The 126,729-nt window shown below is 41.8% G+C and overlaps 3 protein-coding genes, 1 non-coding gene and 1 pseudogene across 5 annotated transcripts; 1 reads left to right on the forward strand and 4 right to left on the reverse strand.

The window, feature by feature from the left end:
* Window positions 1–230: 230 nt before the first annotated feature.
* Window positions 231–17,335, reverse strand: LOC134206437 (mucin-5AC-like). Its single transcript, XM_062682154.1, has 6 exons — window positions 17,205–17,335; window positions 10,102–10,358; window positions 2,087–3,080; window positions 1,658–1,894; window positions 472–1,468; window positions 231–413 (listed from the first exon to the last, which is right to left on the reverse strand). Exons 1-6 carry the CDS (start codon window positions 17,333–17,335, stop codon window positions 231–233), a joined length of 2,799 nt encoding a protein of 932 aa, XP_062538138.1.
* A 4,266-nt stretch (window positions 17,336–21,601) lies between these two features.
* LOC134204970 (trypsin-1-like) lies at window positions 21,602–47,815 on the reverse strand. Of its 2 annotated transcripts, none has more exons than XM_062679802.1 (4): window positions 47,134–47,780; window positions 22,620–22,791; window positions 22,167–22,561; window positions 21,602–22,105 (listed from the first exon to the last, which is right to left on the reverse strand). In XM_062679802.1, the coding sequence occupies exons 1-4, from the start codon at window positions 47,203–47,205 to the stop codon at window positions 21,734–21,736; spliced, it is 1,011 nt and encodes a 336-aa protein (XP_062535786.1). In that variant the 5' UTR covers window positions 47,206–47,780; the 3' UTR covers window positions 21,602–21,733. The 2 variants fall into 2 exon arrangements, with proteins under 2 accessions (XP_062535786.1, XP_062535787.1); XM_062679803.1 differs by lacking the exons at window positions 21,602–22,105; window positions 22,167–22,561; window positions 22,620–22,791 and adding exons at window positions 22,798–23,341; window positions 23,405–23,799; window positions 23,878–24,025 and having other exon boundaries at window positions 47,134–47,815.
* On the reverse strand, window positions 30,632–30,738 carry LOC134208444 (U6 spliceosomal RNA). Its single transcript, XR_009978673.1, has one exon. It is a non-coding gene; the product is annotated as a U6 spliceosomal RNA (small nuclear RNA).
* Window positions 47,816–83,652: 35,837 nt separating the features above from the next.
* On the forward strand, window positions 83,653–106,760 carry LOC134205497 (trypsin-1-like). Its single transcript, XM_062680782.1, has 3 exons — window positions 83,653–84,378; window positions 95,113–95,669; window positions 106,478–106,760. Exons 1-3 carry the CDS (start codon window positions 84,036–84,038, stop codon window positions 106,661–106,663), a joined length of 1,086 nt encoding a protein of 361 aa, XP_062536766.1. The 5' UTR covers window positions 83,653–84,035; the 3' UTR covers window positions 106,664–106,760.
* Window positions 106,761–118,096: 11,336 nt separating this feature from the next.
* On the reverse strand, window positions 118,097–125,629 carry LOC134206438 (chromatin-remodeling complex ATPase chain Iswi-like; annotated as a pseudogene).
* Between the last annotated feature and the right edge of the window lie 1,100 nt (window positions 125,630–126,729).

The raw sequence follows: 126,729 nt of genomic DNA on the forward strand, positions 1-126,729 counted from the left end.
AGGAATCGCAGTTTTAATTTTTTAAAGACGTCAGGAACGGAAAGGTTAAGAAGTGTTGCCTTCCCGCTTTCGTGAGCTTCATTGTGAAACAACAGTTTTGAACTTTCGAACAAGTAAAATCATCCTCAAAATGACTTTCATACATTGTATTGGACACTCAATATAGAGAATAGACCATTTCAAAAACTCCACTTTATTATCAGAGAACAGTAATGCATTCAAACCGTATTTTAACAACCACAACCAGCACCGTACAGGACAATGAAATCGAGATTGTTGTACACCTTGCTGAAAACCGATAACTGATTTGTTTCTCCACAGCCTTGACCTGGGACATCAATGGCCACACCCAGCAGTGTGAGAACTGTGGCGTCGGTTCGCGATGGGTACATCAGAGCAGCTCCGTCGTCGCCCTAGACAAAAACATCATTGTGTAACCATTTCTGATCCAGAATAGATAGAAATACATACCTTGCAGGTGGCCTTAATTGCCGCAGTTGGTGCCGGTTTGACCACCCCGCCGCAAAGATTGTTAGTGGTCAGGTTCGAATTCGACAGCTGGCACTCTCGATCGGTGTAAAGTGGGATGGACACTTCTCGAGGGGTATCCGACGTTTGGCCCGTGAGGGTTTGAGCTCCCCATCCTATGAGACTTCCACTGGTCCCTCCGATTGAGTCGTAATACTTTGGCAGACAGATAGGCATAAATGTGCTGGTCAAGGTTACGGGAGTGGCCAGACGAATAATGCCTATGTTGAAGTCGTAAATATTGGCAGGATTGTATAGTTTAGGAGTGAATACATTAATCGCATTCCTCTCAAGCCGTTGCTCGGTGGTGGAACTTTTGTCGAAAACGTTGAACAGGACAGTCACAGCTGAGTAGATGGGAATGGTTCTGATGATGGTGGCAGTGGTGATTACAGCCCGATCATTGATCAGAGTTCCTTGGCCAATATCGGTACCGAAGTATAGAATGCGGGCAGTCCAGGGGTACGTATTGGTTGGGCTTAGTAGCGTTCCTCCAGCGACGCGAGCTTCTGGGTTAGTTTTTCCGCAGCTAGGAGTACAATCTGGGCACATCAATGGAAGTGGCGCTGGGTTCACATTGTTATTGGTTGAAGAAAGCAAATTCGAAGGCAACAAAAGATTATTGACGTTGTTCCAGTTCAGAATATTTTGGGAAATTGTGCTGAGGATGCCTTCATCATTGGAAATTATGGGAATGTTAGCTTCAAGTTGTGAACCGATTCCTTGCAGTTGACCTTGGATTGCGCTTGGTTTCAGTGCGTCCACGATTTGGTTGAAAGTCTCGGACGATATATTCGGAATCAAACCTGAGGTCGCGTTTGAGAGACTTGTAGAGATTGTTTGGAATGGTGCCAAAAAGATCGGGTCGTTCGAAGCACCTGTTGTTGTTGTAGAAGTTGAACTGCTTGTGTCAGTAGAAGATTCAGTTGTTGTGGTTGTGGTTTCGTTGATTATTGATGCGTTCAGTAAAGTCTCTAGTTGGTTTTGAAGTGCCGTAAGGATAGTTGAATTATCCAACGATAAGTTGATTGCGGACGTGTTACTTATTGATGCATTCAGTAAAGTCTGTAGTTGGTTTTGAAGTGCTGTTAGGATCGTAGAATTGTCCACCGATAAGTTGATTGTGGATGTGTTACTTATTGATGAGTTTAGTAAAGTTTCTAGTTGGTTTTGAAGCGCTGTAAGGATCGTAGAATTATTCACCGATAAATTGGATTCCGCGATAGCATTGGTTACATTTGAAATACCGCCAGTGATTTGCGCTCCAACACTTCCAATTTGCGATGTTATTACACTTAGTGGGTCCGACCCTGATGAGCTGGCACTGTTGATGGAATCCGTTATGGAATTAGAGACATTTGTAAGTGCCGTTAGGATCGTAGAATTATCCACCGAAAGGTTGGACCCTGCGATAGCATTGGTTACATTTGTGATGCCGCTAGTGACCTGCGTTCCAACACTTCCAATTTGCGATGCTATGACACTTAGTGGGTCCGTAGACCCTGAAGAGCTGGCACTGTTAATAGATTCCGTTATGGAACTGGAAGCATTTGCAAAACCGGCAGCTGCCTGTGCACTTGCATTTTGAAATTGGGTTGCCAAACTACCCAAAGCAGAAGATGCAGAATTGACGATCTGCGAAAATATAGAGTCCTGTGAAACACCTGATGGTTTGCTATCTGATTGTTGATTGATGGCATTGGTTGTATTAATCCCTAAACTATTGATCAATTGTAGCAGCTGATTTTGTATTTCAGATCCTGTAGTTATTGTACTGATGTTCGCTGCGTTCGGGATAGCTCCTGTTAACTGATTTGTTACGTTTTGAACTTGTGAGCCAATGGGCTGTAGCAAATTGATTCCCGAACTCGTTGCATTGGTGGCTGCGTTGCTGAGCTGAGATCCAATTTGTTGAAATATGCTATCTTGGGATACAACTTTTGTAGGTGAATCCGACTGACTGGTACTGGAGTTAATCGCTGTTCCCAATGAGTTAATCAGTTGTAATAACTGGCTTTGAAGACTTGCATTAATGTCACTATTACTTGTTATAGAATTGGTTGCATTCGAGAATCCTTCTGCAACTTGGTTCGTCACATTAGAAAATCCAGTAGCTATCTGGGAGGTTATATTCTGTATTTGCTGTCCACTGTTGCTTTCTAGTGCGTTTGCGATCTGAGTCCCCAATAACTGAAGTAAACTGTCTTGCGACACTTCGGGAGGCAATTGACGCACAAATCGTTCGGCTGGAATTACATTTAAGGAACTATCATTGATCTCGTATTCAACAGCATCTGAAGAACTTTGTAGTGTCTGCATTGATTTCAACATTCCGAGTAGGGGCGAGTTAGCAGAGATGTTGGCTTCAGTATCTGGAGTTCCCTTTAACGATCGTATTTTTGATTTTTCCTCGTACTTTATAGCTTCATCACCATTAATTTCAGTTTTATGATTCACATTTATCACATTTTTATCCATCCGAAACATTTTTTTCAACATGGATCCATCGTTTTCCAAATTCAACTGAATATCACTAACGTGGCATTTGACATCTATGAACAGTCCATTTAAAATTACTAAAGTTATAATAAATTCTCTTCTACTAGATCCCATATTTTAAGGGGAAAGAACCACCAAACTTTGTTAGCACTTCCGCACAGCGACACGGCCTCTTTTAAATTGCAATGAATCCGAATTTGGCAATTGCATTGCCTTTTTATGTGCTTTCATCGTTCAACCTGGAAGCCCAGGATGATGCTGCGAGAAAGTGTCCAAAAGATGGAAACGAAATGCGTAACGAAGAAGCACTACACGAAATATAGAACGCAACCGAAAAACTAAACCTGTTTGAAGGGACCAGTTCCTGATAAAATAAATGCAAATGCATTGACTCGGCAGACATGGCAGACATTGATTGAAAGCGGAACGCGACCAAAAGATATTTGAAACTCATCTTGCAGAATGTTGACATGTCCTTTCGGTGCGAATTTTTAAATGTTGCTTAATAAACGTTTAATAAAAGTTTAACCGCAATTTATTCATTTCTGATTCTAAATAAGCATCAAATTCTTTCTGAAAATATGTTTCTCTATCCCACTGCGACATTGCGGCTTCGTGTTCATTATGATCTTCTATAGTTATTGCCTGTGAAGTTTCTAAGCCAAATTGCCATTTTTGAGGCTAACACGAAAGTACTCTATGCCCAGGAAAGTCTAGAAAATTTCGAACTTGAAAATTTCCTAGGTCGAACCGGGAATTGAACTCAGCCCTCTTTGCAGCTGCGTATTTTACCGCTAGGCTAAGGAGAGCCACATATTATAAACATCATAATATAAACAAGAGAAAAAATTATTCAACTGTTTAGGTTCAGAGCATCGGTAAAACAGACTTTATTTTTAGAGGTGAGCCAGCCTCGGACTAAAAATGTTTTTGATAAAATACAAAAAACTTTTCAATTTTAATTCTAATTCACATATGCTTTTTCATATTTTAACCAGATCCATTTTTCTTGGACTTAGGCATTTCTTCCAACGAACATTTCATTCATGAGGTCAGAATGGTGAATTTTCTGATTGTTACCGTATGATCATTTTAGGTCATGGTTGTCAGAAACCGTTACATCCTCAATGGAGCTCGTAATGCAAGCGTCGATTTTGGTGCAAACTGTGCCGCATTGTGTTACGGCTTTCATGAACAAGCTCACGGTGTCTTCGGTCAAAAAACCTTATTTCGAAAAGATAAGTAAGTATCTCTAAAACTCCCACTACATGAAGGTAATGCGGATAAAAATGTACCATTGGTTCGATAGTATAAAATTAATTCACCATATGATGAACAGTATACAATGGAATATATTGCTGTTTGATGGTTGCTTATATTGTATTCATACTTTGGATACAATATGGCAACATATTTAGCTAATATGACAATATTTACAATACAACATTTAAAAAAAATCTTAAAGTTGCATTTTAGCAATACAGTCAATGTTCGCTAATTGGGTTTTCTTTAGTTGAAGCACAATTTAGTTGGGGGTTTGTTATTTAGGGCGAAACCCAATTAAAAACTCATAGCCCAATCGGGTTGTACGCAAACGTGACGTAGGACTACGTAGCTATACGAAATGGATGGTATTTGTAATCATAGTTTGTGTCTCTTTCTCTTTCGAAGAGCAAAACTTAATCGTTTGGCGACGACAGAAAGTTGCCCTTTAGTAGTAGAATAATAGGCGCGCGTTGAAAGGAGATGATGCAATAAGTTTGTTCGAATGACTGTCATCAGTTGTAATAAGAAAAATAATCTATAAATTTGTTTAAATGAATAACTGACTGCATTTAAACGCTTGTCGGCACTTTGCGCTGAAAATTTCAGACCGCCACTCGATGATTTTTCGCTAAGCCTCCACCATCTTCTTCTTCTTCTTCTATCTTCTTCTTCTATATACATAAAAATGAATTTCTGTCTGTCTGACCCTTATAGACTCTGAAACGACTGAACCGATCGGCGTGAAAATTTGTATGGAGGGGTTTTTGGGGCCGGGGAAGGTTCTTAAGATGATTCGAAGCCCCTCCCCTCTTTGGAAAGGGGGGCTCCCATACAAATGAACCAGCAATTTCTGCATAACTCGAGAACTTATCAGACAAAAAATCAATTTTAGGCGAAACAAAGTTCGTCGGGTCTGCTAGTTTGGAATAAATTTTCAGCATTGCCACTGCTACCCACGCCTTCGTGCTGCTGTGTCCGTTCCGCTCAAATTTTGTCAAACCGCTCTTTACGGAAGCCCGATCAAAATGGCTCGCGCACGCCGGAAAGCAGCTTTTTTGACTAACTAACTAACTAACTTAAACTAAGCACGTTAGCCCCGTCCCTTTGTGATCTGATATGGGTGTAAATATAATGTGCATTCATAACGTTTAATAAAGGGGGGAGGGGGCTAATGGAACTACTTCATTAGATATAAGAAAGTCGCTTTCCGGCGCGCGCGAGCTATTTTGATCGCGATTCTGCAGACAACGGGCCCGTTCGGAGAATGTAATTTGCCACTGCCTTGCAAGCAGGAGAAAAGGCAACAACAAAAATAAACAAAAGATTTAAAAAAAATGGTTTTACGTTATACAAATTAAAACAGGGCACGTTAAATTTTTTTAACGAAGAGTCCTAGTTGGAAAACGCATTCAAAGTGATTTTTTTTGTTTTGCACTTCTTTTCCCAAGCAATGTCGTCAAAAATATAAAAACCAAATATACAAGAAAGGAAAAGCATTCTTAACGCTAATCACGCCATAATCTAACACATGAGATTCAAAATAATTATTACCAATGGGAAAAAGTATATCTTTATCGTATTTTTTCAACGAATTATAACTGAAAATCCTTCTTCCACTCGAAACTTACGATCTGTTCGTAAAAAAAACGTTCTCAAATTGACATTTCAATTTATTATGGCTCAAATTCATCTGGGGGGTTACTTACTTGATACTTGATGGGCAACAGCTCTTTGATGAACCTACGCCGAATGGAGTATTCTTCTCCACTGGACTCGATCCTGGGTCAATCGCTTCCAGTCTCCCTGAACATTGAGCGCCCTCAGGTCCTCTTCAACTGCAAAAAGCCATTGTGTACGCGGCCTTCCACGAAGCCTGCGGCATCTTCCGGGTTATCTACTTAATATTATCTTCGCTTGACGTTCTTCCGGCATACGAACAACGTGACCAGCCCACCGTAGTCTGCCGTGTTGTATAAGCTTAATAATATCCAGCCCTTTATACACCTGGTACAATTCGTGGTTCATGCGACGCCGCCAGATACCGTTCTCCTGTTTACCGCCGAGTATTGTCCGCAGCACCTTACGCTCAAACACTCCGAAAGCTCTCCGATCAGCCTCCTTTAAGGTCACTCCTGACGGAATCCAAGTTTCAAAGTGCTCGCGTTTTCGGGGGCACACCACTCGATACGGAAGCAACGCACAACTGCCATTTTTATTTTTTCACGCATGCTGCGACGCAGCAAAACTAAATCAAGAAAAATGACAGTTGTGCGTTGCTTCCGTATCGAGTGGAGTGCCCCCGAAAATGCGAGCACTTTGAAACTTGGATTCCGTCAGGAGTGACCTTAACGTCCATGATTTATGGCCGTATAATGCCACCGGAAGAATCAGAGTAGTATACAGCGCAAGTATTGTTTTCGTTTGCAGACTACGGGACTTAAGCTGGTTACCAAGTCCATAATAAGCCCTATTTGCAGCTGCAATACGCCCTTTCACCTCGCGGGTAACATCATTATCGCACGTCACTAATGTTCCAAGATACACAAATTCTTCTACCACTTTTTCACCATCCAGCACCATTTCGCTACCACCACCACTAATGAACCCACGTTGATTGTCAGCGACCATGTACTTCGTTTTGCTGGTATTGATTGTGAGTCCAATCCTCGCTGTCTCCCTCTTAAAAGGCACAAAAGCCTCTTCCACGGCACGGCGATCAATCTCGATAATATCGTCCGCAAATCCCAGGAGCATATGCGATCTTGTGATAATGGTACCGCATCTTTGCACACCAGTTTTCCTAATCGCTCCCTCGAGCGCTATATTGAACAGTAGATTCGCGAGTGCATCACCCTGCTTTAATCCATCCAAGGTAACAAATGACGTCGATATTTCATCCGCAACCCTTACACTTGATTTCTATCCATCCAACGTTATACGAATCAGCCGTATCAGTTTCGCCGGAAAACCATTTTCCGCCTTGAAATCAATAAACAGATGATTTTGTACGCCGAATTAAGGAGGGTTATTCCTCGGTAATTGGCGCACTCCAGTCTGTGCCCTTTCTTAAAGAGAGGGCAAATGAGGCCGTCCAACCAGCTAGCAGAAATTTCCTCGTCTTCCCATATTTTCGACATAATATGGTGCAGACCTACATTAAGCTGCTCACTGCCATGTTTGAGAAGTTCAGCCGGGAGCTGGTCCTTCCCCGCAGCCTTATTGTTTTTCAGCTCTTTAATAGCTTTTTTAACCTCATCTAGTGTTGGTGACTCCACAGCTTGTCTATCGTCGCTAATATTTATTCTGTTCACCGATGCACCGTCACTTCCACTATTCAACAAAGTTTCGAAGTGTTGCTTCCACCTGGCAGCCACTTCGGTTTTATCTGTCAGCAAATTCCCTTGTTGGTCGTTGCACATGACGGGAGATGGCGCTGTCTTTCTCTGCACGCCATTGACAGACTCATAAAACCTCCGCATATCGTTTTGCTCCATTTTTTCCTGCGCAATACTAATAACTTGTTCTTCGTACTCTTTTTTCTTCCTGCGTTGGGTTCGTTTTTCGGCTGCTCTTGCTTCCTTGTAACGATCTCTATTCGATCGGGTACCCGACACCAACATTCGGCTTCTGGCAATGTACTTCTCGTCTGTCACTCTCTGACACTCCACATCGCACCAACCCGTCCTGGGTCGCCTCTGTGCAGTGCCTACCACTTCTCGTGCTTTGGGGCTTACCGCTCCATGGATCAATTTCCATAGATCGTTGATGTTATCGCTAACGTTGATTGCACTTATCCATTCGTCGAGCTTCTGGCAGTACTCAGCCGATACTCCTTCCGTCGACAATTGCTGGATATTGTAACGCACCGTTCGCTGTGATCTTTCGTTCGATACAGTTGACAACCGTTATCGAATTTTACTTACAACGAGGTAGTGATCAGAGTCAATGTTTGGACCTCTGAATGTCCGCACATCGATAACATCCGAGAAATGGTGCCCATTCACCAGAACATGGTCTATCTGGTTGCAAGTTTCACCATTTGGGTGTCTCCAGGTGTGCTTTCGGATGTTCTTTCGTGCAGAGTAGGTGCTACTGAGGGCCCTCCTTAGCCGTGCGGTAAGACGCGCGGCTACAAAGCAAGACCATGCTGAGGGTGGCTGGGTTCGATTCCCGGTGCCGGTCTAGACAATTTTCGGTTTGGAAATTGTCTCGACTTCCCTGGGCATAAAAGTATCATCGTGTTAGCCTCATGATATACGAATGCAAAAATGGTAACCTGGCTTAGAAACCTCGCGGTTAATAACTGTGGAAGTGCTTAATGAACACTAAGCTGCGAGGCGGCTCTGTCCCAGTGTGGGGATGTCATGCCAATAAGAAGAAGAAGAAGAAGAAGAAGGTGCTACTGATGGCTATCCCTCTGGCAGCAGCAAAATTTACTAGCCGTAGGCCGTTGTCATTGGTAGCGGAGTGAAGGCTCTCCCTACCAATTATGGGACAGAAAAAAGTCCTCTCTACCGACCTGAGCGTTAGCGTCTCCGATAACAATTTTCACGTCATGCCACTACATGGGAAATAATAAGTAGAGATCTTGTTAATAAACAGAAAAACATATGATTCCTTGGTGGCAATATAGTTGCCATTGCCTTATAAATGGTTCAACCACGCTTTGCGGAATCCCGATCAAAATGGCCCGCGCGCCGGGAGGTAGCTTTCTTGTATTCAAACACCGATGCCACCGAAACAATCCATTTTCGCAATTCAAACGTTACTTTTCAAAAAAATGCTGGTCCTGAGAAGAATAAATTTCCTTTCCCTAATGCGCCTTTCCAAAAACTAACTGACACCACAATTTGTTATAAATTTTCAGCATCGCCACTGGGGTCGCGGGATCGCAACAGTGCTATTTTTGTAGCCCTTTCTTCTTATAATATGCTGGCTGTTGAGGTTTATTTGAATTCCCGTTGAAAATCCGTGATACTGTTCCCACTCCGCTGCGATCACTTTGATGCGTCCGCTCTGCAAGAAATCTTGTTTAAACTGAGGATTAGATCTAAACTCGTAAGTTGCTTGATTTTGATGTCTGTGCTAGTGATGCATGTACGTGATTGGTTGGTTTACCTGTTTCTAACCTTTTTATAAATTATCGATAATAAATAGTTAAAAATCAGTAATTTCATATAAACACAAATAAGCGTTGACTCATCCTTGATCGAAAGGTCCGAAAAAAAAATTGAAAATCCATCGAGAAACGGCTGAGATATTAAATTTTAAAGTTTATCATATTTTCGTGACGGTCCCTGATTTTCGCAATCGTAAAGTGTACCCCAATATAGAAAAGACAGGCCTAGTCGTCAAAAGTTTCACATCCGCATCAAATTTATCATGAGGACCATAAGACCGGTGGTCATTTAAGACTTGTACCTTGCTCAAGGAGGACTTGCACACTAGCAGTGTGTGGCGAGCTTGAGCTTGACCAATTCTTCAACCAATCCGGATCTACAAAGTGGTTAAGGCTGGAAGGAAACGATGAGCAGGACTAGAATGCCGGACAGCAACGCTTCAATGATGGTATTTGCTTCTGATCCGGTTTATACAAGAGGGCGCGGAGTACAGTCGAGATTGCGGGGATGTCTATCAAAGCCCAGCTCTATGAAAAAAAAATTGTTGTTTATAGTATGAAAATGAAAAATAATTCAGACGAAGAAGACAGAAACAAGCCATTTATTGATGTACTTCAATACTTTAGTGTCTATCCAAAATAGCCTTCTCCAAATATTTTCATCGTGAAATAAAAACTTATTCCGTGACCTGCATCATTGTTAAAGTTAACGTACAGCTTCCACAATCCAGCTGGCATATATGGCGGAAACATCTTCGCATCCAATATATGCTTGTTCACCCTTGTCTGTCTTGGTTCAATGGGACATTCCCCAACTGCAATGATATTATCCACGTAGCTTTTGTAGTACTCGATGTAGTCCGGCCAGAAAACTCTGGTGAAGGTGCAGATGTCAATGGCTGGTATCTTCATCGGGTAGTAATTGAATTGCTGATTCCCTTTGGCACTATGAAACACGGATACGTGAAACTTAAGAAAGAGATGTTCATCAAATATGATCGATTCGTTCATGAATTAGTACGTGGATGTTTTAATAACCTTGTAATCATCGTCGATTCGTTGTTTTAGAGTGATTGTACCAACCAGAGCAGCTGTGGTACGATTTATTTTGGTGACCCGCACTTGACAATCCATCAAATCCGTACCATTTAGCTGCTCGAAGCCTTCGTACATGACTTCGAATGCCAAAATACTTGTGGTAGTATATAAAACGACTGACAACAACAGAAAGCTCGACTTCATTTTAAGCTGGGAAACTGACAATGTCAAGATTACTGACAGTGCGAAAAGTAATATATTGTTAGGTAGCACATTGCGTGATAGTTTCTCGTTGGATCTGTTGCTACCGATAACAATTAAACCTCTAACTTGTGATTTCCTGTAACTAGGGTTAAGGTAGGATTTTTCATCTGCGTTTAAATCCCGGTCCTGGCCCAGGAAATCTAAAAAAGATGTTTCACCTTAGAAGATTTAAATCAACAATATTTGAATCATTAGAATGCATTCGGATTATGCAGGTTTTATCAATATTAGCCATATTTTAAATAAGGATCATGCTTTGTTACATCCAGTAGCTGTTCCCCAGGTCCGGACAGTGGGATTTTTCATGTGACCAAATAACCATTGTTTACATCTGTTTTGTTCAAATTTACTTGAATTCAATAGTTTTTTCTTGGTATAGTGTCCGGTACTAGAGGACACTTTTGAGAACTGTGAAAATTTTCACCAAAATTCATCATCAAAACAGAGGTGTGACAAAAAGGTTCAGATAGGCAAAATTTTGTCGAAATTCAAATCAGCATAACTTTGCGTAGAATCATTCGATTTTAATAAAACTGGGACATTCACAAGTGAACACTCTTCCTGTCGTCAGAGAAATAAGGGTGCAATAGAGGTTACCGTGCTGTGCTTCAACTGTGATTAATTAATTCTGGTAAGTACAATATAATACAATCAAGTTCTTCAAGCTTTCAATAAGGGGCCCTCCTAAGCCGTGCGGTTGGACGCGCGGCTACAAAGCAAGACCATGCTGAGGGTGGCTGGGTTTGATTCCCGGTGCCGGGAATCGTCCTTTTTTAGGTCCTCTGAATGGTATTTTTATAGTAGTTTTATAAAAACACAGTCAGCGTTGTGACGCATTCACTTCCACAATGCAACGTTTGCGTTGTGCGTTTATTTAACAACAATAATGGACTTAAAAATTCATGTTTATTGTCTGATGATGATTTAGAAAGAATTTAAAATCAGCTATAACAATTATTATAAAAATGCTGCATGCTTCCATAAGTTTTAGAACACTAGAATCATACATCTAAATTTCTAAACAAATCCCCTCTGAAATAATAATAATAAAATAATTTTTATCAAATGGGCAGAACAAACAATATGCAAGCTTCGTCCAGGAATTCCTTCGATAATTGCTCCAGTCATTTTATCCGGAATTCTATCAGGGATTCTTCAGGAATGCCTCCAGCAACTTCTTCTGTAATGTCTTTAGGAATTCCACCATAAATTTCGCTGGGAATCCAGCCGAAAATTCCACTATTATTTACTCCGAGAAATTCTCCACGAACTCCTTTATAAGTTCTGCAGGGAATTCTTCAGATAATTCTTTCATGGTGTTTTTCATAAAAATTTCTGAAAAATTGCAACGTGGAATTCCTAAGAATATTCAGCACAATTGCCAGTAAACATTTCTGAAAATTTCGCGAAAAATCTTCGAATTTCTTGTGTGAATTCCTGAAAATTTTCCCTGAAAGTTCTTGTGAAAATTTCAAAGATTTTCTCCAGGTATTCCACCGAAAATTATACAGAAATCATACCGAAAATGAAATCAACAATGGAATTTTTGGAGGAATTCCTAGATTATTTCCCAAAGAAATCCTGAAAGAATTCCGGTGGAAACTTCAAGATTTCCACTGGGAGATCCTCCGGGAGTTCCTCCGGGAATTCTTCCAGGAGTTTCCCTGGCAGTTCCTCCAAGAATTCCTCCAGGATTTCCTCCGAGAATTATTCCGGTAGTTCCTCTGAAAATTCTTCCGAGAAATTCTCCAGAATTTCCTCCGGGAATTCATTTAGGCTTACTTTCTGGAATTCATTTAGGCTTCTTCAGGAATTTATAAAGAAATTCCTCAAGAATCTTCTTCGAGAATATCTCTGGAAGCTCCTCAGGGAATTCTCCGGGAGGTCCTCTGATGATGACGATAATGGTCCAGCTACATATTCCTACAAAGGTTTCAGCTAGACGAGATTTGTCTATAAGATGAATTCTCAAAAAAAAATTCCGAGAATTCTTCTGATAGTTTCACTGGCATTTCCTACGAGGGTTCCTTTGAAAATTCTTCCGGAAGTTTATTCCGAAATTCCTCCGGAAGTTCCTTCGAGAATTCCTTCGAGAGCTCCTCCGGGAATACCACCGGCAATTTATCCGGGAGTTTTTCCAGGAATCCATCAGGAAGTTCCACCAGTAGCTCTTTTTCAGGAAATCATTTAGGCTTTCTACAGAAATTTAGCTGGAAATTCCTCCCGAAGTTCTTCCGATAGTTTCTCTGGGAATTCCTCCGGGAGGTCCTTTAGGAAATCTTTTAGGAGTTCCTCCTGAAATTCCTCCGGCAGTTCCTTCGAGAATTCCTCCGGGAGATCCACTAGTTTCACCGGCAGTTCCTCCGGGTGTTCCTCTGAGAAGGAACTCCCACAGTAATTTCCGGAGGAATTTCTGGAGGAATTTCTTGGAGAACTACAGGAAGAATTTCCCGGAAATATCCGGGATTGAATTTCTAGAGAAACTTCCGAAATCCCGTTTCCCGTGAAATTCCTGCCAAATATCCTCCGGGTAGAGTCCTATAAGAAGAGTAACGTCATGTGCCACGTTTGACAGGTGTCCTGCTCGTTTGGAACGCGCATTTGTATGGAACTGACAGACGATTCTGTTCCAATTCTGACACTTGACGACACTGTTATTATAGTCACTGTACCTCCGGGGATGTGAAGTTCCTGGAGGGATTCCCGGAGGAACCCTTGGTAAAACTCGTTCCCACAAGGAAGTCCTGAAATAAACCGGATGAATTTGCAGGTTTTGTTCTGAAGAAATTCCTGGAAGAATTCTTGGGAGATATCCTGGAGGAACTCTCAAATTAGATTGAATGAAATTCTGGATGAAATTCCGAGTGTAGTTCGGAAAGAATTCTAGAAAGAAGTGGAGTCAAGTATGAGACACTGAAGACGACCTTACTGTTGAGGTCGAAATACGTATTGACAGAGGTACAATTAAGTTGTGGAGTTTAATGGGATAGTACAAACTCGTCTTATGACAAGTGATGACATTCCACTAAAAAGCTAGAAATAATTTACTTAAAAAGAAATCTAGGACAATTCCACGGAAAAATTCCCGGAGAAATTCCTGAAGGAATTTCTGAAGAAGTACCTGAAGGAATTCCCGGAAAAATACCTGGAAGAATTTCTAGTGAAATACTTGAACAAATACCTAGAGAAATTCCTAAAGAAATTTCTAGAGGAATTCTTGAAGGATATTCTGAAGTAATTGCGAAAAGAGTTCCAGAATGAAATCCTAGAGGATTTCACTATTGAATTTATGGAGGTATTCCTGGAAGTTATCCCGGAGGTAATAAATGAAGAGTTCCTAGAGTAATCGAACCGATCATCCAAGAAAACGTGCTGGTCAAAATTTGACGACCATCTAAGAAGTACAATGGTGGACGCCACAGCTCCGGAATCTTCGCAATCGTCTGCGGAAATGCAGGAAGAAGTTCGTCCGAAACAGGATTGAAGCGAACGCGGCTAATCTGCGGTTAGCTGAAGAAGAATATACTCGTATGCAGCATTGTCGGTTCCGTGAGTACATGGAAAGCCTTCAAGCAAACTTGAAAAATGATCCTTCATCGTTCTGGGCCTACATTAAAAAAAGGAAGGGGTCGAACAATATACTTGTTGACGTCACTTATCGTACGCTTTCCTCCCGATCACCTGACGCAACAGCAAATTTGTTTGCCAGCTTCTTCCGCTCAGTACATGACGACAATCCTCCTCCACTAGATCAAAGCTACATCGAAAGTCTTCCGTCGTACTCCGTCCGGCTTCCTCAAGTCACTTTTAGCAATGCGGATATTTTTGAAACTCTCAGCTCGCTTGACACATCAAAAGGACCGGGACCCGATCACTTACCGCCCACCTTCATCAAACAATGTGCTTCATCGCTGGCAATGCCCATTGCTTCAATTTTCAATCGATCTATAAGCGATAGTGTTTTCCCGGAAGCTTGGAAGCTTGCTTCGATCGTTCCCGTGTACAAATCCGGTAACATACATAGTGTAGAGAACTACCGTCCGATATCAATCTTGAACTGTTTCGCCAAAGTTTTTGAGAGTCTTTTGCACGAAGTATTATACCCAGCAGTACAGTCTATCATCTCCGAGTATCAACATGGGTTAATGAAAAAGCGCTTGACGACATCCAACCTAATGGCATTCACTCATACAGTGCTAGACGAATTGGAGAACCGTAGCCAGGTCGACGCTATTTATTTTGACTTTTCAAAGGCGTTTGACAAGGCGTGGCACATGCACTAGCGATAGAAAAACTTGACCGACTTGGCTTACCTACTTGGATCATTCGGTGGTTAAAATCGTACTTATCCTCTCGCAAGGCTTTCGTTAAAGTACATGGCGGCAAGTCTGATGCCTATGACATTCCCTCCCTATGATTCGAAAATATACCGTGTCATAAAATCGCTCGTAGACTGTTGTGCTTTACATACTGATATTATGAATGTTGCAAACTGGTGCAAGATCAATGGTATGCAGATGAACCCGACTAAATGCAAAGCTTAACATTCACTCGTTGCCGATCTTCTGTAACCTATGACTATTGTCTGAATCACACAGCGCTTCAGAGGGTTACATCAATCAAAGACCTTGGAATCGTTCTCGACAGTAAGCTTCGTTTTACTGAACATTTATCAGTTACCATTGCTAAGGCCAATGCCATGCTTGGATTTTCACGGCGGAATACAGCACAGTTCGATGATGTCCATGCTCTCAAATCATTATATTGTGCATTAATTCGGAGCATACTAGAGTATGGAGTGCAAATCTGGGCTCCGTATCATTCCGTTCACATTGAACACATCGAGAGAATACAAAAACGCTTCATCAACTACGCCTTGCGCCGCTTACCATGGAACGATCCATCAAACCTGCCTCCATACCGAAATCGTTGTGCTTTGATTGACTTACAACCAATGGCAGACCGTCGAGTGATGCTTCAGAGGATGTTTATTTTCGACGTCATAACGTGCAACATCGACTGCCGTTACATCCTGGAGAATGTTCGATTTCATGCACCGTCTCGTCAACTCAGGAATCGTCAACTGTTATGGATCCGTGGCCACCGCACACACTACGGTCAAAATAATCCATTGGACTTATGCTGCAGACTATTCAACGAAGTGTGTTGTTTTTTCGACTTTAATGTTATCAAATTGGTTTTTAAAAATAGGATTAAGTCAAACAATCAGTCTGTGCAATTTACAAGTTAAAGACCATGTACAATAAATAAATAGTAATGCCCGGGTCAGGCAAATGCAGCAACTTGATTGCGACTAAATCTGGTCACATATGAGTTGCAGTAACCTATATAGAATATGTGTGCTGCTAGGAGAGAAGTTCCTAGAAGAAATTCTGAAAGAATTTCTCATAGATTTACAAGTGAAATATGGAGCAAAATCGGAGGATTTCCGTAATAAATTTCTGAAGAAACTTCTGGTGGAATTTTGGGAGGAAATTCCGTATGTATTCTTGAAGAAACTCTCGAATGCATTCCTAAAGGAAATGCCGGAGATTTTTCTAGAAGAATAGCCGAAGTTGATGTGATATTGTTTTTATTTATACTTATACTGAAATGTTAATTAGGTTTAGCGTTCATTTAGATGTCCCTGGCTAAGTTGTTGGTAATCGTGATATGATGTTTTGATGTAAAAAAAGATGGTGTATTCAATTAGTTAGGAATCTTTAGAATATTAAGTTATTCAATAAGACTATTGTTGGCCAGTTTCTATTAATTCAAATAAATAAATAAATAAATAAATCAATCAATAAATAAATAAATAAATTAGAAGAAGTAAAACTTGAAGAGAAGAAAAGAAATCTTCAAGGAATTTCCTCATTCCATTTCCGTTGTTTCACAGTTTCAAATAAACTTAACTAGAACAAATTTCACTGCTTCAATTTACACTAGTTTCAATTATTGGAATTTATAGAAATTTTAAAATAGGTATAACTTTACACGTGCGGCCTGTTAAGAGGTTGACACCAAAAAGAATGTCGCTATGCCGGTTGATCGGAGGTTGTTCTGCTGTCACTCCTTTCATCGTGACGCTTTAGTCGATTGACGTGTAATGCGGTGACAACTTGACGCCTCGTCGTACTTTTCACCGAGACTCCAGAGTCTCACATCTCTCTATCAGGTTAAGAAGCGCCAGCCTTGCTACCGGTCTCACCAGAGCCTTCCTTCCAATCTTCACCACCGCTTGTCGATGTCGACCATCAGGGTTTTGTATATTGCGAATGATCCGTCCTCTCCCATCCGTTGCGTTTAGCTGGCTCTGCAACCATTACCAGATCCCCGGCTTTGAGCGGCCGTGTTTCGTCAAACCACTTCGATTGCCATGCTCTATCCGGCAAGTATTTCGTCAACCATCACTAGTTCGCTGTTCTGCGCACTGACTGTAGATATATCTTCGAATGATCGCAGCTAGTGTATGCGGGATGACGCATACAGTATGCAAACTTTCTTCACAGCGCCAATGCGATCGCGTTCGCGGAGCAGACCGTTGTCGTCCAACATTGGCATTAGTTGATAGATGGCACTAGATTTCCCGATACTCTCTTGTTCGATAACGTCTGGCATCTCATCCGGCTAAGCGTCGTGTTGCGCCAACTTCAAGATGGCTGTCTCTGCTATTCGTAGCTCGGTTTGCTGAAACGCTCCATAGTATTTCAGCGCCTTTTTGGCCGAGTTGCGTAAGAAGCGTAATACGTATGCGACGACTCGTTGTAATCGATTCCAGGAAGAAAACCTGTCGAAGTCGGCTGTAGGTTCCCGAGAACAGTGTACAAAACTGACACGACGCACGCATCTCTTCAGCAGTAACACTAATTGGTTGTTTAGACTTAGGCCAACCGCTTTCTGGCAGGCGCAAGAATTCAGGCCCCTGAAACCACTTACTATTCTGGTCAAAGTATGGGACACTACCCCATTTAGTTGCTTCGTCTGTTGGGTTTGAGAGACACGTACTTCCAAATGTGGCTCTGGCTTGGAAGTCCCAAATTACCAACGGTACGTGCATTCAGCAGCCTATGCCGCTTGCGTTGTCCAATGCCAGAAATATCAAACGTAATCTGTTGCGAGTCCTTTTCGATACTGGATACATTTCCGGTCCATCGGAGACACAACGGTAGCGGTGTTCCTTCCACTCGCCAGGTCGCTTTTCACCAGTGTCAGGTCAGAACCTTCATCGAGGAATGCGAACGTGTCAATTCGAAATAACGCCGAAGAAGAAGAATGACGATGAGTGTCATGTTCTCCTATTCTGCTGGGATTCAGCGACCAAATCCGTTGCTGAAGATTGTCCACATGCACTTGTTTGAATGCAGCACAATACCTTGATCGGTGTCCACTCTTGTTGCAGAGGGCGCAATAAAACTGTTTAGACGAGTCCTGCGATTCACGAGTTGACTCTCCAGACCTTCCTGGTGTTTCGACTGCATGGGAGTTAACAAATCCTTTGCCTTTATGGCGATCGCGTGGGTTCGATCGCTTCACCTCCGGTTCCAAGGTAACCACGCTGGTCGTTTCACGTACAACGTGCTGAAACCTTCGAGCGTATCCTGCCAACATCATATGTTAGTCTGCTGTGAGTTCCGTGACGAATTCCTGCAATAGTGCAGGGTTCGATAGGTGAGCGCGTTCATTCGCAGCTTCAATATGATCGTTTAACGCTTGTACTGCCATTCCGAAGTCAATAAGTTGATCTAGTCCAGCGGTTCTCAACCTGGGGTACATGTACCCCTAGGGGTACCTTCGCTGGCCCTAGGAGGTACCTCGGACAAAAATGCGTAATGGCGGACGTATTACAATTCCAATCAAAACTTATTGATAAAGTTTTGACGATTGCGTATTTTTAATTTCAAAAAATTATATTTTATGGGGAACTGTTCCATTTTCCATCTCACTGAACATATATTCGTCTCCCCGCAAAGCAGAGATATACAGCACCAATCTTGTCGCTTATTTTTGCTAACATGCGTGCTCACTGCTGAAAAAAATCACAAAAATAAAAAACAAATCAAATTCATTTTTATGGCTTTGTTTTTGATGGGATGGAAATGGGAGCTATGAGATGAAGAGCCGAACCGTTCCCCTACATAATATGCAATGCGTTCAATAAATCCCAATTGAATCTACCTTCCACAATCAGCACAATGTCAAATCAATCAGCACGGAACAAAAGATCAAACGAACAAAACGTCGAATGAACAAAATGATTTTTTTTTCACTAAAGCTCTTTTGCTTCGTTGCTCAGTAGCCTCCTTTCAGAGGCATAGAAGGCTCCTTTCAAGAGGCTCGGAAGGCTCTTTTCAAAAGGCTCAAAATTCCCTTGAAGATGCTTTTAAGATGCTAAAAAGTCTCCTTCTCTAGAGGCTCAAAAGCCTTCTTTCAAGAGGCTGGCAAGAGGCTCGGAAACCTCCTTTCAAGATCCTTTCAAGAGGCTCAGAAACCTCCGTTCAAGAGGCTCAAAAACATCCTTTCAGGAAGCTCAGAAGCCTCCTTTCAAGAGGCTTGGAAGCCTTCTTTCAAGAGGCTCGGAAGTCTTCTTTCAAGAGGCTCGGAAGCCTCCTTTCAAGCAGCTCAAAGCCTTCTTTTCTAGAGGCTCAAAAGCCTCCTTTTCTAGGCCTCCTTTTATGAGGCTCGGAAGCCTCCTTTCAAGAGGCTCAGAAACCTCATTTCAAGAGGCTCAGAAGCCTCCTTTCAAGAGGCTCAAAATCATCCTTTCAAGAGGCTCAAAAGCCTCCTTCAAGAGTCTCGGAAGCCTTCTTTCAGGAAGCTCAAAAACCTTCTTTTCTAGAGGCTCAAAAGCCTCCTTCTCTAGAGGCTCAAAAGCCTTCTTTCAAGAGGCTGGCAAGAGGCTCGGAAACCTAGTTTCAAGATCCTTTCAAGAGGTTCGGAAACCTCTTTTCAAGAGGCTCAGAAACCTCCTTTCAAGAGGCTTAGAAGTCTTCTTTCAAGAGGCTCAGAAGTCTCCTTTCATGAGGCTCGGAAGCCTCCTTTCAAGATCGATTCAAGTGGCTCGGAAGCCTTCTTTCAAGAGGCTTGTAAGCTGCCTTTCAAGAGACTCAGATGCCTCCTTCTTTCAAGAGGCTCAAAAGAAGCTCTGAAGCCTTTTTGTAAGAGGCTCGGAAGGCTCCTTTCGTGAGGCTCGCAAGCCTCCTTTCAAGAAGCTCGTAAGCCTCCTTTTAAGAGGCTCGGGAGCCTCCTTTCAAGAAGCTCGGAATTCTTTTTTTTTTCAAGAGGCTCAGAAGCCTCCTTTCAAGATGCAAAGGAAGCCTCCTTTTATATGGCTCGAAAATCGTCTTCAAGAGGCTCGTCTACAAGAGGCTCAGAATCCTTTAATTAAGGCGCGGAAACCTACTTTAAAGGGATTCAAAAGCTAAAAGGAGCTTCCCTTCAAAGGACTTGGAATTATTTTTTCAAAAGGATTGGAAGCCTACTTTTGAGAGGGGGTACCTAAATTAATGCAAAAGTTCGAAGGGGTACCTCTCAAGAAAAAGGTTGAGAACCGCTGATCTAGTCGATCCGATTTTGCAGAATATTGCGCATTTTTTGAAACAGCGCCTCAGCAGTTTGGGGCGTCCAAATCACATCCGAAAGGTTTCCATTACCTGTGGTACTGCCAACCCCGACCTGTTAGGCATCTTTGAAGACGAAGCATGTTTTATCTTTCCGAAAAGCCGCAGTCTTCTGTATTGTAGCGGTAGTTCGAGGTAAAGATCGTCCATTCTGCGGGGTCGCCGAAAAATCGAGGAAGTTCTTTACCCAGGGTCTGCCTTGCGCTGCTAGTTGTGATCGCTGCATCGGATCGTCATAGGGAGCATGGGAAGAAATCACTTGGTATGGCTGCACACTATCTGATTGACGAGGGGACTGCGACAATTCAACCGTACGCGAGAGAAGATTACGCGTTTAACCACCACAAAAAGTGCGACGAAGGGGGGAGGGAAGTTGGAAATCACCAATTTTTTCTTTACGTACTTTATGGATCTTTCCTAATTTGGTTAGTTCTTCTGACTTTAGGTTGGCACGTTTATCGCACTGCTCAAATAAGGTTCTTAGTTCCTGCACGGCAGCATGAGGGTCCTTCATTCATCGTATGTACTGGTTTGATCTACGCAAGGGGGATATAAATCACTATTGGTGCAGCTGCAGTGGCAGTGCTGAATTGTGTCTTCGATCGACGATTGCCCACCGTTAAGGGAGCGCCGGGAGGGACCGGTGTTATGGGTCACTTGTTTGATGTAGGAGGAGTCGCTTCGTTGATCGATCCATCAGCTGAACCACTGCCGCAAAGGTTCTTTACTTCTCCGCCTAGAGTCTTATCGATGAACTTATGCTGCTCGTCCAAATGACGACGTTGCAGCTCCAGTTCCACACGAGCACACTCAAGTTGCTGTCGTTCAACCAACTGACTTAGGCCCACTGAAAATACTGTGTAGGCCTAATTTTGAAGATTGTCGTCGGAGATTTTTCCCTTTCGACTTTTTTTCTTTTCGACCTTTTGTCCGTTCGACCTTTTGTCCTTCAAACCTTTTGTCTTTTAGACCTTTTGTCCTTTAGACCTTTCGTCCTTTCAACCTTCTGTCTTTTTGACCCTTTGTTTTTTCGACTTTTTGTCCGTTCGACCTTTTGTCCTCTAGGCCTTTTGTGCTTTTGACCTTTGTCCTACGACATTTGTTTTATGGACATTTTGATCTTCGGCCTTTTGACATTCGACCTTTTGATCTTCGATATTTTGACACAGATTGTGATTGATTAAAAATAGGATTTGTTTAGTTCCGGGGCCGCAGAAAACCACAGCTGGTCATGAAGGAAAGGAATCAAAATAATAAGAGATGTCTTGTTATAAATATTGTGTGTCTCACACTTTATTGAGTATACATTCAAAATGATATTGAATATCGTATTGCACGTTTCATCGTTACAGTATTGCACGGTTTTATTTATTATAATAAATATCCAGAATAGACTTAATCACTGTGTACAGTAGCATCCGTCGATGGTATTATTACGAATCCAATTCTCATAGCGATTCACTCGAGTGTACACTCCCGGGTAGTCTGGTTTAGCGCACCCTTGGCCCCAGGACACCACTCCGGCTATCTGATGAATGTTGTCCGACTCCATTTCTTTGCTTATCACATGCAGTGGGCCTCCACTGTCTCCCTGGCAGGCGTCCTTCATGCCCTCGGGAAACCCAGCGCAGAGCATGTTGTCGGTAATTTGATCTGCACTGTAACTTGTATTTTTGCAATCTTCGTTAGATAGGATTGGTACGATGACTTCCTGAAGCGTTGACGAAACACTACCTCCTGATGATGTCGTTCCCCATCCAGTCACTATGCCCTGAAAGTAATAATTATTTTTTAGAAGTTTTTACATGTGAATTGAATTTCTTTCAGAATACATCATAATCCGTATATAATTCCCCGGATGTAGGTTGACAAACAGGCCTCAACTTTTCATTCATCGGCAAAACGGTGTCCAACCGTAGCACCGCAATGTCGTTGTCGTAGTTCAGCGGACTGTATTTGGGGTGCTTGTACACATGCTCAACTTTTGCCGAGATGGTCTCCGTCTCATTCATTACACTTTGATCGTGATCCAACAACGTGACACTCATACGGGTTCTACTGAAACCGTGGACGCAATGGGCAGCTGTCATAACATGGCGATCCGTAATAAGCGTACCACCGCAGTAGAACCGATTGTTGTACTTGAGAATTGTCATCCACGGATATTGATTTACGCGAGTTTCCACACCACCGACAATGCGCTTCACCGTATTGGTGCGACCACACTCTGAAAAGATAAAAGGTGACGCAATATTGCAACTAAATATAGAAGTACAAATACTCACGGCACATCGTGCAGTTCTCCGCGGGTTTCAGTGGCGGTCCTGGTCGTTGAATACCTGTCAATATCTCCAGCCACTCCAAAAAGGCATTATCTTGGCGACCTGGAGTGTCCTCTGCTGAAACAACAACACTATCTTCGTCGTTTGACAGATCCTCGGCTGAACTTTGCATTATCTGAAACCGGGATGAAAAAGCAAAATGGCGAATGCGAAGCGATGAGTCAATGGTGCCTAATGATAGCTACTTGGAAGCAACATGAAGGATGAATTGTAAAGCTTAACACTATTTCGGATATTGCAGTAACGTCAACGAAAAAAAAGTTCATTCGGTCTGTTTATTTTCGCCATTCCAATTATTCCGAGCAGTAGCACGCATCAGCAGTGTTGGTCATGAGCCAGGTCCGAAACCGATTCACCCTGGTATAGACTCCGGGATAATTTGGCTTGGCGCATCCCTCTCCCCATGATACAATCCCTGCGAGCTGATGTATGTTTTCCGTTTTCATGTCCGCATCAATAATGTGTAGTGGTCCTCCACTATCACCTTGGCAAGAATCTTTCATTCCCTCTGGATATCCAGCACACAGCATATTATCGGTTATTCGACTCTGTCCATAGCCTGTTTTTTTGCAGTCCGTGTTGGACATAATTGGTACGGTAACTTCTTGGAGATTTACTGAGATTTGTCCATTCTCCTTGGTGGCTCCCCATCCAGTCACGATTCCCTAAAACAAAAGTTAATACACAGTTTTAATGCATCCATCTCTTCTTCTATAAAGCGCCCGTACTTCATATCCCGTGAATGATTTCTTCGCTGATGGAAGGCAAACAGGCCGAATCTTATCGGTAAATTTGATCCGCTGGTCTAGTTTCAGTATTGCAATATCACTGTTGTAGTTGTTGGAGTTGTACCCATTGTGTTTGATCACTCGTTCGACCTTGCAGGTGATGGTTTCCGCTTCGGTCGTGCTCGAACGATCGTGGTCCAACAGCACTACCGATATTTTGCTGGGATTGAACCCATGAACACAGTGAGCCGCCGTCACGACATGGTGATCGGTGATTAGCGACCCGCCGCAGTAGAAGGTTCCTCCATACTGAAGCATCGCCATCCATGGGTACTGGTTGACGCGGGTCTCCGTGCCGCCCACTATTCGGGTCGCCTGATTGGTACGACCACATTCTACAGAAAGAAAAACGAATCTACGAGTTAGTACGCCAAGTTCGCCCGGTTGGAGTGGCATCCCTGGAAGATACTTACTGCAATCGGTACAATCGGAAGGTGGAGTTAGTGACGGGGCTTGGGTAGTCGTAGTGGCGCCAATCCAGCTGACAAGCCACTCGATAAAGGGATTACGGTTATTAGAGTCCTGCCGCGGTGCGGGACGGAGTTGGGTTTCGATAGTGATCTGGAAGAGGTAGCATAGAAAGACCAATAGGAGAGGGGGTTAAAATGTAGAAAAAGGAGAAAGCGCAGAAAGTGAGGGTGATTAGACATGGGTTGACTGCATAGGATAAAAATTTGAATAGAATATTTATTGCTTCTTAATTATTAGTGATTAGTGTCACTTATTAGTATAACTAATTTACTACATTCTTCACGAAGATGCACTAAAATCCAACTAGAAGGATTGTGTTTCCATATAATATCATGTTTCAAACTTAGGCTGTAATATCCACTTGACCATACCATATTCATGAAAAATTGAAAATCAATGTTTCAACTATATATACTGTATATACTATATATACCTATCTGTATACATATATCGAATATATCTGCGATTTTTACCTGTTTTATTATGTTTTTGCGCATTGAGCAGATAGTTCGCGAGGTCCGATTTTGTTTTGTTTGTGCGGTCTAAGTGAAAATTAATCAGTGCTGAAAGGATCGAAGTAAGCTATGCGTTAAATAGCACGTTTTTTTCTCGCTCTTCAAATTTTTGAACCATTTATTATACAGTTGCCTCTCCACATCTTGATTTTCAAGGGACCATCGATAGGGAAAGATCAAGGAATGGAAAATTGAAAAGGGTACTAGATCTAAAAAAAAGCTCGTTGCTATGAAAAAGATAAATAACGAAGCCAATGTCATTTCTTGTTGTTGATATGCTTATTATTGTCCAAAGATGGTTTAGTAGCCAAAAAGTATGAACATATCGATATAAGGAGAATGAATCATGAACAGAATATGATCAGAACACATCGAGATAGAGAGATGTCGACATAGGGAGGTCATCGAAATGTAGAAAGCCCAAAAGTATGTAGTTTGAAGTGACATAAGGAGAGATATCCAAATATAGAAAACCGAGATGTAGAGAGTCGACTATAGTAAGAAGTTGTTCGATCCTACATTTTTGTACCCACGAATTAGGTTAAGAAGAATATATTGTGTAAATATTAAATCCATTGTGGTTGGCTTAATGCAAAATGAGAAGAATGAGTTTATGTGAAGCTACATGAAACATTGAAGTCTGCTGTCTTGTGCGGGGAAGGGTCGTTTAGCCGAAACCCATCTGGCGAAAGGGTCATTTGGTCGAAAGGGTCATCAGGCCGAAAGGATCATTTGGCCGAAAGGGTCATTAGGCCGAAAGGGTAATTTGGCCAAAAGGGTCGTTTAGCTGAAAGGGTCATTTAGCCGAAAGGGTCATTTGGCCCAACAGGTTATATGGCCTAATAGGCCCTCCGGGGCCATCCTTAGCCATGCGGTAAGACGCGCGGCTACAAAGCAAGACCATGCTGAGGGTGGCTGGGTTCGATTCCCGGTGTCGGTCTAGGCAATTTTCGGATTGGAAATTGTCTCGACTTCCCTGGGCATAAAGTCGTGCTAGCCTCATGATATACGAATGCAAAAATGGTAACCTGGCTTAGAAACCTTGCAGTTAATAACTGTGGAAGTGCTTTATGAACACTAAGCTGCGAAGCGGCTCTGTCCCAGTGTGGGGATGTAATGCCAATAAGAAGAAGAAGAAGAAGAAGAAGAAGAAGAAGAAGAAGAAGAAGAAGAAGGATAACCTCCGAATAGGTCACCTTGGCCGAATAGGTTATTTGGACGAAAAGGTCATTTAAAAAGTGAGAAATTAGGCCAAATGTCCTATTAGACCAAATGGCCCTTTCGGCCAAAAGACCTTTCGGCCAAATGAGTCTTTCGGCTAAATGAGCCTTTCGACTAAATGACCCTTTCGGTCTTATGACCCTTTCGCCCAAATGATCATTTCGTCCAAACGACCCTGTCGGCCAAACGACCCTGTCGGCCAAACGACCCTGTTGGCCAAACGACCCTTTCGGCCAAATGACCCTTTTCGGCTAAATGATTTATTCGGCCAAATGGACCCGTAATGCTGGGTAGACACCTTTACGTGGTGTGTTACGGGGTAAGATCTACCACGGTTACATTGCCGGCTACAGGAAAATCCTGACCCAACGAATACCTTCCTCATTGTCCAACTCCGTGGTACTTATGAGGGTGTCGCTAAGTCGGTGGCCTCTCGTTAAGTAAGTACTACATCAACATTTCCTTCCTCTCCCTAGTTACGGTGAAGATGGGCGTGGCCAGGAGTAGTAATCCTCATGCTTTTGTTATTTTTGTTTAAGACTGGAATCAAGGACTACTCCCCTTCTTGATTTCTGATAGCATTCTAGATAAAGATCTCAAAAGTAAAACATGAGTATCACTAGTGTCCAATCTACGAATTACACCGTAACAATGCTAATGCTAATGCTAAAATGACTTATTCGGCCAAATGACTTTCGTCCTAATAGTCTGTTCGACCAAATGGTATATTCGGCCAAACAACTTTCGGCCTAGTGGCATTCGCCCAAATGGTTTTCGGCCGAATGGGTTTCTGCACTGCACGGAAAAATCTCTTTCTCTTTTATTCTGCATGAATTTTGACATTTACTGGCCTTGTTGTTTTCAAATTTCTTTGCAACGAGAAAGAGACAAAGCAGCCCGTGCAGTGCCCTATATTATTAATAAATGAAGAGACGATGAAGAGCCAACGATGAATTGTTTAATTGTTGAAGGACCGGTGCTTTCGAAGATGCAAATATTTATGACATGGTGGTTTAGTGCAGTTCGTTGAGTTTCTTTTTCTTTAAATTTAATTATTTTGATGCACTGCCTTCCCCTGTGGTGGTCCCATGCCCTGAGAGTTTTTTGTCTGTTCCACTGTAATGTCGTTCATTTAATACACCCAGATTTATTATCTATAATATATTGCTTGAAGGGCATAAAAGTATCATCGTGTTAGCCTCATGATATACGAATGTTTGTTTATTATTGTCCAGTACTGTACGATATAAATATTTTTAAAATTACTACCTCCGATTTTGAAAAGATACAAAAGCTATCTAAAATTATTGTCATTAACTAGTCTACTACTTAATTAATAAATTTAATTAGGATGGTGGTGGAAATTGTTTCTGGTTTCTGTTTCAATGAGGCCAGAAACAATTTCCAACAAATCCATGGCAAACACCCGTTTGAATATAACGATAACTAACAAATTGATTGCCATCGAGCCCTGAAGAAGATCCCATCCCTGGATCGAAACGTTGGCGATGAAATAAAATTGTCAACGCTATTGTTCATTACTGATAGCTAATCCGAAAATCGAACTACAAAATTCACAGTCGTAATCCAACCACATTCCTACTTTTCCTTCCGTGAATGTAAGGACCTGGCCAGGTATAGAACCGCTACTGCATAATTATACAGTAGATCGCACAACTGAGCACCCGAGTAGCAGACAGACCAGATTTGTTCAACTTGTGCTGCTTAGACATTGTATAGCCACCCACGATTTGCACAATCACCTATGCTAAATATCGAATATACCTGCGATTCAGTCTGTTCAACATGCATTCTAAGTTATAAGAAAAGATAACAAAAGGCAACAAAACTTAATTACCGTCGTCGGGGGTGACAAATGGGTCAAATGGGGGTGAGAATGGGTCACTGCTTTGACTACTTAGAATGGTTGTAAAAAAGATTGAATGTGTCTAATGCTAAATATAAGAGACCTTTTTAACCGATTTTGCTATCCGACCTCCAGACCGTCGGTGAGAGCGATGACCCATTCTCACCCCCAGACCCATTGTCACCCCCGATGGCGGTATGGGAGATTTAACGATTTTGTTATCCGACCTCCAGAAGAGGGAGCAAAACGATGTCCCATTGTAACCACTGATGAGGCAACTCAGTTGTCCAAAATGTTGGTTTTGATAAAAAAAAAAAGGCGTGGTAATATTTGCACTTGATAGGTGCACTCTAGATGATTCCCACATGAACCTCAAGCAGACCATATACGAACAAGATTCGACTAATTTGAGATGTTGGGGTGCGTGATGAAGTTAAGGGAACGGTTCGGTACTTCATCTCATAGCTCAAAAACAAAGCAATGAAAAGGAATTTGATTTTTTTTTATTTTTGTGATTTTTTTCAGCAGTGAGCACGCATGCATGTTAGCATAAGAAGCGACAAAATTGGTGCTGTATTTCTCTGTTTTGCGATGCGATGAATATATCATCAGTGAGATGGAAAATGAAACAGTTCTCCTATATAATCTGTGTATTTTTCAGTGATAAAATGGTTTAAGATCCGAATTGAAGCTATGCGTCGTCTACCGTTTTTTAGCACCCCATTTGTTTTGGATTTTTGGTACGTCAATGAAACTGTTCACCCATCGCCATCAGATAGTGAGATACGGTGATCAGTGTTGGCAATTCTTCCTAATAGTTGCAAAGTTCTACCTTCGATATTTAAGAATTAGGGTAAATCACTACTTGAACCTATGGACCCGATTCCCAGCTCACTGCACAGAAAACTAAGGATTTATACTTTTTGGAAGCCGTAGGTTTTTGATTGATAATTTTAAAAAAGTCTCCCATTTATTTCGGACAATACTCAATATTAGCATAGCATAGAATAGCATAGTTACGGTGTACTTCGTAGATTGGACACTAGTGATACTCATGTTTTTCTTTTGAATTCCTTATCCAGATTGCTATCAGAAATCAAGGTGGGTGTGGTCCTTGATTTCAATCTAGGATAAAAATCACAAAAGCATGAGGATTACTACTCCTGGCCACGCCCATCTTCTATTTCGAACAATACTCAATATTTCCCAATTATTGATTTCACTCCTAATTGGTCCAATTATAGTAAATAAAAATGTAGATTTCGTACATTCGTTCTCCGTTGCTACACCACTGAGCCGGAGTGAATCTTTCCACTTTTACAAACGGTATTTTCATATAAACACCTACCTGAAAATCGTCACAGTTCTCGATACAATCATTGTATGAAGCTGTTAATAACCACACAATAATTCTAAACTCACGCACTTTAATCTTTTCTATTTGTTTGTTTGACTAGAACTAATATGAACATATTAGAATACATTTAAAAATGTATCCTCAAACCGAACAAAAATTCACCTCGGCCTAAGAACTTGTAGGTACGGCTACCAAAAGGCTGTAGGTGCTGCCAAAAGGCCAGGAGTATTTTTAAGCATGAAAAAAATCCTTCATCGTTTATAGGAAAACTATCTAATTCGTTGACGCTATCATGTTATTTATAATTCTCTCGATTTCAAAAAGTGAAAAAAATATAGTTTTGTAATTAAGTAATTTGGTAATTAAGTTTTGTAATTAAGTAATTTCATCTTTTTTTTTAATATATCTTTTCAACCAAATAAAAATTATTATAAATAATACCATCTGGCATCATGTCGGCGTTGAACGTGCATATGTTTGTTTACGTCGCATTTTCTACCGTCCCGAGAGAGAATGAGAGTAAGATGTTGAGAGATTGAGCGAAATTTTGCTTAGGCTGGGAACTGGTTTGGAAATGGGCCGGATATGCAATCGCTATGACTGAAATGAGTGCTGCAAATCGTTAATTTAAATCAAATGAAAGCTGTTGCAAACGATGTTTACCAAGAAAAGCCCTTTTTTAAGCAGAAGTAAATTGCTTTGCAGTATTGCACGGCCCACGAAATTCAGGCTTCCTGTCATAAATATCAATTGAATAACGCAATCGTATGCATGTTAGGCCGAGAATGGGATAAGAAACCCTATTACTATCGTTATATAATTTTTATTTTTTATTTTCATTAAGAATTTTGAAAGAAACTAGCTTCAGTTCTTCACTGGTCGTCAAGTCAAAACTATAAGTACTTGGCTTGGGAAGAGAGCAGAGAAGCCAACCTCAGGTACAACCCAGGAACCTTTTGTAGGCGAGGGTTCTTTATAAACTATTTTGAAAATAAGCTAACATGAATAACAAAACAGAACAACAAAAGAAAATCAAAATTTGATGATTTTAAAAATTGGACGAAAACAGGAACGATTGCGGGGTATTTAGGGGATTGCGAAATGGGATCCGTCCTTCAGGAAAATGGTAGTCCCCGAGGGTATCCCGAGTCCTGGTTGTATACCAACTGGATACCAAAAATCTGCAAGCAGACACCTGAGGAGGTTAACTCAGGTAGTGTGGGGATGGGTATGTAATGTAACTCTTACTCGACCCACTAAAACCAAAACCCTTTCGCCAGTCCGTACCCCCGCAATTAAGCATTACACCAGGGGGGGGGGGGGCTATTGAGAACGCTCACGCCTATGCTAACGCATTTGACGTTAATACACACAACTAAGGGAATAAAGTATCGACAATTTGTGAACCGAATGAAAGATACATGGAAACCACCCGTTCAAAATGATAATTAATGTGCTTTCAATTCTCTATCAATTGTTGCTGTTTTGAGTCTTTTTTGCTTTTTTGTTGCTTGTTTGTGTATTTACTTTGCCGAAAATGTTGTTAGTCATGTTTTCCTTTGATTTTGTCGTTGAACAATTGTAGCATGTTTCTGGTAATCTTGATGTTTATTGTTACTATAATTTTAAGAGGTTCAATAAGACCAGCTTAGGTCAGTTGGATATAAAATAAAATAAATATGTAAATAAATAAATAAACATCGATTTCAGGGAGGTAAACTCACCACCCGAAATTAAAAAATGTTGAACGCTTCACGATTTTGCGTAACATCCTTGCGCAGGGGCCATGCTAATCTTCTCTGTATCGTTCCAATTTTAGTATGTGTCCAGCCGAAGCTAGGACTGGATACCAACATGCAACATATGAAGTGTTCAATGGTGTTGTGGACTCCACAGACGTCACATGGGCTGCAAAATGGGCTGTGGGAGACCCGTGTATGGTCTTTTCGGAGCTGGTATAAGATCTATTGCTCTCAGGTTCATTAGTTCCCTTTAATTTTGCGTAGGTAGGAGGTTGCGGATGCCCTCCAGGTGCATGAACCAGTGACCCCGATGCCTGACCCATCCGTATACCTGTGTTTATGTTTTGCAAAGCTGTTATTTCAAAGATCCGCCACCGACTTTATTAGTGCGATAGAACTGTCGCCCCTTCAAAAATGTTGTGCTATGGAGCTGTTTACTTTGGCTGTCGAAGAGTACCGGTTACTCGCTCCATGCCAGTGGACACGCACCTCCGGAGGTGACTGCGGCGAAAGAGGCGGCTTTACGGCAGATGAAACAAATAAAGGTGTACCTTCGGTATCTAATATGTCCCCATAGAGATGACCATCAGTTTTCGCCATTCGTCCGGAAAGATGTATGTTTATTAACAACTCCACTATTGGTACGATTACTCTTGGTTATGTTAGACTACAAACTGATATAGGAACTTTTTTTTAATAGATATTTTACCTATTAAGAGATGCTGTAAAAACAATGGACAAGATCTATCAAGTTTTACTGGTCGTTAAGTTTGTTTTGGTGAAAATATACTTAATGTATGAAAATGCGTCTTATTAACTTGTATTTAGCTCGATGTGGCGCTGTTAAGTTAAGATGTTAAGTATTATTCGTTTGGTTTTATCTTTTTATAGAAAATATGTTCTCATTGTTTAGTACGTGTTTATTATTTCTTTATGGTGGCTACGTCGTCACTGGGTCGCCTTGGGCGGGCTCTGCTGCGATATCCTGTCGGATTCTGGTCCATTGCTTGCTTGTAGATTTTGTCTTCGCTCTAATGTAATGTGGGGCAGACCCACCTCTATTTAGGCTTTAGAATTTCTGTTGATACCAGCTTCTGATGGCATCCGATGGTCCGAATCATAAAATGTGGACATCGTAGACACTAGACAATGCTGGGTAATGCGTGCCGTTGGTACTGACATCTACCTCTCCCGGTCCCAATAAAGTCTATCCCTAGCTCTGCGTGAAGCAGGTCAAGGTACGAGCAACTTTAGAGAATATCGGAAAACTAACCGTTGGGGAATATGGTCGTATGCTGACTGTCTGGGTGGGGGTAGGGTGGGAGTTGTTTTACAGGTTTACTCCTATCCAGAGATGTAAAATGTAAGTGTCAAATTCACCAAATAACAGAACGATGTGTTTCAATATCCAAAGCTTTGTTGAAGGGTTGCTGAACAATATCGACAGAAGCTGAATGATTGAATAGGAGATGTCAGCGGATGGCGACGTCAACAGATTGTGGGAGAATATCCTTGAAACTGTGACTATACTATAGCGCATGAAGTGTTAGGCAATGCACAGTGACGCCAACAAATAGCTGGTTCGATAAGGACGAACCTGAAAAATGTTGCCATGAGTCGGATGCTAGTGGCTGGTGCCTGATGCAATATAGAACGGTGCAATGTAGTAAGGGCAGAAAGGAAATGAATTTAAAGAAATGAAAGTCAGCACGAAGCGAGTGCTATAGCATCAGTGCCAATATACAGGGCCGACTCGATTATCCGGAGGTTCAATTAACCTGAGGCTTGGTTATCCGGGGCTCGATTATACGGAGAAATTGGCTCAATTATCCGGAGTTAAATTTTAAACAGCTTACAAAGATAGAAATATTAGCCGTGTTTGGCACAACATAACACAAAATCAAGGCAAACGTGCCGGACTTATTTTATGTACTGCAGAGGTCACTGTGGCCTTTGTTTGAATAAATTAAACGAGATAATTTACATTCTCAGAATGTCACAGCAAATGGTGCTTTGCGACGAAATTTATTATTTGGCATTTTACGTATGTTCCGGATCTTTCGGAGGGCCAAGGAATATATACATACTCGGAATATAAAAATAAATGCATCTAAAAGATCCTGGTGCTTTACAATGGAATTTACAAATTTGCTTTTTTTGGGATCCTACAAATCTTCCGAAGGACCACATGGAGGTTAGAGGTGTTCGCCGCCGCCGACATTTTTGCAACGATGTGTTACCGTTTAAAATCTGATCTACAATTTTCCACGCCGAACTAAATTGGCAGAAGATCCCAGAATGTCTGAAGAACCAGTGAAATTTCCGTATAATTAATAAGGCCGTTACAAATATTTAATTAACTTTTTGTCCTACTGGTCTCCGAAAGGTAAAGGGTGGGGGGGGGGGTGGGCGGTGGATAATTAAAAATAAATATTAAAATGAAAAAAATCAAAAACTCCACGGATTTGTTCATGAATTTGTTTGAATGTTAAAATATTATTTTTTGGTAAAAAAATCAAGGTGGCGGGGAGACAAAAAACATTTTAAATATTTGTATCGGCCTAAATATATATAATCTAGAGGATTTCTCGTAAGAATTCCATTGAATTTTTCTTTGTAATTTCAAAAAAGCTTCCCATGAATACTAAGAAGTTCTTGCAGTGTAAATTTCGAAGAATTTCTTGTCGAAATCTAAAGAAATTTTATCGAAATCCCGAAATTATCGAAATTTCCGAAAAAAAATTAGAAGAACTTTCCGTGAAATTTCGGAAGAATTTAGATGCACATTCCAGATAATTTTCCGAGGAAATTCTGAACAATTTCTTATGAAATAAAAAAAATACATGCAAATTTTGAACAATTTCTTGTGGAAACTTTCTTGCTTTTGGAAATTTCAATTAATTTCCTGTGGATATTCCCAAGGATTTCCCATTGAAACCCAGAAAAAAATAACGTGGAAATCAATTTTTTTTGAAGGGCGAGGCCACAAAGCCGAAAATTGTTTGGCCAAATATGTTATTTGGCCGACCAAATGATTAGACCGAAACTCGTCTGGTCGAAAATCATTTGCGTGAAATAGACATATGGCAGATAATGTCGTTCGGCCACACAGTTCATTTGGCTGAAAAATGCCGTTTGGCAAAAAAACGTCTGGTCGAATAGGTCATTTAGTTGAAAATACCGTTTGTCCAAGGAATGTAATTGTCGCTGAAAAATGCAAAAAACAAGCAACAAAAGAGAATAGCGATAACTCTTTGTCCTCATCTGCAGAGGATAAAGACAATGTTGCGTTCCATTTTATTTGCAACAAACATGGAAAGGTAATTGTTGTGAACTTTTCAAACTGCGATAACTTGTATATTTCAGAAGTAAAACACAAATCAAATAGATCGGGTGATGTGCGAAGTTCGAGTTTCAGGATCATTATTGAGTCTCTTCGAAACGCGCAGAGCGTTACGGAAAGGTGATGGTCTTTCATATCTGCCATTCAACATCGCTTTGGAGGGAGTTATACGAAGGGTAAGGATTGACAAGAGTTGTACGATTTCAACTAAATTCGTTCTGCTATTTGATGTCGCCGACAACATTGATATTATGGCACGTAGCTGTGAGAAGATGGAAGAAACTTAGATCAGACTGAAGAGGAAAGCAAAGTGGATCGGAATAGTCATCAATACGTCGAAGGCAAAGCTCATGAAGAGGCTCAAAAGAGGATAATGTTAGCCACCCACCACGAGTTTGTATCGGTGGTGACGAAATCACGATGGTTGAAGAATTTGTGTACTTGGGTTCACTGGTGACCTCCGATAACGGTACCAGTAGAGGAGACGTATTGTGGCAGGAAATCGTATGTACTTTGGACTCCGCAAGACGCTCCGATCGAATAGAGTTGCCCGCCGCACCAAACTGACGATATACAAAACGTTCAGCGGTGGGCCGGGCACAAAATTACAATGTCTTGATCATTCCGTGCCGATAGTTCGAACGAGCCAGACGTGTGTGCTGTGTCTCATCGCGGATTGTGTTCGGTAGTGAAAAGGCTATTGTGTGGTGCTCCTACCTACGGATCCAAGGCGATCGCTGTCGGCGAGTGAAGTAGCTGCTTCTGGCGACGCCAGTGAAGCAGGCTATTGTTACTGCTGCTACCTACAGCAGCAGGGGCAGATAAGTGGCAAAACTTTTTATTGTTCTCCCTTCTGTTTGATACAGAGTGGGACTGCTTAGAATTAATCGAATTAGTTTTTTTTAAGTTTTTTTTCTAATTTGCTATTAGTTTTAAGTTAGTATAAGCAAAATTATCCTTCCACCTTGCGGGGTGAGAATGGAGGAGGAGACTGGAGAAGGCAATGTGCCTGCTAAAGATGGAGGGCGCACTCGATTGTACCATGCGGCTTCGCCTGGGCCTTGGGTTGTTTACTTTCGGCAGAAAGTAAAAGCCTAGATTTTCTCGGCATTAAACGAGATTTGACGCGTCGTTTTCCGAAGCTTGATTTTAGCCAGATCAACAGGAACAAACTACGCATCACCGCACCTACATACCAGGTGGCGAATGAAATTGCTGGCGACAGGGCGTACAATGTTGAATATATGGTTTATGTCCCCTCGCGAGAGGTCGAAATTGAAGGTGTGATCAACGCAGCGAGCCTGACTTGCAAGGATGTACTTGCGGGAAAAGGCCGCCTAAAGAATGCAATGGAGTCTACCGTGGATATTCTGGACTGCAAGGAATTGCATTCAGCAGCCACGGTAGATGGAAAGAAGGTATATTCCAAGTCAGGTTCGCTTCGGGTGACGTTCGCCGGTTCGATGCTCCCAAAATATGTTGATATTGAAAACATGCTATTTCCGGTGCGTCTTTTGTGCCAAGGGTATTTAATTGTATCAATTGCAAACAACTTGGTCACACTGCCGAGTTTTGTGACAACAAACCACGTTGTGGCAAATGTTCTGAAAGGCATAGGGAGGAGTCCTGCCAGCAACAGGCAACAAAATGTGCTTATTGTGGTTTGAATCCTCCCCATGGTTTGCAGGAATGTCCGGTGTACAAAAAGCGCACCCAAAAAGTGAAGCGCTCGTTGGTACAGCGCTCCAAGCAGTCGTATGCGGAAATGGTTAAGTCGCAAGACACATCCGCCACAGCCACTGCATCGACTGCTATTTCAGCCACCGTTCGTGTAAGTGATTATTATGATTCCATATCCATTGATGAATTGGACTCTGACGCTGCCGATATGGATGATCCTGCGGAGGTACACGTGCCCGAAAAGAGGAAGCAACCGTCTTCCTGGATCGCGCCGCAAGAGAACAAAAATCATCCATAAAAGCTTGGCAAAATCTGAAGGTAATGGGGTTTATTTAAAATCCTGAAGCAACCTGTCCCTACTGCTTCTTTTGATCCTAGTTGCAGTAAGGCATTCCTGCCATTGTTAAAATCCGATGTTTCGAAGAAACATCCGGCTAGGAGAATCAACGAAAGAAAAAAGTAATTCGCACTTCTAGTAAAAGTATTCCGTCCAAGCGAGGATTGATCTCCATTAAGAACCTTGTGGACCGTTTTTGAATTTATTCAATATTCCGAATTCATTGAGGCCTATCATTGACCTTTTTATACCAACAGTGGAAAGTTATCTGAAGCAATTGACTGTTTCATGGCCCCTTCTTGCAGGAATTGTATCTTTCGATGGATAATACGGCCAATACCCAAGATACAATCACTGTGCTGCAGTGGAACTGTCATAGTCTGAAAATAAATTAGACGTGTTCAAGTTTTTGATTCGCAATTCCGATTGCGATATATTTGCACTCTGTGAAACATGGCTTTCTTCTGAAGATGAAATCAACTTCCACGATTTTAATATTATTCGCCAAGATCGGGATGATCATTATGGTGGCGTTCTTTTGGGGATCAAAAAATGCTACTCCTTCTACAAAATTCCCATTCCGACTGTTAATGGCCTAGAGATCGTCGCTTGCCAAATAAATGTAAAGAATAAAGATCTTTGCATAGCTTCAGTGTACATTCCTCCAAATGCCTCTATTAATCGTCGACATTTTTGGAGCGCAGTCTCCCTCCTATCATCTCCAGTATTGATATTGGGTGATATGAACGCACATGGTATTGGTTGGGGCGAAACGTATGACGATTATAGAGCGCCTATTTTCTATGATTTCTGTGACGATTTCAATTTGAATATTTTGAACACTGGTGAAGTAACTCGAATAGGACCAAATGGTCAACAAAGCCGTATTGATCTGTCTTTATGTTCAAATTCACTATCATTAGATTGCACGTGGAAGGTAATTCAAGATCCCATGGTAGTGACCATATGCCGATAGTCACCACAATTAAAAATGACAATCTGAACCAGTTAATGTTCCTTTCGATCTCACGAAGAACATTGACTGGCAAAATTTGCATCGGCGGTAAAATTGGTATTGAATCAACTGATACTCTTCCACCTTTGGATGAATATCGATTCCTTACTGAGTTGATTCAAAAAGCGCACTAGAAGCTCAGAAACGACGCGTTCCAAGTACATCTGTCATCAGAAGACCAGCCACTCCTGGATGGGATGATGAATGTACTAAGTTGTATTCTGAGAAATCTGATGTTTTCAAGGCCTTCCGTAAACACGGAAGGTCAGAGCTTTTGAAGAGTATTTGAGGCTCGAAAGAAAACTCAAAAATCTTCTCAAGGCAAAAAACGTAGCTACTGGCGACGTTTTGTCGAGGGACTATCACGAGAAACCTCAATGACAACACTTTGGAAAACGGCTCGCAACATGCGGAACCGCATTTCCACCAATGAGAGTGAAGAATACTCCAATCGATGGATATTCAATTTCGCAAATAGGTCTGCCCGGATTCCGTACCAGCAGAGCCGGTATTTCGAGAATCAATCCCTGATCCCGGTTCTTAGGGTGGACCATTCACAATGCTGGAACTTTCTATGTCTCTTCTTTCATCGAATAACTCTGCTCCGGGATGCGATAACATCAAATTCAATCTTCTTAAAACCTCCCAGATATCGCAAAAGACGATTACTTGACCTGTACAACTGTTTCATGGAGTACAACATTGTGCCACCTGAATGGCGACAGGTCAAAGTAATAGCTATTCAAAAGCCTGGGAAACCAGCGTCTAATCACAATTCATACCGACCGATTGCCATGCTATCATGCATGAGAAAATTATTGGAGAAAATGATCCTTTCAAGAGTCGACCATTGGGTCGAAGAAAATGCATTGCTTTCAAATACTCAGTTTGGATTTAGAAAAGGGAAAGGAACAAACGATTGTCTAGCGTTGCTTTCTTCAGATATACAACTGGCCTTTGCGCACAAGGAGCAATTGGCTTCAGTATTCTTGGACATTAAGGGCGCTTTTGATTCAGTTTCCATAGAAGTACTGTCAGACAATCTGCACAGTAATGGATTACCCGTTATTTTGAATAATTTCTTGTACAATTTGTTGTCAGAAAAACAAATGAACTTCACACTCGGCACTCTGACAACTTCCAGAAATAGCTACATGGGCCTTCCCCAAGGATCGTGTTTAAGTCCCTTGCTTTATAATTTCTATGTTAAAGATATTGACAATTGTTTGGAAGGACAATGCACGCTCAGACAACTTGCAGATGATGCCGTGGTCTCTAAGAGGTCCAAGTGCAGCTGTCTTGCAAGGACTATTGTAAAGTACCCTAGATAATCTGACTGTTTGGGCCAGACATCTAGGGATCGAGTTTTCACCGCAAAAACTCAGTTGGTTGTGTTTACTAGGAAGCGGTACCCAGCTCAACTGAAACTAAAACTGTTGAATGATGACATCAACCAATCTTTATCTTCTAAATACCTTGGGGTCGTGTTTGATTCTAAATGTACTTGGAAACTCCATTTTGAGTATTTGATACAAAAATGCCGGAAAAGGATCCATTTTCTACGTTCTATCTCCGGAACATGGTGGGGTGCTCACCCGGAAGACCTCATCAAACTCTATAGAACGACTATTCTCTCTGTTTTAGAGTATGGCTCTTTCTGCTTCCTCTCAGCAGCTGATTGCCACCTGATCAAATTGGAACGAATTCAGTATCGTTGTTTGCGTATTGCCCTTGGCTGCATGCATTCGACGCATAACATGAGCCTGGAGGTGCTTGCTGGAGTCACTCCTTTAAAGCATCGTTACTGGGAGCTCTCACTTAGAATACTCGTCAAATGTGGAACAAGTAACACACTTGTCTTAGATAACTTCGATAAAATGCTTGAACTGACTTGTCGTTCAAGATTCCTTAGAGTCTATCTCAACTACATTTCTTCAGATCTTTGTCTTCCGTGTTATAATCCACCTCGAGTTCACTTCACCAACGACAGTTCCTCAATTGTATACGATCTGTCCATGAAACATGCTATTCAAGGAATACCAGATCATCTTCGACAAATATCTATTCCCTCACTTTTTTCTGAAAAATATGAACATGTCAATTGCAACAACAGATATTTCACTGATGGTTCTCGCATCAACGGATCCACTGGCTTCGGTGTTTTCAATGTAACTTCAACCACCTTCCGAAAACTTCAGGAACCGTGTTCGGTTTATGTTGCTGAGCTGGCAGCAATTAACTTCGCTTTGGGGATAATTTCCAATCAGCCCGTAGACCATTATTTCATCTTCTCGGATAGTCTTAGTTCTATCGAGGCACTCCGGTCGATGAAACCTGTTAAGCACGCATCTTACTTTCTTACAAACATAAGAGAGCAGATGCGTGTTTTGGTCGAAAGATCATTCAAGATTACCTTTGTTTGGGTCCCATCTCACTGCTCAATCTACGGCAATGAGAAGGCAGACTCGCTGGCAAAGGTGGGCGCACAGGAAGGTGAAGTTTATGATAGACAATACTCGAGCAACGAGTTTTTCCCATTAGTCCGTCAGAGTACTCTTCAAAGTTGGCAAAGAAATTGGACACACAACGAACTTGGACGGTGGCTATTTTCCATAGTTCCAAAAGTTTCTGGGCGAGCGTGGTTCAGAGGTGAGGACTTAAGTCGAGGCTTCATTCGCGTGATGTCGAGACTTATGTCTAATCACTATTCACTAAACGCACATCTGTACAGAATAAACCTTGTCGATAGCAACTTATGTAGGTGCGGAGCCGGTTATGATGACATCGATCACGTAGTTTGGTCCTGCTCGGAAAATGACGCCTCCAGAGAGCAATTATTGGATACCCTTGTGGCCTGAGGTAAACAACCCTTCAGGGAAGTTCGCGGTGTTTTGGGAGATCGTGATGTTGTCTATATGCAGGCCATTTATAGTTTCCTTTGTGCTTCTGACATCAAAATCTAACATTTAGTTTTTTCTTTCTTTAAAGTTTTTTTTGTTCTGTCTCTGCCTTTTTGTTCCGTAGAGCCCCATAGCTCTTGCCATCCGGAAGATGCTCCCAGTCGAACCATTCCTCGAGCACGACGACACGCCACATCGTCACTGACGCCAAATGCCCGGATGAGAAACTGAAATTTCCTGATCCCAAATCCTAAGCCCCGTCCATCCTTAAACATTGTTAACTAACCTCGAGTCACCACGAGTACGCTGGCTTCTACCCCCCTCTTACTAACCGTATAATAAAATGATATTGATTGTATATATAACACAAAGAACAATGGCTCCGTAAAGTGTTATACACGCCTGAGCCTACCAAATAAACGAAATTGGAAAAAAAAAAAAAAAACAATGTCTTGACCTATGTTCCCTCTTCTACTTCATTTTTCTTTCTCTGTTCTTCTCTTCATTGTAATCTTCGCTTCCTACCACAACCAATCCGCCTTCAAAGTGGCGTTAATTTAGATGTAATTTTTTTTAAGAAACTGCCTGCGAAGTATCACAATAAAGTTGATTCGAATTAATATTTTAGTTTTACTCTAGCATTGTATGATAGTTTGTTGACAATTGAATTTGAATGCGCTACAGACGCACATATTAAAATTTTCGGCGTCACACCAAAACATTTTTGATCGTTCGTGAATATTATGAGGATGGAAACAGGACTACCGTCAAGTATTATTCTCGATAAAGACAGTAATGCGCTGATCTTCTTCTTCTTCTTCATTGGCATTACATCCCCCACTGGGACACTGCCGCCTCGTAGCTCAGTGTTCAATTAGCACTTCCACAGTTATTAACTGCGAGGTTTCTAAGCCAAGTTACCATTTCTGCATTCGTATATCATGAGGCTAACACGATGATACTTTTATGCCCAAGGAAGTCGAGACAATTTCCAATCCGAAAATTGTCTAGACCGGCACCGGGAATCGAACCCAGCCACCCTCAGCATGGTCTTGCTTTGTAGCCGCGCATCTTACCGCACGGCTAAGGAGGGCCCTATGCGTTGATCAGTGTGGATCAATACTGCCTCTGCCATGAACAATTCTCGAATGTATTTTCAAGCTATTATAAACGGAGCAATATCTTATCATTGCTAAGCTTTTATTATTTTAATATGATGTTCCTGAGTTTCTGTCGAGATTCTGTTTGCCCGAACATTTCGATAGTGAACATCGATTCTTGAGCAGTAACACGAGGAGTGTCCAACGAATTTTAATCCAACTCTCTATATCAAGACATTGTCATCGCTTGCTGAAATTTTTTTCATATTTGACAACTATCAGTATTACACGTAGACATTATTCCCCGTACTTCCTGACAAAAAAATTGCCACTATTTCCGAAGAAGTTTTCTTAACTATCAGCGGAGTGTCCCAAATTTCATTAGAGAATGAATTTTTCGGAAAATTAAGTCTTATCCTTTCTTGGGAATTTCTTAACTAATCCACTTGAAGCTACATTCCGCATTTTGTAACCTTTTCCAAGTTTACAACACACAATCCACAGGATTGATGTTAATGTTGCTTAATAAAATAAACATTGTCGTTAAATGTAAATTTATTGCAAGAAAATGTTTAGTATTATATAAATTTATTATTTTTCGCAATCGAATAATAAAAACGAAAATTTAAAGTAAAATTTTGACCACCTAGAGAACGCAAGAGCCCGCTGTGAATGGATGTTGGAGGAGCACGACGGCCGAACACCTCGATCAGGAGTTGCCCGAGAAAAGCAGCCGAAGTGAGCCACCAAAAAGCTATAAAGGTTCCGAGAACGAACGGGATAGGGGTCTTATTACGTGGATAGTGCAAAGTATAGCAGGCAAGTGACGATCGGTTCAAGAAAAACTTCAACAGTGAACAGTACTTTTAAGAAAGCGAAGATCTTCGAAGAGAAAGTGATACGAGTATCGTGAACCCCGATCCCGCTACCATATAAAACGATCCCAGCTAGTCAACCAGACTTGAACGTCTCCACACTAGCCATTGCCACCACCGATCGAAACGATTAGCCGAGCTTCCAATTCCGTCGAACGCTACTGATTTTCGAGACCTTTCTGACTTGCCCACATACGCCACGAGAGTACGTTATGGTGAAGGATCCATCCCGAGGCAAATCCAGGTTCGCGTGAGTAACACACGTGTCCGCGCCATTACTGCTGAACCCGCGCTATTCAAAGGCCCAGGAACTATTGTCAGATTTTCTGGATATGATACACTGCGCGGCGTTTGTAATGTTCCCAAATGGGTACTTGCACAAAACTTCACGCGGCGAATGACTGTCGAAAGGTACGGCCGCGGCAAACAATACACCGCAATGCTATCCACCCATAAGAATCAAGTAAACGGGGTGCAGGAAGCGCGGCGGTACCTTTCATTAAGGGTTCGCCGCGTGCAATTTTGAGAAAATCAGGCAATACCATCCTCCGTCGATAACCTGCTCCACAATATGTTTGATCACGTACCGGTAATATCATGACTAACTTGTCATTCAGCAATACAGTGGTTGTTAAACAATTGGAACAATAGACATAAGTTAAAAAATTAACTGAATATTGATTAATTTGAAGATAAATCGAACCCCTTTTCTATCGCTACATTTCTTGCATGCATCCTTCTTGTGAATTGTGTTGTTTTTAAAGACCAGGCTAGAACGGTGAGTAATCCCTAGTGCACAGTGCCGACCCTGAGATTAAGAACCGAGGTAAGCTAGTTTGGGATGTTTGGACGTCCGCTGCCCAGATGTGTGGACGTCACCGGCGGTTACAATTTCCATTTCTAGAAAAATCATTAACCCTGATTCTTAAGACCTTGCAAGCGGTCGAAAAAAAATTGAATGTGTATGAAAATCTAGCGTCCCTCCTGTACAATATCCAAATCGTGAGAAATCAAATTGTGCAGTTTCAAATTTGGAGCAAAAACGGTGTTGACGGAAGAAAGAGAGAAACATGGAATTTGAGAAATCAGTCGGGGCAGTCGGATAGTAAAGGCGTGGAATAGTGTTTTGTAGTGAAAAAGGGAACGTTACACGCCTACATCTACATACACTCCCGGCCAAAAGTTTTGGTTCACCCTAAAAAAATATAGGCAAAAGTTTCTACCTGTATTTACGCCGTCTTACATTCGTATTCGGGTATTGTTAGCTTAATACAAAAACCCAGATTAATCCACCTAGCGGTGATGATGCCTTTCTCGTGCGGTAAAAAAATAGTATTTCGAGCATTACTTCTAAGCCCATCGTCAGATCGGGCCAATTTTCAATAGGAAATAATTAGACAAGATTCTGCGTCTAATGCAACCTGTTGCGAGGAAATCGGTTCAGGGTAAATGCATTAAAAGTGAGCTAGATTTTTTTACGCGCTTTTTTATGAGAAAAAGTATTTTGGCCATAACTACCAAGCCCATTGTCCGATCCGTCCAATTTTCAATAGGAAACAATGGAGCAAGATACTGCGTCGAACGCAGCCTGCTGTGAGGGAATCCGTTTAGGGTAAGTGCATTAAAAGTGAGCTAGACTTTTTTACGCGCTTTTTTATGAGGAAAAGTATTTTGGCCATAACTTCTAAGCCCATAGTCCGAATCGGCCAATTTTCAATAGGAAACAATGGGGCAGTATACTGCGTCGAATGCAACCTGTTGCGAGTAAATTTGTTGAGGGTAAGTGCAAAAAAAGTGAGCTAAACTTTTTGCTCTTTTGGTGCGCACATACACACACACATACACACACACACACACGCACACACACACAGACATCACCTCAATTCGTCGAGCTGCGTCGATTGGTATATAACACTATGGGTCTCCGAGCCTTCTATAAAAAGTTTGTTTTTGGAGTGAACATATAGCCTTTACGTATACTTAGTATACGAGAAAGGCAAAAATATAAGTAGATCTTCCATCGTAGGTATTTAAAACTAAAATTTTTCAATTTTTCATGTTTATAATATTACCTTAAGATACATTTTTTATATTTATGTTGTAAAAATATGTTGATTTTTCTCAAAATTGAGCCCACGAAATTTCGAAATAAAAAGTGAAATGGAACCCAAATTTAATCATCTTTGAGGGGCACTGATGAGTTTTCGGCGGAATAATTTAGCATAGTATGCCAAAAGTTTGGGTTCACCCTTTTTTCAGTATAAATTCAGGCAAAATATGCATTAAAGAAAGTGAGTTTTCAAACAAAACATCAAGAACTGTACTACAGACAATATTCGGCCAAAATTGAATAAATTCGCATATCAGGAGAGTGAACCCAAACTGTTTTTAATTTTTTTTTAATTTCACTTTTCGAAATTTCGTTGGCTCAATTTTGAGAAAAATCAACATATTTTTACAACATAAATATTAAAAAAAATGTATCTTTAGGTAATACTTTGATACATAAAAAAATGAAAATTGCTAGTTTAAAATACCTACGATGCAAGATCTACTCATATGTTTTGTATCGAGCTAACAATACCCAAAATCGGATGTAAGACGGCGAAAAAACGGCCAAAAACGTTTGCCTATATTTTTCGAGGGTGAACCCAAACTTTTGGCCGGAAGTGTACGTGGAAAAATAGAACATTTAAGTATCGGGTTGAAAAGTTGACGGACCAGTTGAGAATCTTATTAATCAAACTTTCCTATACAATCGAGGCTTCGAGTCACGGACGTGTAAACCTTCACATTTTCCATTGAAAATGTGGCGTTTATGATCCATTGAATCGTTGTTTTCGCAATTTTCGTTGAAATTCCAAAAGTTTCTCGTGAAAATCATGATTCCCTTTTCTTCTTGTTCAAGAGTATACGTGGCTATCGATCATCCTCGTTTGGACTAAAGGCAGGCCCACCCAAAGCTTACACCAAAAAATCAGTGGAACAAGAATTTAAGGAATCGATTATGTGTACTGCAGCCATTTTCTTCGAATGAATAGAGAAATACAAAAATTGATACAAATAATTTTTCTAAACTAAAAAATTGAAGCGAAACGTCGTAACATTCGTTAATCATACTTAGTATGTGCATTAGGGTGGCTCAAATTAGTATGGGAAAAACTTTGTTCAATTTTTTTGATGGGCCGCCGTCTTATTCGGTTCTATTTGACGCCCTGATGCTCTGGACAAAATTTCAGCCAAATCGGTCAACGTTTGGGAAGTTTATACGGAAAACTGTATGCAGAAACATCCAAAAACAGTAAATTCCAGTTCGATCAAAGGTAATTGCCTATTTCCGGGGATTAAACCACCCGACTTGGACGTTAATTTACAATGTTATGAAAACTCATATGTGAATATGTACGTTATGTGGAAGATATTGATTTGGAAAATGTATTGGAGGTAACCACTTTCCCTTCGATGGGACTCGAACCCATGACCCAACAGTACGCTAGACTGGTGCTTTAACCAACTAAGCTACGAAGGACCTCCGTCGGCCTTTCGCAACCTAGCGGCTACTGAACGAGCTCGAGATTCCCAAATTGGACGCATAGTCAAATCACTCGCAATCCATTTCTCAAGCCAATACTTCCACATGTGTATTGTACACATCCACATTAGAGGAGCGTGAGTATTTAGAATGTCTGGCGGCTATACACATTCTTCATCAGCAACGGTACTGACCAAGTGAGGTTGTGTAAGCTATTTGCCAGTCGGTCGTCAAGCTCAGACCCGACCGCATTGCGTAGGCAAGAGCACGCAACTCAAGTTCAGTTCGATCAAAGGTAATTGCCTATTTCCGGGGATTAAACCACCCGACTTGATTTATTTCATATAATAAAGAGCACCCTCGTTCGTTCATCAAAGGTACTGCCTATTACTCGGGATTAAACCACCCGACTTGGACGTCGGAAATAGGCAATTACCTTTGATCGAACTGAACTTGAGTTGCGTGCTCTTGCCTACGCAATGCGGTCGGGTCTGAGCTTGACGACCGACTGGCAAATAGCTTACACAACCTCACTTGGTCAGTACCGTTGCTGATGAAGAATGTGTATAGCCGCCAGACATTCTAAATACTCACGCTCCTCTAATGTGGATGTGTACAATACACATGTGGAAGTATTGGCTTGAGAAATGGATTGCGAGTGATTTGACTATGCGTCCAATTTGGGAATCTCGAGCTCGTTCAGTAGTTGCTAGGGTTGCGAAGGCCGACGGAGGTCCTTCGTAGCTTAGTTGGTTAAAGCACCAGTCTAGCGTACTGTTGGGTCATGGGTTCTGAGTCCCATCGAAGGGAAAGTGGTTACCTCCAATACATTTTCCAAATCAATATCTTCCACATAACGTACATATTCACATATGAGTTTTCATAACATTGTAAATAAATTTAGCTAGACTACACAACATACGATGAAGAACTATGATACTCATTCAGATCTTGGAGAATTAATACAGAATGTTATGCAGAAATCACGAGAAGATTCGAGTTTGCCCGGCTAAGTTATTAGCATTTCTCTGCAGTGGGGTTTGAGCAAATTTCGTTTCTTTTACCTTTGAAAAGAAATAAATTCACCCCTACAACACTCCAGTAAAATGCTAATATCTTTGCGTAATAAACTCTAATCTTCTCGCGGTTTTCAGCATAACATTCTGTATTTTATTTTACAAGAACTGAATGAGTATCATTGTTCTTGATCGTAAATTGTGCCGTCCAACTGCAAATCACTGTTTTTGGATATTTCTGCACACATTTTTCCATATAAACTTTCAACGAGTTTAGCACTGCCCAAACGTTGACCGATTTGGCTGAAAATTTGTCCAGAGCATCAGGGCATCAAATAGAACCGAATAAGAGGGCGGCCCATCAAAAAATTTGAAAAAGTGTTTTTTGAGCCATCCTAATGTGCATAACATGTCTCTTAATGTTATTAAGCCACCGTTTTGAAGTATGCATTGAAGGTACAACGGTACCAAGGCGCTAAATGGTCAGAATTTGACGTACAATGTGTACTTTTCTAATTGGCAGTAGAGCACTTTTATTCTTAAACCAGTTTTCGTAATACTTCTGTATAAGGCGAATGTACGACAATAACGTTGAAATAAAAATTAGAATATGTACTAGAATCATTGAACTCGGACTGGTTGGATTATTTTAATTGGAATTAAATATGTTTCAACCGCAAAAGTTTAAGTCAACTTACGTGACAATCTATTAGACCGATTAGAATACACACGACCAGAAGCTGAGTCTGCGGGCTGAAGTACCGTTTCATCTTCTTCAAATTATCACTCAACTGTTTGCACAAATTCACGTTCTGCCCGGATAGATTTTCTCCGTGGTGCAAGAGGAGCTTGCCGATTTGTACTTAATCACTTTCACTGAGTTTGCTCTAAAGTTGAACTCGAGTCAATTGATCATGCTTGCCAATACCGATGAGATCGCACGTCCTGAATATTAATTGATCCGTACAGCTGCCGGAAACCTTCTTGCCCGTGGGTCAGGACGCCAAGGGCTCGCGTTCTTCGTGGTGGGCCCTAAACAGTCGTCGATCTAATCTCGGCGCAAGGTTAACCACTACTAAACCGTGACGGTTGATTCTGAGCGCGATGAGCCGCGATGACAATTTGCCACCGTTTGGATGCTATCACTGTCGCAGTGTGCGGCGCGCGGCTGTGGAAAGAAAGTATTCCATCCGGAGTGGCGTCGTCATTGCCGTTGCTCATCTGCTTCGATTAAGCTTTCTGCCATGGAACGGCAGCGAAGTAGGTAGTCCGGCAGCAGTCAGTGTGGGTCATCCTTTCGCGGGTCCGATTGCGCTGTTCGACGCTACTTTCGCACCGCACTGGTGTCTCAGCGACTGGATCGCGGACCAATTTACAACCGAAGGCGGTGAGACGGAATATTCAACGTCTCCAACGCCTCCGATGTTGTCAATTGGGTGCAGTGATCGGAAGTTTAATGATTAGCCTGGTTGAAAAAGGGAAAGATGATGACAAAATTTATGCATCCATTATTGCTACTTACCCTGACCTTGCAGGGAATGTCATTTCGGTGTCGTTGGACTAATTTACTAAGAACCTTTTGAACCAGTTATTTACAATAATTGTGTAATTTTTATGAACATATAGCCCTTAAGAGGTCCTATAACTATTTTCAATACGCCATTTCTCTAAATCTGAAAGTGTCGGCGTGAGAGCCGCATTTGTGTCAAATAACAATAATTTCGAATTACACTTATGTCATTACATTCCGTGACATTTTAGTAATTTCGTCTTCATGCTTCACACTTCAATTTATATCAATGATTAGAATCAAAATATTGTATGTTTTTTCAACTGCCACGTGGCTTTTATTAGACTTGGTGTATTTCCAGAGTATATAATGCAATTTATTAGAGACAAGCAGCTAGGTATTTGAAAGATGTAGAGTGTGCTGCTTGGGAGGTGTATTAGTCGAAAAAATAATGATATGGAAATGCTAATATCATCTTCCAAATTCGGACGTACATGTTCATGATAGCATTAGAGGCAAAAGTATAGAATTGATAGTTCCGTTAGGATACGGCAGGCATGAAGAACGCTCGCTTTCAAATCGACTTCTATAAAAACATTCTTCATGCCTGCCGTATCCTAACGGAACTATCAATTCTATACTTTCGCCTCTAATGCTATCATGAACATGTACGTCCGAATTTGGAAGATGATATTAGCATTTCCATATCATTGTAAATCGTTTAACTTCACGTAGAAGTAACACACACGAAATCATTAATTTAGCGAAAAAATAATGTTAACATGGTAACTTACAGCGGGCGGGCCGATTGAAACGTCCCATCTGTTATGAAAATGTACTAAGTATGCCAGACGTGACGTCCAAGTTCGGCAACCTAGGTAGGAGTTTCTCTCTCAAAGGAGCGAATGTCAGAATGTGAGATTATTTTTCTTCTTCTTTCTGTAGTGCTTTCTTTTGCGCACATACCCAGTACTCACCTAACTCGACTGGCATCGCAGGCCATATGTTAATGTTAATTAAAAAAAAATCGTTTTTTGTGTGGTAAAACATTAATGTTACAGACTTTGGACTGTACTCTTTAGTACAGTGGACTTTAGTGGACTTGTACTCTTTAGCGCAGCTCTCCCAAATCGGCATGCCGTATTTGATCACGAGAAGGATGATTTGCTTGTAGACAGCAAACTTATTTTCCAGGGACAATGACGACCAGTGGTTGATCAACGGGTACAGCAATTTCAACAGAAAGTTGCATTTTGACACAGTTTTGTCAAACAGCTGCCGTTACAGTCACCAGGTGGAACATGTTTGGGAAATTTAGAGAGAGAGGGAAAATTATGACCTGGGTCTTCGCCGCATTGATACAGATCTTCCAGCTGGTGAGGTACTCTGTCTGGGTATCCAGGCCCCGTTGGAGTTTTGCCACTAAGGCCGGAGGATACTGCCTTGGGGGACGCCTGTGACGATGTAGTGCGCATTGGAACTCGCTCTGCTGATTCATTCATTTATTTAGTTAACATCTAAACAGATAACACTGAATCAACAATTTGACGCCACAATGCACGGTTCGAGGCCGCATCTCTCCATCCTCGGATACGCCCCACGCTCGCCAAGTCGTTCTGCACCTGGTCTGCCCATCTCGCTCGCTGCGCTCCACGCCGCCTCGTACCTGCCGGATCGGAAGCGAACACCATCTTTGCAGGGTTGCTGTCCGGCATTCTTGCAACATGTCCTGCCCATCGTACCCTTCCGGCTTTAGCTACCTTCTGGATACTGGGTTCGCCGTAGAGTTGGGCGAGCTCATGGTTCATTCTTCGCCGCCACACACCGTCTTCTTGCACACCGCCAAAGATGGTCCTAAGCACCCGTCTCTCGAATACTCCGAGTGCTTGCAAGTCCTCCTCGAGCATTGTCCATGTTTCATGTCCGTAGAGAACTACCGGTCTTATTAACGTCTTGTACATGACACATTTGGTGCGGTGGCGAATCTTTTCGACCGCAGTTTCTTCTGGAGCCCGTAGTAGGCCCGACTTCCACAGATGATGCGCCTTCGTATTTCACGACTAACGTTGTTGTCAGCCGTTAGCAAGGATCCGAGGTAGACGAATTCCTCGACCACCTCGAAGGTATCCCCGTCTATCGTAACACTGCTTCCCAGGCGGGCCCTGTCGCGATCGGTTCCGCCCACAAGCATGTACTTTGTCTTTGACGCATTCACCACCAGTCCAACTTTTGTTGCTTCACGTTTCAGGCGGGTGTACAGTTCTGCCACCTTTGCAAATGTTCGGCCGACAATGTCCATGTCATCCGCGAAGCAAATAAATTGACTGGATCTGTTGAAAATCGTACCTCGGCTGTTACACCCGGCTCTCCGCATGACACCTTCTAGCGCAATGTTGAACAACAGGCACGAAAGTCCATCACCTTGTCTTAGTCCCCGGCGCGATTTGAACGAACTGGAGTGTTCGCCAGAAATCTTCACACAGTTTTGCACACCATCCACCGTTGCTTTGATCAGTCTGGTAAGCTTCCCAGGGAAGCTGTTCTCGTCCATAATTTTCCATAGCTCTACGCGGTCTATACTGTCGTATGCCGCCTTGAAATCAACGAACAGATGGTGCGTTGGGACCTGGTATTCACGGCATTTTTGAAGGATTTGCCGTACAGTAAAGATCTGGTCCGTTGTCGAGCGCCCGTCAACGAAGCCGGCTTGATAACTTCCCACGAACTCGTTCACTAATGGTGACAGACGACGGAAGATGATCTGGGATATCACTTTGTAGGCGGCATTAAGGATGGTGATCGCTCGAAAGTTCTCACACTCCAGTTTGTCGCCTTTCTTGTAGATGGGGCATATAACCCCTTCCTTCCACTCCTCCGGTAGCTGTTCGGTTTCCCAGATTCTGACTATCAGTTTGTGCAGGCAAGTGGCCAGCTTTTCCGGGCCCATCTTGATGAGCGCAGCTCCGATACCATCCTTACCAGCTGCTTTATTGGTCTTTAGCTGTTGAATGGCATCCTTAACTTCCCTCAAGGTGGGGGCTGGTTGGCTTCCATCGTCCGCTGAACTGACGTAGTCATCTCCTCCGCTGCCTTGACTTTCACTGCCTGTACTCTCAGCGCCATTCAGATGTTCCTCGTAGTGCTGCTTCCATCTTTCGATCACCACACGTTCGTTCGTCAAGATGCTCCCATCCTTATCCCGGCACATTTCGGCTCGCGGCACGAAGCCTTTCCGGGATGCGTTGAGTTTCTGATAGAACTTGCGTGTATCTTGAAAACGACACAGCTGTTCCATCTCCTCGCACTCCGCTTCTTCCAGGCGGCGTTTCTTCTCCTGAAAAAGGCGGGTCAGCTGTCTTCGCTTCCGTCTATAACGTTCCACGTTCTGCCGGGTACCTTGCTGCAGCGCGACCGCCCGCGCTGCGTCCTTCTCCTCCAGAATCTGTCTGCACTCTTCGTCGAACCAATCGTTCCGTCGACTTCGACCCATATACCCGACGTTGTTCTCCGCTGCGTCGTTAATGGCTGCTTTAACTGTACTCCAGCAGTCCTCAAGAGGGGCCCCATCGAGCTCACCCTCTTCCGGCAACGCTGCCTCGAGATGCTGCGCGTATGCAGTGGCGACATCAGGTTGCTTCAGTCGCTCTAGGTCGTACCGCAGCGGTCGTCGGTACCGAACATTGTTGATGACGGATAGTTTTGGGCGCAGTTTAACCATCACCAGATAGTGGTCAGAGTCGATGTTAGCGCCACGATATGTCCTGACGTCGATAATATCGGAGAAGTGCCGTCCATCAATCAGAACGTGGTCGATTTGTGATTCTGTCTGCAGTGGTGATCTCCAGGTGTACCGATACGGGAGGCTGTGTTGGAAGTAGGTGCTGCGAATGGCCATATTCTTGGAGGCGGCGAAATCAATTAGTCGTAGGCCGTTTTCGTTCGTCAGCCGGTGAGCGCTGAACTTTGCAATAGTCGGTCTAAACTCCTCCTCTTGGCCAACCTGAGCGTTCAAATCTCCTATGATGATTTTGACGTCGTGTCTTGGGCAGCTGTCGTACTCACGTTCCAGCTGCGCGTAGAATGCGTCCTTATCATCATCAGTGCTTCTGGAGTGTGGGCTATGGACGTTGATTATGCTGAAGTTGAAGAACCGGCCTTTGATCCTCAACCTCGCTCTGCTGATAGAGACCCGAAATATCCTTGCCGACTGGTAATGGTTCACAAGGTCACGTGGGTCTCCCATGACGGCTTTACAGAAAATCAAATCGACCACATCTGCATCAGCCGAAAATGGAAACGGAGCCTTTTTGATGTACGGAATAAACGTAGTGCCGATATCGTATCTGATCATCACCTCCTCATCGGCGAAATACGCCTGCGCATTGCGCGGATTCGTCGGCAGGAGAAAAGAGTTGGACGACGTTTCAACACACGCCGACTGGCGACTGGAAGATGCCACGGCGAAACGGTCCTTCGTTGGAGACGCGTGCTGCAGATATTCCGGAAGGTGGCAGCGTAGAGGACTAAAGGACCGCAATCAAGAATGCCTTCATCGCCACCAGCGAGAACAATCTGGGCGAACTCCGCACCCAGAGAAAACAATGAATCACCGATGAGACCTGGAGGAAGATAGTGAAGCGTAGAGTATCCAAAGCCGCGATAGAGCGATCAAAAAGCAGAGGAGCCAAAGTCTTAGCCCGTCAACGATACGCGGCTCTTGAGAAGGAAGTAAAACGCTCATGTCGACGGGACAAGTGAGCGTGGGCAGACTCTCTGGCCGACGAAGGAGAGAGAGACGCCGCAACCGGGGACATTCGACTCCTCTACGATATATCACGAAGATGAATGCAACGATGCCTGTGAAAGACGCGAATGATCAGTTTTTGACCGACCCAACTGACCAGCTGAAACGCTGGTTCGAGCACTTCGAACAACTTTTTAACTTTTTCAAGTGCCAGCCAGGCCACCACCACCTCGGCATGATCCGACGTATAACACGCGGCAATACCGAAACTCCATCACTGCTAGAGATTCAAATAGTCATCCAAAGCATGAAATCGAATAAAGTCCCAGGAGTGTCGATCGTATATCAGCCGAGATGCTCAACGCTGACCCCATGACATCCGCTCAACTACTGCATCGTTTATTTCGTATTATCTGGGACACCGCAACTTTCCCGGTCGACTGGATGCAAGGTATCTTAGTGAAGGTGCCCAAAAAAATGGCCTGGCTGTGTGCGATAACTGGCGAGGCATTATGTTGCTGTGTATCGTTCTCAAAGTTCTATGCAAAATTATCCTGGCCCGGATTCAGGAGGAGATCAATGCGACTCTCCGGCGGAAGGAGGCCGGATTCCGTGCCGGAAGATCTTGTATGGACCATATTGTTACGCTCTGTATCATTCTGGAGCAGATCAACGAATCCAAAGACCCTTTACTTGGTATTCATTGACTACGAAAAAGCTTTCGACCGTCTCAATCACGAGAATATGTGGGGCGCCCTGAGACGCAAGGGGTTCCTGAGAAAATCATCGGCACAGTACGAGGCCTTTTCGTGTAGAGTGCTGCACAATGGGGTCTTGTCCGACCCTGTTCTTCATCGTAATCGACGAAATTCTGGTAGGTGCAATTGACCGTGAACCAAACCGCGGGCTGTTATGACAGTCTATAACCCACCTAAACGACTTCGAATTGGCTAATGACGTTGCACTCCTCGCTCAACGGCGCTCTGATATGCAGAGTAAGCTCATCGACCTTTCCGAGCGCTTCTCTTCGGCAGGCTTAGTCATCAACGTCAACAAAACCAAATCGTTGGATGTAAATGGATGGAGAATGTTGAAATATTCCAATTCCTTGGTAGCCAAATGGCGTCAGACGGCGGTACCAAGATCGACATAGGCGCGATCAAGAAAGCAAGGGCTGCCTCTGCGAGTATCAGGAAAAACAGGCAGATAAGTGAACGCACCAAAATACGAATTTTCAACTCTAACGTGAAATCTGTGCATTTATACGCTAGCGAAACATGGTGTGTATCAGTGGAGAACACTCAACGGTTGCAGGTGTTCATTAACAGATGCCTGCGGTATATAATTCGGGCCTGGTGGCCTCACAACTGGATCTCAAACAACGAGCTCCATCGTCGTTGTCACCAGAGGCCGATAGCAACAGAAATTCGGGATCGGAAGTGGGGCTGGGTCGGCCACACTCTTCGTAGGGACGGAAAAGAAATCTGTAAACAAGCATAAGACTGGAAACCAGCGGGACATCGCAGCATATGCAGACCTAGAGGTTCATGGCGGCGAAGCCTCAATAAAGAAATAAAAGAAGTCGACCAAAATCTAACCTGGCAACAGATTAAAGCGATAGCTGGACAACGCTCGGGATGGAGATCTTTCAAGTCGGCCCTTTGTACCACCGGAGGTTTACAGAATCTATAAGTAAGTAAGTAAGTATTACTTTTGATGAAGAATATGCTTTGTTTATGATGGTCAGGGGAGCACCGGGCGTTTTTACAGCAAAATCTCGTCGAAATTTTGTAATTTACTGTGTGTTGGCTGCTGTTGGGTATTTGAGTTAACAAGCTGTTCGGAGTTTTAAGTTACAATCATAAAGATATGATCATGCGCATATCGAAAAATTCTACTCCTTCGCGTTTACCAATGGGATCAATTTATCTTTCAATTTATGTGCTATAATGACATTCGAAGTAAAAATGTGCTTAAGTATGGCGAACGGTACCCAATTATGACACCATTCCACCGTATTCTGCCAGGCTAACCTGATTAAAAATACTGTCGCCATCGGCTTTCGCGACTATTATTGGCGAACTTTTTTCACACTTCGGTATCGCGAGCAGTGGACTGACCAGGCAGTCATCGATGTTTCAGGTTGGAACAACCGCGCACGCAGCACACCACTTTCCAAGAAAGCAGATAATCTTGAACTTGCTGCAGCTGGTGGTGTGGCTACTTTGCCATCATCCATGGTGTTGCTCTGTTTACTGTTCTTCGCCAAGAAAGGTGCACTGAGGAGTCATATTTTTTTTTCAACCTGGCCAATACCAAATTCATAATTTTGTAAGTAGACGGTCTGTGATTATTGATTAGAATGAGGTCTAGTTTAAGATGATTTAATGATTGGTTGATCACTTTTTAGTGAGATAAAAATGATCATAAATTGCATAGAAAGTCATAGTCAATGCAGGTAGTTGGATTATTCTTTTTTTACTACTCCATCTTCGATGGTGCTGTCTACCATTCGCCTTGCGACTGGATTTTTTCGTATGCTTTTTTCTTATAAATTAGTTGTTTTTACAGTATAAAATGAAATTATCGATTTTCTCTGTCTCCTCGCCATCTAAGTGAACTGCTCCTTCCCAATTATGCAGGCAGCCACTAGCATCCAGACCAACAGAAAATGATGGCTTTGTAGAGACCAGGCGGTAGTAGGTGTATAAAACCGCTATGAAATGAAACGGAATACGTCTATAAATCAGCGTATCATTTGCTTTAAGACAGCCCATCTGCTGGATCACCGTAATCATAATTACGGTCGTCATTGCCCTATGGTTACCCAGTGCGGTCACTAACCATGTCCGCGTTGCAAATTGATAGTCGGAATGGGAAAACGTTATCGTCATGAAAGCCGAGCATTGACGGGTGAAATAGCCAATTTGAATGTCGATCGCTCGAAATTATCATTATCATCGTGTGCGACATTCAGAGGCTTGAAATGGCGCTCACGCGCATGAGCTCAGTCCAATCATTCGGTATTTCAGGTATTCTCATCACGAAATCGAGGTACCAGGGAACCTCTTTTGATGGAAAAGTCGGAAATGTGCGATCGTTAAATTGCTCAGTTACAGCCATTCAAACAGACTGATCAGTAGCGCACGATGGGGGCGGAAAAGTAGATTAAATTGCGCGCCACAGCCACGCGGGTTTGCGTTTTAAGTTGACCTCAAATTCGAGCTCGTATTGAGGTGGGCTCTGGTTATGTCAATTCGATGGAATTCGACGATTTGTGAAACGGTTTTATGTTTATATTCACGTGATTGGAAAACTATAACAGTTATGCATTTGCATTAAAAATTAGGTGTATAAATAGATATGATGTTTATTATGACTGGCTGTATAGTATGCTACGTTATTGGTAAAAAATGGTGTAAATAAAAATGGTGTCAACCAGAGGTCGAACAGACTGAATACTTAACATCTGGCATTAGACAACGTACAGGACATAACCACAAGTCTCAGCGAATGAATGGAAACTTTTCCGTTGACCGAAAGTTTTCTCCTCACTAGGGCACGAATCGAACCCACGTTATGATCGCAAATTATACTACACTGCGGAAAATGTACACATCATGATTGATAAAGTTATGACAGAAAAAAATGTATTTTTGTTATGATTTTGCCTTCGCTGAAAACGTCTACAACACGGACCAAACTGTCGGGACCAGGATAGACTTTGGTGATACGACCGAGCTTCCAGTGCAGTGGAGGTGGGTTTTTGTCCTGCAGAAGCACGATCATCCCAGGTCGAACGTTTGATGCGGTGTTCCAGTTTTTCTTTCCGGTTGCAGGCTGCACAAGTAATCGCGAGACCAAGCCCTCCAGAATTGTTCTCGAAGTAGCTGCAGATGTTGCTAGGTTCGGGTAAGGCAGTCATTGAGCGACCAATCAAAAAGTGTGCTGGAGAAATCACTTCTGGATCAGCTGGGTCTCCGGAAATAGCGAAAAGTGGTCTCGAGTTGAGAACGGCCTCAATTTCGCACAATATTGTTACCATTTCTTCGAAATTTAACGTTTTATTTCCTATTACTCGTTTCAGGTGTGTCTTGGTACTCTTTACGACAGCCTCCCACAGGCCACCGAACTCGGGAGAGTCTGGCGGAATGAAATGCTACTCAATTTCTTTCAAGTGGCAAAACCTTACTATCTTGTCTACGTCGGTCTGGTTCCGGAACATCTCGAATACATGGTGAAGCTCATTCTTAGCACCATGAAAATTTGTCACATTATCAGAATGAATTTGCGAAACAACTCCCCTACGAAGCGTTGCAAGGCGGCGAGAAATGCGTCGGTTGTCAGATCGGACACCAACGCCAAGTGTAGGGTAAGGGAGGTATTTTGGACCACTTTAGGAGATGGCCGAACAATTTTGTCGAATAAAAGTTAGATTTTGTAATAATACTTGATCAATTCCCTATGCAACTAAAAAGTGGTGAATGCTAAGTAGGATTTGTAGGTAAAAATGTTGTAAATCCCACTGAAAGAACCAAACTACCATAAATTCTGAAGATATGTAGATTTAATTTTGGACCACCTGTTTTTATTTTGGACCACCTGTTGAACATATTTTGGACCACTCGAACAATTTTGTATTGATTGCAAAGTTATGTTACTATTGGATTAAATTAGTGATCTCCAGCATTTTCGGCGTTTTCATCCTGAAAGTCCTTGTGAAGCAATACATTTTTATAGGCATTCAAAGCTTAGAACAATATCTACAAGCTTAGGGTATTGAAACTAATTTCAATGTCAGTACCACTCGGTACAGCATCATCAAAGCAAAACAAACTTAGGCCCATTGCCGTGATGTATACACCTGCATACATACCCTGCATATTTTTATGTAGTTTGTTAGATCTGTTCCATTTCCGCCACAGACAAAAGTCGGTTGCCTGGCTCTTCCTTTCTCATTGCATACTCTTCTTTAAAACGAAACATAATCGTAGAACGCGGAACTCTGTTGCATTGGCAAACAGCACGGACGGAGAGCTATAGCAAAGATTGGTTCTTGTCGTAGAGATTTCTCAACTATTCTGCTCACAATCGCATATTATGGGACAAATATGGATAGGAATTACAGCAAAGGTGGGACTGATATGCGATCATAGGCAGTATTTTCGTACGGAAATAATAAAAGCAGTTACATGTTGGGTTAATAGACATTTTTCTAGGGCTTACATCAATAAACGGTAATTTATAAATGCGGTATGAACAGTAATTTATGAATGGTTTGATACTAGAGAAACAAATGGTTGCTAAAAACAAAAGTTTAAGAGATCTAGAACTTAAAAAGAAGATATGTCGAAAATATGTTCGGTTCAATAAAAATGAACCTATTTTAGACATGCCTCAGAATACTGTTTTTAAACTTACAATGTTTCGTTCGAGATATGAAACTGCTTCAATTAGGTTTTAATGAGTCAACAACATCATTCACGTGGTTTAAATCTATGTACAAATAAACTTACAGCTTTTGAAAGTTGAGTTCAATTTTACAATGTCGTCTTATTTTTGGTCTAATCCAGCCGGCATGGGTAAATACGTGAAAATATTCTTAATAATTGCAATATTTTATAAGAAACAAATGTAGGGAATACCTTATGGATAGTTTCTTTGTGCAATAAAATTTAAATATTGCACGTTTTATTTAGTTTTGTGTGATATAAATACAAAATTCAGCTAGGTGGTCCAAAATAAGAGCCCGGTCCAAAATACAGCCGTTACCCTACGGCCTTCGTTGCCATACAAACGAAAACTGTAAGCTTTGACCACCTTTGGACGATGTGTTCCTTGCTTCACAAGCATCGGTCCGGCATAGTCGACACCAGTAATGCTGAAGACGGGGGATAATGTCACACGTTGTTTTGGAAGATTGCCCATGAGCTGAGAAATGCCTGTTGGATTCGATCGAAAGCATTTCACGCATGACCTAGTCACCAGTCGAATGGTTAATCGAGCGCGTAGCAACCAAATCTGTTGTCTGATTGCAGAAAGAAGCCCAGTCGGTCCAACATGCAAAAGTTCGTATGCATTTCTCGAATCAGGCGATGTGTGACTGGACTTGCGTTTGGAAGAATCAGCTGGTGCTTTGATTCGTCGGTTGAGTCGTCTACCGACCCTTGCCACACCATCATCGGTGTAGATCGGATTGAGATTTCCGATGCGTTTGCAAAGCGTTTTAGTTTTCACTCGCTGGATTTCATCGCGTAGTTCGATGTGCTGAACCACGCGTACGATGACCATCGTCCACCGTCGAAGTTCTTGCACGATTAGATGTCTTCTGGTGATGCGCTCCTTTTTAGGCTTGCGCGCGTTGTCCGAGAATCGCATCACCCATGCGATTATTCGTTGAAGCCATCGGAAAGAACTGCAGGTTTCAAATATTTCCAGCTGCTCGTTGATGTGCGCCGGCAGTCCTGCTACATTGACCTTCAGTTCCGGTAGATACTCGTCGAGCACATCATTCACCACCTTAAGACTAGTAACCGGTGAGTTGATATACTTGCCACCAGTTCAGAACAGTTCGCTAACCAAAAGCACGCATGGAAGCATCCCACGAGATACAATGTCCGCTGGGTTGTGTTGGGAACGAACATAATTCCAAAAAAGTCCATTGGAGTTGGCTTGAATCTCGCTTACACGATTACATACGAATGTTTGTAGCTGATAAGGATACTTTATACGGATACGGATACGCCAAAACTATTTCGCTGTCGGAATATAACACTACCTTTCGTATGTTGATGCTGAGGGCTGGCAGCACCTTGCAGACCAGACGAACGAGTAATAATGATGCGCTCAATTCCTTGCGTGGAATCGTAAGTGCTCGGAGTGGTGCCACCTTCGATTTGCTGATTAACAGTCTGGATTTGACGGTTCCATCAACCAATATGCTTTGGATGTAAACGGAGGCCCCGTATGTCGCATTATACGCATCAGCAAATCCGTGCAGCTCGTAAAAAACATCACGAAAGTTTACTTAGCGAGGGATTTTTAACTTCATCAGTTTTTCCTTTCCAATTGTGTTTGGTCGTCAACGGGTTCGTTCCAATCCAGTTTACATTGCCATAAGCGTTGTACCAGTAGCTTTGCTAAAAAGATGGAAGGTGCAAATAATAAGCTTCGTAGCTGGTGAGTCGCGTTCAGTTGGCGCCTTTGCGCATTCGGCAATTAATAGTTCATCGGTGATTGGCTCTCACAGTAGGCCTTGATGACATTGTTGACATGGCGATCTGCAAGCGGTTTCAGCGTTTCTCTCTCGTCTCGTCGAGTGACATTTTTTTGGGTGGGTGCGCACAGACACACACACATACACATACATCACCTCGGGCTGCGATATGGTGAGTTGACATCTGGGAAGGAGCGACCTACACAGCTCTGGTCCTCACAAGTTCCAATCTCACGCTTCCACGGGTCTTCCGATGACAATCGACCGCCAGCTAAGGGTTTTGTACTTAGCTGGTAGTGCAGCCTGGGCACTGTTGTTCTTCTGACATCAGCTAGAATGAGTGGGTGCGACCAAGGGGACCATCGTCCCTAACCCCTAATCCCAAGGCGTCAAGCGACCCGTGCCGAGGGTATGCATGGCCAGGGGGTGAAATAATAAGCTAGGCCTTTAACGGAGCCTGTGGGGTACCTGGGCACCCTCCACAGTAATTGTCCCTTACCGCGTCATGCTGGGCTCTGGCGTGGTGGACCTCTTCCAACTTCCAACCGTGGTGGACCAAACCAAGTCAATTCTTCAATTAGTGGTAGTAGTGTAGGCGACAACCCCTTCGCAAGAGGTGGGTTGTTCAGGTCTCCGCCTAGGAGGCCAGAGGCAATAGTCGGCAGCTCAGTGCGCAGCGCCAGCGTGGCTCACTCAACCTTCCTCTCGGCTAAAAAAACGCCGGTAGGGGTTATTGACGGCCCATGGCTTGTGGAGGCGATGAACCGCAAACGCGATGGGTTTTCGGCCCTCGAGGTGGCGACAGAACAGCTGGACGCCATCATCGACTTTGCGTCATCGAAGCATAATATCAGCAAGGACCTCAAGAGGAGCTTGCAGAAACTTCGAAAGTCGATGCTGGAGAGGGCGGTCGGGACGGCCAAGTGTAAACCCGTGAAATCGGTGGAGTCGAGGTCTACCCAGACTAAGGCCCAAGGATTCGCGGACTCGGGCAAGGTCGAATCGACCGAGGGCGTGCCAGCGAAGACGGTGGTACCAAAGTCTACCCAGACTGAGGCTCAAGTTTTTGCGGGTACGTCGGGGGTGACTGCTTCAACGGGGCAGACACAAAAACGGGGGAGACAGTCTCCAGGGGATGAGATCCCTGGGGGCCGCTCCAAAACGCGGAGGGTTACTACCCCGAACAAGCGTAGTGGGGCTGGGAAGCTGAACCCCGGCCAGGTACCTCCTGAACCGGGGGAGGAAGGACCTGGAAAGGTCCGTCCACTCAGGAAAGGCGGTGGTAAGGGGTTACGGCAGGCTGAAAGTTCTCAGCCGCACCAGACCAGGGAAATAGAGGGGGATGACGTCTCCTGGACCCTGGTCAAGAACAAGAGGAAACCGAAGACGTCAAGGGCCGAAAAGAAGGCCCAGGCAAATGAGGGTAGCAAGAATTCTAGGATAGGCGCCAATCGCTCCAGGGGCGATGCCCTAGTCATTACGGCTGACGAGGCTAAGTACTCGGACGTTTTGAAGGCGATGAGGAGTGACGTCAAGCTCGGTGAACTCGGCGCCGACGTACGTCGAATAAGACGTACCCGGATGGGCGAGATGATCCTCGAGCTGAAGCGGGGCGTCTCGCAAAAGGGCGCCGCCTACAAGAAGTTGGCGGAGGAAGTTCTAGGCGAGACGGTCAAGGTGAGGGCACTCACTACGGAGGTGAATCTAAGGGTTAAAGACCTGGACGAGATCACCGAAGTCGAAGAGCTCGTCACGGCACTGCGGCGACAGTGTGAAGTGGAGACGCCCACCGCAGCCGTTCGGCTACGGAAAGGTCCGGCAGGGACGCAGGTAGCATTGGTTCGGCTATCTGCAGCGGACGCCTCCAAGGTAGTCAAGTTAGGGAGCGTCAAGGTGGGATGGTCGGTATGCCCTGTGAGCATATACGAGCAACCCAAAGTTTGCTTCAAGTGCCTGGAACCGGGAGACAAGCAATGGGACTGCAATGGCCCTGACAGAAGCAATCTCTGCCGACGCTGCAGATTGGAGGGACATAAGGCACAATGCTGCACGAACCCTCCCAATTGTTTGATTTGTTCCAGAAAAGCTGTGAACAGCAAGCACCCCATGGGGGTTCGATGTGCCCGGCGTTTAAGCGTGCTGCAAAATCACAGTGCAGGTAACGCAGCTGGCTTGCTCGGCCTCGCCCGAGTGTTTGGTGTGCGCAGGTTTAGAGCAAACGGCGGAACACGTGTTGTTCGTGTGCTCACGTTTTCGCGCAATGCGTGACCACATGCTTGCCACATGTGGTCTGGACACTACCCCGGACAACCTAGTTCGGAGGATGTGTAAAGATGAAGTTGGCTAGAACGCCGTTTTATCGGCTATCGCCCAAATCGTCTCGGAGCTACACAGAAGGTGGCGCGTGGACTCAAGGATGGCTAGTTCAGGCGCAAATAAGAGGTGGTCCAAAGGACCGGAGTCGGCTTCATGGGTCATACCGGTGGTCATGCTCTGTGGTCGAACTCGATCCTTTTATCGAAAAAGTGGCCGCGCGAAGAACAACATGGTATCGTCGCTTTCGCGGCATTGGTCAACCGGGCGGGTTCCGAGCCCGAGGACGGAAAGGGGTCCTCGTCAAGGCTGGGGCAGGCGTAGGCACTGCGTCGGCAAGTTCCTCTGTGTGCTGGCGAATAGGCCCTATTGCAGAAAGGTCAATTTGGGGTGCACGCGGCATCATCATTCTTGATACCAGTCGTGCAGAGGGAACCAGGCGCGAAGTCGACCCTTCCCACCTTCCGAGGACATAGGGCGTGGTAAGGCCACCTGGAAAGCCGGCAATGCGCTGGCACGATACCATGGTGTTCTTCTAAAAAAGCGAGTTACGATGATCGGTGCTGCAAGGACACGCAGCTAACCTCGAGGGTGCGTTGTGCACTGGCCCCCTTTGAAGCATTAATTTCTGGTTGTACCGAAGGGACTATGGGCTTGGCGGCAATGGAAACGGTTTAGCGGGTCGGGGATGTAGTCCTGCCTCCCTCGGTGATCCCTAACCCCGCACTTCGTGGTCAACCCAGGATGTCTGTTGAGCAGATTCCCCCTCCATTGCTTAGGAAGAAAAAAAAATTCATCATTGTTTATATGACTGGTGCTATTACTCTGTTACTGAGTTGAGCGGTGCTAACGGTCCTCTTAATTGAACTGACAAAAATAGGGTAAGACGGTATAATATGCCCCCCCTTAGGCAATACCTATGAAAACTTTTTACTTTCCAACGTAATTTATGGAAACTTTGTGTTATTTGGTAGTTCAACAAGTCGCAAATGCATTACCTGTGAGTAGTCATATAAAAATATTGCAGATAACACGTAATAAAGCTTTTTTGAAAAGTCGTGAAAACTGGATTTCAAAAAGTGCCTGGGCAATACGCCCCACCGTAATCGAACACGTTTCATAGCCCTTTTTTAGTATTTTATCTATCCCATAATAAAAAGGTTACAAATCCTTATGTGCTTGATATTAAAAAACCAACATAAGTCCATTTAAGCAGGTTTGAATTACATTTTAATATTGTTTATACAATTTAGAAGCCACTGCTGCAGGCTCGCTGCGCTTGTGTATAGTTGGTAAGTGCATACCGTCCTGCCTACGCTGGAGCGTTTTGGCCAGTGAAACATGTTTTCGAAAATCTTTACATTTTTGAAGATGGAAGCAATTTTATATCATATTAACCACTGAGAAAAGTTATTTTGTTGCCCAACTGAGTGTTCCAGTGCAAGTGTTCCGGACAGTATGCTAGAGTCGCTCGAGAATGTTGAGCAAACAAATATGAAAAGTTACATCAAAACTGTAACTTATTGTATTTTGCTATTATTTTCATTGTGTAATAGAAAAATACTTCCACATTCACACAGTTTGATGGTTTTACAAATATTTATAGGTTCCAACTGATTTTTACCCTTAGTTAGGTATAGTTTTCTAGAAATCAAAGGGGGGCGTTTTGACTCATCGAGTGCGTTCAATGCGGAAGTCTGCACATTTCCGATGCAAATAGCTATTCGGGAATGCAATCACCAGTGCTAAGAAGAAACCGTATATGTGTTCTGTCGAGTGCTCAGAGTTATAGTCACATATCAGCCAAACTGTGAACCTTGATGCTGTTATTGCTGAGCTGCACGCACTAAATCAAGGTATCAATGAATCGAAAAAAGAGATTTCCCAATTGCGATATGTCGTCGACTAATCTCGCTTGCAGTTGGCAACTTTGGTGAAGACCAGCAGTAAAATTTAAGAGTCGCAGCAAGTTCTTTCGAACCAATTTGAGAATATCAAAGTGATTTTTCAACAATTCAGAGAATATATGGGTGCGGTGAAGACACTGAGAACATTAAAATACGGATTGGCAGAAGAAACATAACGAACTTTCTGTCGAGGTAAACACTTTGGAAGCGGAGCTAGATAAGGCGAATCGACAGTTGGTGGCTAAAAATGCGCTGATAATGGGCCTACCGTTAAATGATTGAGAGGATACGAAACAGCTTATTTATTTATAAATTGTGTGCTGCCTTAGAATATGCTCTCGATGAATCGGCAGTCGTCGCTGCTAAAAGACTAACCGAAAAAAAACACGGGCAGAACTGCGGTGCCAATATTGGTAACTTTTCGTGAGGAAAAACTGAAAGAAGAATTCTTCGAACAGAAGTATGGACTCCTCGAAGCATCTGTTATATCAGACATGTGCAAAGGAAGCACCAATCGAGTATCGATACGAGACGAGATGACAGCATTTGGTTGCGCTCTTCTGCAGTATGCTAAAAATGCTCAATCTTCACTGGGTGCCAAATACATATGGCCTGGGCGAAATGGAAAGGTGCTTATTGGGCGGCATGATGAAGGCAGAGTAGAGCAGATTGGTACACAGCAAGAACTGGAGCTACTTTCGAACGTTTCATCAAAGCGCTCACTTCTTCTTCTTCTTCATTGACATTAGAGTAGAGTGGGGCAAGAGTGCGCGTGGGGTAAGAGTACGTTTTCGATTTTTTGAAGTAATAAAAAAAGATAAACTAGCAGCACTGCATCAGTTTGACAGGTATTCTGGCCAACTATTATCGTGTGTAATTGTAAACGATTTGAATAAACATCAATGGAGATATGGAGTTAGATAACTTTTTGATCATTTTGCTAAAAATAATTGGATTTCCGCAACTAGTATTTCATTACCATATATACGTTCAATCAGGTGGGGCCCTCCTTAGCCGTGCGGTAAGACGCGCTGCTACAAAGCAAGACCATGCTGAGGGTGACTGGGTTCGATTCCCGATGCCGGTCTAGGCAATTTTCGGATTGGAAATTGTCTCGATTTCCCTGGGCATAAAAGTATCATCGTGCTAGCCTCATGATATACGAATGCAAAAATGGTAACCTGGCTTAGAAACCTCGCAGTTAACAACTGTGGAAGTGATTAATGAACACTAAGCTGCGAGGCGGCTCTGTCCCAGTGTGGGGATGTAATGCCAAGAAGAAGAAGAAGACGTTCAATCAGGTGAACATTATACCATTTCGATAACCTATTGTATAGAGTACTTTATGGTACAGAACACCGATCCGGTTGGTTTTCCAAGAAGTCAAAACCATTACTTGAATAATTTTTGGGACTGTGGGGTAAAAGTACGCAGGAATCGGTGGGGCAAGAGTACGCATATGAATCTTCAAGTTATGATGTCAAACCCGTATCTCTGGCCGAAATAAGACTTCTTCCAAAGCGTAAAGATCCACAACTAAGAAAAAAGGGACAGAATTTGAAATTATCACAAGTTTTTAGGATAAGTTGAAGTAATTCAGTGTTAGAAAGAACTTAGCGAACAAAGCACTGAAGCGAAATAATGAAATTGTATTAGGACTTGTTGTACAACAAAACATAGTACGAAAACACAATTTCATCTAAATGAAAATTTCATTTAATCAAAAGAAACATTCATAAATTACGCAACGTTTAGCTGGGAGGGGTTGCGAGATGTTATAATTTTTAGACGATTCATACAATTAGTGTAAGATAGGGGGGGAGGGGTGATGAAATATCCAAATTTTACGTTACGTGATTGGTGGACCTTCTTTAAGGAAAATGCCTTTGTATACGCCACGCATAATCTGATATATATTTTTACCTCTGTAGTTTTTTGTATATATAAAAAACAATGGTTTTTCGTATGAAAGTGCATATTTTTAGGACCCCCTCCCCCTTTAAGAGTTACGTATCTTTAAACATTCCCTAATATATGCTCATTAAACATCAATTAAATGTTATTAACTCTTATTTGTGTCAATATATACTTAAAGCACATGATTGGATAAATGCGTACTCTTACCCCACCCGATGCGCACTTTTACCCCACCGGTGGGGTAAGAGTGCGTTTTTCACTTGTCTTGCAATAAGGGTTCTACTAAAACTAATCTCAATAATTTCAATATTTTTTCCACTGGGTAACATAAAGGAAGAGTATATGAATCATCGACACTGATTTGATATGCAGAAGCTTGCTTCATAAGGGCCACATGATCGGTTGAAAACTAAGTGCGTACTCTTGCCCCACTCTACTCTACATCCCCTACCGGGACATTGCCGGGACATTAAGACTCGATTGTAAACTATAGTACCGAATTTTAAATATTAAAATGGAGAATTTATATATAGAAAACATTGAAATTTTAAATAAAGACTGTCGAAGAAATTATTATCCTTTTATAACGAGTTTTTTAAGTGACCAAAACATTATATACAATCACCAATTTGGCTTTCCAGTTGGATCGAGTATCTGGGCTGCTGTTAGTGAACTCGTTGATGATATATATCAGGCAATGGATACACGGAACATCGCATGTGTACTGTTCTTGGATCTGAGGAAAGCTTTCGACACTATAGATCATGATGTACTGTTGAGCGATATAAGTTCATATTGTGGAACGAAACCACTCATCACTATGTACCAACCATTCGTTCACTCTAAACTGCAATATTTAGTGTCTATCTGGGGAGCTGCCACTAAAACTGTCTTGAAACCACTGCAATCTACACAAAACCGCTGCCTGAAAAAAGTTTATGGTACACCACAATTATCTGCTACCTTTGATTGTATTCAAATGCAGCTTCGTCCATCAGTCCAATCTTAGCCTTGAGCGTGCTACAGACTCTGGTAACCGTACAGAATCTACTATACAATACCAAGTTTCATCACAACTACTTTCTCCGGAGACATGATCACTCACATGAAACCAGGAATCGGACCAACTTGTACATGGCACGTAGAAACACAGAAACTAGGAAAAAATCGTTTTCTTATTATGGAAATCGTCGATACAATGCTTTACCCACGGCTCTGAAATCCGTGCATATTTTAAGGAAAGAAACAACCTTAGTCAATATTTGATGTAATCTCTCGCCTTCGAACTGCAGCGAGTCTCGATCGAGCTTTACATCGCCTCACTGCTCCACCACCGACTCGACGAACCAAATTGATCGCTAGTGGTAGACTGTGCAAACTTCCCAGAAACTGGACTACTCCTAACTCCTCCTCATCACATTCGGCCAGTTGTAGACCATGCTTCCCTGTCAGGAGCTGGACTACTCCTAACTCCTCCTCGTTACGTGAAACAACAATGCCTTCATCCTCGTCACATTCGGCCAGTGGTAGACCCTGCTTCCCTGCCAGGTAACAAATGCTGGTATATGTCTGGCCGAAGTCAGTGATATTACGCCCATAACGAAGTTAAAACCATTTGTAGCCCAGCCGAGCTTTGCATCATCTTACTGATCTACCATCGTCTCGACGCACCTGATTTCTCGCGTGAACGGCACACAAACTCCCCAGGAACTGGACTACTTCTTAACTACTCTTCGTCACGCCAAACTGCTACCACTAGCTTTATCAAACCCATTATTACCTCATTGTCAACGTGATTGCATCACCGCCGAGGACACCCAATTTTTTTTTTTAACTGATTTTATTTGCTAATTATCTAATACATGCATTCATCTCTTAGACTAGGTGTTCCGTGTTTTCTTAACACTATCATCCTTATTTGCTATGTTACTTTTTAGTTATTATTAATACATTTCAATAGCCTCTGGCAGTTAGGATTTTACCTCTGGTTTAATTGAACCATGTAGGAATAACAATGTTTTTAACTTAAACTAAACCTAACCTAATTTATACTAAGGGTACAAGGAGCTAATCGTTGCAATAGAAGATTGCAACGATTTTTGTCTAAAATTGGAAATTATTTTGTTGGACATTTGTTGCAATGTCTCAATATTAGAAATTCTATGAAGTTTATTGGTACTATACCACGGAGGCAACTTCAGAATCATTTTCAAAATTTTATTTTGAATCCTCTGAAGTGCCTTCTTTCTGGTATTGCAGCAACTAGTCCATATTGGCACAGCATACAACATGGCAGGTCTAAAATTTGTTTGTAAATCAAAAGTTTGTTCTTAAGACAAAGTTTTGATTTTCTGTTTATAAGTGGATATAGACACTTAATATATTTGTTACATTTGGCTTGAAGGCCTTCAATGTGATTTTTAAAAGTTAATTTTTGGTCCAGCAGAAGTGCTAAATATTTGGCTTCGCTAGACCAATTAATTGGAACCCCATTCATAGTGACAATATGTCTGCTAGAAGGTTTCAAATAAGAAGCTCTCGGCTTATGTGGGAAAAATATAAGCTGAGTTTTGGAAGCATTCGGGGAAATTTTCCATTTTTGCAAGTAAGTGGAGAAAATATCCAAACTTTTTTGCAATCTACTACAAATGACACGAAGGCTACGCCCTTTGGCTGAAAGGCCCGTGTCATCTGCAAACAAAGATTTTTGACACCCTGGTGGTAAATCAGGTAAGTCAGAAGTAAAAATGTTATACAATATGGGCCCCAGTATGCTGCCTTGGGGGACACCAGCCCTTACAGGTAATCTACCAGATTTGGAATTCTGATAGTTTACATGCAGTGAGCGATCTGATAAATAATTTTGGATCAGTTTAATAATGTACAGAGGAAAATTAAAATTCATCAATTTTACAATCAAACCTTCATGCCAAACACTGTCAAATGCTTTCCCTATATCAAGAAGAGCAACTCCAGTCGAATATCCTTCAGATTTGTTGAGCCGAATTAAGTTCGTAACTCTTAATAACTGATGAGTGGTTGAATGCCCATGGCGAAAACCAAATTGCTCATCAGCAAAAATAGAATTGTCATTAATATGAACCATCATTCTATTTAAAATAATCTTTTCAAACAGTTTGCTTATTGAAGAAAGCAAACTGATTAAGCGATAACTAGAAGCCTCAGCTGGATTTTTGTCCGGCTTCAAAATAGGAGCAACTTTGGCGTTTTTCCATTTATCTGGGATGTATTCCAATTGAAAACATTTGTTAAATATATTAACCAAAAAGGATAAAGAGCTCTCAGGAAGTTTTTTGATAAGTATGTAGAAAATACCATCATCACCCGGGGCTTTCATATTTTTAAATTTTCTAGTAATAGATCTCACTTCATCCAAATTAGTGCCCAACGAAGGGTCAAAAACATTCTCTTGATTGAGAATGTCTTCGAAGCTCCGTGTAACCTGATCCTCAATTGGACTAGTGAGACCTAGACTAAAATTATGGGCACTCTCGAACTGCTGAGCAAGTTTTTGAGCCTTTTCGCCATTTGTTAATAAAATTTTACTTCCCTCTTTAAGCGCTGGAATTGGTTTTGAGGTTTTTTAAGAATTTTCGTTAATTTCCAAAAGGGTTTCGAACTGGGATCCAACTTCGAGACATTATTCTCAAAGTTGGTATTTCTCAGAATAGCGAAACGTTTTTTAATTTCATTTTGCAAATCTCGCCAAATAACTTTCAACACGGAATCGCGAGTTCTTTGGTATTGCCTTCTTCTCGCATTTTTAAGACGGATCAGTAGCTGGCCGGGGACACCCAATGATACCGCTGTGTCAAAGCAATCACTACCAGGCATTCATAATACAAAACTTTTTTCTCTTTTCATTTTTTTTCGATTAATAAGTCGATTAATAAGTTATGTTAGTTATCGCATTTCCTTTAAAGAGATCTTTTTCTCACTGGTAGTGCATCTGAATTATACCAATAATTTGAAAAGAAGGGTAGGTTTTATGCCTTCGGGAGAAGTGGTCCACTTGGAACAACACTCCCAGGACCTCAACAAAAAAATGTAAAAAACAGACCATATCAATGATAAATCCATAAAAAATGGATCGATAAATAACAGTGATCTAGTAGAAAAAATCCGAAACATTTCAAAGTTAGTAATTCCCCAAAAACATTTTGATATGGAATTATAGATTATTGAAACAAGATCATTTTTTGAGATACTTACTTACTTATGGGTCCTATACACCTCCGGTGGTGCAAAGGGCCGACTTGAAAGATGTCCAGCTATCGCTTTAACCTATTGCCAGGTTAGATTTCGTTTCCGCCCCTACGTATTCCGTTCCGATCCCGAATTTCTGTTGCTATCAGCCTCTGGTGACAACGGAGCTCGTTGTTTGAGATCCAGTTGTAAGGCCACCAGGCCCGATTAAAAGCCTGTCCACGTTAAATTTCGGACACTGTGACAATGTCCAATTGATTTGTAGACATTTTATCACTTTGGACAAGAATGAAAACACGCTGAACGAATCACACAAAGCGGAGAGATTGAGTTGTCATGTAAATTGATCTTCTCAGTGGTTTGTGAAAATTTTAAAAAATCGCCTTGGATGATGGGTGTCCGAAAATTAACGTGGACAGGCTTTATATACCGCAGGCATCTGTTGATGAACACCTGTAGCCGTTGAGTATTCTCCACTGATACACACCATGTTTCGCAAGCGTATAACAGCACAGATTTCACGTTAGAGTTGAAAATTCGTATTTTGGTGCGTTCACTTATCTGCCTGTTTTTCCAAATATTTCTTAAACTCGCAAAGGCAGCCCTTGCTTTCTTGATCCGTACCGCCGTCTGACGCCATTTGGTTGCCAAGAAATTGGAAGCTCTCAACATTCTCCACTGATTTCTCGGCTAGTGTGAAACTGGAAGGGGTCACCGTGTTTACATCCAACAATTTGGTTCTGTTAACGTTGATGACTAAACCTGCCGAATATGTCGTTGAGCTTACTCTTCATATCAGAGCGCCGTTGAGCGAGGAGTGCAACGTCATCAGTCAATTCGAAGTCGTTTAGGTGATCCATGGTTATAGACTACCACAGCAGCACGGTAAATCGCACTTACCAGAATCTCGTCGATTACGATGAGGAACAGTAACGATGATAGAATACATCATTGCCTCACACCAGCTACGACCCGGACAAGGTCGTCGGACAAAACCCAATTGTGCAGCACTCTACACGAGCAGGGGGCCGATGATTTTCTTCTCAGGAACTCTCTTGCGTCTCAGGGCGCACCACACATTCTCGTGATTGAGACGGTCGAAAGCTTTTTCGTAGTCAATGAAAACCAAGTAAAGAGACTCTTGGAATTCGTTGACCTGCTCCAGAATTATACGGACTGTGCCAATATGGTCCATACATGATCTTCCGGTACGGAATTCGGCCCGCTGCCGCTGGAGTCGCATTGATCTTCTCCTGAATTCGGGCTAGGATAATTGCAGTCATGTCTTAATTAGTCTTTGGGTTCTTCCGTCAGCATGGGAGACATCAAAATCAACAGCAACAAGCAACAAACATCAAAATAATACTTAAACAATAAGCTTCGACTTTGGTGAAGACATTTTGTTGCTAAAATGTCGTCTTCTAGTTGAAAATAGTTTTTCTTCCTAATTTCCCGGCGTTGCCCATCGTGCGTGGTCCGAACGGGAATGGTTGACATTTTTTTACCATTCATTCTTCCATGCAATAACAAAAAAACAACGGCAGCCGCAGCAGCAGCCACGCCAAGCAGACGACAGTCAGCACATGCTTTAACTATTTTCTATCTCCCACAATTAATGTTTTCGTACAATAATTTCACAACGTTTAACCGATTTTGGTGAGAAATATTCATTTCATTACTCCTTGCTCATGTATAGGCTTTGCGCCACAGGAAAAGATATTTTAGTTACTAAAATATCTTTTGCCACAGGTAATTAAACTCGATTTTATGCTGTTTGCGCTGCGCAGGAGCCGCCGGCACGATTCTAATATTAAGGACACACCTGTGCTACTTGTACCATGGTACAAGAGGACAAGAAAATGATTCCAAGACTATCTTTAATAAAGACAATAATTGGTATGGTACTCATTTCAAGATTCTTGTACCATGGTACTTATACCACCAGTGTGTCATTAGTATAACGTAGCAGCAAACAAACAGCAAAAACGGCAAAAAAATGTTCCGATCAAGATTTTTTTATGTACAGGTTATCCGACTTGTCAATATCCCCAACTCAGCCATCTTGGATTTTTGTATGGAATTGATGCTCGTTTGTTTACGTTTTGCACTGAAAATGTATGTTTCCCCCCCCGCGCTGGTTATTCCCATCTACTGACGAAGTCATATAACCTGTACATAAAAAAATCTTGGTTCCGATGTCGCGTACAATTGGCAAACTGTTTCGGCTTGTTTGGTGCATGAAATTTGACTGGATAAAATGTAAATTTTCGCATAATCAGAGTGTTTTAATGTACATTTCCCAACACTGGGTGGAAGACGATTAAGGACCCTCCGTAGGCTGCGTAGTTGGCAACATGCAGTTAACATAGTGGAAATGATGTGACTTTTGTGTACGGCAGAGGTCACTACGGCCATAGTATGAATAAATAAATGAATTGTAATATTGGGAGCGATTTCTCTAAAGGGATATGTTAAACCTCTCTAATATGTTTTTCATATTTTCTAATATGATGCACGAGAAAATGCCCCCAATCTAAGTTTCTGTGGAATGTCCTAATTGCAGAATGAATGAGAATGAGACCTGCCAAAGCTGCCATTTACGTGATGTATTCCTTCAATCGAAATTTGCAATACATCTACATTATAAAATAGCGAAGGTAATCACAAACAATATTACATAATTTCTCGTATCGCCAATAGTGTCAGCCAATGAAAAATGTTGTACAGTGATTCACCTTACGCAAAGCCGCAACGGGCAGAGGTGATAACCAAACAGAAATGTAGGTAGGTAAATATTGAACCGACTAGTCACGATTTCAGATACATCTTCCGCTTCGCGTGAAAAAGATTCATACATGCATGCATACAATTCCGAAACGGGTCCGTTATGTTTTTTGCGTCGTTTAATACATGGATGGTCATTTGTGGCAGCAAGCTGTTCCATTTTAGTTGTGATAATTAGTAACTAATTGGCTAATCCAAATCAAATGAATTGGGTTGTGTCACGCAAATTATTGTATAATTGAAATACAGAGCAGAGCAGAGACAAAATCTGAACATGAGAACATATAGAATAATGATATTACGTACAATTATTATACGAGACAGATAAGAAGGGGTGAACATGTAATGGTTTAGTCTGCGTTTTAGCGATTAGAACCTTACTGGTATCAAGAATGATGATGCCGCGTGCACCCCAAATTGACCTCTCTGCGACAGGGCATATTCGCCAACACGCAGAGGGACTTGCCGACGCGGTGCCTACGCCTACCCCAGCCTTGACGAGGACCCCTTTCCGTCCTCGGGCTCGGAACCCGCCCGGTTGACCGACGCCGCGAAAGCGACGATACCATGTTGTTCTTCGCGCGGCCACTTGTTCGATAAAAGGATCGAGTTCGACCACAGAGCATGACCACCGGTATGACCCATGAAGCCGACTCCGATCCCTTGGACCACCTCTTATTTGCGCCTGAACTAGCCATCCTTGAATCTGAATAGCTCCGAGACGATTTGGACGATAGCCGATAAAACGGCGTTCCAGCCAACTTCATCTTTACACATCCTCCGAACTAGGTTGTCCGGGGTAGTGTCCAGACCACATGTGGCAAGCATGTGGTCACGCATTGCGCGAAAACGTGGGCACACGAACAACACGTATTCCGCCGTTTCCTCTAAACCTGCGCACACCAAACACTCGGGCGAGGCCGAGCAAGCCAGCTGCGTTACCTGCACTGTGATTTTGCAGCACGCTTAAACGCCGGGCACATCGAATCCCCCATGGGGTGCTTGCTGTTCACAGCTTTGCTGGAACAAATCAAACAATTGGGAGGGTTCGTGCAGCATTGTGCCTTATGTCCCTCCAATCCGCAGCGTCGGAAGAGATTGCTTCTGTCAGGGCCTTTGCAGTCCCATTGCTTGTGCTCCGGTTCCAGGCACTTGAAGCAAACTTCGGGTTGCTCATATATGCCCACAGGGCACACCGACCATCCCACCTTGACGCTTCCTAACTTGACTACCTTGGAGGCATCCGCTGCAGATAGCCGAACCAATGCTATCTCTGTCCCTGCCGGACCTTTCCGTAGCCGAACGGCTGCGCTGGGCGTCTCCACTTCACACTGTCGCCGCAGTGCCGTGACGAGCTCTTCGACTTCGGTGATCTCGTCCAGGTCTTTAACCCTTAGATTCACCTCCGTCGTGAGTGCCCTCACCTTGACCGTCTCGCCCAGGACCTCCTCCGCCAACTTCTTGTAGGCGGCGCCCTTTTGCGAGACGCCCCGCTTCAGCTCGAGGATCATCTCGCCCATCCGGGTACGTCTTATTCGACGTACGTCGGCGCCGAGTTCACCGAGCTTGACGTCACTCCTCATCGCCTTCAAGACGTCCGAGTACCTAGCCTCGTCCGTCTTGATGACTAGGGCATCGCCCCTGGAGCGATTGGCGCCTACCCTAGACTTCTTGCTACCCTCATTCGCCTGGGCCTTCTTTTCGGCCCTTGACGTCTTCGGTTTCCTCTTGTTCTTGATCAGGGTCCAGGAGGCGTCATCCCCCTCTATTTCCCTGGTCTGGGGCGGCTGAGAGTTCTCAGTCTGCCGTAACCCCTTACCACCGTCTTTCCTGGGTGGACGGACCTTTCCAGGTCCTTCCTCCCCCGGTTTGGGAGGTACCTGGCCGGGGTTCAGCTTCCCAGCCCCACTACCCTTGTTCGGAGTAGTAACCCTTCGCGTTTTGGAGCGCCCCCAGGGAGCTCATCCCCTGGAGACTGTCTCACCCGTTTTTGTGTCTGCTCCGTTGGAGCAGTCACCCCCGACGTGCCCGCGAATACTTGAGCCTCAGTCTGGGTAGACTTTGGCACCACCGTCTTCGCTGGCACGACCTCGGTCGATTCGACCTTGCCCGTGTCTGCGAATCCTTGGGCCTCAGTCTGGGTAGACCTCGACTCCACGGATTTCACGGGTTTAGACTTGGCCGTTCCGACCGCCCACTCCAGCTTGACGTCCAACATCGACTTTCGAAGTTTCAGCAAGCTCCTCTTGAGGTCCTTACTGATATTATGCTTCGATGACGCAAAGTCGATGATGGCGTCCAGCTGTTCCGTCGCCACCTCGAAGGCCTGAGTCTCTCGACCTTTTCAGCGTCTGTTCTGGCACGTCGCAGCCTTCTCTTTGCTCTAAGGCAGGTTCTACGAAGGTCTGCAATTGTGTCAGTCCACCAGTACACAGGTTGCCGGTTTCCGGGAGGTTTGGTCCTCCTAGGCATCGTCACATCGCATGCACGGGTTAGTACATCGATTAACTCGTCGCCACTTAATCCCGTTGTTCGCGTCTCCCATCGTAGTGATTCCTCCAAGAGTTCTGGGTTGAACTGCGAGGTGCGCCATCCTAGATCGGCTTTGCCGATCCGCCTTGTGGTTGCTACGGGGGTATACCGGATCATAAAACGAATTTCCTGATGATCGCTGGAGGTATGCCCCTCATGAACCTCTCATTCTGGCTCCACCGTCCATCCCGCGCTGCAGAAGGTCACATCGATGCATGAATCACCGCTCGGTCCCCTGAACGTTGGCACTTGGCCTTCATTCAGCAGGACTACGTTCAATACCGCTAGCGACTCTAGCAGGATATGACCTCTGGCGTTTGTGGACCGGGATCCCCTGTCCACTGCCCACGCATTGAAGTCGCCTGCTACAACTAACGGTTTTAAGCCAGTTAGTTTTGCTGCAAGAATATCCACTACCCTAGTAAACTGCACTATACTCCACCTGGGAGGACAGTAGCAGCTACAAAAGTAAACACCGTTTACCTTTGCTATAACGAAACCCTCATCGTCAGGTGATGATATTATCTCCTGGATGGGATATCGCCCGCAAGTCCAGATGGCCACCGACTGTTGTAGCAGCAATTGAGCCGCCTCGCAGTGGTTCAGGTTAAGCTGTGTTACCTGCGTGTCTGGATCCTTCTAGAGACCGGACAAGCCTGGACACCGGTGAGGTGTCTGTTGTCTGTACCCGGGGGAGAGATCAGACACCTTGGTGCAGCCTGACAGGTGCGAGCTTGGTGGCCTTCAGCTCCACACCTACGGCATAGCTTACTGCGATCAGGTCCTTTACAGTCATAAGACTTATGACCGTTGCCAAGACACCTGAAACAGGTCTGAAGCGGTTGGCTTATACTTAGCGGACATACCGACCAACCCACTTTCAGTTTAGCATTATCCATTACCTTTTTGGCCTCAGCCTGAGGTACTTGGAATGAGGCGACCTGCATTCCATGAAGCTTTTGCGTAACCGAACCGTAGATTCCTGGATCTCGACATTGCACTGATCTCTCAGTGCGTCGACCAGGTCTCTAGCCTCGGTTACTTCATCCAGGCCCTTGCACTGGATGTTCGAAACTGGACATAGGGCTCTTACTTGAACCCCATCGCCCAGGACTTCCTCCGTCAACTTTTTGTACTCAGAACTCTTCTGAGCAGCATCCCGCTTCAAGACGAGAATCATCTCGCCTCTCCGCGTCCTTTGGATGCAGTTGACATCCTCTCCTAGGCCAGCGAGTTTGTCATTAACTCTCATGGCCTTCAAGACTTCGGCGTAGTTCTTGTCGTCAGTACTGACGATAATCGCCTCACCTCTGTCTTTACGCTTACCACTGACATTGGAAGGCCCACCCGTCTTCTTCTGGGCTCTACCCTTCTTAACAGTGGCGCGTATCGCTCCGCCTGCCGCTTTCTCTGCGGCCTGCTGCCGTTGTCGTCTCGCCTTCTTGGGGTTCACGACCTCCCTCCAGGGTCCAGGCCTCCAGTAGTCCTCGATGGTGGAGGCACTGGGTTCACCGGCTTGGGATGGCCATCCTTCTGCTCGACCTTCTTCCTTTTCTCTGACTTCGGGGCTGCGGAATTCTCGACAGCTGCTTTCAGGTTCGCCTCCTGCGTAACCTTACTCAGCTTCGGGGTCGCTCCTGTTACAGCCATCCTTTTGCGGAGTTCCTCGACCTGGCTCTCCGCCAGTCGTTTGCCCTCGGACAAGAGACGAATTTTCAATTCCGCCTCCTCTTTGTCCTTATCCGCCTGCTTCCGCTCCTTGACAAGTTTGCGGAGCTCTCTCTCCGCACTCTTGCTGGCCTCTAGTAGGGACCTCCACTCCGTTTTGGCCTCAACTACTAGGGCACAGAGTGCCTGCACAGCAAGTTTCAGATCCTTGCTGTAGTTAACCCGGTTGTCTAGGAACGACATAATCACGTCGGATACCTCCGTGACTACTTCCATCGTGTGACCACCGCGTTCTTCGTGGTTCGCCATCACAGATTTGATGACGCGGGTCAGGGTGGGGCCGTCCATCTTTACTTCAACCAGCACCTCCTCAGACCCTCCACGGGCTTCTCCATCGCCTTCCCCCGGCGATCTTTGGGGAGACCTTTCAAGGCCGCTACGTCTGGTGAAAGGGTTCTCCTTACCACCATTCGCCTCACCTGCATCCCTCGACGATTTGTGTTTTGTGTTGTTAGAATTCATCGCTGTTGGGTCCCCCTTGCGGCTGCTGTCGAATCCTGCTGGTGTAGTCGCCTTCGCGATCCCATGGTTATCTATACGTACCTTGCGGCATGCAGGGAGGCCATGCGAGGGTTGACACTTTCGTGTTCAGAGCCAGATCAGCGCTAGTCAGGGAAAAGCATCTGAGCCTACTCCCACCCAGCTGCCAGCTGAGCGACAGGATTGTACCGCGTGCTACAAGGCCCGCCACGGTTTTAGGGGACGGCCAATGGCACTCCCTGGGCTTGTGCTTTTGAAGCGGCACACAGCCGCTTTGATAGAGTCTGCTTACGGACACTTGTGGTTTTTTGGGAGGGATTTAGCAGAGCCCACTGCTAGACCCCACCACGTCCTAGGCAGTCCTCCCTGACTCGCAGACGCCTAGGGAGGGGTCGTCAAGCCCTTGGACGTAGTCCCTGCTGCCCGATAGAGGCAGGCGCCAGTATGACCTAACAAATGAGATCACCAGTACTTGTACATTGAAGATGTGTGCTAGTCCCAAGCAAACATCTGTTGGTTCCCTGTGCAAGAACAGCTGATCTGGTCATAATGGAGTAGCAACTACGAGCAGTCAATCAAGCTCAAGCTGTAGCTACACCAGTGTAGCATTTTCTATGCACCGAAATGAACATAAGAAATCACTTCCAGAAAAAGTATTGCGCACCCAAAAAATACAAAATTTAAATTTGAAGATTGACAAAAGATTTTATTCAAAAGTATGAGATTACTAATGTCGTTCCTGTTCGCGTGACTAACATCTAGGTTACTTCGACCTGGCAGCCAAAGTACCGGTACTACAAGCGTCAAACTGATGTTGGTGATAAAGCCAAACATGCACTAAAACATGATGCATGCATTATGGCCACTTGAAGCTTGTTAAAGCATAATTTGGCAAAACAATTTAAATGACCACAGCGCCACTAGCGTTCTAGTACTTATGCTTCTACTGACAAAACGCAGCATTTTTTAGGTTGACTTGCAAGCACGGCACACTTCGATCTCTCTCATCCATATTCTCTCTTCTCAAATACGTACCACTGATCCATAGGGTAAGACGGTATAATGCACCCCACCTGGCCAAAACGCCCCACTTTGATTTCTAGAAAACTATAACTAACTGAGGGTCAAAATCAGTTGGTATTCATAAATATTTGTAAAACCACCATCCTATGTGAATGTGGGAGTATTTTTGTATTACGTAATAAAAATAATAGAAAAATACAAAAAGTTACAGTTTTGATGTAACTTTCAATGTTTGTTTGCTCGACATTCTGGAACGACGCTAGCATACTGTCCGCAGAACTTGCACTGGAACACTCAGTTGGGCAACCAAATAACTTTTCTCAGAGGTTAATATGATATAAAATTGCTTCCATCTTCAAAAATGTAGGGGAAACTGGACACACATGATCCCCACTTTTTGTTTAGGATATTTCTCGATGTAACATGCACAGAATTGCACGCTTCTTGATGGACTTGATAAAGAATTTAGTAAGCTATTCAAAAACGTCATTGGAAGCAATTATTTGTTCATGAAAGTTATCAAAAAATCGATTTTGCCGAAAGATAGAAAATTTGGCATTTTCAAAACTTGCGGGAGACTTGATCCCCATATAGGGGGAAATTGATCCCTTTATGAGCTGAACATGTTTAGGTTCTTCCAAGTCTAATGAAAGGTTGAATTGGTCTAGCCTCAAATCCTAACAATTCTTCATAGTCTACCGTAATATCAGTCGTGCGAAAATTAAATATTGTTAGTATTAAGCAAGGCAAGTATTTTAGTTCTCGAATAGAGTTATAGTGACAGATAGAATGTCTGCTATAGCAACAAAATTTGCATGGTGATGATGTTTTATCTGAAAACCATTCACTCCACTAAAAGACTCCACTAAAAGACAGTAAGACTATAGTCATATCACGACAACCATGATGTTCCCAAGTGGATCTCTCTCTTTGATGGATACAGTTATGATACCAAAAATGGTTGATCGATACATAAATATATCTTTTTTTATTTTAGAATCTAATTATGCTATTAAATCTCTGAAAATTGGCCACACTGCCAATGCCATGTACCTGTTTTGGGACCAATAAAAAAAGAGTGTGATACCACCATCCCCCCGACAATGGGTCTGGGGTGAGAATGGGTCATCGTTCTCACCGGCAGTCTAGAGGTAGTAGAGCAGAATTGTTCAAAAAGGGCCCCTTATATTTTGGTCTTCTTGTCTTCAGATGCATTCAATCTATTCTACAAGCATTCTAAGTAGCTGAAACAGTGACCCATTATCACCCCTATTTGACCCATCGCCTCTCCCGACGACGGTACATCAACAGGGAATCAATATTCGAGCAACGCCTAACAATATACCCTTTGTCGTCAACAGAGTTTGTTACTGACAAACGCACCTAGCGACAAACCTTTATCAGAACCCGAACACAATATGACAAGAATCATTTGCCTTGCATGCTCTGATATTTCCGAGAATACGATGCTAATTTTGTAATCATTGTTCGATTCTCGAATATTTCCATAAAAGCAGAAACTATGGTAGCATAAAACCGAAATTTGCTCTAGAAATAATGAAATATAACGGGATGAAAAGTTAGCAACAAGATTGTCTTCTTTTTTGTTGCTGACAAAATTTTTCGAATCTTTGTCATTATTATCTCCGACAAAAACAAAGCTTTGTCGTTGGTTCTCTTATGTCGCTTGTTTCGCAAGCGCATTTCAGAAAAATTGATTCCCTGTACATCAAGATCACCAGACTACTATCAATACCACAACCGTGATCATGCCAGGATGATGACTTCATACATCAATATGGTACTGTCACGCATCATCACTTTTGTTGTGCATGTTATTATTACACAAATGCGATTTCTCTTAAGCGACTGACCAAAAGATGTTGAATGAGTCTTTTATTAAAAATTCTTTAAGAAGATTTACAAATAAATGGTGATTGTAAGCAAACTTCTCCTAATTCAAACGAAAAAAAAAATAAAACCAGATCGAACAATACTGATTTTAAGCCCTGTGATTTGTTGAGTATTTTCAAAGCTTAATTTACATCATTGAAAATAAAACTAATCAAAACTAAGTATGTTCATGTTTAACTACACTTTTTCTGGTTAATAAAATAAGCCTATTGAAAAATTCAAATTGCGCGTGTATTGTCTGATTGACAGAACTAAAGAGAAATTAAATTTATTTATACTTTTTAACTTGAAAAGAATTCTAACAGATTAATTAGTTACATACAATACAATAATATGCGACGGTATACAACAAACGCCTTAATATATGCAATATCGGGATCAAGTGTGTCCAAACTGTGGGGGATCAAGTGTGTCCATGTGGAGTATTTATCTTGTTTTGTTTTTGTATTCAATGGAAAATAAGCAATAGTTGATTGAATGAATTTATTCAATTCTTTAATAATAAAACTTTGTCCAGTAAAAATTTGGTACGTTTTGGTTGGACATATTCAAAGTTATTAAACTTTTCCCCTTTGAAGAAAAAAAGGATTGAGAATGCTTAAATAATAAAACCGCTCTAAAACTCATATACATAAAGTAACTAATATCAAATGTTACTCAGATTCAATATTCTATCTAACGCATTCATTTGAACATATCACTGGTATAAAAATGTGATTAGTTTTCGAGAAAACAGGGGGGATCATGTGTCCCCGGGGATCATGTGTGTCCAGTTTCCCCTAACGTTTTTCAAAAATATGTTTCGCTGATCAAAACGCCCCAGTGTAGGCAGGACGATATGCCCTTATCAACTGGACACTAGTGCGGCGAGCTTACAGCAGTTGCTACTAAATTATATGGGAACTATTGAAATGTAATTCCAACCTGCTCAAATGGACTTATGTTGTTTTTTTAATGTCAAGCACATAAGGATTTGTAACCTTTTTATTATGGGATTGATAAAATACTAATGAAGGGCTATGAAACGTCTTTGGTTAAGGTGGGGCGTATTGCTCAGTCACTTTTTGAAATCCATTTTTTCACGACTTTTCAAAAAAGCTTTATTACGTGTTATTGTAATATTTTTATATGACTACTCACGGGTAATACTTTTGCGACTTCCTGCCCTACCAAATAATACAAAGTTTGCATAAATTGCGTTGAAAAGTAAAAAGTTATCAAGGAGTTGCCTTAGGGGGGGGGTGCATATTATACCGTCTTACTCTACGTCCCCTCAAAACATATGTTTTTGAAATTCAAACAAAAGTCGATAATCTTAACTTGTTGATTTTCAGGTGACGCTATTGTTGTTGTTTTTTGAAAAACTTACATCGATTAAAATACATGTAAATAATATACTCAAAAGTCAAAACTATCAACATTTACATGAAATACTGCCCCACTCGCATAACAGTCCCGTTTGAACTTTTCGCCACTTTTGAGTTAGCCCTATGATTATTAATTTCTGATTTACTTTCATAAATCATAACATAAATTGTGATGTTGTATGCCCAGGATTGAAAAAAATACCAAGTCATGTGCGTCCAATGTCTAAAGAACCCGCATAACAGTCCCGCTAAGAATTTACATGACCTGTAAACGAATTGCGGTCAAAAAATCTGTTGTAAGAAAAGAAATTCTCGAAGAGATTTCCATAATTTTCTTATTTAGGAATTCCGATGATAGTGTGGAAGAAATTTTTTGACATATGAAAAATAAAACCAGAATTTAAATTTCTTCAACATTTTTGTGGGAGGAATTCCATAAGAGATTTTTCTTGGATGAAATTTGAAAGTATTATTGTGTCTTCAAATTCCATAGTTAGTGTAAAATAATGTGGGAAATATTCTGGGTTCCCTGGGCATGCGTCCATTGTACCTAATTGCCACTTAAGATACACACTCGTGCAATTTCATTAAAGAGATTTTTAGCCCTAAGCTGGCTAATCTCTTGAACTCATGCCATGGCAAGCATTAGCATGGCAATTTCAATATACTGTGGAAATGAAAATAGAACGCTAAGTCAAAAATCAGGCCAAGTTGCAGTTGGAATGTAGATCCATTGAAAAAGAAGAAGAATCGCGTTTGATTGATTATTTGATTACATTATTTTAAGGCAAACATTTCAAAATATAAAAATTAGGTTAAAGTGCCCAATAGTGAACCCCCAACCAATAGTGGACCCTCCAGCCGTTTTTGCATTATTACAGCACAATGTAAACATTTTGCTATGGAATTCCATCGGGAGAACCAGCGAAAATCATTCGGCCATTTCAAACGATTTAACCGAAGGCCGAAACCCATCTGGCCAAAAATGTCATTTAGCTGAAGAAGTCGTTTTGCCGATTAGATCATAAATTTCTATTTATTTCTAAAAAATCGGAGATAATTTGCAGTGGATCAACACTGGAAATATAATGACTGTAATGACTGTCGCGTAGTAATTGAACATTGAATACATTGAATGAGACTAATTCGAACAATGCAAGCAAAAACCAAATTTTTGGTCACCTGCGTGTATGCGCCTCCCTCATAGTGACGGAGTGACGACGATTGCGTCGCCCCGCGAACGAAATTGAAAGTTAACAGAAGCCTGCCGCCGTCGCCGGATCTCGGTCAGATCGTGTGTAATTCTGCACGGTAATAGCAAGGTTGCCCATGTCGATCGATAGACGCTGATGGATCAACCCACCGGATTGGCGGCACCGGTCGCCACCTAGCTTAATCAATGACTATGAGCACGCAGGCCTGCATTCGGTTTAATATTGACCAGTAGGAGTGTTGGCTGTTAATGCTGGTGTCGGTGCGCTGGCTGTCGTCTGAACAGCCGATGCAGACGGGCAGTGATAGTGTGGGAGGATCGTCAGCAGGTAATCGCGCAATGTGTTTAGTTTGGATGCGGAGGGCGGCCGGGAGCAGCAAGGGTACACTGTGAATCAGTTTGCTTTTTCTTTCAATTATTTTTTCATTTGTTGACTCAGTTACACAAAAAGATAAAGAGAAAAAATGTCCCCCGGGTAGAGCTGTCTGTAGGTTCGCATAAGTGGACGTCGTCTCAGCAGCCGCAGTGAGTGCGAGGAAGTCAACACGAGGAAGTCGACGAAGCGTTCCCGGAGGTGGTTTCCGAGATTTTTTCGCGACCAAAAGTGCATCGTCGACGACCGCGCGCGACAGTGGAACCGAATCGTGGACGTCGTTTTCCTTCGATCGCATCTGGATCGGAAGTGTCGAGCTCCGATCGAGCGTGATTCGGGTTTGGGACGTAGAATGAGGATATTCGTCATAGCTGCGTGTGAACTGGCCATAATTCTGACGTGCTGTGCTCAAACGACCGTCATCAGTGAAAGTGATACTGTGCTGGGTAGGGAAGTGCCAAGCAGATGGGATAGCCTGAACCGACTCTTCGGCGGTGCGAAGCAGAATGCGGCAGAAGAGGAACGAAACAAGGTCAACTACGATATTTACGTAACACCGGCTATGTTCCGAAATGTGGAGGTGCGCTCGAAAAATCCATTGCTATCCTGGTTGGCAAATGTGCTGAACTTCGGCGGAGGCCAATCAGAAGGGGACCAGACCGTCGCAACCAAACCAACGGATTGTCCAAAGTGCAGTAAATATTACTATTATAATTTAGTAAGGGGTTCGGCTGCGGCTTTTATGATACGGGCAAATGTAATCAATTTGAACAAATGCGGATTCTAGTAATTTTCAATATGACTGCAAAGATTATTGCAGTAAATGAAAAAAAAAAACTGTTTTAAACAAGTTAAGCAAATACTACATAGACAATACATTTAACTAGAGTGTTCATATTAATTCATATTATTCATATTAATTATTGTGTGAATTATAACGTGTTGAAACAATAGATTATGGTTTAAATTACATTATGGTTTGAGCCAAAAAGTATATGAAAAATATATTTCAAGCTTAAGGTAATATTTGAATGAATTTTTAGGTGCATAAAACATAATAGCAGTCCTCGGAAAATGAATAACCTTTTTCTTGAATAAATTTTATTGAAAACTTGTACCACTTTTTAAAGGAAAACGATCCAGTTCAATTACCTGTTTTCTGTAGTTTTTGGCACATTCACACAACACCTTATAGATAAACAAAATAACCAGCGTACCGCTTGCAAACAGATTACATCTCTTCAAAGTATACAAAAGATAACAATGAGAGAGGAATGAACAATATATGCCTTGGTGTCACTATGAAGTTCGTTTTCTTTTCTCGTTATCTAGTCAACTGATTCACTGTTACACCCAAATGGCCTATTTCCAGGGCACAATGTTTTTTTTCTTATTTGAAAATAAACAAATCTGTTACTTCCACACGATAATAGCAAAAATCTGAGCTCCAGCCATATATATGCACTAGTTTGGATTGAACAGAAAAATATGCCCAGAATTATACCTTGAAAGATTCTCTCTGACTATCCTAGCATTTCACTGCCGTAATCTGAAAAAGTGACGTATACGTCATATTCTAAGAAAACGAGCAGTAATCATCGAGTTCTTTAACAGAAAAAAGGAAAACATGTTATAATGTAATTTGGCGCTTACGTAGCTTCCTCAGATTACGGCAGTTCAGGTGGCACCTCTGATGCACACTGGGCAGATCGGTGTTTTCGTTGGACAAAAGCTCTAGTACTCTGGGTAAACGTTCTAAAAACTTGGCGTCTTCAGCACATTATCTCAAAAAGACTAAGCTCCATTCTGATCACTTTTATTTTTATCTAGATAAGTTAAAATTTATTTAGATAAATTTTATCTTTCTCTGTATTTCTTCTACAAAGCTGTTTGTTTTAACATTTTAGATATAAGCTCCGAACCCACCCATGCTCTGTAACGTTCCTAAAAGGGGCTGTACGTTATTTTCTTTAAAACAGCGATTAAATGTTTATCTTTTTTTTCTCGCGAAAAACCTCTGGTAAAAGTCTTTTGAGCTCTATTATGTCGGAATGAAATTCCATATGAAACCTATATATGATATCTCCAAATTGGATTTTTGTTAATTTTGAAGAGGACACCTTTTTCTGAGCTACAATATATTTTTGATGTAGGACTTACGTCTTTCTTTACTATACTGGGTGAAACTTAAGATTATTAACGATAAGCTATTGAAAATCTCAATTCTTGTTAAAGCCAGCAAAAATTTCACATGTAACCAATCATTCCATTGCATTCCTAACACGGACATCAGAATGCGGTATGTCACGGGCCTTCGGGTCTACCGCAAGATTTTCTTTGTGTATAAAAGAAGCAGTGCCTGCCATGTGCGAGTCATTACAATTTGTGATAGCAGCGCATACTGACGTGCTTTCTGCTCGCGAATTTTTCGTTTCGTTCGTTCGTTCGCTGTGTTACCTACACAGCATGCAGTCGCCAGCGGTAGAACTGCCGGTGGGTCTGCGAATATGCATGGAAGAAGTGGGTGCATTTTTTTGTCGGATGCAGTTTTGTCGGTTACAATGGATGCACTCTAACTTTCATTTACTCAGTGACTGAGTAAAATTGTATTGCCGTCTCTTTTCTTCCCACGGAAATTTTACTCAATTTCCATCAAAAGCAGGACAACTCATAATTTTGAGTAATCCGACTTTTGACGGAAATCGAGTAAAATTTTCGTGGGAAGAAAAGAGGGGGCAATACAATTTTACACAGTCACTGAGTAGGTGAAAGCTAGCGTGTGCAATCGCCCATCGCATCGCTCGGAGTTCACGGCTTTAGGCCGATAATGGCTGAGACTGCGAGGGCAGCGGTAGAGAATAGACTTACAGAGATTTGGTCTGCTCATCCACGAGAAGCAATCGGTTTCATAATCCACATGATCCCGGGATGGATACGAGTCATGTCATTCGACTGACCATATGTTAAGTTGTGCTTGGTACTAAACGACACGTACATTAAAAATGGTTATACTAAAACGTTCTGATTTCACAGCAAAAAAAATCAACTACATCGACGAAAATAAAAATTTGATTATAATAATCAAACTCCATAGATCCAAAAGTTGGAAGTTAAATATAAATACGTTACGTTTATACAAGTCCTACGTCTACTCGCGGTTATGTTTAAAACATTACCCATTGCTCGTTTTTTAACACTCATAGACCCTACATTTAATTTTTTGAAATCCCTTTTTAAAGTTTTTGAAAATTTAACTGCTTGGCAGTTAGCTCACAGGTTGACAGCTCGGCTGACAGGATTAAGGCTCAGTTTTTACAATAAATTCAAGATAAGTAACAATCTTAATACCCATACAAACCCAATTCGGCAACATTTGGTACAATCATTCATAAGCATGAGCATGATTGACCGCCCACGGTTGCTATTATCATCATCATCATCATCTAGAATGTTTAAGAACTAGTGACCTAAAAACTAGCAATACCAGCGCCGGCCGTGTCTTAAAGCAGGTAAATTAAGGAATAGGCAGGAAAATGTTGACATGATATTCGCTTTGGTAGAACCGACGAGTCATTTGCACTTCCACGAGAAATCACTGGGATGTTGGATATATGGGGTAGGAGCTTACTCAATTCAGCAACATTTGGTACAATAATTCATTTCGAAAAACTATCTGACTTCTGTTCTTTAGGCTGTCTTAAGGTTGACCCATTTCAAGGCCTAAAAAATTGACGTTTTTGAAAAATCATTTTTTTTAATCATAATTTTCAAAATACTGGATTGATTTTAAATCTATACCTAACAATGTTCGTCTCCCGAGCAGGAGCGACGACTTCGATAACAGAAATTGGTATGAACTAGCCTTGCATAAGAGGTAAAACACCAAGAAATAATACCATTGTCGTGTTCGCTATTTGCCTGACTTTTACAGACCCTTTACCTCTGGGGACTCTCGAACGATCGCTGGCTCCAAAATTACTTACGCTTACTATTCTTTCCCCCCTTCCCACCTACCTGAACTCGCTCAACCCACTGGAAAAAGAACGGAAAGCAACTTTCAAAGTCAACTTTAAACTGTAACCACGGCAAACGCAATGGGAGTGAATTTTCCCAGCCCCGTGAAACGCAATACAACTAAAAACTCAAGCTAACTTCTTCAAATCACTTAACGACATTTATTCTCTAATTCGGGTTGGACTATTTTTAACGGTACGGAATGGAAAAAGAGAGCTTATCATGGCCATGAAAATACAAGCTCACATACCTGCGCAGGTTTTTACTTCTCGATGGACTGATGCGTTGGAAGTACTCCGCCGAGAAGATGGCGACGATGTCCTCCGACCAGGTTGTGGCGATGGCGGCCGATTGGCTTTGCCGCAGATGCTGCAGATTGGCGCGCAGCGATGGAGGTCGACCTCGAGCGATATTGCCGAAACTATAGATGCGGAGGGAGTGGCGGCTGGACGGAAGGCTTCCGATTTCGGAATCGAGAGTGGTCCGGAATAACCGTTCCCTCAAGCTAGAAGCTTCCTTTCCCTAACGACCCGGCTTCGCGTACCTTTCCGGTTCACCGAGCGAGGATTAAAAGGAAGACTACTAACCGTCGGTTCGGGTTCGGTCCAGCGTACGATTATTGACGACGTACGGGGACCGCACTCTCGGGAATGATCCACGGGAATTGGCTTGGGAATCTTACCTTCGACGGTTGATTGGCGACCGCCGAGTTTTCGCTTTTAGACGAGCGACTTCACTCCTCCTCCGTTTAACCACCTTTAAAGCGGGCCTTAACGCACGCTCGAGCTCTCGATGTCCGTTGGACGAACTGGCGGGCCCTGTAGACGTCACACGTATTCCCGTACCCGACTCCGGTCGAATACACAAATTCCAGCCCGCACCAAAAAGCGCAATGCGCTGGAAAGTCCAACGCGAATTCGTTTCATTAAAAAAAACTTTACATTAAACATTAAAATTCGTTTTACCTTTTTGTACGTTTCACTTAACTAACTCGGTGTTCGCGGAATTCAAAAAACACGTCCTAATGACGTCTGCTACGTTAACTGTTAATTTTAGAAATTTGATTAAAATAGACACAGAACAATTCACTCCAATCACACTTTACCTTTTAGTCAAACTAGCCAAAATCAACTTTAATGAAAAACTTTGTAATTTACTCGCAAACACTTCTGATCACCATCCGTTCACTTAGCGAAATGATCGAGTTCTTGTCTGAATTTTATAAAGAAACTTATCCTTTTGAAAAGTCGTCAATTATTTTAAATTTGCACCAAATAAATTTGAAATGGCGATAAAGAGTGCGCGCCTTCGGTGAGTCGATAAAAAACGAGCACATGAAAACACTACAACAGTACATGGTCAATTTCTATTTGGATAATAATTTAGTCAAGACACAAACCTCGTAATCGACATACAAATAAAAATTCAAATTTCTTTTCGTCCGGTCTTCAAATTATTAACGTAACGTAATGTTTCACTATTTAATTAATTCCAAATAATTTTAATTTATGATTTTACTTAAAAAGAGAAAAACGTCATAATTTCTTATTTTGACTTAATCGAAAATTGATCGCAAAAACGTAAAACGTTACAATATTCAGTTTGGTACGGCAGTGAACTCTATTCGATTGGGGTGTTTTGTGGAGTTCAAAGTACGTACGATTTCCTGCCAAGATGCGTCTCCGAATTTCTCTGCTGGTATCGTTATCGGAGGCCACAAGTACACGAATTTTTCAACCATCTCGATTTCATCACCACCGATACAAACTCGTGGTAGGTGGCTTGCGTTGTCCTTGTGACAGCGACTCTCCGTGGACAAGTCATGGCTTGCTGCTCGCCGATTGACACGCTGATGTGAAAATCTCAAAAACATCTCAAACCGCATATTTGCCTTCTTCTGTCATTAAAAATGCAAAAATTGCATCTTCTAGCACAACCTAATAAAGATAAGAAAATCCATGCTAATCCAAATCAAATCCAATGCAAATTTAATCCAAATGTAATTCAAATCCAATCCAATCTATTCCAAATCCAATCCAAACCCAATCCCAATCCAATAAAAAGCTAATCCAAATCCAATTCAAATCCATTCCAAATCCAATCCAAATCCGTACATTTAATCCAACTTTAAATTTCGCGAATAGTACACCATTAACCATTTACCATCAACTAGTACTGCTAGCCAGTAACTCCAAACTAATCATACGCATAATAAATTCAAACTTCCGAATAGTTTTGTAAAATCCGGCAACCTTATAATTTTTCAAATTCCAATATAAATTTCAAGATACTATATTTGGCTTTCCGAACAATTTCGAACAGTACAGCATTGAATATTTCTCCGTTTCTCTCAGATTTCGTTATACCGTAACTCAACTGGTAGTTCAATGTACGTCGCCAAGTGGCTTCATGAAATCTAAATTTGCTTTAATCAAAATCAATGCTCGCAGGACTTTAAAATTTTCTAGATTGTACACCATTTTCCGTTGGTCTTCCATACGCACCTTGTAGTTTCACAAGCTACAATACATTTTTTCGGCCACATTTCAGCCACGTCTTATAGTTTTCTAAACCACAAACCGATCCACCGATCTGCCAGACGCGCATTGTAATTTTGCAAACCACAAACCAATTTCTTACGGTCTTTCAGGCGAGGTCTAGATATTCTTCAAACCACAAACCATTTTCCAGCGGTCTTTCAGACGCGCCACCACAAACCATTTTCCGACGGTCTTCGAGACGCGTCTTGTGATTTGGCAAACCACAAACCATTCTCCGGTGGTCTTCGAGACGCGTCTTGTGATTTAGCAAACCACAAACCATGTTCCGACGGTCTTCGAGACGTGTCTTGTGATTTAGCAAACCACAAACCATTTTCCGGCAGTCTTCGAGACGCGTCTTGTGATTTAGCAAACCACAATTCATGTTCCGACGGTCTTCGAGACGTGTCTTGTGATTTAGCAAACCCCAAACCATTTCCGGCGGTCTTCGAGACGCGTCTTGTGATTTAGCAAACCACAAACCATGTTCCGACGGTCTTCGAGACGCGTCTTGTGATTTAGCAAACCACAAACCATTTTCCGACGGTCTTCGAGACGCGTCTTGTGATTTAGCAAACCACAAACCATTTTCCGGCGGTCTTCGAGACGCGTCTTGTGATTTAGCAAACCACAAACCATTTTCCGACGGTCTTCGAGACGTGTCTTGTGATTTAGCAAACCACAAACCATTTTCCGACGGTCTTCGAGACGCGTCTTGTGATTTAGCAAACCACAAACCATTTTCCGGTGGTCTTCGAGACGCGTCTTGTGATTTAGCAAACCACAAACCATGTTCCGACGGTCTTCGAGACGCGTCTTGTGATTTAGCAAACCACAAACCATGTTCCGACGGTCTTCGAGACGCGTCTTGTGATTTAGCAAACCACAAAACATTTTCCGACGGTCTTCGAGACGCGTCTTGTGATTTAGCAAACCACAAACCATGTTCCGACGGTCTTCGAGACGTGTCTTGTGATTTAGCAAACCACAAACCATTTTCCGGCGGTCTTCGAGACGCGTCTTGTGATTTAGCAAACCACAAACCATGTTCCGACGGTCTTCGAGACGTGTCTTGTGATTTAGCAAACCACAAACCATTTTCCGGCGGTCTTCGAGACGCGTCTTGTGATTTAGCAAACCACAAACCATGTTCTGACGGTCTTCGAGACGTGTCTTGTGATTTAGCAAACCACAAACCATGTTCCGACGGTCTTCGAGACGTGTCTTGTGATTTAGCAAACCACAAACCATTTTTCGGCGGTCTTCGAGACGCGTCTTGTGATTTAGCAAACCACAAACCATGTTCCGACGGTCTTCGAGACGTTTCTTGTGATTTAGCAAACCACAAACCATTTTCCGACGGTCTTCGAGACGCGTCTTGTGATTTAGAAAACCACAAACCATGTTCCGATGGTCTTCGAGACGCGTCTTGTGATTTAGCAAACCACAAACCATTTTCCGACGGTCTTCGAGACGTGTCTTGTGATTTAGCAAACCACAAACCATTTTCCGACGGTCTTCGAGACGCGTCTTGTGATTTAGCAAACCACAAACCATGTTCCGACGGTCTTCGAGACGCGTCTTGTGATTTAGCAAACCACAAACCATGTTCCGACGGTCTTCGAGACGCGTCTTGTGATTTAGCAAACCACAAACCATTTTCCGACGGTCTTCGAGACGCGTCTTGTGATTAAGCAAACTAAAATATATCACTCGTCACAATTTAACCATTTGAATTCAACTCACCTGAGGCCACAAGTACACGAATTTTTCAACCATCTCGATTTCATCACCACCGATACAAACTCGTGGTAGGTGGCTTGCGTTGTCCTTGTGACAGCGACTCTCCGTGTATGCGTGTGCACGCCGCGGAGGTCTGACTAGAAGAGGCCAACACACGCTGAAGGCATTTTACTCAAACCCCACAGTCCTCTCGTGAGCCACTTCCTATCATGTACTTCGTTTCATCCCTTTTCAGTCTGATGTAGGCTTCCTCCATCTTCTTAAAACTACGTGCCATAATATCAATGTCGTCAACGAAACCAAATAACTGGACGGACTTCGTGAAAATCGTTCCGCTCGTGTCGATCCCCGACCTTCGTATCACCCCTTCCAAAGCGATGTTAAATAGCAGACCCGAAAGACCATCACCTTGCCGTAACCCTCTGCGCGTTTCCAAAGAACTCGGGAATGTCCCTGAAACTCGAACTACGCACATCACCCGATCCATCGTTGCCTTGATCAATCGTATCAGTTAATCCGGAAATTTGTTTTCGTGCACAGTACTAATATTATAATGTCTGTAATACCGAATATAAGATACATCCTCATTTTCGGATGTTACGTGTTGTCTGTTTTGCCCAGTTTTGCCCATATTATGTAAAAAAATGATACATCATCTGATATTAGGAATAGAGGGAAAACATAATGATTTCACATCTAGTGCCGTAATCAAATAATGTCTACACAAACTTATTATATACTTGGTGTACAATGGAGAAATAACAAGATAAAATATACGGTTTTCAAAATAAAAGAAGATTGAATTTTGTTACGGTTGGTTTTATTGTGCTCGTTTAGTTGTAAATATTCGATCAAGTCTGTATCATTTGTGCTATTTTGTGTATGTTTTATTTGTTGATTCTGTGTCTGGACTCAAGAGGAAAGCCTGAAAGTAGGCAATATAATGTTCAGTTGGGATTTGTCCCAAGTTCGTTCCAGACACAGACATCGAATCGTTGATGCCAAGTGGCATTAATTGATTCGAGGTGCCCAAATAGGATAAGAATCCTACACAAAGGCTCAGCTATGAATACAGCAAACTAATTGCTGTAGACAAAAAGCGCGATGCGCAATAAAAATATATCTGCGGGATTTGGCTGATGGACCAAAATCTCATATGAAACCTCGTCGTTTCCCGTAGTGGGCACCACCTAGCCGTCTCTCTCAGGGCACCAGGAGAGAACGTGCATTATTTTAATTTATTAATTGTTACATGTTGCTTAAGTATCTTTATGTTTGAATAAAATAAATTTGTTACAAATTACAAAATTACAAATGAATTCAAGATCCTGTGGAGAGAATATAACAATAAAGCCAAAATGGCCATTCAAAAGCGTGTGTTCGGAATATGAGCCATGTTCGGAATTTGAGTCGAAACGGTATATGCAACATCCGTCAGTTGCCCGTTTTGCCCGATGCTCTTGGAATATCTTCCTTTGTTTAAATTGGACGAAACTAAGAACAAATTCAATACAGCCATACTACCGTGATTAAGTTGATGGAATCTAATGCAGGAAATATCATGTTATGTATACCATGGCAGGGGGGGCCTCCTTAGCCGTGCGGTAAGACGCGCGGCTACAGAGCAAGACCATGCTGAGGGTGGCTGGGTTCGATTCCCGGTGCCGGTCTAGACAATTTTCGGATTGGAAACTGTCTCGACTTTCTTGGGCATAAAAGTATCATCGTGCTAGCCTCATGATATACGAATGCAAAAATGGTAACCTGGCTTAGAAACCTCGCAGTTAATAACTGTGGAAGTGCTTAATGAACACTAAGCTGCGAGGCGGCTCTGTCCCAGTGTGGGATGTAATGCCAATAAGAAGAAGAAGATACCATGGCAATTATCCGTTTTAGCCGACTCTCCCCACATAAATGCAAATGTCAATACATCATCTTATATTCGACAGAGAAAAGAAATAGAAATGTAATAAAATTCATTGTGATTTTTAAACAATGTGTACGAAATATAACTGGGGATGTCTTTTTTGTGCAGCCTTTGTCAGTTATCCGTTTGGCCCAATTCCCACCTTTCTAATATCTTCCTTTGTTCAAATTTAGCAAACATAAAAACGAATTCAAATAAACTGTTGTGTAACGGAATCTTATGCAGTAAATATCAGATCACGCAGGACCCAGGACAGGCACTGTTGAACGCATTCCGCATGTCGAATATTATTGCTGCGTAGCGCAACGGATACCGGGCCGCTTGCATTCGCTGGCGACATTTGCAGTGTCAATCACCGAATTATTGGCGCCCAAAGTAGACCGTCTTCACCGAAACCTGAATTGCTCGCTCGACAATCCCCCCGCCTCCTGCACGTACGGCTACAGCCTGGAGGAATAAAGGCTTCCCCAGACCTAAGCGATTTCATCGCCGCGACCGCGACAACTAGTCGCCACGATTCTATCGTTGGGTCGCTGCAGGCAATGTTCCATTTACCCTTCCATTTTAACGGCGACATAATCGCAGTCTCCAAGCGATAGAATCGCGTCTCGATTGTCGCATCGCGTGTGTTTGTGGGAACCTTAACTCCTCCAGTAGCTTTCCTACAGTATCTATTAGACAGATTGGTCTGTGTGCTAACGGGTCTCCTGGTAACTTGCTAGGTTTCGGTAACAGGACCAAACGCAGTCTCTTCCATATATCCGCGAATGTTCGCTCGTCCAGGCATCTATGCATGGCTGACCTGAACATATACGGATTTGTCAGTATGGCTGCCTTTAACGCCATGTTCGGGATCCCGTCCGAACCAGGTGCATCGCTCTAGCCGAGGAACTTTGCCACCGTCTTTAGCTCCTCTATCGTCAGCCTCGCCACCTCTTCATAGTCTGCTCCTCCCCAAGCTGCTGGCGGCAAATGGGTCGGGCCGTGATGCGGGAATAGTACTTCAATTATCGTTTTCAGCCTCATTGGATATCGCTGTGTCTATGTGGGTACATGTGTATAAGTGTGGTTTTAGAAGAGTTTGTGTATTTAGATGCTTTTACAACGACAATTATTTACAACGATTTTCTGAACGAATGAATCCTAGTGTTAACGCACGATTATAATAATGTTTTCTCTACATATGCTCTATCATTCTTCCACAGCATGTGGCGTCTCATTGGTAACATCTCGAATCGTGGGCGGCATCATAGCGGACATAAACGAGTTTCCCTGGATGGCTATGCTGCACTACCGGGGGACATTTTACTGCGGTGGTACCTTGATAGGCGATCGCTATGTGCTAACGGCAGCGCACTGTGTACTCAACTTTAAACCCAGTCAGATTACTGTGAAGCTGTACGACACACGAGAAGCACGGATGGTTACGAAATCGGTCGAAAAGCTGCAAGGGAACGACCGATTTAATCTGGACACCTTCAACAACGACATTGCACTGATAAAGCTGCAAAAGACATTGAATGTGAAGGATCACTTCGTGTCTATGTGCTTGCCAATCCCGGGAAAAACGTTCGCAGGATTAAATGGGACTGTTACCGGATGGGGGAAACTTTCGAACGGATCACTGTCGCATACACTGCAGCAGGTTAAGGTGCCGATCATGACCAACCAGCAGTGCAAAAAGAGTGCTTACCGGGCGTCACGGATCAGCGATAATATGCTGTGCGCCGGTTTTCCGGAAGGAGGCCATGATGCTTGTCAGGTAAGGTGTTTGTAGAAACTATTTCAATTCCCATTATTCTATTTTCAATTTTGTATCTCATTTGTGGAATGTAGCAGCCAGTAGTGGTAGGTCAATTAATGATAATAATGTGGAAACCTGGCCATTAGTTAAGCCGATCGTATTGTAGCATCCCTTAGTCCATCTAAATGTGGAAAAATATGAGGGATAAAGTGCCTATTGGGTCCTTCATTGGAACAAAATCTACATGCTTGTTTAAGGCAACTTATTGCTTATATACATATGTAGCCTAGCCCATAGTAATTATGGAGAACGGACGGTGACTCAAAGGGTCGGAATTTCACCATAAATAGATGGATTTGTTATGGTTTTGGCCAGAAGAAAGTAAGTCATTTGTCCATAACCTGTCTAGCAACGTTTCACCCTGCCTCCGTGAGGCAAATAGCGTTACCGGACAATAGCAGAAGTTGTGTCCATCGTATAGAAAAATCGAATATGATGGTACTTGAAGAGAACGCTTGTGAAACGATGTTTGGCTGGTAGAATAATGGGGTGCTTCATTACGTCAGACTCCTCTGAATACTCCAAGCGTTCACCAAATCATTAAGAATGTCGCAAAAGTAAGGATCATACCGGATTAGGTTCGAGGGGCAGAGGGGTTCGTCTTGGTTAACGAGCTTACTAAATGTGACAGATAGGAGAAAGCAACTGATAGAATTTCTTATTGGATGCAGGAAACGAGCTTTTTCGTTCATTTCCAATTCTAGCAGTTTCTACTAGAATAGTCATGTTGAAGGTATAGTAGTATACATGAAAACAACGGTATGGAAATTCATTTCCAGTTCTAGCAATTGCTAGAACATGAGAAATATAGTTAAAGATACAAAGTAGGAGAATGGAACGGACCTGGGATTGAACCCACGACCTCCTGCGTATGAGGCAGAAGCAGTAGCCATATGACTACCAAGCCTGTTTTATAACGTTTTTTCCCGAACAATAGCTTTGCTTCAATACATCTAAGGTCACAAACGATGTTAACACTTCGTCTGCAATCCGAATACTTGATTTCGAGCCATCAAACTTTACACGGATCAGCTCAATTCAGTTTCGCCGGGAAACAATGTTCAGACATTATCTGCCACAGCTCACTTCTTTCCACTGAATTGTACGCTGCTTTGAAATCAATGTACAGATGATGAGTCTGCAAGGTGTACTCCCGGAACTAATCAAGGATCATCCGCAGGCTAAACATCGGATCCGTCGTTGATTGGCCCTCACGAAAACCTGCCTGGTACTATCCAACCAGCCGATAAGCGGTTTTTCATCCTCACATTTTTTTTTGTAAAAATGTGGTGGGTCGATTAATGCAGCTGCTTACTTACGAGTTTGAGAAGCTCGACCGGGATCTCGTCCTTCCAAGCAACATTACTGTTTTTCAGTTAACGTAGAGCCTCCTTTACATCATCCATGTCTAACCTGCTCTGCAATAGAACTTCTTTTTCATCGCTCAACAAATCTTCGAAGTGCTCCTTCCACCGGGCTGCCTCATAGTTTTTTCTGTCAGCAAATTTTTTCATCGGTCATTGCACATAGCGGCCACTGGCGCAGTCTTATGACGCGCGCCATTAACAGTCGCGTAAAACCTCAACATATCGTTCCTATCCATGCCCCGCCCTGCGCTTCAGCTATCACACTCTCTCCGTGCTGCCTTTTCTTGCTGCGGTGATGTGTTTATCTTCTGCTCTTGCTACACTATACCGTTCTCTATTGCAACGGGTACGAGCTACTATCATTCGACTCCTAGCAGCATTTTTCTCGTCCTTCAGTCACTGATACTCTTCATCAAAACTACTACAGGCATACCTCGATTATATGGACTTTTTCGATGCAAAAAAGTCCATATAATCGAATTTTCCATATAATCGAAGCAAAAAAAATTCTCAAAATGTTTTTTAAACTACGAAAATAGTTTTAATACAATAAAAGAAAATATCAATTTATTGCCTTAAAGTGTAATCCGCACGTTTGGGCTCATTTTATGATGACACAGAAAATTTTGATTTTTTATGACCGTTTTTCAGTCGCTAGTTTGCACACCGTTCTAAGATTACGTTAGTAATGAAGACTTTTTTTTAACCAGATCATTGATTTGGTAGGCTCAGTCGTGTGTGCCACTTTGCGGAACCACAATTCTCAAGTATGCTCATCCGGGCGTTTGACGTTGTAAACGGTTTTGCGTGGCATCACGCTAGATTTTGGTTTGTCAGGGAGCATCTTTCGGATGGCTTCGTGGTACACGGTACAGAGAAACAGAAGTAATGAAGACTTCATCAAGCTTAATGTGGACATAAAATTACACTTGTTTAAAAATTCTAAATACAGTGCCTACCCCCTTTAGCAAACGAAGTAAACACTAAATGTACGGAAAGCTATATGCTTCAAAAACAAACTTTATCTGAAAGCACTGGCACTTATACATTATCGTTTTGATCGCAGCAAATTGAACCGACGGAGATTTTTTCCCATTGTCTCCTATTGGAAATTGGCCGGATCGGACTATGTCCTCTGATGTTATGGCCTAAATACTTTATATGCAAAAAACGCCTATAAACAATCACTCTTGTCTGACAGTTATAAACCGATCCGCTTGCAACAAGTTGCGGTTGATGGGGATTCCTACAATTAATTTAAATGCATGTAATTAAGGATTTTCATTCGCCTGTCAGTGACATTTTTTACCAGTGTCAATCGCATCCACACCTGCAAAGTAGATATCAAGGTTTATATTTTGGACCTGTGTGCTTTTATTATTGGCAGTCAATTTCTAACTGAACAACGGAATGAAGAACTGGACACCGTAACCAGAAGTCACGGTTATAATGATTGGAAAATCTTACAGACCATATTCTTGATTATATTGTCGCAATTGAATCCTTCCTATCAATGTGAATTCATCATTAAATTGAAATAATTCTTGCTGCCTGCACCATTTGTAATCTTCTTTAAACAGCATTAAGAACTGCTAACTCACGTTCCCGATAAACAATTTGTCTGCCTGCCTTTGAAAATCAGTATAATGCGCAAGCTTTGTGCTGAACGAACATAAATATCGGGATATTCGAAAACTTTTTTTGAAAGTCTTTTTGTAGATTTTCGCGGCATTAACAGTGGGGGGAAAATAGTAATCTCTCACCAAGCCTTTTTTTTCTTTCCCGCAAAATAATTTCTCGGCGAAAATATGCATGTGAGTGAGCATCTTCTGCTCGTGAGTATAAGTGAGCATTACGATCGCTGGTAGCAGTCATTAAAAAAAACTCTTTCAGTTTCTTGGACATACTTCTAAAAGATTTGCTGGATGGTAATGCATCATCATCTACACTCAATTCCACGCACCAAAATCAGAAAAAGGTTGGAAGTAAAGGTCTAACAGCTAAATACGGCAATCTGTTAGACTGACAAGCCGGTTCACGTTTTCTTGTATCAGAGATCACCTAAAATACGTGTTATCTTTCCCCCACATATTTGTAGGGACGTGGCCATGGCTTTTGTTGATGAATGAAATACACAATTACAATCAAAGTGCAATGTAAAAATGGTTAATCAATCTAAGCAGCGGGCCATATGATTTAGTATGCGCTTTCATATATAGATTCGAAAACATGCCATACTGGTCCTAATTTGCCCCAGTGCACCTTAATAAATATAGAATCAATGTAAAATATGACGTGGAATATTCAACAGCTTTTCAAACTCTCAAAACACGAAAAAAAATAATCGAGGTAAAAAGTCCATATAATCGAAGTCCATATAATCGAGGGTCCATATAATCGAGGGTCCATATAATCGAGGGTCCATATAATCGAGGTATACCTGTATTTCGTTGGCATCGCTGCACAGTGCCCAACACTTCCTGCGCTGTTGTAGTCACAGCTTCGTGGATATTTTCCCCACAATCCGTTGAAATCTCCTATATGCTCTGCAACCCCTTCAACTGCCAAGCGTTGGGTAATGATCCGGCCGACCAGTAGATAGTAACAGATTAATATCAGAACTTGTTATTCGGTTACAGCAGTTTTTTATAACAACAGTTGTTAGAAAACATGTAACATTAGTAGTTAAAATAACAAAAATTGTAACAAAATCTCTTCTAACTTCAACAAAAATATTAATAAATATGTTATTAATTCAAAAAAAATATAACTCGTTGTGTTACATAAAAAGTGGTAAAAATAGCTGATACTATAACAAATTATGTTATTGAAAAGATTATTATTATCCACAATGTAGGCAACTTTGTCCAGATGGTTCAACTTGGAATGTAGGTTTATCATCTCAATCAGTCCAGTGGGGAATTTTAAATTCATCACATGTTTTTCCACTCCCATCATAAGGGTATTATACAATCAGTTCCGTGGTGAATTTGAAATTCACTACATGTTTTTTCACACCCATCTTTAATAGGTGAAATACGATATACTACTTTTCATATAGTGCTGAAACTGAAGTCGATTGTTTAGCATAAGTATGCAAATGATTCTACGATTGTATCACCACTATGTGCGTTATGGTTCTCTCATTCCATACTCTTTGTTATAATCATAATTTCGATTTATGTTATAATCATAATTACGATCATGAAATTTTCTTTCTTCCATTCCATCTTTGACAGACAATTTATAACAAAATTATTGCAAGTATTGTTAATTGTTACACATATTGATAAAATTGTGATAATATATTGTTATGACTAACTTGTCGGGGAGTCGATGCTCGTGCCTCTGAATAATCTTACATATATAACATTCGAGAAACACCGTCCGTTGATTTGCACATGGTCTATTTGTCAGCAGGTGTCGCAACTCGGATATTGCCAGGTGTGTTTGCAGACATTTTTACGTGCAAAATAGGTACTGCAGGTACCGTGTGGGACCGAAATCCGTACAGCACCGAAATCCGTCCAACCCATGAGATATCAATAAATTAAAGGGGGTTCAAGGTAATTAATGTAGAAATAATTTATCTTGTCCTGTTCAGATACTTGGCAGTAAGCTTTTAGGGCATAGAAATGGAAAGAAGGCTTTGCAATTAAAACAGCATAAATCGAAAACAAATCGCCACCCACCAAACGCGGAGTTTTTGCCGCCATTTTGTTTTTGGGTAGAGCATTATTGCACCAAAAGTAATTGTGTTTCTTTGCTAATTGCGAATCATTACATAAGATAAGCGGAATACAAATCGAAGGGATCGCTTCTCAAGGTGCGTATCGAACTATTTACAGTGGTAGTTTAGTCAATTAGATTGTATCAATTGAAATATTTAGTTAAAAATAGCTGTACGGATTTGCACTTCGCATTACTCATTTATCACAGTGAGAACAGTGAGGAGAAATGAGAAAAGAGAAGTGAGACGGAATGCGGAAAATAACCAGTGGTAAGTAGTAAGTGAGAAATGCGATGTTAGAAAGAGAAATGAGATGTCTCACTTTTCACTTCTCACTCTTCGTTTCCCACTTCTAATTTCTTACTTCTTTTTTCTCACTTGTTATTTTTCAGCTAGAAGTGAGAAATGAGAAGTGGTATATAAGAAGGGACAAACGAAGATTGAGAAGTGAAAAGTTAGATGTGAGACTTATCACTGGTTATTTTCCGCTTTTCACTGCTCACCGTATTCAAGGGAAGTAAGAAATATCAAGTGAGAAGTAAGAAGTGAAATGTGGGATGTGTGCATTGAGAATGAGACTTTTCACTTCTCACTTCATTTTTATCACTTCTCACTGTTTACTTTTCACAGTGAGAAGTGAAAAATGAGTGAAGGCAGAAGTGAAAAATGAGATGACTCTCTCATAACTCCTTTTTATAACTTCTCACTTCCCAGTTATCATTAATTAAATCACACTTTCCATATGCACTGAGGTCGAAGGAGGTCCAGGTGAAGATTTCTTTCGGTCAAGGAATGTAATTGTCGCTGAAAAATGCAAAAAAACAAGCAACAAAAAAAAATTAGTGATAACTGCAGAGAATAAAGACAATGTTGCGTTCCATTTTATCTGCAACCAACATGGAGAAGTAATTGTTGTGAACTTTTCAAACTGCAATTACCTACTTGTAGATTTCAGAAGTAAAACTCAAATCATGTTAACAGATAGGGTAACTGTACCAGTTTTGGCTATGTTCCTAATTTGGTCAGTTTTTCACATAACTCCGAATACGAAGCGATTTCCGAGGGCTTTATTAGCTGTAACAGGAGATACATCCCTTAAGCTTTTTCGCTGTGGAAAATGATCGATAGTTTTTGAAAAATGTGCATCTCGCTCGCTGCGCTCCACGCCGTCTCGTACCTGCCGGATCGGAAGCGAACATCATCTTTGCAGGGTTGCTGTCCGACATTCTTGCAACATGTCCTGCCCATCGTACCCTTCCGGCTTTAGCTACCTTCTTGATACTGGGTTCGCCGTAGAGTTGGGCGAGCTCATGGTTCATTCTTCGCCGCCACACACCGTCTTCTTGCACACCGCCAAAGATGGTCCTAAGCACCCGTCTCTCGAATACTCCGAGTGCTTGCAAGTCCTCCTAGAGCATTGTCCATGTTTCATGTCCGTAGAGGACAACCGGTCTTATAAGCGTCTTGTACATGACACATTTGGTGCGGTGGCGAATCTTTTTCGACCGCAGTTTCTTCTGGAGCCCGTAGTAGGCACGACTTCCACAGATGATGCGCCTTCGTATTTCACGACTAACGTTGTTGTCAGCCGTTAGCAAGGATCCGAGGTAAACGAATTCCTCGACCACCTCGAAGGTATCCCCGTCTATCGTAACACTGCTTCCCAGGCGGGCCCTGTCGCACTCGGTTCCGCCCACAAGCATGTACTTTGTCTTTGACGCATTCACCACCAGTCCAATTTTTGTTGCTTCACGTTTCAGGCGAGTGTACAGTTCTGACACCTTTGCAAATGTCCGGCCGACAATGTCCATGTCATCCGCGAAGCAAATAAATTGACTGGATCTGTTGAAAATCGTACCCCGGCTGTTACACCCGGCTCTCCGCATGACACCTTCTAGCGCAATGTTGAACAACAGGCACGAAAGTCCATCACCTTGTCTTAGTCCCCGGCGCGATTCGAACGAACTGGAGTGTTCGCCCGAAATCTTCACACAGTTTTGCACACCATCCACCGTTGCTTTGATCAGTCTGGTAAGCTTCCCAGGGAAGCTGTTCTCGTCCATAATTTTCCATAGCTCTACGCGGTCTATACTGTCGTATGCAGCCTTGAAATCAACGAACAGATCGTGCGTTGGGACCTGGTATTCACGGCATTTTTGAAGGATTTGCCGTATAGTAAAGATCTGGTCCGTTGTCGAGCGGCCGTCAACGAAGCCGGCTTGATAACTTCCCACGAACTCGTCCACTAATGGTGACAGACGACGGAAGATGATCGGGGATATCACTTTGTAGGCGGCATTAAGGATGGTGATCGCTCGAAAGTTCTCACACTCCAGTTTGTCACCTTTCTTGTAGATGGGGCGTATAACCCCTTCCTTCCACTCCTCCGGTACCTGTTCAGTTTCCCAGATTCTGACTGTCAGTTTGTGGAGGCAAGTGGCCAGATTTTCTGGGCCCATCTTGATGAGCACAGCTCCGTTACCATCCTTACCAGTTGCTTTATTGGTTTTTAGCTGTTGAATGGCATCCTTAACTTCCCTCAAGATGGGGGCTGGTTGGCTTCCATCGTCCGCTGAACTGACGTAGTCATCTCCTCCGCTGCCTTGATTTTCACTGCCTGTACTCTCAGCGCTATTCAGATGTTCCTCGTTCCTCGTTCCTTATCCCGGCACATTTCGGCTCGCGGCACGAAGCCTTTGCGGGATGCGTTGAGCTTCTGATAGAACTTGCGTGTATCTTGAGAACGGCACAGCTGTTCCATCTCCTCGCACTCCGGCGGCGTTTCTTCTCCTGAAAAAGGCGGGTCTGCTGTCTCCGCTTCCGTCTATAACGTTCCACGTTCTGCCGGGTACCTTGCTGCAGCGCGACCGCCCGCGCTGCGTCCTTCTCCTCCAGAATCTGTCTGCACTCTTCGTCGAACGAATCGTTCCGTCGACTTCGACCCATATACCCGACGTTGTTCTCCGCTGCGTCGTTAATGGCTGCTTTCACTGTATTCCAGCAGTCCTCAAGAGGGGCCCCTTCGAGCTCACCCTCTTCCGGCAACGCTGCCTCGAGATGCTGCGCGTATGCAGTGGCGACATCAGGTTGCATCAGTCTCCCTAGGTCGTACCGCGGCGGTCGTCGGTACCGAACATTGTTGATGACGGATAGTTTTGGGCGCAGTTTAACCATCACCAGATAGTGGTCAGAGTCGATGTTAGCGCCACGATATGTCCTGACGTCGATAATGTCGGAGAAGTGCCGTCCATCAATCAGAACGTGGTCGATTTGTGATTCAGTCTGCAGTGGTGATCTCCAGGTGTACCGATACGGGAGGCTGTGTTGGAAGTAGGTGCTGCGAATGGCCATATTCTTGGAGGCGGCGAAATCAATTAGTCGTAGGCCGTTTTCGTTCGTCAGCCGGTGAGCGCTGAACTTTCCAATAGTCGGTCTAAACTCCTCCTCTTGGCCAACCTGAGCGTTCAAATCTCCTATGATTATTTTGACGTCGTGGCTTGGGCAGCTGTCGTACTCACGTTCCAGCTGCGCGTAGAATGCGTCCTTATCATCATCAGTGCTTCCGGAGTATGGGCTATGGACGTTGAGTATGCTGAAGTTGAAGAACCGGCCTTTGATCCTCAACCTGCACATTCTTTCATTGATCGGCCACCACCCGATCACGCGCCTTTGCATATCGCCCATCACTATGAAAGCTGTTCCCAGCTCGTGTGTGTTGCCGCAGCTCTGGTAGATGGTATGCTTACCTCTAAACGTTCGCACCATTGATCCCTTCCAACAAACCTCCTGCAGCGCTACGATGCCGAATCCACGGTCCTTGAGCACATCGGCGAGTATGCGTGTGCTCCCGATGAAGTTGAGAGATTTGCAGTTCCACGAACCGAGTTTCCAATCGCTAGTCCCTTTTCGTCGCAGTGGTCTTCGCCGATGGTTCCGGTCCGTACTCTTTTGTTGATTGTTCGTTGCTTATGATTTTTAAAGGCTGGCTTGCAGGGCCTGACACCAAACCCCCTAAATTTCCGGAGGACCATTCCTCCTTATTTCCGGTGGACAATGGTGCACAGTTTCACTTAGAGTCCCTCGCTGGCACTCGGACGATGATCAGCCGCCCCTAAAATGGAGAACAGACGCTGTTGTGAGCCGATCCTGACATGGAGAACACACGCTCAATAAGATTTGCACCTCCGGAGAGGAACAAAACCCACCCCCCCCCCTTCCCTGTCAGCATACGACCATAGTTCCCACCGGGGTTGGTTACCCGATCTTCCCTAAGGTTGCTCGTATCCCGGCTAGCACCACGGGGAGGTAGGGATAGGAGTTGCTGGGTAAGAGGCTAAGGACCGCGAGATGGGTCTATTTTATTCCTTCAGGTACTCGAAGTACCAATGGTACGCTTTACCCAGCATTTGCCGTGCCAATCATTATCATTATCATTGACGATCATTATCTTTGTTTTATGATGCGTCAGCTACTGCCTCTTGCTGCGCAACCATGCCTCAACGGTCATCGTTACGTCGTCGGTGAATCCCACTAGCTTGACTTCTGACGGGAGCTTTAAACTGAAGAAATCGTCGTTCATTTCATTCAACATTTGGATTTGGATTGATCTCTGCGAGACACCTGCATTTATACAAGCCTTAATTTTAATGTTGGGAAACACTAGAATCTCATGTTTCCGGAATCGAGCCAGCCTAGGGCTGGAAGTCTCCTTAATAAAGATTCTAAAAAACTAAAATCTTATGCGCAACCCAAATCAAGTTCAAATACCACCAGACTAATGACCCGTCTCGTGGTTTGCATTATAGCACCATTTTTACGATTTTTACGATTTGTGAACATGAAATACACCTTGATTGGGTTTTGACACCCTTTGGAGCAAAATCATTCTTTAAATCGCATGAGAGTTTTTCATGAGGCGTAGATCATGGAGATTTGAGTATGATTCTACCAGCACTGTTTCCTTCATATCGTAGATCATTGTTCGATACTAGAAGTGGCTTGCGCACGTCAAGCGTTATCACCTTACTGCATGCATTCTATGGCTACTCGGCAGTGCCAACCATAGATTAATTGGCGTCTTATTTGGTCCGTCCTTCCTGAAAGCGAAAGCCGAATTGGTCTCTCTATATTCCACGAAAGGGGCCTGTTCAGGAACAAATACACCAGTACAAATACACACTGTGGGGTCTATCAGACAGATGGGTTTGTACGCCGTTTGTTCTCCTGGTGGCTTGTCAGGTTTCGGTAACAGGACCATACAGTTTGGTTCATTGTTTCTTCGAAAATTTGCTGTTATTGTACCGCTTGGTCAACGTTTCCCAAGCAACCGGATAGCTTTCTAAAGTTATTTTGAGCGAATCAATAATTATTTTACCCTTGTAGGTAGATAACCCTTAAAGTAGAAGAATGTTTCTACCTCAAGCAGATCTGACTGCCGGTGGGTCAAATGTGTGAGCAGATACCTAAAACTTAAATATGTATCTATTAATCTATTTGTATATCTAATCACCACATTAAAAGTTCGTGAATTCATGAAAATGCCATGAAGATTATGTAGTAGAAACAGAAAAAAATCTATCGACATGGTGCTGTATACATGATCAAGTGTGCCATAGAAGATGATTTGTACAAAAACCCAAGGTTTTCTAATTTATAATTATTTTTTTCAGGGTGACAGCGGAGGACCGCTCCAGGTGGGTAACTCCAAATTCCGAGAAATCGTCGGCATCGTATCGTGGGGCGAAGGGTGCGCTAAGCCGAACTATCCCGGTGTGTACACCCGTGTCAACCGATATTTGCAGTGGATCAAGAGCAACGCGAAGGACGGCTGCCTGTGTGAACCCCCGGAAAAGTAATTACCCACCTGTGTCGTCCAGTCAGTAGCTTGCCAACCAACGACGAGATGATGCATAGTCTAATTGTGTTATTGTTATTTTAGTTCTATTGTTAGAACGCAGGCTGTAAAATGTGGAAGCAGAATGATTTAGCAAAATGCCAATAAATTATTTTTATTGAGAAAAGTTCCGCCGGTTACGTGTACGTAGCTACAAAAACCGTATCGCGTGCACAGTGAAATTAATAGCGAAGTTCATTCGTCATTCAAGGCCGTTGTAGAAAAACCTGTAGAAAGTAATTGAAAACGGATGTTTATGCGTTCTTTCCCACCAAAGGCAGTCTGGTAAAACCCCAACCTTGTCCAAGCATCTTCACGAGCTATAGACGTCGTTGAAGTGATGATCGCGACCTACATGTGGCCTGTCGGATTACTTTCCACCATCGTCACTACTGGCCTTTACAGTGGACATCATTTTCTTCGAAGCGATCAATTTAGCTTGGTATTGAAAGAAATGCCTCATAATAAAGTAAAATAGAGTGCACATATATAGTTTAGGGAGAATCAACAGACTCTTTGAAAACATATTTGATGTCAAAAATTAAAACCAAGCAACAGCGGTATAGTAAGGTGTAGGTTACCTACTAAACACAATAAAAGTCAGTTGAAAAAGTTTTCTTCAAAGAGTAAGTGAATTTGGATCAAATTGAGTTTTTGTTTGACATCTCACATCAAACCCATGGTGATTACTGATTACTGAACAGTTACTAATTCCAAAAAGATAACAAAACTAAATTGTCTTTCTATTTGCACTGAGCTGCTTTTCATAGAACTCAATGCAAAACAATAAAGACAATAACTATTAAAGTTTTACTCAGTAAAACAGGCAAAAGTTGCTATCAAATACTGCATACTTCCATCAAACTATAAGATATTTTGGTGCGGAGGTCGACTTAAAGACTTATTGTGGATTTTATTGGCTTTCTCAGTTTTGTGTATTCAATGTTTTGCCCGAGGTTTCGGCCTTTTCCAGTTTCAACCTTGAAAAAGGCCATAATAAATGGCCGAAACGTCGGGCAAAACATAACTCATCGTTTTAAATACACTAGACTGAGAAAGTCTAAAAAATCAAAAATTATAGTATAGTTACTATTGCAACGAATTGCAAAATAAGATTTTTATTTTAGAACGAGATGTAGGTATGCGGCTCTCTCCTCGTTTGTCGGGTGAAGATCACTGCGTCCAGATTTTAGGACTATTGTGATATACCCTTTTACAGTGAAATACGCAAGTTATCTCAGTAACATGTTTGTCACTGAGATACCTTGGTATCGACTGAACTCAAGACCATCTATTATTGATGAATAGAGATCCTGAGTTACAGTATGTGACTCCCCCATTCTGGCGAGACTAGCTTTATGAAGCCAACCACGTCCTTGGGGGATAAGATCCATATGTCAGCAGGCCCTAAAAAGGGCTTGCTGAGAACTTTGAACCTACGTTGGGTGAGTGCACTGCAATAGCAGAGGATGTGTTCTGATGTTTCTCTCTCCTCGTCACAGAAGCGGCAATTTGAGGTTTGGATTGCTCCGATCTTTTGTAGATGGTATCTGCAGGGGCAGTGTCCAGTTATTAGACCGGTGTAGATGTTGAGATCCCTTTTGTTGAGACCTAATAGTTGTTGGGTTTTCTTGGGGTTAATCGTTACGAGCCTTTTGGATTGGCTCGTATGGGGAAGTGCATTCCAGTTTGATGTGATTTGACTGACCATATATTTGTTCAGTTCCATTTTTACAGAGCAGTCTGAGATCCTGCAGAAGGGCTCAGGGCCAATGAACCTTTCATTAGATCCATTCCTGGCTAGCTCATCAGCAATCTCGTTTCCCTCTAGACCCGTATGTCCTGGGATCCAATATAGGTAGACTCGATTGCGTATGGATAAGTTTTTCAAAGCCAGAATGCATTCCCACACTAGCTTTGAGTTACAAGTGTAGTTATTAAGCGACTTAAGTGCCGCTTGGCTGTCAGAGAAAATACATATTTTGGCAAATCTATACTTTCTCCTCAGGCATAATAACACGCATTCTAATATTGCATATATTTCCGCCTGAAATACTGTGGGCCACTGTCCTTAGTGGACAGAAATTTTTGTTGTAGGGCCATAGATTCCGGATCCTGTCAGATTATTCATTTTCGAACTATCTGTGAAGAAATTTATAGAGCCTGTTGGAACGCTGGGTCCACCTCCTTCCCACTCCTGGCGGGAAGGAATGAACACATCGTAAGGTAAGTCATAATTGACTACCGTTTCCATCCAGTCACTACAAATTCCTATTGCGGGATTTATGGCAAATTCATTTAATATGCTGAGGTGACCCGTAAGGTCTCCCGACAGCAGTGTTTTTGTTCTCTTTAACCTTAGAGCACTTTTTTCCGCTTCCAGCTTTATGAATTGATCTAACCGGGGCAGGTGAAGCATTGCGTCTAGGGCCAAAGTGGGTGTACTACGAACTGCACCAGTGATGGCTATGCAAGCGGTGCGTTGGATTTTGTTGAGCTTAGCCCTTGCAGCAGCCTCATTAGTTTTAGGCCACCAGACAAGGGAAGCGTAAGTTGTCCTGGGACGGACAATGGTTTTATATATCCACATGATCATACTTAGTTTTAGGCCCCATCTTTTACCAAGGGTTTTTGAACAAACCCAAAGTGTATTGAGACCTTTCTGCACAACTGATTGGAGATGAGAGTTGCAATTAAACTTTGCGTCGAGTATGACACCTAGATATTTTACTTCACTTGAATAAACTAATTGTGTTTGATTCAAGAAAAGGGGTTTCAGTTGTACCTTTCTCCGTTTGGTGAAAGGGATAATGGAAGTTTTTGTAGGATTTATGCCTAGTTGATACTTTTGACACCAGGAAAAAGTGTGATTTAGGGCAGATTGCATTCTTTCCACGATAACACTTTCGAATTTGCCTCGTACAATAATGACAAAGTCATCAGCATATCCAACCACTTCGAAGCCTCTTCTCTCTAGGCTGTCTAGAAGCTCATCCACCACCAGTGACCACAACAAAGGAGAAAGCACTCCGCCTTGCGGACACCCCCTTGTTGCTTTAACAGTGATGTATGAACCGCTAAGCTCAGAGGAGATTTTCCGATTAGCTAGCATAGCATGTACCCAGGTACCAATGCATGGGTCGAATTTTCTCCTCAACATTGCTGACCCTATAGACGAATAAGAAGCGTTATCGAATGCGCCCTCAATATCAAGAAATGCTACAAGAGCAATTTCTTTTGCATTAAGTGTTTTTCGATTTTTTGAACTACCGTATGTAGTGCCGAGATCGTAGATTTTCCACTTTGATAAGCGAATTGGTTTTTTGACAAAGGCATTGCTTTCATAAATTTGTGATTTATGTACTCGCATAGTACCTTTTCCATAATTTTGAGCATTACAGAGGATAAACTTATCGGCCTGAATGCTTTGGGGTTGGTTTTATCTCTCTTGCCTGCCTTCGGAATGAAGACAGCCCGGATTTGACGCCAATCGTTAGGTATGTGCCCCAAAATCAGACTCGCCTTAAAAATCTCAACCAAGGGTGGAACCAGTGTTTTCTCCTCTTTTGGATCAACGCTGGAAATATTCCATCCATGCCAGGAGACTTAAATGGCTCGAAAGATCTCACAGCCCTCTCAACCCTGGCCCGAGTGAAAGCTTCCGTTGCAACCTTTATTGCGTCTTTTAGACCCAGAAACCCATGATTGGATCTCTTGTGGATCTGAGACAGCAATTCCAGTGCCTTGGTCGCCGATGCTCGACTCAGGGATTGAATCAGGGAAGTGGATCTTTAACAATTCGCTCAGTGTATCGCTAGGCTCTACAGTGAGCGAACCATCCGTCTTTCGGAGGCTACCCACACCATTGGAGTGGTCTTTTGAAAGAGTTTTTCGGAGTCTGGCCACTACGGGTGTATTCTCTATGCTTTCACACATTAGAATCCACGATTTCCGTTTGGCTGACCTTATTTCTTTGTTGTAGTTCGTCAGGGCCTTTCTGTATAGGCTCCAATCGCCGGTTCGCTTAGCACGATTGAACTCCCTACGCGCAGTTTTCCTAAGCTTCTCAAGAGTTTTATTCCACCATGGAACGTCTCTACTCGAACTAGTTGATTTAGTTGGACAGCTCTCTTGGTAGGCGTTAAGGATTTTGTTTTTAATGGATTTGGACGCATCTTCCAATTGTGTTATGGACTTGATGTGACTTTCTATGATGTACTCTTCGGATCGTAGGATAGCTGAGTAGGATTCCCAATCAGTTTTCTTAGGATCTTTAAACGTTTTTTCCATCGTTAGACCCCCTTCCCATTCGAAGATGATGTGTTTATGGTCTGACATTGATATTTCTTCAGAAACATGCCAGTTTTTTATTTTATCAGAGATAGACCGACTACATAGAGTCAAGTCCAAAACTTCCTGATGAATGGAGTTTTCAAACGTGGGCTTGTCACCAACATTACAAATGTCAATGTTCTTGGAAGAGAGAAACTGTAACAGGTACTCACCTCTGGTGTTTATATTGGTACTTCCCCATACGGTGTGATGTGCATTTGCGTCGCACCCTATGACGAAGGGGATGTTGTGTCGGTGGCTGTAGGCTACGAGCGCAGCTATTTCTGGAGGAGGGATTTCGTCCACGTCACCTGGGAAGTATGCCGAGACCACCAAGATCTCTCTACTCCCTCTGGCGGAAGGTACCTCCATCCTGACCGCTACGATGTCCCTTTTTATGAATTCTGAAATTGGAAAGTATTTACAGTTGTTATGTAATGTAATGTTATGTATGCGGCTAAAACTTTCAATGATGATTTTTTTTCCTATCCGGTATTCTTTTTGACATGAACATTATCGCCAAAAAAATCAAATTTATTGAGAGAGTAATATAACAGTTAACGTTTTTCAAAATGTAAAATTACTTTAAACTGTATTGGGATAATGAAACAGGTTTCTGGGGAACCTCAAACACAGTCCTCAAATGAGTGCAATAGTAGGTAATTATTATAGCACTCATTACCAATATATAAAACAATTGGACGTATTATTACTTGAATATGTACTGTAGAATAGATATCATTTAACTTTTACAGTTGCATTATGGATGTATTAAGGAATGTATACGTTTGAGGTAAGTTAGTCGCGAAGCTCTTCCAGGACTTGCACCTTGGTGCCGTGCGCCGTCGTTATGGGTGCTTAATACGCATGCGTAAAACTAGTTTTATGAGTCTTTTATATCCGGATGTTATGGTTATTTTCGCAAACTGAATAACAGAAGCAGTTGCCTGGCAGACCGAATTGTGTTTTTAATGTAATAAGAATGGTACAATTTTTTCAACTAAATGTTGGGAACATAATTTGCCTTAAAAAAACATTAAGAACCGCGGATGTAAGCCTTACCAGCTTAAATTTAGAAACATTTACTGCTCGAAACGTTCACTTTGCGAAACGTTATCTGCCCTAACTGATTCCGACCGATTAACAATCGCGATTGTCTCATATTTTGATTCTTTCAGTGGCTTTATACCGCCATGAAACATGGACGTTGAAGGAGGCTCACATAAAATTAATTTATTTGATGATTTCATATAGGCCGTCAATTCGCCAGCTGAGATTTCCAGCTCCTCCGAGAAGTCGTTGGGGATAAGATGGATGTTGTTAGCATGCTCGTTATCGGTTGCTTCGTGTGGACTGACGATGCACTGTCCAAGATTGTGTGAGCTGACCAAGGGACGACCTGTTTCTGCGAGCTTCTCTGCGGGGGTTGTCAAGCGATCTTTAAAGCCAATGTTGTCTAATAGGATTAAAGGTGGAATGGGCCGAGCTGTTAGTACATGCAGCTCGCGAAATCGTCTTTTCGGACCTAGCAGCCAATGATGAACAAGCCAAGAGTGAAGACCTCGTTGAAACGGGTTTTACATACGCGCAGCCGAGTGACGAGCTACGCAAAGATCGACATCAGTTGCTCCGGGGCGTAGAGCGGAGCAGATTCTGACGAGCGATCTTATGTACGGCCACTGGATTCAGGCCGCAACTTTCGAGCTCAGCTTTGAGCTTCTCTCCCTCTCCCTGTCATGAAGTCCTCACCGCAAAGCTTTAAGCGGCTTCGTGCAGGGCGGTCATGACTGTATTACTCATACTTATGGACCTCGAGAAACCACTTGACGGATTGATGGTTGTCATTATTCACCGGCATCACTTTCACGCCCTCGCTACAGAGCCGAAATGTAAATTTCAGCCTCTTAGCGATCAGCTGGCGAGTTTTCGGGCGCAAATCTGGCGGATCACCCTTCACAAACATAGGCGGGTATCACTCTTTTCGTTCTGGTTGCACCTGCTTCCTTCTCTTCGGTGCTGAGAGTTGGACCGAAGAGGTCCGGCTGGTTGTGACCTCAAATCTGTTGCCGTCCATAAAAATGTTCACCACATTCTAGTGATCGACGTGGTGAACTTTCCTGCCATCCCGGCTCCACGATGAGCGGTAGTATGTACTTCCACTGTTGCAATCGCACGAGCGATATGGAACGTACACACGGTCAAGCAGTTTGACCAACATTGACTCCATCTCTCGTTAATTCAAACATCCATCAAGTTTTACGAACAGCGACACGAACAATCAATTTATTCGACCAACAATATCACACACGAACGACCGAAGCGCCAACTTGAGCACCAACCATCAAAAAATATATGGGAATTTGTGCAACTTCACTACAAATGCTCAAACATGTTCGGCGAACCTTGACTCCACCCCCGACAACTCAAACCAAAATCAAACCGTTTTAATTTTTTCCAACCGAGCCGCCAACTGTCAAATGGTTGTTCGAACAACTTCACACACGTTCAAACAAAGCAGCAACCGAAGCGTTTTCTTGGGGGCGGAGTCAATGTTCGTCAAACTGCTTGACTGGTGTGTACGTTGCAATAGGGGCCGTCCAGAAACCACGTAGTCATATATAAGGGGAGGGGGGGGGGTTTGGGAAATGACCACGATAAGCCACATGGGGGGAGGGGGGTGTTGCTCTCGAACCACGTGGTTTTTTTTACACGAAAAACTTTTGGTGAATAACAATAGCGGTGTGAAAAATACAAATCATTTAAATTTAATGATTTAATCATTAAACGCAAAGCGCATCTTAGGGCCGATGCCCACGTAGCGTCTTTTCAACTCAGCGTTAAAAAGACGCAGGTGTGCATCGAGAAAAACCAGTAACGCAGCGTCGGTCGTAACGCCGATGCATATATGCGCTATTTGACCATCTTAGCCTTAGATCCTTTTTCCATAAAAAAAATAAACGAAAAAACAGGTTGCGATTCAGTCTCAATTTCCGCAACAAAAATTTGGAAAGGAAAAATGGGAAAATATAAAAAAAAATCCGCCGTGCCACGCCACCGCCGCAGATGGTTTTTGGCATCACGCCGCCGACACTCAAGGATGTTATCGATCATTTAAGGCTCTATAAACCGTAATCAATCCGATAATGACAATGATTTTATTCAAATCCACACTAATACTAATGAAGTTTTGAACTAAATTCAATATTTTGGGGCTATTTACGGACTTACCTTCTATCATAATATATTCATGGCATTTCCATATTAATTTTTCACTTATCAAAACTAGCAATTACTGAGGAATTGCTGGAAAAACGCTGAAAACTGCCTTTTTCCTAAATCGATATTCTTTTGTTCATCGAACGCATACTAACGTTCGAACGTTCGGATCGAACACAAACACACTCACTTGATTTTTCACTGGATATTTTCCCATTGTTTCTTTGATTTTATCACTCCTAAAACATATTCACTAACTGAGTTTCACATTTTTCGTCAATCTTGACTACCAATTAATTTACTTCACGCCCAAAAACTGTTGAAAACTGCTTTGCAAAAATCGAAGTGAGAGACAAATTTGACGACCGTATTGTGAATGCAATAAAATGCGGAAGACTCAAATTCACTAGCGCAATAAGTGAAATGGTGAGTACGAAATCTACGCGATGCAACTTCATTCAATCCGAACAATACAACGTATACGCCAGCCAACAAGCAAACAAAGATGTGCATACACAAGAAAATAATCATCTCTTCGCCGTTGCCAGATTTATTTATTGGAAAAAATCATTGCTGTTTGTCGGATTGAACAATAAAACCAAAAATAAATATTTAAACATGTTACGTAAGCTTCTATTACATTCCAAGTGGTGTATAAAAAAATTAAACCGATAAATACCCATATATTTGATACACCATGAACATGTCTTATGATATAAAATAAACAATTCGTCAAGTCTGGCAACATTATGCATCAGCTGACATATTTTTACCACCCCATTTCCACCCACCCCAGTTGTAAACAACATTTTATTTATCGCTGCTGCATGTTTCTGTACCAATTGCATCACTATTACAAACAAGTGATACAGTCATCAATTTTCAAAACATTGTGATGGAGTCTTGAGTCTGCTTTCGATCATTTAGAAGTTTGTCAAAAACTCATTCTACAGGCTAAATTAAAAAATGTGTTGTATGGTGGACTTTTAGTGCTAAGGTTTTTCTACAACTCTCCTTAACAGGTCGATGTTTGAATTCCACTGCTAAAGGAGTTACGGTGTTAGTTGCCATACTTATACTAAATGATAACAAAATATGCAATCATTTAGTCTAAGTTACTGCTACTAGCGCTATAGTGCCGTTAACGAACTGTTAGGCAGAGTAGTAGATAAACCTTTGCACTAGAAGTCCACCATATAACACATTTTGAAATTTAGCCTCTGCAGATTACTAAATGATCGATAACATCCTTGCCGACACTTTTGCATCAGCGGACTGCAGCTACAAATTTGAAAAATATTCATGTTTTTACAATAATCCAAGAAAAAAACTTCAAAAGAATTTCTTGTGGATATTCAGGAAAAATCCAGTAAAGAAATTTCCTGTAAAAAAATTGAAATTACTTCATATAATCCTGATAAAGTGCTGGCATTCAGAATGATTTTTAAACAATTCTCTCTGAAAAATTTTGCTTGGAAATTTAGCTACAAATTGTTATTGAAAAAAAAAAAAACAAAACATCGCCAGTGTAAATTGCGAAAAAATCTAATTGAAACTCCGAAAAAAATTCCATGTGAATTCTGTCTGAAAATTCAAAACAGTCCCGTGGGAAATACATATAATTTTCAGTGGAAAAAAATGTTCAAATTTTCATATACTTTTTTTACATTCTAATGAAATTTTCTACGACAAGTTTTCTCGAATCTTCACCAGAAATTCCTTCCTTATTTCCAAAAGAAGTTTTTCGAACATTTTAAGGAGTGCACTTAAAAATGTTCAGTTCAGTCTGCAATGGCTAGCACATAAAAGCTTTCAATTTATAACTAAGGAAATGCTAATAGAATATACTAAGTTGAAAAGCAGACCAACTTTCAGTTGGAATATGGAACCATAGAAGAAGAAGACTTCTAAATTTTTCAATAAAAAACTCTTTCGAATTTCCGAAAGATATTAAACAGCCAATGCCACATGAAACACTTTGATATTTCCGTTGATTTTTTGTTTTTGGGTTGTTTTTTTTTTCAAATTTGGAATTTTGAAATGAAAATTATTCGGAATATTTTTTTACGTTCTTTGTGAATTCTATCACATTTTTTAAAATTTTCCAAGTATTTTTTTATTCGAGGCATTATTTAGAATTTCCACGGAAGAGTCTATGGATTATCTTCAAAAAATTCTTTGGATTTTCAAAAAATAAATCTTTAGAATTCTCGAGATTCTGGTTTTTTAAATTTGTACCATAAATTCTTCCAAAATTTCATAGGGAATTCATTCCTCTTCGGGAAGTCATTTTGATTTCTTTGTATGTTCAGCAAAACATTGCTTTAAGTCTTTACCATGCAAAGATGCACAGGAAATGATTTAGAAATTTTAAGGAATTTACACATCAGAAAATCTTTAAAATTTTAATTTGATTTTTTAAGGAATTCCTTCAAAAGTACAATTTTTTCGTAATTTTCACTTGTAAAAACATCGGAATTTCCTCGGGAAATTCATTATTGGTGTTTCAGATGAACTTTTTTCGATTTTCTACTGGAAAATCTTAGGAATTTCCATCGGAAATATTTTGGCATATTCCGAATAATTTGTTTTGGAAATTAAAAAAACTGCTGAAAGTGTCTAAGAATTTCTTTTGGAAAACGAAAAAAATTTCCATTGGAAATTTAGAAGAATTTCCTTTGAAGATTCATTAAAGTTGCCCAGGATTTTGAAAAAAAAATCTTTAGAGATTCTGTAAAAAAAGTAAGCTGGATTTTTTTTTTCTAATTTATACTGAAACCTGTTAATACCTGTTAATATTGGAATGTAAACTAATTTGATGATTCTGAAAGCAAAACTGGAATTTCTACAGGAATGCTACTCAAAAGAAACAACAGTAGGAGGTTTTATTTGCATCTCTAAGATTACATATTAACTTTGTGATTCTCTGATAAACTTTTTGTTGTAAGAGTTCAGTTCAGATGCTTCGCTGAGGTTGATATATCTTAAGAATTTCCAGTACCTCCAGAGCAACGGAAGGTCCATATTCGGTCCATATACATATTCGCGAGTCCACATTTTTTATATCCTCCTGATGCATCGAAGGTGAACGAGTTCTAGATATCCTAATACCCGATACACATTACAACATGACATCATCAAAATTTTCGAATTCATGAAAATTTATAATTTCCATGCTGGGTTTAGTTTGATTTTGAATCAGTTGAAATCGTCCATCTTCAAAATTGATCGGTTTTACCATATGTTTTAGTTACATAAAGTTTTTTTTTAAGTTTTTGTACTTTAGAAAAAACCACGTGGTCATAGGGGGGAGGGGGGGGTCTGCCAAATGACCACGATAAGCCACATGGGGGGAGGGGGGGTTGAAAATCTTCAAAAATATGACCACGTGGTTTCTGGATGGCCATTAGGCGGCAGCTGCAGCATCGGTTCAAGCGACGATACACACAAAAAAAATCGTTGGTAAAATTAAAAAAACGTTGGTAAAGTTAAGAAAATTAGTTAGTGATTTTCAGTAGAAAGTATGAGACTGTTAAATCTACAAGTGCAAGAATGTCACTTCAGTAAGAACTGTGACAGGACTTGACTTTTCGAAATAACATTTTTCCTCTCAAAACTAATTGTGTATTTTACTTTCGAATTAACAGTTTAGCTTTCAAAACAACATGTAATGTGCGCTTTCAATTTAAGTATGGTATGTCAGCTTAAAATTGTACGTATTGTAAATTGAATATTTCGTTTTTATTTAATTTATTATTTTTATTCACAAATATTTATATACAAAAAAACATTACACATCATTCGTACATGCATATAACCATTGCGAGCTTACCGTCATGCCGCGTTCCTACGCCAGGCGTTGAATCTTAGCCTCGCCTTGTTTGATCTGAGCCATCAGCCGCTCAATATGTCCTGCAGCTCGTGGCAACGTTCCCAGAAAACCGCACTGCACTCCATAACCTCTTTTGGTGTTTTGCCCTTCACCTGCCTTGATGAACTTATTGAAGTCTCGTTTGTTCCAGTTGGTGAAGGCTTGTGTCAGAAGCGATTCTTTTTCAAGCAGGTCCTCATCGCTGAGTGGGTCTGCTTTGTCGATCTACCGCGTTCGTCCCGTTGGACCTTGGTTTCTTCCATGCCCTGCTCCGGGTTCTTGGGGACCTCGTAGTTAATTGTTTTACGATAGTGGTAGATTTCTTGCCTCGTTGGGGGGAGAAACTGGAAGTCTTGAACTATTGGCTGCTTCGTTGCATCAACTGCAGAGTTGGCTTTACGCTCACGTTTTGGTGGTTCAATCAAGGAGCTAATAGCGTGCAGTTTTCGCTTCTCGCAATAATCTTCTCCTTCGAACTGATCCTCATGAGGGGTTTGACCATCCATACGATAATATTGATAGCCACGCCAGTAGCAGTAATCTTCCAATATGCGTGTCATTTGACTGAAGACTAGTACTCGAGATCCCTGCTCCTGATCCCTCCAACGAATTATCCGCTGATCTCCAACAATCGGTGGTGTATGGTGGACCAGCACCATAAAACTGGTAAGGGTGATTGGCGCACCTCCTAAGCTTCATCAAAATGTTCTGAAGACGGCACTTTTCCATCATACCAGATCCGTTGACAATAATTTTGACCTCATTTTTCGGCAGCAGCCTCTTCTGCAGTGGGGTTCCCGTCAGCGACAGCCGGTTGGCCATCTTAAACTCGCTCAAAATTCCCGAAAGATTAGATTTTTTATTCTTGATACAATGGGTCTCTCCCAGGCATCAGCACATCCCTGGTGAATACATTCCTAGTATTCTGGTCTCCAATCAAGCAAATCGTACGCAACAAAGGACACCACCGTTCAAACTCGTTAACCCAGTTCTGCAGTAGTCTCGCATCTCGCCAGCATTGATATACGGCGGGGACGCTCAAAATCGGAAAATCGATTTTGTTTTAGTGTTCGTTTCGGCCAACAGCTCCTCATCTTATTCCTGTTCCGTCTTTCGATGGCGAATGCTGCAAAACTAAAATTAGTTTCAAACGTTATTCTTTCTAAAAACTGTTGTGGAATTACAACCCCTTATGGCCCAACCGCTGAATACGGAATTGCGTACAAAACCAAGGGGCCGTCCAGAAACCACGTGGTCATATATGGGGGGAGGGGGGGGTTGGAAAATGACCACGATAAGCCACATGGGGGGAGGGGGGTGTCACTCTCGAACCACGTGGTTTTTTTTACACGTAAAACTTTTGGTGAATAACAATAGCGGTGTAAAAAATACAAATTCATGAAATTTAATGATTAAATCATTAAACGCAAAGCGCATCTTAGGGCCACGTAGTGTCTTTTCAACTCAGCGTTAAAAAGACGTAGGTGTGCATCGAGAAAAAAACGGTAACGCAGCGTCGGTCGCAACGCCGATGCATATTTGCGTTATTTGACCATCTTAGCCTTAGATCCTATTTCCATAAGAAAATAAACGAAAAAACAGGTTGCGATTCAGTCTCAATTTCCACAAAAAAAAATTTGGAAAGGAAAAATGGAAAAATATTGTTTTGTTTTTTTTGCAGATGTTTTTTTTTGCATCACGCCGCCGGTACTTTTGCATCAGCGGACTGCAGCTACAATTTTGAAAAATGTTCATGTTTTTACAATAATCCAAAAAAAAAATCTTAATAAAAAAAACTTCAAAAGAATTTCTTGTGGATATTCAGGAAAAATCCAGTGAAGAAATTTCCTGTAAAAACTTTGACATTAGTTCATACAATCCTGATGTAGTGCTGGCATTCAGAACGATTTTTGAACAATTCTCTCTGAAAAATTTTGTTTGGAAATTTTGCTACAAATTGTTAATGAAAAAAAAAAACGAAACATCTCCAGTGTAAATTCCAAAAAAAATCCTTAAAACTCCGATAAAAAAATCCATGCGAATTCTGTCTGAAAATTCAAAACAGTCCCGTGGGAAATACATATAATTTTCATGATTTTCATAATTTTCATTATTTTAAATACATATAAATGTTAAGATTTTCATATATTTTTAAACTTTAAACATTCTAATGAATTTCTTCGACAAGTTCTTCCGATTCTTCACCAGAAATTCTCCTTCATTTCCAAAAGAAGTTTTTCGAACATTTTAAGGAGTGCACTTCAAAATGTTCAGTCTCCAGTTAGCCTTGCGAGCAAAGGCGTAGGATTGCCAATCCGGGTGTTTTCGGGTGGGAAACATTCTCGACACCTTAGGTATAGTGTATGTACTTGCTACACAAGATATATAATCGTGCAACGCCAGGCATATTAAAGCATTCAATTTATAACTGAGGAAATGCTAATAGAATATATTAAGTTGAAAAGTAGACCAACTTCCAGTTGGAATGTGGAGCCATAGAAGAGGAAGAAAACTTCTACATTTTTCAAGAAAAATTCTTCTGAATTTCCAAGAGATATTAATATATTCCAATGCCACATGAAACACTTTGTTATTTCCGTTAATTTTTTGTTTTTGGATATTTTTTTCAAATTTGGAATTTTGAAATGAAAATTTTCCGGAATACTTTTTTACGCTCTTTGTGAATTCTATCACATTTTTTTTAATTTTCCAAGTATTTTTTTTTCGAGGCATGGATTATCTCCAAAAGAATCTTTGGTTTTTCAAAAAATAAATCTTTAGAATTCTCAAGGTTTATGTTTTTGAATTTGCAATAAATTCTTCCAAAATTTAATCGGGAATTCATTCTTCCTCGGGAAGTCATTTAGATTTCTTTGTTGGTTCAGCTAAATATTGCTTTAAATCTTTACCATGCAAAGATGCACAGAAATGATTTGGAAATTTTAGGGAATTTTTACAGAAAATTACCTAATTCATCAGAAAATCAGGAATTCCTACTGGAAATGCTTCAAAAGTACAACAAAAGTACAATTTTTTCGTTATTTCCACTTGTAAAAACACCGGAATTTCTTCAGAAAATTCATGATTGGTGTTTCAGATGAACTTTTTTCGATTTTCTACTGGAAAATTTTAGAAATTTCCATCGGAAATATTTTGGCATATTACGAATAATTTCTTTTGGAAATTGAAAAAAAACTACTGAAAATTTCTAAGAATTTCTTCTGGAAAATGAAAAAAAAAAAATCCGTTGGAAATTTAGAAGAATTTCCTTTGAAGATTCATTAAAGTTGCCCAGGACTTTGAAAAAAAAAATTTAGAAACTCTGTAAAAAATGTGAGTTGGAATTTTTTTCTAATTTATACTGGAAATTCGAAATTTAAAATGCATTTCGAATCCTTCTTCGGATTCTTCTAGTTCTTCAAAATTTCTATCGACATTTTTCGGAACTCTTCCACAGAATTTCGGAAAAAATGTCGTTCTAATTCTAAAGATTTTTCCGTGGAGACTCCAAAGAGTTTCTTGTCAATATTCCGAAGGGTTTCCCTTGCAACTCCAGATTAATTATTCTTGAAAATTTAGAAGATATTGGAATTGAAAATTAATCCAAGCAATAAATATAGGCAATAATTTAGGCTTAAGAAGCCTAGTTTTTATAATATTGAATAATTATCATAATTGATCGAAATATTTAATAATGCACCTAAATGTTCTAAATGCACAAAATTCTAGTAGGGCGTATGAAAAAGGTTATGACATAGAGTAGCTTGCATTTAAAAATTCAGCATGAATTACTAAATAAAATGCTTTTTAATTCATAAAAGGGTCTTAGAACTAAGGAGATTCCTGTGATATAAAAAAGTGGCAGTGTTACAGAAAAAAACACTCCAATTCCTAAAACAATCTAGGTTAAAAAATAGTGTTATAATAACGATTGAAATTGAAATCCAAAACAAATCTCAACCCTTTCAGGACGGATGGGTCATATATGCCCAGCGTTTTCGATTGTTTATTAAATCCCAAAAGAGAGCTGGGCCACCATTTTCTTCAGCAAAATTGTTCATCTAGATATTGGCTTTACAGAAAAAAATATGGGAGCTCAAATTTGACTGACCCTGAAAACTCAGATATCTGAAAACTTGGAAAGATTTCGATTCTAAGAGCATGCAAATGAAGTTGTAATGTTTGAATCATTCTGAACACTAAGATATGATGGGTCATCCTGAATGTTAAGCCAGTGATTAATATTCTGAAATACAAGATGCTCAAGGTACTCCAAAACGTTCTCAAGTTCAGCCCACGATATCTACCAGATCAATCAAGACATTTGCAATGTCCTCATAATCGGTATATACCCAATCCGATGCAATAAGCATATGATCCTAGTTTCCATTAACATGAGATCCAAGAGACAAGGTACCAAAATTATCTTGAGTCAACATCAAGTTGCACAATGACAATGAGGTTTGTTCGCAAACTGTTTTTGTAGGGCCTTATAAGCACTGGGTTCACGGACTTGAATTATTAAGTAGTTCAAACATTACGACTTCCAGAACGTTTTGTATAACCTAAAATGTCTGTAGTAGCTTGTATAAATAATAATTGAAGTCATATCAACCCAATGGACCTATTGGGATATTATATCATACATCATTCATAAGTAAGTTGGTAAATCGAATGATCCGAACTCCAAAATAATAATTGGTCTATAATACATACATCGCATCATTGGCTTCCACGAATAAAATTTCAATAAAGAATTAGAAATTTTGAGATATGAGCCAGCTCTGGACTGAAAATCTCTTCAATAAAGAAAAAAATAGGAATTTACCATAATAAAATAGGAAATTGCCTATATGAAATCAGGGTATGAGTATTAAATAAATATAAAAATCCATAAATAGTTGAAAAATTTCCACAAAACAATAATAAATTAGCACTTGTAAAAGCAAAAATTGCAATTATGAAATAAGAATTTTCCATAAAGAAATCAAAATGCTCCACGTAAAAAATACAAAATTTTCATGAATAAATCAATATTAGCAATAAACAATTACAAAAATTTTCACAAAATAAATATTTTTTTCCACAAAATCTCTATATAATAAAAATGAGTTGAGATTTCCTTCCTTACGATTTAACTCGCGAACGGGTTGACCGATTTGCAAGATTTCCCCCTAATCGATTCGTTTTGGGATCTGCAAGGTTTGTATATACAAAACGTTGGTGAATTTAACGGGGAAATATAAAAAGTAATTAAAATACAATTTTGGGTCAGCTGTTGAGGAAAACAAAACAAACGCACGGAAATTGATCTAGAGTGCGGTGCTGCAAATAGTTCATTGTGACAATTGCAACAGTTGAGCAATGCTGGGTTTCTTTCACATCAATAAAGAGCAATAAAAAATAAGAAAATTTCCATTAAAAAAATACTAAAAAGCGATCAAAATGATAAGATTTTCCATGAACTTCAAACGCTTTTAAAGGAGGGGTAATCTATGGAAAAATGCTCAATTTCATTGCATTTTCATATTTTTTAATGGAAAATTTCCTTTTGTTTTCAATGCTCTTTATTGATTTCTTCCTGGAAAGGTTTTAATTATTTAATAAAATTTAATAAATTTAATAAAAAATTTAATGAAAGAATATTTATTTTGTGGAAAATTTTATAATTATTTATTTTTAATATTGATTTAGGGGAAATGTTCCGATCTCCATCTCACTGTACATATATCCATCCCATCGCTAAACAAAGAAATACGGCACCAAATTCGTCGCTTCTTTTTGTCAACATGCGTGCTCACTGCTGAAAAAAATCACAAAAATAATAAACAAACCAAATTCCTTACCATTGTTTTGTTTTTGATGGGATGGAAATAGGAGCTATGAGATGAAGTGGCGAACCGTTCCCCTATTTATGGAATGTTTGTATTTTTTCCGTGGAACATTTTGATTTCTTTATTGAAAATTCTTCTTTTATGTTTGCAATTTTTGGTTTGTTTTGGTTTGGTTTGCAATTTTGTCATTTTTGTTTTGTGAAAAATTCTTAATTGTTTATGGAAATTTTACATTATTTGTAGAAAATTTAATATTTTTTTATTGCTCATACCATGATTTCTTTATTGGAAATGTCCTAATTGTTATGGACAATTTTAAAAAAAAATTAGGCTGAGTAATAAATGAAATCGCTCAATGGACCTGCTTGGATGCTTAGCGATGCACGGATACATCGTTCAGGACTTGGTTGATCGGGTCGTTTCAAAACTCCGTAATATCATGTCTTAGGACATTTTGTTTCTTGACATGATTTTTGATACTTTCGAGGATATGTACTTCAGAGCAGTTTGGCATATGACACCCGAAAAAAGTACGACTTTTCAGTTTTTCTATACTAGTTTTGGCAAGATCAAGTGGAAAACCCTAAATATGTACATTAAATCCATGTAAAAAAAATCTTCCTGAATTAACCCTTTCAGGCCAAAATATAACAATAAATTCTAGAATACCAAAAAGAACCCAAAGATATTAACTGTAGATTTAAAATGAAAATTTGCATTTTAAGCCAAAACTGTATAATTCAGGCAAAGGAATATAAAGGACATTGTGTTACGGTTCTGATTGGAATCATAGAATCTTGGCATAATGAAGAGAGTTTTGAGATTCTGAATAAAACTTGTATACCCTTAGAAAAACCTCATAATATTGGAAGGTAAACTAATTTGATGATTCTGAAAACAATACTGGAATTTCTACAGGAATGCTACTCAAAAGAAACAACAGTAGGAGGTTTTATTTGCATCTCTAAGATTACATAATAACTTTGTGATTCTCTGATAAACTTTTTGTTGTAAGAGTTCAGTTCAGATTCTTCGCTGAGGTTAGTATATCTTACGAATTTCCAGTACCTCCAAAGCTACGGAAGGTCCCAAATACTCTTAGGAATCTATAGGGATATTCAGTGATGAACTTCATAATTAGGTTTAAAAAAATCATCAATAAAGAAATTTAAAAAAATTAAAATATGGGGATATTTTGGAACATTTCTAAACCATTACAAATTACATTGCGAGTTCTAGATATCCCAATACCTGATACACTTTACAACATGATAACATCATCAAAATGTTCGAAAATTTATAATTTCCATGCTGGGTTTAGTTTGATTTTGAATCAGTTGAAATTGTCCATCTTCAAAATTGATCGGATTAACCATATGTTTTAGTTAATTAAGTTTTTTTTTAATTTTTTGTACTTGAAAAAAACCACGTGGTCAAAGAGGGGGGAGGGGGGTCTGCCAAATGACCACGATAGACCACATGGGGGGAGGGGGGTTGAAAATCTTCAAAAATATGACCACGTGGTTTCTGGATGGCCCCAAATCAAAAATACTCACTTTCCAGGGTCGCCAAATGTGCTCGCGGCATGTTGCTTTTCTCCCTTCTCCCTCGCCTCCTCCTTCGGTTTGCCCTTCGCCTTGGCTGGTGGACTGCTCGATTATATAACTTTGGCGGGGCCGATAGGGTAACCGTACCCTTAGTGGAGGTAGCACCAATAGTGGAGGTAGTGGGGTTTTAATGAGATTTATCATATTCATACACGTTAGGATGGTTTCAGATGATTCGTCGTGCTTTAAATATCCTGTTAAATGCAACTTATCTTAAGATTTCTCTTGAAAAACTATTGAAAACAATGATTTTCCTTATCAAAATTGACTCCCTTGCACCTGAGACGAGACCTGCAAAGACGGCTTCTTTTTCCTTGTTTTGACACTTGTTCTTCTTTTCATCACAGTTGATCATCGATTCTCAACTGTTTCCTTGAGTGTTTCACCTAAATCCCTGGTAGAATCTTCTGAGCGCAATAAAAGTGTTTGTGATTTACGGATTTGTAAACTTATTTTTATAAAGATTTTCCTATCGGGAATAAAACACGTATTCATAACTGTGCAATATTAAGCTGTCCGGCTATTCTAGAATACTTTTCAAAGTGAAAAAGTACTCGTAAAACAAAATCATTCGGAATACTTTTTGAGGGATACCAATACTTTCACACAAAAAGGTGCTGGTTGCATCTGACAATTCGTGACAGCGCTTGCTGGTTGCAGATGAAGTTACATTTTTTCCTCTTTGCAAGTCCCGTCCCAGCCTTGCACCTATAGTGGTGCAACTGTACCAATAGTGGCGAGTCTCATAAGAAACCAATGGATAGCGCCACTATGGGAACCAAAATTAATTTTTACCGCCACTAAAGGAACAGTGTACCCATAGTAGCGCAAGCAATATTTGGTAAGGGGCCGTTCAAAAATTACGTCCAAGGTTTGAGGGGGGGAGGGGGGTCAGAGTTTTGTGACAGTTTGTGACAGGGGGAGGGAGGGGGGTTCGTCTTATGTGACGTCCGTTCACAAGAAAAAAATACTGAAAGCATTTTAGAAACAACTTGCATTTTAAAAACATTCAAACTGTTAGTAAGGGACATAACTCACTATGTTATTGTGAAAATAGTGTATACGAAAAAGATAAACCACAGTAATCGCTAAAATATAAATGAGACATGTACGTACAGGGGGAGGGGGGGGGTCAATTATTTGTGACAGTTTGTGACAGGAGGGGGGG

The sequence above is a fragment of the Armigeres subalbatus genome, chromosome 1 (assembly GCF_024139115.2).
Source record: "Armigeres subalbatus isolate Guangzhou_Male chromosome 1, GZ_Asu_2, whole genome shotgun sequence".
NCBI lineage: Eukaryota > Metazoa > Arthropoda > Insecta > Diptera > Culicidae > Armigeres > Armigeres subalbatus.

Excerpts from the sequence above, each read along its gene's own strand:
- LOC134206437 (XM_062682154.1), bottom strand. The coding sequence starts at position 17,335 with ATGCCAGACGTTATCGAACAAGAGAGTATCGGGAAATCTAGTGCCATC. Across the intron at positions 10,359-17,204 it reads GTGAAGAAAGTTTGCATACT|TGCCAAAGGGAATCAGCAAT; the intron begins GTATGCGTCATC and ends CGTGTTTCATAG. Across the intron at positions 3,081-10,101 it reads TAACTTTAACAATGATGCAG|ATGTCAAATGCCACGTTAGT; the intron begins GTCACGGAATAA and ends GACTGTTCATAG.
- LOC134205497 (XM_062680782.1), top strand. The coding sequence starts at position 84,036 with ATGAGGATATTCGTCATAGCTGCGTGTGAACTGGCCATAATTCTGACG. Across the intron at positions 84,379-95,112 it reads AACGGATTGTCCAAAGTGCA|CATGTGGCGTCTCATTGGTA; the intron begins GTAAATATTACT and ends ATTCTTCCACAG. Across the intron at positions 95,670-106,477 it reads GAGGCCATGATGCTTGTCAG|GGTGACAGCGGAGGACCGCT; the intron begins GTAAGGTGTTTG and ends TATTTTTTTCAG.
- LOC134204970 (XM_062679802.1), bottom strand. The coding sequence starts at position 47,205 with ATGAAACGGTACTTCAGCCCGCAGACTCAGCTTCTGGTCGTGTGTATT. Across the intron at positions 22,792-47,133 it reads TCGGTCTAATAGATTGTCAC|ATAATGCAAAGTTCAGCCGA; the intron begins GTAAGTTGACTT and ends TCCCGGTTTCAG. Across the intron at positions 22,106-22,166 it reads AATTATATACGGATTATGAT|GGCATAGTGACTGGATGGGG; the intron begins GTATTCTGAAAG and ends TATTACTTTCAG.